This window comes from Oreochromis niloticus, linkage group LG16, assembly GCF_001858045.2.
Source record: "Oreochromis niloticus isolate F11D_XX linkage group LG16, O_niloticus_UMD_NMBU, whole genome shotgun sequence".
In the NCBI taxonomy this organism is placed as follows: domain Eukaryota; kingdom Metazoa; phylum Chordata; class Actinopteri; order Cichliformes; family Cichlidae; genus Oreochromis; species Oreochromis niloticus.
The window spans coordinates 30,410,711-30,532,606 of record NC_031987.2 but is presented as its reverse complement, the minus strand read 5'-3'; the positions used below and the strand labels follow the sequence as shown (position 1 = coordinate 30,532,606).

Here is a 121,896-nt window from a genome sequence, read left to right as displayed (position 1 = left end):
CATTAGAGATCCCGAATTAAGTCCTGGTGAACTTCACCAGTACCTGCCTGCTACTGACCCTTCTAAGTCCTATGGAAGCAGTAGGCTAACTCATAAGTTATATACAGTATTCATTTCCATCTTTTCCTTATTTCATGATCATTTCAACAGTTTTAATGATAATTTCTCATACATAGGCTAAGCAGCACATCACTTATTTTAAAAGTGGGGAGGCAGTTTGCTGTTGCTTGTTCTGTTGACCCACAGTAATTGACATAAAAACGATTAGCATTTCCAGCTGCATCACAGATTGTGCAGAAACTGTAGGTGGGGTCACATTTAAGAGACAGGCTTTAAGATATCTCTCAGTTCTTTGTTTGCAGGCTTATCTTTATGTCACTTTATGTCCTTTGAATCACTGAAGTGACGTTGGGGAAGCACATGCCTACAAATGGCTGTCCTTCAGTGGGACGTGGATAATGTCAACTTAGGTTTTTCAGACTGGCTGTTATTCATGTTTAGCTTTCGTCTGCTAACCTTGGTGGTCACTTGTCCAAATGAAACCACTTGATGTAGTTAAAACTTGACAGCTGAGGAGGGACAAATGACATCTGAGTGACAGGAACTTGGAAGCCTGGTAGAAAACTTGATTAAACTCAAAGGGAAAAAACGAAACAGTTCAAAGTGAGTCCAGTTTATAGTGTACAATTAAAGACTATTGCTCTCAAAACTCACATTCATTGAGCTGGAATATCGACTGAGGTACCTCTGAACGGTCTGAGAAACAGCTAAGAAAAAACCTCAAAAACGTTCAGCTCCACTGAACCAACATCTTTCGTCTAAAAGGGAACCATCACTCCTCACTCCATACAATAAAACTTATAAATATTTCAGCAATGCTGGATTAATTGTTCCTTCATGAATTTTTGAGTTAAGCATCATATTGATCCAGAAAATATTTTAACAATGACTTGATGGATTTCTGTGAAATTTGTTTCTCGCAGGGTAACACACTGCTAACCCTATAACGCTCTGTTGCTTTTTCATTCCTATTTGGAGTTTAACGTGTTGTATTGATCTGTATCACAGTGAGTATGATTTGCCATTTATGTTTTCTTTTTCCCACAAGTAGATTAACCAGTGTGTCTAAACCAGCATATTAGTCACTCTTCTCATTTTTAGGTTTTATTCCCTTTGAACAGCAAATATTACAACTCATGGATATATGGTCAAATTAGTTCTATTGAATGTGCACATTAAAAAAAATCATATTAACAGATGAAAAATGTTGACTCTGTCTGTTTCTATTAAATGGACCTTCTTAGACGTCCTACACAGTGTGGGATGCTGAGACATGGCAAACTAGGATAGTAAGATTTTAACTGTTGCTTCAATTATTTAAGTGAGCTGGCCTTGAGAATAAAACTCAGGGTAAAAACTGGCTCCGGTTCCTTCCACATAACAGTTTTTACAGCCTCCAAATGAAGACACGTGTACATATGCAACACATTCTCACATCCGCTGTTATGACTGTGCTAATGCTAGATGGCCATTGTGGAAACAACTATGCAAGAAGAAAGTAGTTTAAAAAGATCATCAGGAGCTATCAGAGAATGACTCCTGCTGGTTATGTGAATGAAGGGCCTGTCTCACTGTTGACACTCACCATTTCTGTTCTTTATATGGGCTAATGGCGTGACTAATGCCATCAAACTGAGAGGGAGGAAAAGGGCCTGCCACACTGAGGTTCATAATAATTGGATTTTGAATAGAGTCTGGTTTGTTGCTGAAAGAGAATGTTATTCACTGTTTCATCACCCATACTTAATCCTCATTGCTCACGAACAAAGTGGTGCACCTGCACAGAAATTATGCTCATCAGGGTAAAATGGGAACAGGAAAGCGTTGAACTGGAATTCATAGAAAATTAATGTACTTTTGCTCAAAAACAAATGGTGTATTTTTCATCACCTCTCAGTGGAAACTCTACCTAATGAAGATTTAGGGACCTCAGCCAGAATGAGCTATACTACAAGAAAGACTCCCATACATATTCTTGACTAACCAGTGCAACAAAAGGTATAACTACTTGTATTGATACATTTATTTATGTCCTGCACAGTAAGCACATCTAGGCTACACAGAATGGACACTGGGCTGATTTATATTCCTTGTCCTCCAGTCTGATTTATTATCTTCTGGCATGACACTCTTTTCTTTTGACATCAGCTATACTGGTGTTTCAAACAAACAAGAAGGACAACGATGTCAGTACAGAAATAACCAACTGGTGGATCCAGTATGTAATAAGAATAGGGAAACCACGATTGAGTATACCCTTTTCTGAGACTTAAAATCATTAAAATTTACAAAATGGGTTAATTTTTTTAATTCGATTTGACCCAAAATGAGTGATCTAGCCCAAAAACTAATGAAAGTATTTGAAACTCTAAAGAAAGTGTTTCCTGAGTTCAGGGCTGACAGTTGTTTCCCCATAGATTTCTATTTCATAGATGTCTTATTGCAACCACAGCTATCGCCCCCTGGGTGCTACTAAAGAGAATGCTGCCTTGTCTTCAGATTTCAGACCTGGAAGTTATGTCCATCTTTTATACCGTCTATGCTCATCACACTGTGTTTCAAAATGCCAAGATAGTGTGTGTAAAAATTCTTATTGCACGGCTTCATAATGGGACATCACCATCCAACAGATTGCTACATCTTTACTGTCTGTGGCTGGGAAAGATGCTGTTTACCAGTAATATAGAGTGTGGGTGCCGGGTATTAATCAGACGGGATCATAGTTGATGTATCAAATCAGAAGATCAACAGAAGATTTGTAGAAAAGTAAGTCATCACTGTCATGACACTGGCAGTAGTGATGACATATCATAGCTAGGCTAATTGTCTGCCTCCCACCCTAACGTTAATCAGAACAAGAAGCCTTTTCTGCAAAGTTAGTAGCCTGACGTGGTTGTTATTTACTTAGTTTCGGACTGTTTATACTGAGCTTTTGCAGACATGTGACCACTAATCATGTGACGTTAACTTGTCTGCCATTTTGGATGAGTGACAATCGTGGTGACATTGTAGGATCAAGTGAATAAAGCCCCAGTCATGCAGACCTACGGACTGATCTGTGGAAACCACATGAGTGGAAAATGAGTGCTCCCCAACCTGTTGCGACTGGTTCCTGGAGGTTAATCGTGGGCACTGGGAAAATCATTTTCAAAGCCCATAATACAGACCTGCAGACTAGTCACTGACCCATTGGTAACCACCTGCTGGTTGGAAAAAGACTCCTTGTGACTGCTTTGGTCACCAGCATGTGTTGTCATAGTTTGAATGGAAGTGATGGACTTGTCTACAAACACTGGCCAGCTACGTTCCAGTGTGACACACACTGGAAATGGAGACCGTTTGCCTCCAAAGTAATAATTGTGCCCTTTGAAACCTGTGGGATGCAAAGCTGAGGTACCAGTCTTTCTCTGAAGGCAAATAATTTCTGGTTTACATCATACTTTAATCAAGATGTATTAGTGCTCAATAGTAGGTAGGGAGTATTTGCTGATTTCATCCAGCAAGAGCCAGCAACCTCCAAGAACCATTGCCAACCACTGGGGAAAGACACAAATTTTCCCTAGCAGCTGGGGGTTGTATCACTTCCAATATGGCAGACAACTTTCGAGCAATGTGCCTCAATATAAGGTTCAATTAGAGTATTTTATCTTATTATCTTATGCTAAGAATTTGTAAAGACACATTCAGTCGTACCAAATTGAGACCTTAACTCACATGTGTGTCATATTGTCCTCCTATATTTTGAGGTGCATTTAGAGTAGTGCCTTTTGGCTACCTGGGCTACAAATGTCTTGTTGTCTTTTGAGAGAAACAGAAACATCAGCATGTCTGTGAGGATATGCTGCCATGTTTGTGATTGAATGTGCACGCCATGCAAGCAGAAATGCATTTGTGCACACACGTGTGTCTGAGCATACCTGTTGTGTTCAGAGGAGAGAAAGAAAAAGAATCTGTCTCTGTCTCCGCTGAAAGCACTTGAACTCCGGGGCTTTCTGTTGCTCTTCAGATTCACCTGTGAGCTGAATTTTAATGCTTTGCAGTCTGGTGCTAAGCTCCCAGGCATGTGTCATATCACCATTCAGCATGCTTATAAGTTTAGAATGAAGAGATTCCTGTGGGAGTATTGGCTGCAATGGGTATATGATGGATACATAAGATATGTGCATTTACAGACAGACTGAGATTTTGTATTGAGGGTCATGTTGAATTGCATTTCTGATGGGAATAGATGACATCTTCATGACAGAGAACAGTCTGACATTAACATGCTGCAAAGCCCATCTGTTTTATGCTCCAAGAATACAGTGGATTTTCTCATTAATCTCCTTAATCAAATATTTATTATCTTTCTCTTACTTGCTCAAGTCTCTCGCGAAATGGAGAGAAGGAGTCATAAGCAGCTGATTGAATTTGTAATTTAGTTTCTATCTTGAAAATTCGATAAGCCTGTGCAGTAGTTTGGACTGTGTTAATGCAATGAAAATGTGAAGCATCTCCCCAGAGTGTTTGCCCATTCTCCTAATAGAGGATCTGTTTGTTCTGCCGTGCATGTGTGGACAAAATAACTGAACACATCTTTATGGTGACAGGGCAAGATGTGGAGTCAAATCCGCTATTTCTTTAGATTTTCTGATTCCCTGTTTCGTGTTCTTATGCTGATCATAAATCAATACTTCTTCCCAACATTTATGGGTGAAAAAAGTTTATGAGTTCAATTTCGGTAGATTTCCTGAAAAAAAAGTCAATGTTGCCTTTCACCTTGAGGTGAAAGGCCTTGTTGCCTTGTTGCCTTGTTGTCCTTGTTGCCTTTCACCTTGAGGTGAAAGGCAACAAGGACAAGAATTTGGGTAATGAATCAAATCGAGAGAATAGTCGACCTAGTGTTTGCTACTTACTTATCTGCACCGTGTAGGACAGTAGCATGCTTCCTTGCCTTGCATCTTTGCACCCTTCAGAACAGGTTTGAGCTGCCACCCAGCCTAAGTGACCAGCATAAGTCCTGTTGTTTACAGATTTGGCCCTATAGTATACTTTAGAGAAATTTTAAAGAAAAGCAAACATTTTTTTTCTCGAAAAACATCAACAGTTTTTAATGTGCCATAGAATGATAGCAAGTTTTTCTTTTCTCATTAAAAACGTTTATTTTCTCATCAGTTATTATTTTTATTTCATTTGGACTTTTTGTTAGTTAAGTTTCATTTACCTTCCACAGTGAGTTATCTTGTTTCAGTTTAGTTTTACTTGTTTTTGTTAGCTTTAGTGTTAGTTTTAACATTTTTTTATTATAATAACTTTGAATCGCAAGCTTGTAGACATCCAGGTCTCAAAAACACATCCATCAATTCCTTATTAGCTACAAGTTAACTAAATGTTTTTCACCCTCTTTAACAGGCTAATGAGGTATCCGATACCCAACTTTGTAAACGCAATAAGTGAGAACGAGCCGACGTAGGATTTTGAAATTGATACCATAAGTGCATCTCTCACAATCTTGGACAAGGTCAAGGTCAGAGGTCAGGTTTTCTGAAAATCTTGTGAATGTTATTATATATTATATTATGTCGAGTAGGAACTTATGGGGCGCCATTTGTAAACTGAAACATGCCGAAATTAACGGCAACATTTTTCCACATTTAGCTCTTACACAGGATTTTCACATTTATACCATAGGTAGAGCTACTGGGAGGCTGCGGGGTAGTTAAGTTTTAGTTAACTGTAACAATCTCTCTGAGAGGTCAGCAATGTGGTGATGACCACAGACAAGGGTCAGGATTACATAAGGGACAGTTTTTACTTCTATAGTGTATTTCATTACATGTAAACTCAGTGTGCTTACAACAGAAGATGTAAATATAAAAACCTGTGTAGGTTTACAAGTCCAAGCAAAATAAAACTTTACACACACACCTGTGCAAACAAACGGGTTTTGAGTCTGTTTTTGAGAGCTGGCACAGAATTATTCCACACATGCACAAGAGGGACAAAACCGACAGAAGCTGGCAGGGGACAGAAAAGAAAGATGGGGTTTTCTCCTGAAGCACGGGGAGAGCTATGACAGAAATAAATACCCAAAAGTTTTCAAAAATTACACATTGTCAGGTTGGATTTTAGGGTAGTCCGCAAAACATGACTCACAAGGCATTCAGAATATGAATGATGCAGCCATAAAACAAATCTCAGGGAGCAACAGGATGATATTGTGCACTGATGTTATTGCACAAGATGATTTTTTCTCATCTTCAAGCTGCAAAAGAAGGAATTAAAGAAAGTACCTGGATATAACAGCGAGGGGTTAATTGTGGAGAAGTGAAAGTCAACTGCACTTTAAACTAATCAAACAGTGATCTCTCTGCCTGTTTTCTGTGTGCAGACGTGGGCCACTGCTGAAAGAGGAGACCTTAAACTGAATGCTGAACAAGACAAATGCCTGCTGCTTCTTCAGGTGGTGTTTGGTTGTAAGCAGCGGGTGTTTTCAGTCTCCTGTCTGATGGTGAGGACAGAATATCAATCATTTGGTTGAGGAGTGAAGCAGCGTGTTTGATAAGCTACAGAAAAGGTGATGTATGAAATGCAAAAAAAGGTGAAACCAACCAGCAGATAGAATATACAAAGAAGAGAAGGAGAGCTTCGTCTCTTCTTTACAAGAGTAAAACACAGCTGTGAAATAAGCGGGAAAAATCTACAACGTAGCAATCGTTTTTGTGATTGCTGAGGTGCCCTTGTACAAAGTCCTGAAATGTTCAGCAGGTTTCTTTATTAAACTTTATTTTTGTGATATTTTTATTTACGAAATTCTCATTTAAAAAAATAAAACAAATAGCAAAAAGAAGTAAAAAGTAAACATTTGAGAATCTAATAATAATTTTGCAAATACTGGGACCCAACACACAGTTTTAGGAGTGTTTATTAATGCTGCACATATATAGTTTTCATGTTTTGGCACCTCATCCACCAACGTTCCAGCTGACTGTACGGACGCACTCCTCCTATCTGGTCTCCGGCTTCACTATAGAACAGGAAAAGCCTCCTTGAGTTCATTGCAGCACCCCTCCCCTGCAGCTGAGTCAGGGACCACACCTCCGCCACAAATTGATACCCAGATAATTCACATTTACTCTGTTAGTTCTTTCTCATTAAAAATAAATAAATAACTAATTGCCTTAATCCTCTGAGTTGGCGATGGGCCTAACCTCCTAACCTTCACTCTAACCCTATACAGGGTGGGCCATTTATATGGATACACCGTAATAAAATGGGAATGGTTGGTGATATTAAAGTCCTGTTTGTGGCACATTAGTATATGTGAGGGGGCAAACTCCTCAAGATGGGTGGTGACCATGGTGGCCATTTAGAAGTCGGCCATCTTGGATACAACTTTTGTTTTTTCAATAGGAAGAGGGCCATGTGACCAGAGATGGGCAGTAACGCGTTACTTGCCCGTTACTTGTAACGCGTTACTGTAATCTGATTACTTTTTTCAAGTAACGAGTAATGTAAGGGATTACTATTGCAAAAACGGTCATTAGATTACCTTTACTTTCACGTAGGAACGCTGCGTTACTGCGTTACTAAAACCGTGATTTTTTGCGAGAGTGTCTCATGACAGTGACGTAAGCGAGTGCGACGTTCGTGACAACAGCTGTCTGCAGATCAACAATGGATAATATATCCAGTGCGGAGAGAGTATGAGCGTGCAGCGTTCAAAGCGTGGAAGTACTGACCTTACTTTGAGTTTGATTCCATAAAAAGTGACAAAAACATTAGTGTCCGTTGTGCGTGGGAAGAAAACTTCTTTTTACAGCGAAAAAAACCCCTAAACTTCCAAGCAAGCACCGAGTGCGCTACGAGAAACTCGCGGATTCTTCAACTGACCGCTGGGGCACACCTGCACCGGGGTAAACCTCCGCCTAACCCAGTCCTGCTTTACAGGTGAAAATAGAGCAACAGGACCGCTGAGTCTTTGATTTTATTTATTTTCTGCTGTGTTTTACTTGCATCTATTTGAAAGAGTGAGTGTAAACACAAAAAAATATTTTATTTTATGTGCTGGAATGTGCAGAAAATAGGTTTAAATCTTAAACAAATTTCTTCCAGTCAGAGAATGTTGCATATAATTTAATTTTTGCTTGATGCATAAAGTTAAAAGATTAAAACTAATAAAACAAGTTTTAAAAAGAGACTTTTCCTTTTGATTACATTTTGTATGATGGATTATGCAGAAAAAGTTGAATTGGGTTGAAAGATCTATCGCTTTATCACCTAGTCAGGTTGTAAATCATGTTTTTAAAAAGTAACTAAGTAACTAAGTAACTAAGTAATTAATTACTTTTGAAAATAAGTAATTAGTAAAGTAACGGGATTACTTTTGGGGGGAGGTAATCAGTAATTAGTAACTGATTACTTTTTTCAAGTAACTTGACCAACACTGCATGTGACACATCAAACTTATTGGTAATGTCACAAGAAAAACAATAGTGTGCTTGGTTTCAATGTAACTTTATTCTTTCATGAGTTATTTACAAGTTTCTCAAACATAAATGTTTGTTCACAGCATTTATGAACAAACATTTATGAGGAGCGGATCGAAATTGTGTTGATATCTGGTGAACACAGTAACCGGGTCATTGCAGCAGATTTCAATGCAAGACACCCTACGAGACCACCCATCTCCCATGCTACAGTTAGCAAACTGCCTGCTAAGTTTCGTGAAACTGGTTCAGTGTTGGATTTGCCAAAATGTGGACGCAAGAAAACTGTCACTAATGAAGAAACATCAGTGGCTGTCCTAGCTTCATTCAGCAAGAGCCCACAGCGTAGCACTCGCCGCATGTCACTGGAGAGTGGCATTAGTCGAACATCCCTTCGGCGGATATTAGCTACTCACAAATGGCACCCTTACAAACTCCAGCTACTGCAGCATCTCAACGAGGATGACCCAGATCGGATAGAATTTACAGAATGGGCAAAACAAAAATTGGAACAGGACCCTCAGTTCACGCAGAAGATTTTGTTCATTGATGAGGCAAACTTTTATGTGAATGGTGAACTTAACAAACAAAACCACCGCTATTGGTCTGACACTAACCCACATTGGATGGATCCCTCCAAGACTGTTGGAACAACAAAAGTGATGGTTTGGTGTGGTATATGGGGTACAACGATAGTGGGTCCATTCTTCATCAATGGAAACCTCAAGGCCACTGGATATTTGAAATTGCTACATGATGATGTGTTTCCCTCTTTATGCACTGAAACTGGCACGTTCCCTGAGTTTTTCCAGCAAGATGGTGCACCACCACATTATGGGTGCCAGGTCTGAGCATTCCTAGATGAAAAGTTTCCTGGAAAGTGGATTGGTCGTCGTGGGCCAGTTGAATGGCCCCCAAGGTCTCCCGATCTGACCCCCTTAGACTTTTATCTTTGGGGTCATCTGAAGGCAATTGTCTATGGTGTGAAGATACGAGATGTGCAGCACCTGAAACTACGGATACTGGATGCCTGTGCTGGCATTTCTCCTGCGGTGTTGCTATCAGTGTGTGAAGAGTGTTCGAAGAGGGTTGCATTGACAATCCAACACAATGGGCAGCACATTGAACACATTTTATAAGTGGTCAGAAACTTGTAAATAACTCATGACAGAATAAAGTTACGTTGAAACCAAGCACACCATTGTTTTTCTTGTGACATTACATCCACCACACGTCTTTAAGGTCCACTTTACAATTTATTGGATAAAAAATGGCAAAAAACCATAGAGGTGTGGTGTGTACTGTCAACATATAGAAAGTACTTATAAAGATTTAAAATATCATGCCACATTTGACCTCTGACCTCTCCTTAAACATTAATAAATTGATCTGAAGGCCAAAGTGATAATGCGATATAGAGATATTCAAAACTATGTTACTTACTACCACTGATTGTATTAACAACACATAGGGAATGATATGTGTGGATTCTAAATATCTTTGCATTATGCCTTTGTTATGTACATTAAGACGCTATGACCATTTATAGTAAAGAAAAATGTTCACTTTATAATTATTACTAAACATTTAAACAATGAAATTAATGCCATGCATGTAAAAATGGCCTGTATTTGCATAGCGGTTTTACTAGTGCCTAAGGACCCCAAAGCGCTTTACACATTCAGTCATCCACCCATTCATTCACACACTGGTGATGGCAAGCTACATTGTAGCCACAGCCACCCTGGGGCGCACTGACAGAGGCGAGGCTGCCGGACACTGGCGCCACCGGGCCCTCTGACCACCACCAGTAGGCAACGGGTAAAGTGTCTTGCCCAAGGACACAACGACCGAGACTGTCCAAGCCGGGGCTCGAACCGGCAACCTTCCGATTACAAGGCATGTAGTGTATACACATATATTTTTAAAAAAAATCCTAATTATACTTTATACTAACACAACGTATCTTAAGAACTTTTGTTTCTCTAAAGATAAGCTGAGGATATAATACAGCACCAAGTGATGCCCTTACTTGGCCAGTGTTTAAATTATAGATTCAACTGAGCTTGTTTAAAGCTGATGTGAATTCTGTTACAGAGTTCTTTGCACGAGATGCCTAAAGACACAACAGCCCAACTAGCTCATTTATCCAAATAATTATTTGAAGCTTTTTATCTCCCAAAAATTGTTTGGCTCACAGGCCTTTGTTTTGACACATATAGTTTATGGTAAAGATGGATGTATCCTCGAAGATGGAACAGTGAAGCCAGAACAGTACAACTAAGGTCCTGGCTGCAGTGGTTTCATATTCAAACAGCATCTGCGTCTCTCAGGAAAATACGTTTTCAAGATTGTTTCCAAGCCTGATGAGAGATCAGGCTAGGGTTCGTTTTTGAAAAGAAAGCCCTATTAATTAAATATTAGTATTCAAATGGAGGCTTCCCAAATCAGCTTTGGAGTTCTACTCATGAGGCCCAAACTTTTGTCCAAACAAGGTGGCGAGGGCAAGGGCTTTTTTTGTTGCAGTGCAGTGAACCACCACTGGGACAAATTTCCCAGAGGGGTATTTTTAAGATGTTTTTTTGTCCTTTTAGAGTAACACATTCACTGGGCCTAATTACTGAGGCGCAGTTGATGTGTGTTCAGCAAGAAAACAGCTAAATGTTCCACAGAATGTACTGCATTTGTGCAGCACCAGTGCCCGCAAGGGAAGAAATTTACATTGCTATTCATTATTATCTCTCCCTAACTTAAAACTAAAGGCTGTGACTGATCGACCTTCAAGTCAGGCTGATTTCACCATCTTTTAGGCCCATTATCAGCAGTTTTAAAATACCAACTTGGCTCTTATCTCCAACTTTCACAAGTGCTGCAGCTGCGTGTACACTCATAATTGGTATTTTTTGATGTCATACAGTAACTGTTGTGCAAGCATTTTTTTTCTGGAAGTTGCATAAATATCAAGCATGACTTCATGCATTACAAGAAGAGACAATATGAAAGCAGGGCTGTAATTTTGCTCTCTGACACCAGACTCTGACACCCAGGGGATGATTGCTTGTGCCGGTTGACCTTTGAGAGACCATCCAATTTGGTGCAGCACAGTTCAGAGTAAACAGCAGCGTGGTCAGCTAGACTACATGCTTTGAACACTTTGGTATGAGGCACAGAAGTTTTTTGGGGGTTTTTTGGTCACAGCACACATTTGGATTTGTCACGCACAGGTATAACTAACACCATCAATGACTGCTTTCTCTTTTCACCTTACGCTTTCAAGGACATTGCACTGTACCAGCTGGTTCAGTGTTATCAGTGCTTACACCTGTGCTTCAGCTGCTGAGGTAAGTCAGCATGTGTGCTGTGAGAATTCATGGCAATTTTAGCAATTTCCAGGAAAAATGATTCAATTCTAAAGTTTGTTCAGCAGTCAGAGCCAAATGTTTAGCATCAGTGCACCAAAGAGGAGTTTGCATCCAAGCAGCTTGTTTTCTTTAGCACCCCCCCCCACACACACACACACAGAGGCTTTGCATTCCTCCAGCAAATCTCCAGTTTAAATGAATGTTTTACCATCCATGTGGCATATGGCTCTAGGGATGGGAGCGCATGTTTGTCAGCCAGTTAATTTGGTCTCCATTGATAATGATAATTAGCACCTTTAAGTAAATAAACATGCTAAACTGCCTTGGCCATAAATATGGAGTCCTGTCTATCTTTCAGTATACAAACACAGCCACACAGAGCATGGTGATATACCCTTACTGACTTGATTCATTAACAATCCGAACCTTACAAGCCTCATAGTGCAGGAAAAGCTCAAGACTTATTGTCGTCATGCAACCTTCAAGAACTAATGAGGCTCAAAAACAAAGCTATGCTGTACTCGTGAAACAACCCAAAAGGAAAGAAAGTCATTCCTTTTTGTGACTGCTTCATTCAGAAAACAGCTGTCAGGCAAACTGACACAAGTCATGCAACATTTCCACAGAGCTTCATGGGAATCCAGAGGCTGCTCTCTGGTGTCTATTGTTGGTTTGTGTCAACAAAATAAAAGATGGAGTTCTGTCTGTTGATTATTAAGGTAATTTGTTATTTCTTTCCTTTAGCTCTTCCAAAGTGTAATGACTCCAACACTTTTCAAAAGATGAAACTTTTTCTCTGAAAGCACAGTGTGTCTGTTTCCAGCTTGCATTATGCTTTTTCAATTTTCATTGTACACATTGGATAACCGGGCAATGAAAATTTAAATCGCTGTTTTCACCAAAAGTGACCAAAGAAGGTGTTTTAACTTTGTTATTGAAGAATGACTGTTGTCAGTATTTATATTTGCATAAGTAGCCATTATACAACTGCAAACCAACAGTGGATCAGGCGAAGAATTTACCTACAGGTAGGTCCATATGCTTTTTTATTTATTTGTAAAATGACATTTTTTAATAATAATTTTTGCCTCTGCACACCAACACAAAGGATTTTTAACCAAACAAGCAGGATGTGATTGATGTGCAGATGTTCAGTTTTAATTCAAAAGGAACAAAAGCATTTTTTATTTTTTTATGAAATACCCACATTTTTATACATAGCCCCCAGTGTCAGAGGCTCAAAAGTAGGGCCTGCCCCCTCAGTATTTCATGGCAAATTAAGCAATTCAAAGATCTGGAGCTGATTCCAAGTGAATCATTAAGTTTTTTGTTAGTTGTTCACTGGAGCTCTCAATAAGACATCCGAAGAGATGTCAGTGCAAGTGAAGGAGAGCAGTGTTAGGCTGAAAGACCAGAATAAATCTATCAAACAGGAAAACTTTAGAAGCAACCAAATCAATAGTCTGATACTTTGTTAAAAAAGAATGAATGCACTGACCAGCTAAAGTTTGCAATGAATTATTTCAGTTGAAGAACAATCTTGTGTAGGTGCGCACATCATTTTCAAGGTCTACAATCAAGAGATGTCTTCACAATTGCAAATACAGAGGGTTTACAACAAGGTCCAAACAAAAGGTTATGCTCAAGCCCAGAAAGGCCTGATTAGACTGTGCCAGAAAACATCTAACACAGCCTGCAGAGTTGGGCAGATGAAATAAAGATGAACTTGTACCAGACGGGAAAAGAAAAGTGTGGAGAAGGAGAGAAAGGGTTCATGATCATATCGCAGGCAGTATTATGGCATGGACGTGTGGCTCAGTGGAACCAAGCCACTGGTGTTTATAGATGATGTGACTGCTGACCGAAGTAACAGGATTCAGTAGTGTAAAGGGCTGTACTCTCTGCATAATGACCCAAAGCATACTGCAAAACCAGGCCAAGGGTTTCAAAAGGAAAAGAAATGGGATATTCTTCAGTGGTGGTCTGACTACCTCTTCATCCAAGTATCAAAAACAGTCCCTTTTTTTTTTTAAGTTAGTTTCACCAATTAATTTTGAGCCTCTGACAGTGACTGACTATGTATAAACATGGGTAATTCATAAACAATTAATGCAATACTTCTGTTAAACCCCCCAAATTAAAACTGAACATCTGCATGCCAGTCACAGCTTGCTTGTCTGGTTCAAGATCTGCTGTGTTAGTGTACAGATGCAAAATTAGAGAAACATAACAAAAACGTATGTAGATCATCCACGTGTTGCTTTTTCTTTCTGTGTCTACCCGCATCTTATGACCGTAGGTGACAACAGAACAAAACTGGTAAAGTGAGACACTCTTCATAAAAATCAACCTGACTCTTCGTGTCGGTCAACCCAATAAGAGATTCGTAAATTCGAGCCTAATCTTCTGGTGTTTTTTCTTAATTTGTCAAAAATACAAACATTAATAATTAGTCAGACTTTCTGTTTTGACAACAGTGAGTGGTTGATTTCAAACAAAACATTAATCGGATCTTTTGAGAAAAAAAAGTCTTTAGGCCTGTTCTTCATCAAGCTGTGAGAGATCAGGAGTCTCAGAGTGTGTTTATGCTTCCTTTACCCGACAACAGCATGACTGATGGCTCAAAGATGATTCGTTAAATATTTGATGCTGTTTTCAGAACGTTCCCTTTCATGCAGACATGCCGGCTGTACTTGCCGCTGTGATGAGAAGTTCATCTGTGGAGTCCTGTCTCAATTAAAGTTTTTACACAGCCTCCCAACTGCAGGGTTATTACAGTCTAAGTTTGTCCTCACAGGAATCACTGCTTTGATTCAGAGTATGTACTTGCACTCTTGCTTGTCCTGCAGCTGTGCTAGTTTGTCTCTTAACTTAGTGTGAGATTTTGAACCCAATGCTACCATCACGTCAGCTGATATTAGTATTTCAGAGTCATTTTTTTCTAATTGAGCTGAAGAGAAGAATTTCTCCTTTATAGTCAGAAAAAATTTCTGTCTTACGCACAACAAGGTGCCTTCAACATTAGATGTAGATGGCAGATTAATTTTTGACTTTACAGCTTTTAAGTTAAACTAAATTCTGTGGTAGAGTAAATTTCAGATAAAAGAAGTCCTCTTCGCTGTGCTCTATTTACTGTGCAGGAAACTGTTCTGACAGGTGAAGAGCTGGTGAGACAGAGGCAAAATCTTCTTCCTGGACAGGGACTGACGGAAACCACAGAGCCCTGGAAGGGACATAGAGGAAATAATTATAATTGGCAAGAAAAAGAAAAGCACTCTTAATCTCACAACAATATAATCACAAGTCTCTAAAGTCAGGTTCCATATGGTAGGGCTACACACCCCACTACAATGAGACAGGATGTGAATGTGGAGCTGCAACTCTTTCATATCCATCCATCAGCCCAGTGTTCATTTCCTGGACAAACACTGACCCACATCAAGCTGAGAGTAAATGCAAACGGATGTTGCAGTTTGACAAGAAGCCGAAGGACAGCTTAAAAATCTCTACTGGTGACACCATTCGAACAGCAGATTCAAGTTAGGAAATGCGCTCTAATTCAGGTTTGGTGGGAAGTGGAGGTAAACAAAGTTTGTTACATGTCAATAGTTGCTCAGAGGTTGGTTTTCCTTCTTTTGTTCAGCTACTTCCAGCATTTCTTCTAGAGCGACAGCTGGAATTAACATCTCATAGAAAGTAGGAGCTGAGCTGTGCTGCACTCTGGTGAACCACAGATTAATTTGCTTGTAATGACTGGGTTAAATGACTTACTTAGTGTAATGTTCATCTTTGAGGAATAGTCAGACTCCAGACTTTTAAGCCCCTAACCCTAAATGGAACCATGGTGACCCGGTGGACATTAACAAACCTGCACAATGACTGCTGCTCTTCCAAATGTGACACCATTTAAGAGGAAACAAACAGGCTTTCCAACAGTATGAGATTTATTGCCAATAAGCACTGTTAGAACAAAGAAATAAACCACCAAACACAATTTTCCTTACTTTTGGTTTTAAGTTTAGACCAAGGGTAGTTACCTCTACATATCAAAACATAAAACTCATATTGTGCCGAGTGGTTAAGGATAAATGAGTGTACTGATAAACCCCAAACAGGTCTTGTAACCAAACTCGCAATAATCAGAAAATAAATAGTTATATTGCACCCTGTGTCTTTGAAAGTGCACTACTTCACCTCAGTGCACTTTGCAATATAAAATGAATAAATGATCAGACACCTCCTCGATGGTATTAGTAACGGCTACGAATTTAAACATCCAAAGTGCCCAAAACTTTTGCACAGCAAGTTCTGTATATAATAAAAGATAATGCATTTTTTCAGTTCTACCACTGAATATAATTAAAGGGATTTTTTTGGTTTTACTCTGGCTGCTCACTCATAGTGAAGCTGTTTGTGTGTTTGCAGAGATAGAAGTCTGCTTATTTTCAGGTCTGTGAAACATAGCACAATTTGTTAGGTGTTGTTAGCGATTATGTAGATCAGCTGTCAGCTCTATCGCGCCGAGTGTAATGTAATCTACTTTCCTAGGCATGCTTTGGCTGCCTGCTTTTGTCAGGACGTGGTGACAGATAGGAACCCAGACTTTGATTTATTGCAGACAGTAGCCTTAAATTTCCACTTTGTCATTAATCACGTTGATTGAAAGACTTATATTGACAATAAATAAGTTATATTTTTTATTTTTTTAAAGCATGATAATAGCACTATTTTAGGGATGGCAGTGTTGGTCAGCTGTCAATCCAGACAGAAATCTCTGTGGAAGCTAAAGTAAAGATTCTGTTTCTCACCTTTTCTCCTCCAATCATAAATTATTCTTTCAGACATTTGGAGTCTGTATCTATACTTAGTGTCAATGTCAGACTTCCTTACAATTCTGTGAAATGTGATGGTACTACAGTATATGGCTAACACCAGGCTTGTCTGTTTTGTGCATTATGTCAATTAAAGTCATAGATGGTGATATTTTTTGTCCCCTCCAATTTTGTTGAGTTCTTCACATTCCTGTTGCTTGATAGGTTTTTTTGGGGGGGAGGCAACACAGAGGAATCACATTTACACTCTAATCTAGAAGGTGGCACTTATGTCCCAAAAAGCTGTCCACCATTGCCAAAAACAGAGAGGATGTTGACATTTTTCCCATTTTCCTGCTTTAGCCAAGTGGAAACCTCCTGGGCTGACAATTGACACCAAGTGGCTCCTTAAAACCATCGACAGACACTTTTTATTGGGGCAAGTGCTCCAGTAAAATCTTCACTTTGAATTTTAACAAGAGTTGATTAATTTCGATTTCTTGTACTGGGAGAAGAACAGTTCACAGTTTACCTCTAATGCACAATGTGAAAGCAATGCAATTGAACTTGAGCTACAAGCTGCAGTGCACCTTACAGTCTAGACTGTGTGTGATCTGTGGACTGGCACGCTCTATGAAACATGATGCCAATAAAGTTTTTAAACCATGGGACTGATCAACTTTTGATTTTTATTTGAATCTGTGCTGGCCACTCCATATTTTCAAGCTTACCATCTTGTTCTTTTTTTCTGATGTAGTTCTGGCATAGCTTGGACTTGTGTTTTAGGTCATTGTCCTGCTGTAGGATGAACCCCTGACCAACTAGGCGCATACCAAAGGGTATTGCATGGCAGAATGCTGTGGTAGCCATTCTGGTTCAGGGTGCCTCTCACTCCGTACAAGTCACCAATTCCGGATCCAGTAAAACAGACACAGACCATCACACTTTCCTCCATGTTTGACAGTTGATGGCACATACTCTGGAACCATCCTTTCGCTTACTCAACTGCATACAAAGATCCTGAACCAAAGATTTCAAATTTTGATTCATCAGTCCATAATACTAGTCTTCAGTAGTCCAATGATGGTGTTTCATGGTCCAGGCAAGCCTCTTTGTCTTATTCTGATGTCTTAGTAATGGCTTTCTTGCTGCAACTAGCCCTGTTACACCTGTAGCCTGAAGTCTTCTCTTCACAGTCGAAGCTTAGACTTTCTTACTAGGACCACTATTAAGCTGCGGTTAAAGCTGTTGTCCTCTGAGCCGCCTATCACGCAAATTGTTAACTCTCAGAATCTTGTTCTCGTATTCAGTTGTGGCTTTGGGTCTGCCAGACCTCTTCCTGTCAGAGTTTGCCCCAGTTTCTGAGTGCCTTTTGATAGTGAGGGAAACTGCGCTCACTGACACCTTGACGTTCTTTGCAATTTCTGTGTAGGAAAGACCTACATTTTTAAGTGTCATGATGGTCTGTCTCTCTTCCATTGTTAATTTCCCCTTTCTCACCATTTTTGTAGCAACACACTACTTTCTGCAGTACAATACTGTTCAACTGATGCTCACAAGGGTATGGTACCACAGTGTGTTCCAACACTGCTTTTATGCAGACAAACGGGGTTGTAAGTAATCCAGAAAAGTTGGAACACCTCTAGAAATTAGTAGTACCAGTTTTCAAGGCTTGATCAACCTCCATTGCTGCAGAACAGTTTTAAATTGTTAACCCATTTTGTTGTCCCTTTTTTGTTCATTCTGAAATGTACATATATTGTATATTTTTCTGTTTTAGGTAACCTTACCCTTTTTTAACCTCTGGCAGTTCACCATTTACCTTTGTACCATTTTAAGCTATTCTTTGACTTAAATGACTTAAACTGCAATAAGTAACAGGAAAAATTGAGGTGTTCTAAAACTTTTGACTGGTAGTGTATATTTATATATATTATATATAAATAATATATAATATATATAAATATACACTACCAGTCAAAAGTTTTAGAACACCTCAATTTTTCCTGTTACTTATTGCAATTTAAGTCATTTAAGTTGCATTCTACTTAAAATGATTATTTCATGTTTATTGAAGGTGAAAATTGTGTTTGAGTGCAATTATGGACGGTGAATTAAAGAACTGGACAAAACAATCATTGCTACTATCACGTTTGGATGGATATATTTTTTTCTAATCTTTTTAATTGATCTGGATTAATTTAAACCTTTTAATAGGTTATAGGTGATCAGTTTGAGTCTAGCTTATACTTTGCTTGCCTTTTGGCAAAAGCACAAAGAGGAATTCAATTCAGATCAATTCAATTCAAATCACAACAACAGTCACCTCAAGGCACTTTATATTGTAAGGTAAAGAGCATACAATAATAGTAAAGAACCTGCAAGTGAGGAGGAGAGATGGATAGAGAGAATAGGAGAGAAAGAGGCCAGATCACACGTGGATGATCTCCAGCCTCCTCTTACTTTTGCTTTCAATACACAAATACTTGTTTGCTATATTTATTATCAGATTACATGTTACAATCTGGTTTAATACAATCTATTTATGTGTGGCTGACCAGAGGTGGCTGGACACACACTGCATTGAAAGAAAGTAAACAGGAAGTCAAAGCCTTAGAGTTATAATGCCAACACAGCTTCTTTTTTGGCCATATTGATTGTGTGAACGCCAAAACCAATCTGAATACTGTAACTAATAAGTGTATTGATACATTGTCATAAAAACTGTTGCATAAATTTGATTGTGCTGTCGTTAACATGAATCTGTTTTTTTTTTTTTAGTTTGTTTGTTTTGGATGTTGCAGAAAAAGACAATAATGCAAAGGAGAGAGGCAAAGCTACACAGAGAGACAGCAGAGATCACACCCAAGAGATGAAACTGAGGCACTTGTTGCCACAGTAGCAAAGCACATCAAACTAGGGAAAAGAGAAAAACAGTGTCTGCGATGTAAAAGGGAATGTTTGTGACCCAAACTGGGAGAAGTTGTCCCAAAAATCCTCAGTGCGACTTGGGATTTAATAGTGATCCTTCAACTCTAACTGGCTTAGAAGCTTTTGTGGTTGGAATCCACATCTAGAAATGCAGCTTTTTGTTTTTCATTTAGGATGTTTTTGGCAACAGCAGTTTGTAAAAACTGGCCAAACACTTAAAGCAGAAAAAAATAAACACCTGTCTATAAATCAAACATTCTTTCTGGGCACAGTTTTAAATCAGAACAGCAAGAAATCAAATTCAGTGCTGATGATGAACAGTAATACTCTGAAATGTCACAGACAGAAGAGTATATTAGTCACAGTGTGAATATCACACAATTCTTAGACATGCAAAATATTCCCTGGTCATGATGTATCATTGCAGCCATAATCAGACAAATGTTCTAGAGTGCATCAAACTACTCTTGCAGTCCTCTTCACACAGGGTGTATTTATCACCTCCATCTGAAAATGGGGGAAACCACAGATATTGTCAGTGAGGCAGGATTTTTTTCAGGTGATGGAGACACTGAGTATTTTTATATGTGTGAAGTTTAGCTTAAGTCAGCTATAATAACCTAAAAGTCATTTTAAAATATTCAAAGACAGACAACGTCATAGTTTGATGTAACAATACTAACTCTGAGTTAAAGACAGCATCAGTGACGCTAAAAGTAAGCAACAAGCATATAATATCAACACTACATATACATGACGATAAAGCATAAAGTGACATTAAAAAAGCTTTTAGGCTTAGCCGTTTATTGACTTTAACACTGAATGCTGAATGTGGCTGTAGATGTCATTGTTGCTGCTTGCTGCTCTAGAAGAGTCATTTGAAGCAGCAACATCGTGACATCATGTTCTTATGGAAATGTCTCCCGGTGAGGCCCCTCCCTGTCCGGGTGACATCAGCCGGAGCTCGGCTGCTTTCCTCCAGGAGTCCTCGGTGTATCCGCGCATACACATCCAGCACCGCCACCGGGAGAGCTCGATGGAAAGGGCGCCTGCTCGGCTTTTCTAACCGCTTTTCTTCATGGGACAAAACAATATTACTACTTCCCCGCCAGGTAAGCTTCCATCTTTCTTTCGTCTTCATTTTCCTCCGCGTCAGTTAGAAATGATTTTTAAGAGACAATGATACTCTACCTGAGGGCGGCAGTTTACAAGCAGCAACTTTTTTTTTCTTTTTTTATGAACCTCAGCGTGGAGAGCGGTGCTTACATTTAGGCTGTTAGGGGAGAAAACGGCACTTTCTAGCTGGGGTTTAATTCCAAAATGTTCTCACTTAAACAGTTACACGGCTTTATTTGGCTTGTGCTCCCCGTCTCGCTGTTTCCTCTCTGTGAGTGCAACTCTATCATACCTACCTAATAACTACAGTAACGGGTCTTTCCGCCGTTCACGTAGCGGTTCTTTTTGCCTCGTTTGCGCTGCTAAAAGTCATGTGTGACTCTTCTTCAAGTGTAAATCCGCCGGAAACACAGGTAAAGCCTCGGTAAGCTGTAATAAATGTCGGATAGCGAGCAGTAGCAGTGTTACAACCTGATAGTCTCACTGTAAGCTAATGTTCAGTTCCTAGCTCAAATAGGGCTGTGGGTGCGTGTATTGTGGGTGGTGGTGGGGGGGTCACACTGGTTTCCATGACAACACATTAAACACAACACTGATTTCTACTGAAGATTCGACACCAGCACCTCCACCACAATCATCATCCTCACAATAACTACAAGCTGCAGTTTTCTGGGTCAGAGCTTTCACACAATGCACACTGGGTTATCACCCTTGCTCCTGCATTGGCGTCCCTGACCTCCAGGGCCCTAAACCAGCGCCCCACGTATCATTCCGCCACCTACTCACCACCTGGACCAGTAGATCAGAGCTTTACTGGCCCTCTTAATTTTCACTGGCCCAAGGGGAGAAAAATCCACCCTATCACTACAGAACACATTTGACTGTAATGCAGTCCTAGCACTAGCCCCACTCTCCCATGGGTCAGTAAAAACTCTTGTTTGTAAAATTTTGTTGTATAAAATTTAAAAATGCTGCATTTAAGAAAAGCTCATCGCCAGTAGGATTCACTTTGTACAGGTTTTAAAGCTGTGGCAGTTTCTAGTCACTTGCTCGATGTTGTCACCCTTTTGTTATCTGCATCTAGTGAAGCTAGTAGGTTCTAGGACACATACAGGCAAAATATGTTCTGTGCACATCTCAGTCTGACGTCCAATGGAACAAAAAGGAACAACCCACAAAAACATTAGGTGAAAAGCAGAGTTATGTTATCTGAATTCCAACAGAATTTAGATAACATAGTGCTGAATTCCCCACTTGTGTGTTGCATAAAGTACTTTATTTATACAGTAATCAAATCTGTCCTGCAGTGGAACCTACACAAGTAAAAACAGTTTGACTGAAGTATTACAGCAGTAATAACAAAACAGAAAATAACTGGAGTTCATTCATATATGTACAGTATAAAGGATGGGTGTAGTTTCTGGGTATTAAAAGTAAAAACAATATGAAACTGCCTTTTTAATTGCCCGCTGGGCCACAGGCTGTGGTTGTTTTAATTCTCTATACGTCTCTATGATGGTCCTAAGCCCTGACTAGTGTAAACTCATTTTTTGTGGTCATCATTATTTCCGATCATCTTAAATAAAATGTCGGCACTTGTTGGGCATCACTTCGAAGCTGTTTGGGAGTCGTCTTGTTCTTTCAAAAATACAGTTTGAATAAAATGCTTCTCAGGGAGTCCAGGGTTAGCTTAAGTTATTTAGCTTCACAGGCAGTGTTGGGTAAGTTACTTTAAATTAGTAACTTAGTTACATTACTAGTTACTTCTATCAAAAGTAACTCAGTTACTTCAAGTTACTCGTTACTTTCAAAGTAACTAGTTACTAGGAAAAGTAACTTTGGTTTTACTCAGACTTCTCTTGTTAATGTGTTGCTTCCGTAACTGGATACCCAGCAAGAGTACCAGTCTTCTAGCTTGCTTACTTGCCACAAGAGCACTGTGCCACCTACCAATACAAAGGAAAAGATAATGTGCGTATTTCCACGAGAGAAATCCCACGCCTGGACTGTCGTTGACCGCCGCCATGATTCTAGCCTACATCACAGCGTCATGTGTGCTTTTTACATCCAACACAAAAACTGCAGTCGTGGTGCTTTCAATTGTACTCAGAACTCGGAAATTCTGCCTTCTGAATAGGAAGATGTAGGTAACACCAGACTGCAAATGAGCTGCATACAGAGCTGGACTGGGACAAAAAATTGTCCCGGGCATTTTAACTAGAGACCGGCCCACCATTATAGGAAAAATCATAAAGCCTTTGAATGAAATTAAACACTGTTGTGACAGTGATGTACACACTTTTGATGGTATATATGTATCAATCTGTCAATCGTTTGTTGTAAGACTCAGATAATTATTTTTTAAAAGCTAGACATTTTAAATGAGAATAAGAAAGAAAAGTATTTCTTTGTGCCCCCCTTTCCCTGTTAATGCCCTACCTGGCCCCCCTGGAAACACTTTGCTAGACCCGCCCCTGCACAGTTACCAGCTGTCAGCTACATAGAAAAGGATCCTGGTGTTATTTGTCTCTCAGAAACAGTTCATAACTTCCCTTCAACTCATTCATGTCACCTAAAAGGTAAACCTGTTTCTCCATCACCTGTTCAGCTCTGATGATTCAGTAAGGACATCTCCTGGTTTCATCTTCATGTTTCCCTCTCACCAGATAACCAAACCGATATCATGACCAGCAGCTTTACAGCTGTGGCTCCAGCAAACATCAGCTGATACTAGAAAGTAATATTAAATAAATTCTAACAACAGCTGATCAAGCTTAAACGTGCTGCTGTTGTTTAGCGCGACATCTGCTGGTTTTCTGGCTTTCTGGCGCAAAGTGAGCGATAAACAAACAAGAGAGAAAAGCCGATCAGCTGATCATTGATCAGTTTAATGATTGAAGTAGGAACAGGAGAGGGAGGGGAGAGAATGAGAGGCGAAGAGGCAGCTGTGCAGCGTAAACACAGAATAACTCCAGCTTTGTGTCTTTTTCATTGTAGCTGAAGCTGTGTTCCTTTTCACCTCAGTACGAAATGCGTAATATTTTCTCTGAATACCAGACGATTCTGCTTTTTATGGGACGGTTGGCAACTCTAATGATTAACCTTATGAACAAAATAAAGTTCAACATCAGTAACATAGCACCCACCCAGCTGTATAGAAACTCCGTCATGCTAGCTTGTACGCAGTACGAAAAAGTCAGCATAACGAAAGTAAACTCCAACTAAACTCGGTTTATATCTGACCCAGATAGACTGCAGGTCATAACTTCTTACCTGAAGTTCAGTTCACCTGACACTGGGACCGGCGGCCGCTTCGGGTCTCTCCTCCTCTTGCCTCCCTTTTCCTTCATCCACCTGCTGGCCTCCACCACTTGCTAATGTTAGTGAATATGATGACATGCCACCACACGAAGTAACGAATAACGAGCCTATCTAAATCCCAGTAACGAGTAACGCGTTCCTGGTTTTGGCATAATAACTAGTTACCGTGCTCGTTACCACAATAATAACGTAGTTACTGTAACGTGTTACTTAATAACGCGTTAGTCCCAACACTGATCACAGGTGATTTTGTGATTGTAACTGGTAGAATAATTGATAACTTTACACATATTTTATGATCTCTTTGCTCCATTGGGGCATTCGTTATCTGGAACCCAGCCCTTACTACCCCAGGTAAAAGTAGCCTAATCTTAATCTTGAGAAATATGTAAAGAATCTTGAGATAAATTAATGTGCCTACAAAAACAGCATGCTAACTTTTTCTGATCTTGAATCTGTATAGTGTTAGTGAAAGTTGATATCCTTCATAAGGACACATCAGGCACACAGCTTTGGCTGTAAGCACATAAGCCCCACCCACCCGCTGTTCAAACTTTCTATTCATGAAGGGCAGCCAATGAGAAGAGAGTTGGGTTTAAGGAAATTTGAAGAAATATATTACAAACTTTTTCAGACAGACATGAATCTTAACTGCAGATTTAAGAGTTGTTTACTCTCAATAATATTTAAAAATAAATGACTGCCAAATGTCAGCTGACAGTGAACACATATTTGCAAGCCAGACTGATCATCGCTCACTCAAGACAGCTGAACAGACTTAATTGTCACAAAAATAAGAGATCTCTTTCTGACAGCTTAGTCAATTACATAAAAAATAGATTCAGCGCTAAAAAATATGCAACTACAGTTTACTAGCTTATACTTTAATAGTTAATAAAATAATTAAACTTTGGCAAATATGGATCTCATAAGTCTCTGTGGAGAATTATTCTTGTTTTTGTCATTTTCTCCCTGTATACACAGTATATGAGAGCATACAAGGTGGCATGGTGTGTGATGTGCACATATATAAATGCACTGAGTGTGTAAATATTGAGCTCTCTGAGCTGAATGTTTGAGCACACCTGGCGTGTAATGGGTTGATGCGGCACAGTGTGCTATTTACTTCTCTGTGCTGAGAGTCCGATCAGCTATTTACATTTCCAGAGTCACTTTGTCTATGTGGTGTACTGGTGGTGGCTCCTTGATGTTGTTAACAAATGCCACTTTGTAGATTCACTCTGTTTTTTTTGCATCTTTTTCCTTTTTGTCAGTAGGAAGGCTGTTTTTCTGTCAGTGAGTCATGTTTCAAATAAAATCAGATGATTCTTTTACTGGGTTGAAAAACTGCTACAAATGAATTAACGCCCACTTTGGATTTAAATAACACTTCAGAGCAATCTTTCTAATTTTCTTTTGTAATCACATGTACGTCACGTCTCAAAGCCCAAACGGTGTTTTACGCTGAGTGTGATTTCCTTGTCATCTGTTGACATCATGAAAATATAGTCAAATTTCATTCACAGCTCCGTTGCTTTGAGCGTCATACCTGCTGATAAGTTGATATAAAAATAGAGCATGAAAAGATCAACAGATTAAAACAAGTCCACAGAATAGCTCTGTTACTAAAGCTTTTCTTTTTTACATATTTGGTTAATCAGCGAGCTTTAGAGCTGCTGGTACATGGATTTTAAAGCCAGTTGCCTCCTGTCTCCTGCTGTAAGGTTCTCTGTGTAAGGAAGGGAAGAGGGTAAGTTTATTCACAAGTGCATTACATATTGCATTAAAACAAAAATCACCAAAAAATATGAACTTTTATAGGACTGCTGTTAGTTTAAGAGACAGTGTTCATCGTGGCAGATGGGTGCCCCTCCCTGAGCCGGGATCTGCTGGAGGTTTCTTCCTGCTAAAAGGGTTTTTTTCTTTCCCACGGTCGCCACAGTGGTTGCTCACAGGGCATCGTATGATTGTTATGGTTTCTCTGTATTATTGTAGGCTCTTTATGTTACAAAATAAAGTGCTTTGAGGCAGCTGTTGTTGTGATTTGGTGCTATATAAATAAAATTAAATTGAATTGTTCAGACTGCTACAAGGCTTGAAGTTTTCTTTTTTTTTTCTCCATAGTTAACAAGTACAATGAAAGCACAAAACCCAACAGCGTGTCAGTCCATCTTTAAATATTCACTGACTACACTGCCCTGTCTGTAACTTTCCACTCCAAGCTTACCACTTTCCCCTTATACACATTTCTCAGAGCACAATATAAAGCCTTTATAAATATATGAAGCCAAATGATCTTTGTTGCTCTAATGAGAATATGTACCATTTTACTGGGGACTATTTTGAGTGAGGGATTAATGCATCTTTGTGACAACACGATGGGGTATGTGTGATTAAGTCAGAATAACTACTCTGTGTGTGTGTGTTTGTGTGTGTGTGTTTATCATAATTAATGAACATGTCACCCAGTGCAACATTATGGCTCACTAATGTATTTTTAATAGTTTTTGGATGATAATGGAGGTCACAGAGAAATAAGATATGCACGCACAATATTTAAGTATAAAAAGAGACATTTAGAATATTACCAGAAGTTTGAGAGATAGAAAACAAATCTATAAATTAAAAAGGACATTACTGAAAAACTCTAAATATTTCTGTAATGTATCTGAAGTGTGCGGCTTATACAAAACTAAGTAAACAGTATCCTCTACAGCAGCTACTGAATCCGAAACTACCATACCACGTGTGTTGTTATTTCATTCCAGGCTACCCTTCCTTGTCTCAGACATTTCTATGAGCCACACACTGCAGATACACTGACAGTCATATGGCTGATTGCAGTGTAAATTTGATTTGTGCAGCGTGACTGAGGTTAACGTGGCTCACCGTCATTTGCAGGTCTGTCTGTTTGTTCTGGACATTTTATCACCCGGAGCAAAACTTACTTCATCTTTCTATCACTTGGAGGCCCGGTCTAGTGTTTCAGCTGGACTTGAACGGACTTCATTGTGTGAATGAATACATGTGATTCCAGATAAGCATCACCCCCACCCCACCCCTCCCCTCCTTCCCTCTCCCCTCGAGGGGTGAACGTGCGTGTCCTGGTGTCGCTCTAGCTCAGTTCCAGCTGATTACAGCATGAGTTATGACAGCATGGGCACTGCTGCTGTTGGCATCAGACAGGCAGCTGGTCCTCACCTCCAACCCCCACCCAGCAGCACAGGGCCACCATCATCAGCTTTACTTGTCAGGGACTGAAGCCAGCCTTTATATCAGGGGTGAGTCATACTGGAGCTCGGTCTTTCCCTAACTACCTCCCCTCTTTTCACACTCAGCATCAGCTGGCGCTTAGAGTGAATGTTCCACTGCTGCACGCGAGTCATCGCCACCTGTTATCAAGAAGGAAACACAGTGTTTATCACATTGATTTGCTTCAAGGTTTTTAAACCGTGCTGTATGACAGTTTGTGTGAACATCAGGGTCCCTGCAACATTGTTTGGTATTCAGAACTGCAGCACATTAGAGGTGACTCCAAGGATGGCAGTGTCTGATGGTCAGACATTTGTGTTAGTTATGAGAGGAGTGTGACGTTTCTGACAGGAATTCAACAACATGCGAGGTACATGGCGAGTGTACAGAGATTAAAACACCCTGTAAATCTGTTTAGATTACACAGTACTTTGTCTGATGAGATGCTAATTGAGCCTCATTAGAGTGACAAATTTTGTGTGGCTTGTTGATTTTTTAGCCTTCCTGAGTGGTTATTAAGACTGTAAAAAATTTGGAAACTGTTCTTTTTTGTAGGAGATAACATGAACAAATGTTTTTCACAATAACATTTGCTGTTGGCTTAATGGGACTTCACACAAGAATTCACTAGCTGCGATTTAGTGACCAGAGACCTGTGGCCCTATGGCAGAGCTTCCCTGGTATGTGCCCAACCTGGTCCTCTTTTCTTCCCGATATACACTTGCAGACCAGCAGGGACACTTGTGAGGTGGGCTTGATGGTCAGAAACACCTCTTAATGAGGGCACGCTACTGTCCCTCATCATGACCACCAATTTTTTTCATTTATATGTGTATATATTGTATTTACACATATATATCTTTTAAAATCAAATGACCATATATACATTCAGTATTTATATTGTTTGCATTTATAGTACAAATACTGTAAAAAAAAAATAGAAATGACCATACAGTATTTGCAATATTTTGCAGAGTTTACAAGTTGACCCGCTGCTACAGCTAAGCAGCACTTTTTATTTAACATGCACTTTTACAACTATTTTTAAGCTACATCCATAACATTAGTTATTGTATTTCCTTCGCCTGCTGTTTTTGTTAGCTGTTTTACACAGTTTGGCCAGTTAAAAGAGTTAGAAAATAGCAAATTTCCTTGTCATTTTTTTCTAGCTGAAGTTCTTAAAGTATCACCTCTCCAGGGACCATGGAATAAGTAGGAAAGCTACACTTTAGCTCCATCATAACCACAACCCCCTATGAAACCCTACAACACAGCCTACAGTGTAGAATGTTACTGCCTGCAAGTATTGTGATTGATCTGTTCAGTATCATCAATTAATACTGTGAGTGGGAAACATGACCAAGCTAGTAAACGATCATGATGGACTGATGGACTGTTTGACGTGTCCATCAGTGTGATTTTTAGGATGTGTAATATAGATTCAAGCTTCACAGCTTACATATTATTGGCTTCAGTCTGTGGACTTGTTAAAGAAAGCAAAAGGGAATGAAGTGTGTGGGGGTGTTGGGGCTAGGGTATAGGGGTGTGTGTCTGTGTGTGTGCTGCCATTGTTTTCAGGATCGTGACAAGACTGGTAACACTGAAAGCAGCCCAGTGAATTTGCTGGTAAAGGCAGAGAGTGACAGTTAAAGTGTGATCTCTAACCTCGTCTTTGTCATCAGAAGAATACGTTTTCCTCTTTTTCTCCCTCCTCCTTCACTTGAATAGTGCATGATTTCATTTGAAGCTTGGCATTCCTCGCATTCCTCCATACTTTATTTTCCTGCAGCTCCATTCCACCTTGGTGTGTTTATATAGTGAAGTAAAAGACTGGATGATGGAGGCATCTGCTGCAGCAGTGACACATCACACAGAATAGTTTTGTGGTGTCAGAAGAAAACTGAACTGGTATCTACAACCAATCTTTATCTGTAAATATGTACTTAAGAGAATGCACCCGGGACTGCCAGAGACAGAGGAGTTTGGAGTCAAAATATTCAAACATGCACGGTTTATTGCCCCTGGTCATCATCGCAGTACTCTAAGAGAGTCTGTGAGCCAGCACAGTCTGTGTCTGAGTGTAAAAGAATAAGTGCACGGAAATTTTGTCCTCGGCATTCATGTGGGTTTTTCTAAAATCAGACACGTGGACTTCAGGCCCTAAGGCAATCAGGAGTTCTGGCTTGGAGAGTTCTGTTAGTCAAAAAAACGAAATAACTAATAGAGTTCATAAAACAAGAGTAATGACGGTATGAGACACCTAACTCAGTGCAGGCTCAATGAGATGAGCAGACTCCTTCTTTGGTTTTTAGGTGATAGCTAAAACTGCTTCCAGACAAGCGCTTTACTGCAGTTTGTCTGTTAATCAGCAAGATTGAAAGAAAACCACCAGGCTGAATTTCTTTCAACCTGGTGGAGTGGTGGAGCATCGGCAAAATGAGAAGTCTGAATCAGGGTTGGTTCTAAAGTCTGAGTGCTGATTAGATCATTAATCTGTTGGTTAACAGGAAATCCATTAACAACTATTTATTTACTAGTAATTTTGTCATCTTCCTGGTTCCAGGAATTGCGTATACAAATTTGAACTAAAACAAGTGAATGTCAGGTAATTCCATTTCCGTTTCCATTTCTGCTCCACCTGAAAAACCGTATGCAAATTTTCTCCTTTTCAGCATACATTTATTTTTTTCTATAACTATTGCTATAGATAGCAGTAGGGCTGTTCGATACCACGATATATATCGGATGACGATATGAAAACGTCTATTGCTTCATATTATGCTATCGTTTGTTTCGTGGTGTCGTAAAATAAACTGTTTCTGGCAATATTTTTTCATCGTTTTGATGGTCACTGTAGAATTCCTTAAAGGTCTCTCTTTCTCTTATGTTTAATATAACCACACTACGGACGGACAAGCCACTGTTTTTATGCATTGTCATTAGCAACAGCGACGGTAAAACCATCGTGTGGCTCCGCCGTCCGCTTGTTTATTTTCCACATAAACCTTTCACAATAAAGCTGAAGAGCCTGTTGAGATTTTTCAAAATAAACTGAATCACGTGAAATAGTATGCAGAGTGTTTACGGACGAGAAGCTAAAAAGAGCTGTCAGGTGCTAAAAAATAAACCTTTGAACAGGCTTTTCCCGCAGCACGCCATGTAATAAATACTCACAAAGAAAATTGCGGCCGTTTCAGCTTATGTAACACTCGACTCTAGGTACACAACGCCCAGCTTAAAACACTTCACACAAGTTGAGTTGCCCGAGATTCACAGAATTTACCGAAAATGTAACATTTTTGTGATTTATATCGTTGTGGGGAAATGTCTTATATTTGTTAGGAGTTGGGTTCTGGTTATGTGGTGTTTTTGTCTGTATGTGTTTTTTGGTGCCTCCCTTTTTGTATAGGTAGGTGGGGCAGTGAGTCACTGAACCTGGCACACCTGTTACTCATCAGATGCTTTCTTCAGAAGTGTTCTTTAGGAGCTACCTGACAGAAGACTAGTGTCGGAGTATTGGCGTTTTTGGAGAGTCTGAAATTCTGCCCCTGCCTGTTGGAGCCCTTGGATTATTTCTGGTGGCTGTAAGGAGTTTTGTTTCCTCCCTAGGATTTTTCCTCGACTGGTTTGTTTTCCGTCTGGAGGTTTTGGCATTAAACAGTACCAAATCGAGTGCACTACCTGTGTGTGTTTTCGTCACCTGCACGTCCTGGCTCCGCGATCCCATTCATACACTGTTGTATATATTTTGTCCTTGTAAATACCTCCCCCCCTCACTGTAAATAAACTGTCTTCACCGCAACTCTGCCTCCGTGCGTTCTGCTCCCTGGGTCCATCTGCATTTGCCATAACAATATTGGGATATTAGATTTTGGTCATATCGCACAGCCCTATATAGCAGCACTTTGTCCTAATTTCAATAGCACAGAGCACTGCTTACACTAGTGTTATTACTGTATCTTTAAGAGGATTTCTTGGTGTGATGTAAATTCTAGTGGTCATTTACTTTTTTACTACTACACTGAAAGGTACCAATGCAACGGTGACACATAATGGACTAGAATGTTGTACATGAACAAACATCTGTCCTAGGTGTCCGCACTTATCTGGGTGTTTTCTCTTGCTTTGGGCCTTCCCATGTCAGCAAGTTTAGCCTGTCGTTGAGGTGTAAAATGTTAATTGCACATGTCGCCAATCATTAGAGAAAAAAAATTCTGTAACAACTAGGGATGGGTATCGTTGAGGTTTTATCCAATACCGGTGCCAAACCGGTACTTTTAAAACGGTGCCAGTGCTTAAACGGTGCTCGAACCGGTGCTTAAAGAATGGAGAACACAAAGTTTGTCCAAAAACCTCTTATGTTTTTATTTTTAGCAGTCTCTTTTTTTCTGCAAAATGATAACCAAGTTACCCTTTTCTGTTGATACAACATACCTCCTTTGGTTGGAACCAGTGCTTAAACAATGGAAAACACAAACTTTGTCCTAAAACCGCTCATGTTTAGCTGTTTTATTTTGTTGTTAAAAGATAACAATGTTAGCCTTTTCTGCAGCTATAGGGCATATATGGTATCACACTATCAAACAAGAACACAGCCGCATGTAACTACGACGGTGTTTGCTAGTTCACCTTACATGCATTAATTTAATAACGTGGTTAGCCTACTCAACGTGAATTACACACGAACAACATTAAGCTACTCATGCAGAGAAGAACGGCTGCTGCTGCCATCATCATCCGTCATCATTTCTGCTACACTGGCAGGGCTACGGGCCAGGACTCTACTCTTCGGGTTATTGGGGGATGTTGCTAACTCCGGGTCCGATAACAGGCACCACACCTGCAGTAGATGTGGTCGGTGTGAGGTCTCGCAGCAAGCTATCAAATAAGGTGCATTTCTCGGCTTTTAAAAAAAACGCTATGCGTCGCCAGGTGTTTCATCAGATTTGAGGTGTTACCTCCTTTGCACAGTATCACTTTAAAGCACTTGTTGCAGGCTGCTGAGTTTGCATCTTTTGCTGTGAAGTACAGCCAGACTTTTGATCTCTTCGCCTTGGGCATTTTTAATCTGTAGCTCTGCTCTAAAAGAATGTACGTACCTGGGCCCGCCTACTATCCTTGGAAAGGTAAAATGATTGGCTAGAATCCAAAGTGTATGACATCTCAAGAAAAAAAAAGCACCGAAATGTGCGCTGCTTTTCGGTCTGGTTACTACCGCTTATGTCAGAACATACTGGTACCCATCCCTAGTAACAACTGTCCTTTTTTTTTTACTTGTTTCTATTTAGCATTACTCTTTCATTCATTTGACAAATGCATTTGTTTTCATTCAGAGTGAATTTAATTCTGTTTTAATGGTTAATGGTTGGTTGCCTGGACATTTTATCACCTTGTGGCTACTATCTATTGCCACATGTGAACAATCTCACACATATTTTTTCTTTTTCTTTTTTCTCTTCTTCAGAGAATACAGAAATTAAAACATATCTGCAAAGAACTCTGTACTTGAGTGAAACTGTGTTAAAAATAAGGACAAAAAATAAGGACACGTGTTACTTCGGTAGCACGTGTCCTTATTGGAACGATACAGAGAAGATTAGCTTGGCCCCTGCACAAGGATGACACGCAAATTCGTGAAGCGTTCCTCTTTTTTAAATTTTTTTTTTTTTTTTTTTTTGGCAGGGGTAGCTCAGTAGGTAACATGGTGGCCCCATGATGGGAAGGTCGGGGGTTCGAATCCACTGAACGGCTACCCTGAGGTACCCCTGAGCAAGGTACCGTCCCTACACACTGCTCCCCGGGCGCCTGATTAGTGGCTGCCCACTGCTTAACTGAATGAACGGGTTAAATACAGAGAGAGTAATCCCCATGGGGATCAATAAAGTATACATTATTATTGTTATTATTATTTTCCCTTTTCTGTTAAAAAGTGGTTAAAAACATTTCCTTATCTCTCTTTTATCTCAGAGAAACAAACTCAGCGATGCCTGCATAAATGGTGACAGGGCTATAGTGATGTCATGAGTGTCTTGAGACACAACCAATGCAATCACCACAAGTTAGGTTTGAGTTGTTGTTTGGCTCTGCTTTTTATTGCTGTGTGTGTGCACGATGTCCCATGGTGGCAAACACTGGCGTTAACGCCATACCAGAGCATCCCATGTCCTCCACTATATCTATCCTCTTTCAGCCCCCCCCCCTTTTCTTTTTTGCAATTGTTTTCCGGTACCTAGTTTTCACCTAGTTTGAATGTTTTTAAGGTGTAGTTGTGACAGCGAAGCATGACTCTCCAGATGCACAGAAACAGGTCTCCCTGACAGTTGTGTATACCCTGCGCCAGAGCTCTGCCTCGCTGCGGGACATGAAATACCGGAGCTTTGTTTCCGCACACTCAAGGCCTCGGCAGTGTTGACTCAGTATGAGAGTGTTTGTGTTCTTGCATCTCTCGCAGGGCTGCTGCCTGCAAACACAGCAGCTGGGTTTCTCTCATTATCTCATGAATTCACAAGTTAATTCAAGGTCTGAGAGCTTGTTTAACAGCCAGCGCTCGTCAGCTGCCTCATCCTCCCTCGCTGGAGACACACTCAGATGGCTGTGCGTGTTAGTGGGTTTAAATGTGACGCAATGGTGGAGTCACTGTTGTTTCTGTTCAGTCCGTCTTTAGTCAGAAAGTAACTTATGCAAGAATGTTTTGTTAACATTTCGAAATAAGAAAAAGCTTGGTGTTAGGGAAACCATAATATGATGCCCTTTTTTCTGCCATCTTCTTTGTTGGTGTGTACTGAGGATCTATGATTGCAAGTGAGCAGATGCTATCAATGTATTGAAGGCGGCTCTTTGAAGAAAATGCAACAGGCAGGGAGAGTAAGCAGAGATCTGGCCGCCTCTCATCACAAAGGCATTTCCTCCTCAGCCACTTCCTGCTAAGGAGCAGTCGCCCTTAAAATCACAGCAGAGGCCCAGGCTACGCTGACGGTCAATATGAGGCCTGTCATTTGGTCATCGGGCTGCTTTTATTGCTGTGAGGAAAACATCTTTAACCTTGTACAGTAGGTGGTTTTATAGCCTAAAGCATCATTAGTGGCTATCCACTGCAGTCCTGTTCTTTACAAATGGTGTACTCTCTTTTTAAAGTAACAGCATAAAAGGAAAAAAATGATGAGCAAGCAGGAAGGCAGGGTCTGTTTCAAGCCACAATCTGTGATCCAAGTATATTCAAAATGCTAAATCCAATCTCACTGTTAGTAACAGCAAAACTGGATTTGATTTGTTTTATGAAGCTGGAATTAAAGAGTCACAGAGTAGTACACAATACAGACATGTCATCAGTCCAATGGGACATTTCATCTGTAATATGAATTGACTGGCAACTGTTCAAATTCACCCAAAAACTTGGGGCCAGAAAAATAATTTCCTACGGTTTTGTACTTGAAAAATAAAATAAATGTGTCATTAATGTAAAATCACAATCACTGTTTCATATGTTTAATTTATTAGCAGGCTTTGTGCCCAAGGCGAAGTCGTGTTTAATTAGCTCACCGTGCACAGTCTGGTGTCGGGATTTTAAAACCCAACACAGAAGATCCTGTTACCGGTGGTACTTGTAAATATGTGCACCCAGACGTTCCGAAATATTCATATTTTGTGACAGTAAACATCAAAGCAATAATCAGCCCTGTCTCTTTAGCCTTGGGTCTGCTTAACATTTAGTGCTAATTAACAAACATTAGCCTACTTAAGGCTGAGTCCACTCATAAAGTCACTCATGCACTCGTTGTCATGGTTTCGAAGCAGATATTTTGTTGCTAGTGAACGTGAAGGTGCCTTTGGAACCCACTTATATGTTTCCAAGTGAAACAGGCAGTGTTGGAGTTGATATTAGTTACTGTACCTGTCCTCTTATCCAGTGGTTGATTCGACTGTTATCATTAACACGTGCTGAATTTCTTTGTCATTTCTGACAGCTCTACTAATCTAGGAAACTAATTTAAAATTACACATGCTTAATTAGCATACTGGCATGGTCATTAATAAAGGCAAACTGTACCGGGATTGAAATTAGTTTATGTTGCAGTACAGACGCTTGCTTAACAACATATGATAACTCCACCCCAACTGCTGTGCAGGAAGTGGATGCTGACACTAAAAAAGTTGTTGTGTTGTTTTTTTTATAGCTTTAATAACACTTCTGTATGCTACAAACCTCATACGGACATTAAAGTTAGAGAGTCTGGGAAAAACAAAACATTTCATAACTAAGAGCCACAGGGAGAGCACATTATTTCTAAACTGTGGGTTTTTATATAATGAAGATGCCCACTGTGCCTTATAAGCTGTTCAAAGGCTCTTTGTGATTTCCCTGTGAATCTGTAATAAAAACCAGTTGGCACCAGCATTTTCCTGAGGGACATCCACCCTACAGGAAGTGAACGGCTGAATAAAAGGAGTGGCACGGTTGACAGCTTTGCAGAGCACTTCCTCTGCAGGGACTGTGAAGGGAAGGCTGAGTGACTTGACTTTTTCTTCAAGCTGAGATGTTCTCCCACGGCCGCTGCAGTGAACTGAAGTGTGGAAATCGGCTTAAGGCGCCTCAGCAGGGTCAACTATCTGCCGTTCCTGCTGCCTGCCTAAATTGACCACCTCACTGCCCTGACAGGAAATGAGAGGAGAGGTTAGAGAATGACGGATGTGATTATAATTCTATATTCATGGCCTTGGTTTGCATCGGGAGAATCGTCTCACGCTGCAACGCAGTTAACACTTCCTCCTCCTACTCACCCTTCTCCTCCTCTTATTCCTCCTTCTGCAGATAGTTTAAAGGACAGAGCAGCAGACAGCGTGAGGGCGGCTGGGCTTTAACTGGGCTGACAGTGGATCAGTACCATTAAACAAGTACGCAGAGAAAGACAGCAAAACAAAAGATATGACCAAATTATCTCTCCTCGCTGCCTGCAGTACAGTCCACTGCACCAGAGTTTATTGGACGATTTTGAACCTGTTAAATGGGGTGTGTAAATAATTTAGAGTTTATTGCTTGTTGCTCTATAAAGATGTATTTTAAGGATGTACGTTTTAAAGCTAGAAGCCAAACAGTAGTTAAAGGCGACAAGAAGTCTCTTTTTGGACATTTACACTGGGGGAAATAATTAGTTGATCTCCTGCTGAGTTTGTAAGTCTGCTCACTTTCAAAGAAATGAATAGTCTCTTATTTTTATGGTAGCTTCATTCTAATGGAGAGAGACAGAATAATATAATATTCGGAATATCAGTCAATTTAAAGCTTCAGTTCCCTCAACAGACTTTCTGTAAAACTGAAGTCTGGAGATTGGCTACGCCACTGATAAAGTATTTTTTTTCGTTAGCCACTCTTTTGTTTCCTTGGCAATATATTTTGGGTCATTGTCATACTGGAAGATCCCCCAGTGACCTATCTTAAGTGTTCTAGCAGAAGGATGGAGGTTCTTGTCCAAGAGAGCGGTGAGGTCTAGTCTTAGGAGAAAAACAGCACAAAGCTCAATGTTTCCACCTCCATGCTTGACTATGGGGATAGTGTTCTTTCTCTCTATCGACAGTGAGTTGAGTTGATGCCAAAGAGCTTGGTTTGTCCCCAGCACTTCCTCCCAAACGATCTCTGAATCATTTGGATGTTCATGGCAAACTTAAGACAGGCCTCCTCATGTGCCGTCTTGAGCATGGGGACATTGTGAGCACAGCACGATGTCAATCCACTCCTCTACTACCAGGTCTTTGTCATTGTTATGGCCACACCATTTTATTACGTAGAAAATTTACATAGTTACACAAATTTGTGTTGTTTTAGAACAAAAATTACAGACAAGCATAAATTTGGAATGATGCACCCAATGGTTGATAGGTGGGGCTAAAGGGGACAAACTGGAGTTGCTACTAAAGTTTCATTGTATTCCTGATAAACCTTTCTTTTGGTCATTTGGTCTGTGCAAAATTTCTTAAATTCCAAAAAGCCAGAGTTTTTTTAAACCCTGGCAGGGCCCTTCTGTGTGTGGAGAATGGGTTTTTAGCATGGTTTTTCTCAGGGAGCTCCGGTTTCTTTCACCTTTAAAAACATGGTAAGTTAATGCTGTCTGTCTTGTCCCAGGACACAATCTGAAGTTCATGTCAGGAGTTTAAACTTTTCAGTTAAATGAAAGTTAAAAAAGGTTCCAGAAACTAAAAAATACGTTGAGAGACTGAAAGTTCGCACATGTATTTCATAGATGATGTAATGCTTGCTGTAACTTTAGACAATAATAGAAAATGTATTTTTAAATGTCAATTAGATGAACAAAGCTGCCAAATTTGTTGAAAGTCAAGAACAGGCTGAGACTATATACCCCCACCAAGGCTGGAAATAACCTCCACTCTAAGCATGAATTAGTCCCTGGATCCAGATACGCTTGATATTTTCTTGGAAACTGTCTCCCACTTTTTCCTATTTCGGTTCTACTAACTCTGTTACCTTGCACTCATGCAGCTTTCTGCTCATATACTGTACATCTTCATCAAGTCTTTATTTGCTCAAGTATTTCTGTCCACACACTTGGTTTGTCTGCATTACTCTTTTCAGAGAGCCTTATTTAGCTGAACTGCCTCCATGGTCAGGCTTTAGGTCTTTACATAAAATTCTTCACAATAGATGAAAACAAAAGACTGTTACTGTGTGTTCTCTGGTCACTTGTTCTGCATTTATCTGTGTCTGTTCTACTGTGGCATAGGGGAGAATACCAGCCAACAGCTTTCCTTTTTGACACAATCCTCCCGATGAGAAACATGAAATTGTGTGAAACTGTTATGAAAGTCAGTTAAAGCAGTTACACTCTGCAGAAATGTTATTAGAAAAAGTCTGGAGGGAGAGTTTTTGACATGTTGTTAGCAAAGAAGCCGGCTGAGCCTCATTATGGCCTCTCCAAGTGCCTTATTACCAGGCAGCATGTTGTGATTTGCATGACTAGAGTCTTCTTGTTGCGCTTTCTCAGATTTACATGCCAGAAGGACCTCGCCCACCATTGTTTTCTGCGGTGGGAGTTAAATAGTGCAGGGTGGTCAGGTTGAGGTTTGGATAGCTGCTGCTGCAGACCACCCAAAGTTTACATCTGACCTCACCTCACCCAGGTCTTCCCACTCGTTTCAGATGAGATCCAGACATTATGCCATTGAGCAGAGCATGCTAACACTGGTTTTGAGTTAATAGTGAGAAAACTCTTTGGGGCTGGACTAACGTGGATTATAGTGAATATTTTTGGATTAAAGCTATTTTTTTTTCTTCATGAAGCTGTTTGTGCAGCAGTTTATATTCAGAAAGGAGCTTTAAGGATGGCTGGAAATCCAATAAGACAGATAAAACAATAAATGGGGACACAAGGTTAAAAAAATAATAAAATTAATGGTCAAAAACACGAAGCTGTACTAAAAGAGTGGATTTAAAATATGTATAAAGCTGTCACTACACTCTGCTCCTCTCAGAGCCTCATGAGGCTGTTTCAGCAGCTCAGAGCTGCCAAGCAAAAATGTGCCCCACCAGAGGATTTTGGCCTGAACGTTGGAAAACCTAAAAACGGCTCGTGCAGACGACCCAAGGGACCCACTTGCTTCATCCAGCAAAAAACTCAGACATGGACTATATTTTGGCACATGAGCATGTAGTCTTGTGTAAAGTCATAAGAGGCATTCTTATAACCGATACAATTACAACCAGTGCTACAGCTTTAATATTGGTGTAATGTACATGAGTAATCATCTTAATTAAAATTGCCTCAGAGCTGTTGCTTTGGCCACTTGTGGGCAGCAGAAGTGAATTATGATAGCAATATTATATCACCTTTACTGGTGGCAAAAAATGCTCATGAATGGGACTCTGATACTCACTTCATTTCATCGTATTTGGTTACCTCCAACACCGGAGAAAATACTGTTTAGCTGGTCTACTGGCAGTTCACCTGAAAAATGTCTTTTAAAAAATTCTGGCCAAAAATGAATGTGCTAGACCTGCATAAGGCTCCATTCACACAAGTCTAGAGACTGGCTGGCGTGTACCCGGTAGGGTCATAAGTATTCCTCAACTGCTTGCTGGCAGGTGCAGTGAAATCAGTTGTTAAGTTCCAGTCACACAGCACTAGAAACTAGTCAATCCCCCAGTAACCACCATTCATTAGTGAAAAATGTGTATTCCTCGACCGGTAGGCAAATGTTTGTGGGATGTTGCTTGCTGTGGTGTCACCACTAGGGCTGCAGCAGTTCGTTGCCATAATCGATGATGTCGACTATAAAATTTAGTCGACGTGAAATTTTATGTAAATTACCACGTAAATGTATCAGTATATATTAGTTAATATTTTTAGTTATTTATTTATTTCTGATGATCCTATTGAGTAATGTTAAAAACACATTTGATTATTTTCAAATTCATATGCTTCCTCAGTCATTATTTTAATTTGCTGTGAGACGAGACAACAGGGTGATATTCACAGGTGGGCAGACTTGAACAGGTGAGGCACTGGAGCCTAGAACAGGAGGTTTGCCCACAGGATGAGAGTTATTGCAATGATCATTGACTAATTGACAAATCGACTAATTGAAGAAAAATTGGCAGATTAGTCGACTACCAAAATAATCTTTAATTGGCGGCCATTTCTTTAGATGGAAGATATCGCTAAACACTCCATTTCGTGCTTTGCCTCTCTGAAGCATGAAGTGAAGGCTCATGTACAAGCTGCAGTACCAGCAGGGGAGATCATATATTTAAAGCCAAGAAGCTGCTAGCCACCAAGGATAGTATGAAGTACAGGCCTTCTATGCTAGAAACGATTAAGCTAGGCGGCTAATGTGTATATGTAAATATGTTAATAATGTCTGTTTAAACGCTGTCCCTTAATAATTTTCATTTTGGCTTGAAATGAAATATTTCCCTCTGCTGTTACTGAGCTTACTCAGCTTCTGCATACGTGACTGTGTTATAAATAGACACAGTGGACCGATGTGTCTATTATATGCTTTACCTTAATACTGGTTTGAACAGAGACCGTTCATTAAAAGTTGCACGTTTAAAATGTATCTGCTGCACCAGTGAAACAAAGGCGAACAATCTCTGTTTCTGGTTTGTGTCACACTTTTTCGAGTGTAACTTAGGTTAGGTATGTAGCGAGTGTTTGCAAACAAGTTAACATCTTCCATGCAGTCTGCTAGTGACTTAAACAATCTCAGGGAGGGTTTTGGTGCAGCACCTTAATTCTGACTGTGACTCAGCGATGACCAACAGCTTCTAGCAACCACTCACCAACTGGTTGGAGAATGCACATTTTTTCCTAGTGGCCAGAGACTGCCAGGGAGTTTCCAACCATTGTAAATGAGGCCTAAGCTAACAAAAACTATAACATTTGTGGGCCAGACAACTAAAAGAGGTTAAAAAGTCTAGTTTAAAAAAAAAAAGTTAAAATACATCTATCCTAAATTAACTTACAGTCAGTAAATACCTTACCTGTCAGTAAATGCTTACCTGTATTTGTAGCTCTGTATGCACAGAATTTACATGTACAACCTTCCCACAGGAAACTGGCCATATTGTTTGACAAGTAATTTATCTTCTTGAGAACACTAACTAAAGAGTAGCCCCACAAGAACATGTCAGTGTTTAAACTAAAGACAATAAAGTCATTTTTATGACAGTAGTGATAATGGCCTTTATTGCTAATGTGCCTTAAATTCCATTGCCCAGCCTGTGCTAATACTGAGAACATGGCACACAGATACAGTTTTAAGGGTTATAGCACAAAACAAAACCATATTTAATGTGCTGGAGAGTAATGAAGGTTAATCACGCACACCTTTATGCATTGCTACAGCTATAAAGTGAATCTTTGTCTCCCAGCAGGATACAGATTAATCATAAGCTGGTATTTGTTTAGCCTGTTAGGACTCAGAAACCCTGCATGTGGTTTTATGGGGATACTATAAAGTAGCTGATGCTGCAGCTTTTATATACCAAATTAATAATTTGGCTTCAATGAATGGGCTGTTAATGGTTTCCAAAGCATAAGACAGTAATTTCCCCTGATGTTCTAAATGTCAGCAGCTGACAGTGGGAAGCTGTAAAGCTGTGACTTCTTGTTTTGGAGTTAAAATCAAACTTTAAAAGCAGAACATAAAGCAGAACAGCTGTTTGTTTGAACCTCTTTCTATCCCCTTTGTGTCTGAAACAGTCTGTATATCCATGTTTTATGTGAAGCAACAGAATGAACTGAACTTGAATCTTTAAATGCTTCAATGAGTGTGATGTAAAGCAAAGAACATACATGTCCTGATTTAACAAATTTAAACTGGAGCGCTCACAGATAGTCTGAGAGGACAAACTTTAGAGTCCCAGTTTAATTAAGCAGTAACACACGTGGTGCACATAAGATTCAAAGAAGCCTGTAAAACTTTGGCTGCAATGTTTTTGATCTAATGTTTGGTGTACGTGTGTGAGTTAGAAGCACACAAGGGTTGCATGCAGCTGTCTAAGAGGATCTCCTGCTGTTATGTGATGAAATACCCTCAGTCACCTTTTTCATCGCACATTGTATAGGTTTCCATAAACACTATTTGGTTTCCATTAGAAATTCGGATTTAATTCAGTAGCTCAATCAAAATAGTTCAAACTAAGATAACTGTTAACAAAGCAGAGAACAGGAAATTGGCTTTACCAGATTTTATGAAGGTGGCATTCAAAACCATGAATATTAACATCGTATTGATGTTAATGATAGACAAAGTGTGTCTGACATCTGGCAAAGTTAACTTAAGCCAGAATACTGAAATGGTTAATATATGGTGCTTTTGCACTTGAGCACTCGAAGCACTTTACACAAGCTACACCTAAGTGCTTTCTCTTTCTAACATTCTCACACAGATGAACGCATCAGAGCAAGTTCAGTATCAGGATTCTTTGGCATACAGACTGGAGCAGCCATGGATTGAACCACTAACCTTCAGATTAGTAGATGACCTGCTATAACTCCTGAGCTACAGCCCAGTGAAAGACTGGATGTTGGCTTGTATAGTGCAGTACAGCTGCAAGTCTTCCTCGGCCTCTTCCTCCTTGCGCTTTATGCCATCTTTGAGCTGACTGTGTTATAAATTATGGATTATAGTGAAATGCCTGGTGTCTCTCAAACTGCTATGTTCCACTGACCCATATCTGCTGTTTGCATTTCTTCATGCTCCTGTTCTTTAAGCCTTGTGTTTATATTGACTGCAGTGGGTTTAAACTCTTGTCTGATGCCTGGCAAGGACTCGAAGAGCAGACAGAAAGTTATACTAAACCTGGCATGATGCATCTACAAAAATCAAGAAATATTACAATGTGTGGAAATATGTGCCACGTGTAACTCACAAAGAGAAAATAAAAGTCCAATTATTCTATCCTAAAACTGTACCAAGAGACATTTAATTCAATATTTGGTAATGCACTAAAGGATGTTGAACACAAGCTATGTTGTATCGTTCACATTTTCCTTTGTGAAAGTATAAACTTCTTGACAGACAGACACGCAGTTACAGAACTACAGCAACTGAGTGCTTAAAACTTTTTTTTTTCCAAGCACCACAGACATGCTGGAGCATCGAAGGTGAATAAATCAGTTGCTGTTGTTTCCACCTATATAGAAATGCTGTTTACAGAATAGTTTCAGTTTTAAGATGAAACTATATTTGTAGCAACTTTTTAAAGCTTCATGTCTTCAGCAGTAAACAAACAGCCTGGGGCTGTGGTCCTGAAACAGGGCAGGAATGTCACGCAGTTATGAGAAACTAACATTTATTTGTTTTGGTATTTTTGGAGGATTTATTAATAGAAGGAAAAAATACAGACTACTAACTTTAACCTTTATCAGCGTGATAGTAATCACTTTGGAGGAAACACTGATCCTGTGTTATATTTATGTGTTTTAGTTAATTTGAATCCAACAGCTAAGAGTGGACAGCAGTGTGAATTTACCTTCTGTTGACCAAAGATGAGGGAATATTTTGTGTTTTAACTTGATCATATCTGGCAGCTGACTTGTCCCCTGAATATAACCCTTCTGCGGTTTAGATTTTAGAAGCTCAAAAACAAGATAATTTCTTTTTTCTTTTGAGTATGTTAATTATTACAGAAATAGCCTTATCACTAAGGAGAAGATTAATCTGAATAAAGAAGTTAACATTTATGAAGATGAATTGCTATCATCGCCCAGGCAGCCAAAACTCATGCGTGTGCTTAATTTCGTATTCTACTGATGTTGCTTTTCTGGGCTGAATCTGTACATGAAGATCCTAAACTCCTGAAGGAGCATCAAAGACTTTTAGGAGACTTTAATCATCCAAATAATTTTGAACATCCACTATATGTACACACACTGGTTTTTAGTTTGTCTTAAAGAAGACAGAAAACCAAAAACATTCAGATTAAAAGATGGTTGAAAATCTTACTTAGAGAGGACGCATTGGTGTATTCTAAATAATAATTAATAACTGCTGACTCAATATATTCTCTGTCTTACAGTGATCATGGGAGGCTGTTGACATCTGATCTCCCCCGTTAGCTCAGAGGACGCTAGAGTAGCTTGAACACACCGCCGGGTGCGCAGTCACTGGTCCAAACATGGCTGCCCATCGAATCAGAGCCACGACGAACAACAACGCTTCCCTGCCTCGCTGCAAATCAGAGGGAACGCTCATCGATCTCACCGAAGGAGTGTCAGAAGCCAGTCTCACCGATGTCAAAGGTCAGCAGGCCTGAAAGCGTATTGAAATTAATGACACAAGAGTCATTTATTTCTTTTTTTCTCTGCTTTTCTCTCAGGTTTGAAGTAGTTTTAAGCAACTTTAAATAAGTTGATTATAGTTTTTCAGAGATAAACTTTAATAACTAATACTTTTAAGTGCTTTTTAGGGTACATTTTTCAGTATTGAAGAAGCTTCTCGGATGAGAGGTGAAACGTCTTCAAGCAACCTAAAGAAGTCCAGACGCTTTTCTTTCCAAGCTCCTTAGACCATTTTTCAGTATTTTTAAAACTAGGAATAAAGTTTAAATAAACCCCAGACTCAGTAGTGAACTTCTTTAGATGCAGACTCTGTTTTGTGGTTGTGTTTATGGGGATGATAGGTACTATCTTTGATAATTTTAGAGCTCTCTGTAAAATCCTGTGTAAACAACTCAACAAAGAACATTCTAAGTCATTCTGCATTGAGCCATCATTCTGCCATACATATTGTTGTTAATTGTAGGGTAAGATACACAGGAACCAAAGAGGGAGAAAGAGAGAGATAGCAGATTACAGAGGTGAAAAGGAAGATAAGATAAGATAACCTTTACTAGTCCCACACGTGGGAAATTTGTTATCAAAAGGGCATTAGTCTCTACCAGAAAACAGGGGCATGAATAAGTCAGAGACCTTTCCTTCCATGTCTACGCATCTGGTAGTGACACTCCATAGCTGAATTTAAATGGACCAGGTTCTGCATATGTAGACAAAAAATATTTAGTTCTTGAAATAATTTGTAATAAATAAAAATTTGTTAAAGCCCTATTTCTAGGATTTTAGAAGTTAACCCTACTTCTCTATAGAAACACTGAAAGGTTGATGACTAGCACTTGCCTTATATACATAATGATGTATTTCACCACAAAAATATCACACTTTCATGTTTTATTTATTATTTTTTTCCAGTGCCTTCTCCCAGTGCCTTACGACTGGACACAACTGCCTCCTTTGGCACTGCCAGGGAGGTCGTTGCCATTAAGGACTACTGCCCGTCTAGCTTCACCACCCTGAAGTTCTCTAAAGGAGATCGCCTCTATGTTCTGGACTCGTCAGGAGGAGAGTGGTGGTATGCCCACAATAACAAAGAGATGGGTTACATTCCTGCAGCATATGTGGAGCCCATCAACTACAGAGACTCGTCCTTCAGCGACAGTGGGATGATTGACACTGTGGGAGACTGTAATGAGGAGGCAGCCAAAGAAATGGACCTTCTAGGAGAGTGGGCAGGAGTGATTCTTAAACCAACCACCTTCCAAAATGGAAATCCTTTTGCAACTAACCATACCTCTACAAATCCCTTTCTAAACGGGGGTCCCCAGAGCTCACTTGATCAAAACAGTAATGAAAAATCAGTTGACCTTCTTCTGTTTGATACCGTCACTCCATCGTTGCCCAAGTCCACCAGTAGCACTGCTGACATTAATGGTTTTGGCAGCAGTGTTATCAGTCTGAACCCTGTAAGTCCTGTGGGGGTTGGTCAGGTTATACGCAGAGACAACCCGTTTTTTAGAAGCAAACGTTCCTACAGTCTGTCTGAGTTATCCATCCTGCAGGCACAGTCCGATGCTCCTCAGGCCTCTGCTAGTTTCTTTGGAGCCCTTAAAGCACCAGCGCCAGAGCAGTTCCAGAGCAGGGAGGATTTCCGGACTGCATGGCTCACACACCGCAAGTTGGCCAGGTCCTGCCACGATTTGGATTCCCTTGGCCAGAACCCAGGCTGGGGCCAAACGCAGCCGGTGGAGACTAACATCGTCTGTCGACTAGACAGCTCAGGCGGAGCTGTCCAGCTTCCGGACACCAGCATCAGCATCCATGTACCAGAGGGCCATGTCGCCCCTGGGGATACACAGCAGATCTCAATTAAAGCTCTGCTAGACCCGCCGCTAGAGCTCAACAGTGACCGCTGTACCACTGTCAGCCCTGTGGTGGAGATTAAACTCAGCAACATGGAAACCAAAACCACTGTTACCCTGGAGATGAAAGTGTCTGTTGTGGTAAAAATGGAGAGCAGGCAGACTACTGAAGTCTTGTGTGTACGAAGTGATTGTAAAGAGGGACCTTACACTCCTGTTCCTCAGGCATACATGTATGGAGACACAGTCCAGGTGTGCCTGGATAACCTTGAACCATGTATGTACGTGTGTGTCGTAGCTCAGGCTCAATCCTTATCTCCAAATTCCACAGTTTGGGAGCATGTGGTTAAGAAGATCACTTTAGGAGTGTATGGTCCCAAACACATCCATCCATCCTTCAAAACAGTGGTGGCTATGTTCGGCCATGATTGTGCGCCAAAGACGCTGTTGGTGAGTGAAGTTGGCAAGCAGGCCCAGTCTGCACCACCAGTTGCTCTCCAGCTCTGGGGCAAACACCAGTTTATCCTGTCCCGACCGCAGGACCTTCGTGTTGGAGTTTATTCCAACATGGCCAATTATGAGGTAAAGGCTAGTGAGCAGGCCAGGGTAGTTCGAGGCTTCCAAGTTAAGCTAGGCAAAGTCAGCAGGCTTGTCTATGTCATTGCATCACGCGCAGACGATGTGTCGGATTTCACCCTAAGAATCCAGGTCAAAGATGACCAAGATTGTATACTGGCCCAGTTTTGTGTCCAGACACCAACACCGCCACCCAAATCAGGGCCAAAGACATCAGCGCAACGGCGATTCCTGAAGAAGAAGGAAGTTGGTAAGATTGTCTTGTCTCCTCTCGCCATTGCCACTAAGTATCCTGTTTTTCAGGACAGGAGAATAAACAACCTGAAGTTTGGAAAGTTAATCAAAACTGTCATACGACAAACAAAAAATCAGTACTTGCTTGAATATAGGAAAGGAGATTTTGTAGCTCTGTTAAGTGAGGAGAAGATCAAGCTGAAAGGCCAGTTGTGGACAAAAGAATGGTACATTGGGTATTATCAGGGCAGAATGGGACTTGTTCATTGTAAGAATGTGCTAGTGGTCGGCAAAGTTAAGCCAATTTACTTCACTGGGCCTGACCTCACGACCTCATTGTTACTTGAGCAGATACTGAAGCCCTGCAAGTTCCTCACATACATTTACGCCTCTGTAAGAACTATATTGATGGAGAACATTGGCAACTGGCGAGCATTCGCAGATGCCCTTGGATATGTCAACCTACCCTTAACGCATTTTTGCCGCGCTGAGCTGGACAGCGAACCAGAGAGGGTTGCATCAGTGTTGGAGAGGCTGAAGGAAGATTGCAACAATGCCGAGAGCAAAGAGAGGAAGTCCTTCCAGAAAGAACTCCTGACGGTAAGTTACTACCTTGGCATCCTCCTCTGTAGCAGTGACATAGCGTTTTCTTTGAGCAACTGATTTGAAGAAATGAAAATTGTTCTTTTCTGTTTTAACTTTTCAGTTTCATTTCGATACATTATGGCCTTCATTGGTCCAATTAGAGGCATTATTTGTTCTTTATCCCCTTGGTTGGACACTCGTTTCTTAAAGCAAAATTATCCCTCTGCTGTGTTATCTTCCCACAGCTGCCTTAGGCTTTAGGCTGTGGTCCAGTCTACTGATTCTGCTGGGAGTGCAGTCAATAACTGCTGTGTAGGCAATGGGGTCTAATCAGGACCGAGGAGCTATGCAGAGCAGCAGAATACTTTGTCCCCATGAGTATGCTGATCGTACAAATCCAATAGATAGCATAGACTGCACTAATAAATTTTTTACTTTATGTGCAAATAAATCAAACACGAGGAAAAAAAAAGTGTGAACAGCTTAATGAAACTGGCTCTTACTCTGGTATGTACACTAAGACATTTCAGGAATGGAAACAGGCAAATTTAATATACTGATACAATAATACTGAATGAATTAATTCTGTGAGGCTAACGTGTGATTGATGATGAAAAGTAACCCAAACTCTATTTTTGGTGAAAAATGTATGTTTTTCATTTGTGTCAGTTCCAATTACTATGTTTTTGACCAGTTGTTGTGACAACTTGGGAAACAAAATCACATATTCTTAGGTTATCATTAGAGGTTAGGGTTAGCGATACAGCTCAGCCAGTTAGAAAGAAACACAGGTGCTTGTCAGCTCATAACAAAAACCCTTTCCTTTACGTCTCTTTTTTCAGTTGGGCCTTAAGTAGAATATCAAATGTGGAACGCTTCAGCCAAGTTTAACATTTTTAGGGATTTTACTGGGGCTTTTCTTCTAAAGTGAACAGATGTGTCTGCAGCCTGGTCATTATGCTTATGTATTATGTTTTTTTCTTTTCAGTGCATTCAGCCTTTTTTTTTTCTCAGACAAGGCCAAAATGCTGAGCTGTGTTCACTGTAAATGTGCAAACCAGCTCTGTCTGGCACTCGGTTGTGCATCTTCTGTCATGGAAATGTAGATTTTCGCCTCAGCGCCTCAGGCTGTCTGGATATCGAGCCTCATCCTTACATGCCTAAACACACTGTTTGTGGAACTGTGCTCCGTAAAATTTGGCATTTTTCATTTTACGACTTATATTTTACACGTCTCTGTGCCCCTGAAATATTACCGCCTTTTTAGAGGGCCGTGTCCCCTTTTGACTTGAGGCACTGCTTCTGTACTTTGTTTCTGTATCAGTACATTATCCTCCTGAGAGTTTCTTGGAGGTCACAGACATCTTACAGCTGAAGTAACGCCGAGCAGAAACACTGTAATTTACACAGGGTTGTAAACACTAGTTAGAAACATTTATAGACAGAGAAACTGCAGTATGGAAAAGAACATAATAAAAGGTGGTGACTGAAAATATGCCCTGCTGGGTAGTTTGAACATAGGCCTGTTTTTATGTTATTCCTGTCTGGATTACACCTAAACTACTGGTTACTCTCAGGACAATCAAAGCACGCAATGATCACTCAGATTCGGTATCACGAACGGTTGTTTTACCAGCGTAAATATTCTTGTTTGACCGATGTGCAAATACCCCTGCCCCCGGAAAGCAGAATCGTTTGCGTGTGTGAGCCTCAAGTCGAGTGAGTATAAAACCATTGTCAGATGAAATCTTCCTCTCCTCTGGAAAGTGAGCTATTTTCTGTGTCAGGGAGGACATTCTCCAACGATTCGCCTGTGTGCCATTTGACGTGCCATTTTGAAGTCTATTTTTAGAAGAAAGAGAACCAAATCAAAAGCACTGTGGTTGCACCAAAGAGCAGCCTTTGTGTTAAAATGTCTGATGCTTTTTTAGTGTGCTTTGATTATTAGTAGAGAAAAGGAACATCATATGCATATATGCACACATCCGGTCCTGCAATACATTTTTCTTTGCAACGATTATGAGCTTCAGTTTAAGCTGCACCTGTATTGCAGAGGCACAGAAGGTTATGTGATGATTATGTTATGTGCTTATATTGTAACTTGGCCACTGATGTATCCTGTGTTCAAGAGTCTGTGCTTAAGGTGACATCTTTATAAGCCATGTTTTGGTCCACCAACAGTCCAGAACTAATTTTCTGTAATTTAGAACAGAAACTGAGCAAATCTTCACACTGGAGAGGCAGAAAGAAGAGAACGATTTGAGACTTACTTCTGCCATGTGAGTAACTTGCAGAGCTTTTTAAAACCATAACAGGAAGGCAGAGCAGCAGGGAAGTCTGTCACTCAGACTAATTCCCCATACGTCTGCATGATGTTTTATTCAGGAGTAAAATCAGTACGGGCTGTACTGCTGGGCTCATATTCATATAAATCCATCTATTCTTTTCTTACATTTTTTAATTTCCGCAACATGTTGGATTGTCTGAGTGTTTATTACACTTCAAACCCATCAGCTGGTTTCAATTCAAAATATTATTTTTAATATTACGACAACCGCGGGTATTTTCTGGCGCCACCATCAGGTCGGAGTGTTCTCTTTTGTGATAAATGACATTCTGTTCTGTTAAGATAAATCTATTAACTGACTGAACATTTTTGATGTTTTTTCTTTATTTGTTCAAAGTATTATAGGTAACATTTCAACATTACAATATCAAAGCATGACTTGACCAGTGCTACATAATTTGCTAGTAACCACACTAACACATACTGTAATGTTACAACATAAGTGCAGGATGTGCAGAGTTATTTTTAGTACACCTGTTACTAACAGATAACAGTACTATTTAACTTGAATTTGCCAAACTGGATGACGTGGTAGCCAACTCATCTAGCGGGATGTTTGCAGTAAACTCTACCCAGGGAAAATAGAAGCGTTAGCTCGAACACCAACACCAACCTTCCAATCAGTTGGTTACTCAAAGCCACAGCCATCTCTTTGCACAGGATTACAAATGAATTAGTTGCAGTGGTTACATCTCAAGTAAAGGATGAGACAGCTGTTTAAATCTTCCATCAATTCTGACAGCCTTGGTAAATGGTAAGCTATGGAAAAAATTAGTATTTTCACATTGAGTTTGCCTGATCAAACAAATGAATGAATTGATATAACTGTTAACTGCAAGCTTAATTCTAATTCTGAAGAACTAAAATTGGTTTTCTGCTGCCAGGACCATGAAGCCATAGGGTTTTAATCAACTCTTTAACACCACTCCTGGCAAGACTAATAGCTAAACTGCCAGTAAGGTTGCTGAGTGTAACTAACTTTGTGTAACTAAGTTTTTTGTTGTTGTTGTTGTTGTTTTAAAAGTAGTCAGAATACTAAACTAGGATTAGAGTGAATTTTGGGGGGGTTTGCTGGGAGTGATTTTCAGAGAGCAATACAGTGCATTCTAGTGGTTTTTCCATAAGGTTTGTTTATATCAATAGGCAGGGACAAGCCTGACATCTCTGTCGATACCTTGGGAGTACAGCTGGAGATTTATTTCAGCAGTCTCTGTGTGACTAACTGGGAGTCTGTGATTTTATCAGTCATTATGAAAAAAAAATCTGTGTTATAATGCTGTAAAAATGTCTCATCTAAACAAAATAAGCATTTTTTTCTCATAATAAAACAGCCATAGATGGTAGATGTTTTAAAGGAAGTAAAGGGGAGACATGCTGGGGACTACATGAACATTTAGCACCCTAAATAGTGTAATAAATGGGGAGTGATTTCAGATTTATGGAAAGCTCAGTTGGCAACAGAAAAATAAAGTGTCATTATGTATAAAAAAAGAAAACATTTACACCATCAATGTACTTTTCCTTTACTTTGTCTACAAACCATTTATTTATGTAGCAGCCAAACAACCATCATGAAGCAAACTGGGGTGTGTTTATTATTATGCTCAATTTCACCCTTTCAGATGCTGCTTGGAGCTTTAGTGAAGTTTTAAATTATAAAAAGTGCTTGACTATTATTTCATTTAATACATCTTATGTGGAATTGTTTCAGTGTGTAAATACAAATAGTGGTGTGAATATAGCTTCCATCACACATGTAATAGTTTGGCCCTGCAGGACAGTCAGATGTGAGTTTTGCTGGTATGTCAAGAGAGTTTTGTTGTTGTTGTGGATAATGGAAATGATCCAAGTTATGTCTGTTGGATCTCAAACCTGCAGATGTTTCCTGCCTCATTGTTCCCAAACTAAACAGAAGATGCAGTTGTGGACTAGCAGGCGCCTGCAATCCATACGACCCCATTGTCCTTCCCTTAGTCTTCCTTGACCCAGACCCTGCACATAGGACTAATCTGAACTTGTCTGAAGCAGGTGGATGATGTCTATGAACAGATTGATATTTTAACAGTAAAAATGAGCAAATAATCATTTGGTTACAGTACTGTGCAAAATGGGAAATAGGTGCATTAATTTATTAAAAGATGTGCAAGTATATATGGAGCTACAGTATATATATATATATATACAGTATATATGGTAAAGGCAAGTTTGTTCAGTTCGTATGAGCTTGAAAGCCACTATTTGCGATGGCCACTTCCAAACCCCAAACTTAGGCAAGCTTTCTTATAATTACTTTAAGTAGTCTTCAGGAATACTTCTCCCAGCTTCTTGGAGGACATTCAAAGCTCTTCTTTGGACGATGGCTCCCTTATGTTCTGTGCTCTATCAAGATGATCCTGCAATGCTTCTGTAATGTTGAGGTCCACGCTCTGGGAAGGCCAATCAATTGTTGATAACATTTGTGTGGTTGATTTGCGTATATTCAGGTGTGCTTTTTACTGCATGTTTGGGATAATTGTAATCCAGGAAAAATGAAAGCATTACCAGTCAGATGCTTTCCAGCTGAAGCAAATCTGACTGTACTTTTCTGTGCTCAGAATTACTTCAATTTTGACAAAACCCAGACATTACTGGCTGAAATGGGCTGGAGGTGACGAGTTTTAACAAACACATGAAAAGTGGGGTGAATTTCATGGACCTTGTGAGTTTAAGAATAGCTGCATGATTTATTAGTCTTTCAATAACAAAATAAAACAGGGTCCGATAATATGGGAGCCATCTTCCTAGTCAGTTTTGAGTGGAAACTCTCTAGTAGAGAGGCAAACTTTGTGACCTGCCACATAGTTGGGAGAGGAGGGTCCTCCTGTGGTCTGCCAGTTGTTTGTTCTGCTCTGCTGTCTAAAGAAGCACTGCCTTAGTCTGATTCCAAATCCTATAGCAGTGATGTAGGTGGTGGTGGACTGATGGCACTGCCAACTCTTGCTCCTTGGTTTGAAACGGGGATGCTTTAAAGACTCTCATTCCTGTTGCTGATGGCGTGAGTGTATTGCATGTGCACTCAATCCAAAGCAACTGTGAGCTCTAGGTAGACTGGTTGGAGAAGGCTGTACAGTGCACAGAGCTACACCGCTTTGTCTGGGCATTTCTTTGGGGTAAAACCAAGAGGAAAGGCTAACCTAAGCACCCAGCGTTTTACAAAAATCCTTGCACACCTTAAATGACTGACACTCACAGTCTGAACCAGTGTCATTAGGAATGCTGGGAAGGTGAAAAACATGGTGGATCAATAAATTATCTATCTCTAAGCTGTTGAGCAATTTAGAAGGTGCTTTGAAGTGAAAAGATTTAGAAAATCTTAGACTTTTACAGTAACAAAACCTATTCCAATGCCAGGGTCTTTTGGTAGATCTGATGGGGGTTGTAGGAAGGATTTATTTAAGGCATAGACCGAGCAGGCTGACACATAAGAACAAACCTCCCTTTCCAGAGCAGGCCACCAGAATGTTTGTTTAATAAAGTTTCTGGTTCAACTCACTCGAAGATGGCATGCAAATCTCCCAGCATTGAGCTCATTGGATTACTTGAGAGTGAATGGAGGAGGGAATATGAAGGCAGTTGGGAGGGCCGCCTCCTGGGTCTGGCTCATGTTGTCTAGTCTTGGTGGACTGTGGCTTCATGTCAGTCTCTCCATGTTAGTTCACCCATATTTATGGGAGGAGCATCGGGACATTCTTTGGGAATGTGCGTCTGGTCTTATATCCCTGGAGATCGAGCAATAGGTAAAAGGTAATTTAGAACACCCACAAAACAGTCCCTACCCAGCATGACAGGGCTCGACCTCTTAGAGCAGGGGTGTCAAGCTCCAGTCTTCAAGGGCCAGCATCCTTCTTGTTTTTGAGATATCTCTGCCCTACCTGCTGCTGATTACCTGGATCAGGTGTGCTTTGCCAATAAGAAGGAACCAATGTTTCCACTCCCTCTGGTGCTAGCTTAATGACAACATCGTCGTTCTTTTCAGATGAAGATAGACAGGATGTAGCTTACCATCTGAGGCAATGTTCTGGGAGATTGATTGAGTAAGGGAGGCGTCTACATCAATAATCTAAAAACCTGGGGGAATAGTCAGGTTTGGAAGTCTGTATCGGCTTCTGGAGACCAGAGAAAGGAGAGAGTTGGTGTGGTGAGCATAGCTAGAGGAGCCAGAGTTCTGCTGTAGTTCTGCTGCAGGAAAGCAGGGTAACTAACTGATAAGCAGGCAGGTAGGTTGATAATCAAAGTCCAATTCCAGTTTAACTTGGAAGTCAGTTGTGAATTCTTTTTGGGGGCCACATGGATATGAAGCACACACTAAGAGTTTCCTAAAGATGGAAACAGCAGGTATGTATTTGTGAAAAAAACCAAAGCATGAAAAGAAGAGCCTAATGTTACAGCTACTGAAGCTAAACTTGCTGGGGGAGGTGGATGGGAGAAGCCTGCCTTTAAAAGCACAGAAGTGTGATAAAGAATGGGCATGAGGTGTGTGCATCCAGCTGCTTCACAATCTTATTAACTTCCGTGCACCAGGGCGGCAACCTGCACACACACGAGAACACTCTCCAGAGCAAGAGAGTGTGACAGTAAGGGTTTTGTGACAAAGATAAAAACATGTCGGGGGAAAAAAATTGAGATGTAGGACGAAAAATGTCTGACACAGTGTAAAATCACAGATTTCTGACTTTTCTGATTTTCTTTCATGAAACCTGCAATTAGGTCCAAGTATAATCAAGTTTCTGTTAAAGGTTCTATAAGAATTAGAAGCCTAATATAATCTAGCAGCAGATAGTTTTTTCTTATGAAAATATACACAGGAGCAGAGAATGAAGTCACTCTCCCTCTGTGTGTGTGTTGTAATCTGAGATTTTTTTATTGTATGTTTTGGTAGCTAATCTGTGTGTGCATGTCGGTGCATGTGAGACCTTCCCTGTGAAACTGTTATGGAAAAGCAAAGAGAGAAAATGATGTGATGTGGTTTCATTTTCAGCTCAGTGTTGATTCTGCTGGTGTTTTCCTGTGCTTCACCCACAGCAGCAGGAAAACCTCAGCAGACGCTTTCATAGTGTCGGGCTGGACACCAAATCCATTCAGTGTCATTTGGTTGCATTCTGTTCACCAAGAAATTAGATTGAAGAGGAATTTCTGCAGCTTGAGGGTTTCAAAGTCTTGTCATGAACTGTATTTTTTTCTATTAATTTTTCATGCTTTTATTCAAATTGTACAAAGCTATTATAAAGCAGCACTTCTTAATCTTCAATAAAATGCTGTAGATGCTATGCAAGCATTCAGATTTAATGTTTTGGGAGATACTACTGCTGTGAACCTAAGAAAAAGAGCAGAAAAGTAGAATTTTAACATATAACCTAAATCATTTTATTTTTTAAAGCTGCAATTCTACTTTTCTAGGGCGTTGCAAGGGATTCACATACTTCAGACACATTAAGGTTTCCTGATAACAGTACGCTTACATCAAAGAGCGAGACATCTCCCTAAGGGGTTGGTAGAGACCCACCCATATCAAAAAAATTGAACAATATTTATTGGTGTTATAAGAAAATTACATGATTTCAACACTATGTTGTCCTAAACTGAGTGCTGTGTGATTGAGAAATTCTGGACAAGTTTTTACAGGCTCTCTCTGTCCTGCACTCCCCTTTAAGTTTCTTTTTAACTCACTCCATTCCTCTCCCCTTATCTGCTCATGGCCTGTTGTAACCTCTCCCTCAACATGATGTTTGGGCACGTTCAGGTTTTTACACTAAACTGTAAACCTGCCTGCTAGATGCTTACTCAGGCACCATTCGTTTGCCAACATTGATTTGCCTTTGCAGTAATAGTGTGCATTTTAATGGAAAATGGCTAAAGCAGTAGCGATGTTAGGAAAATCTCTCTGCAGCTTAATCATAAAAATCTGAGGGAATAAACTTGTAAATATTTAATGTTTTTCTGACAAGTTAGTGTCAGAACCTTTCTGTCTTTCTCTTCCGCACAGAGTTGGAAACTGATTAAATCCAATTTTTATGATAATTTGCCAGCATTTGTGTTAGAAATATAAATGACAATGACAAAACATGTATTATTACAACTATTAAAATTCTTTTGCAAATGCAGTCATTTTATGTTATGACAAGGATTGGATGGTTAAAGGGAAATGTATAGACACCTAAGTCTATTACTTAAACACATTAACCTTACGTCTGAAAGACCCCTGGCTCGATTCTGAGGGGTACAAACAAACCCAGCCTAACTGGGTCTCACATTGCTGTAGTCCTAGTGCCTCTCCCAAGCCTGAGTAAAATGTGAGGGTTGCATCAGGAAGAGGAAAAACACGTGGCAAGTCAACATGTGGATCCATCCACTGTGGTGGCCTCTTGGGAAATAGGGGATCAGCTGAAAGTACCTTCTGTTGATGGTCATTTGCAGTAGTAATGCAACAATAAATGTAACAGTGTTACACACCATTATCATCAGTGATCACTTTAAAGAAAGTAGTGGAGTGTGATGGACCTCCTGTGGTGCTCTTAAAATGGGTCTTTAAATGACTGAAAAGACCAACTCCACAGACCTTTTCAGTGTGGACACTGATGTGAGTGTGCTGTAGCTTTTCTGTGGCAGCTTGTTCATTTTCATTGAAAGAGTGAAAAAAAAGAATCTCCTTGCAACTTTGTGAGGTATTCCCAGTATGTAAATTTTTTTTTTAAAATTTTTTTGAGCTTTCTCCAGATATCCTCTGAGCATCATTTAAGTCTGATTAGGCTTTTGTGTTTCCATCTCTGGTGTTTCCCGATGGTGGCAGGTCAGTGCTGGCTTCCTCAGTAACACTGATGTTAGTTTGCTTTTCTTGTCAGGACTTTCAAATGCATCTCTGATATTAGGATTCAGGGTTGCTCTGTGCCTGCTCAAAGTAGTTGAGGTCTGTGGACCATATCAGTCTGGTCAAGATAAATGCCTTATAGATGAGTAGGGTACTTCCATATAAACTCAGGCAAATCTAAAAAAGGAAAGTGTACAAAAATATTCAGAATCAGTTATAGTGAAGTGGTTTCAGTATATTTAATGAAGCCATGCAAAATGTTACTCTTAATACTGTAAAATTATAATGGCTGAAAAACATATTAAAGCTGTACAACCAAATAAACTTTGAATCCAATTTAAGTATCACAATATAGAGATCTAGAGATTTTTTCAGGTCTTTTTTTTTCTACATTCATTCACAGCAACATTGTCAAGAGCTATATCATAGATTCAATTAAAAAAAACCACTGGTTTCTATTACTGTTTGACATAGAGCAACAGAAACCAACGTCCGTATTATGGTGTGAGAAAAGATCAAAAAGTCAAAAATTTCATGACTTATGTGAGCATGTGGGGTATGAGAACGGTCTTTGATGCCACACCCATCTCCTAGCTTTCATTCCTTTCACTCAGTACACTAAAATACTGAATTCCCGCCACGATAAGTGGCTCACTAAGTTTAGTATGTAATAAACACATTTCCTTCTGTCACCCTTAAAAAAGACTGTGAGCTTTGCTCTTTTAGCTGAATGTCTTCTGTTCAGCACCAAAGAAACCCCACGTCCTGTTCTTCCTTTCAGTCAGATGCCGGTGTAGAGATTCCACAAGATCTTGAGGCGTGAGACCACATGGGGGCTGGGGTGGGGGACCTCTGTTGTATCTCAGAGCTAAAAGGGGATTTTCATTTCAAAGCTCTCACTCAGCTCTGCAGCTGAACATCTGACCCCACTGAATTACTTGCAGTGAGATCAGTGGAGCAAATCGAGCTTGGGAATAATAATAACATCCTATTTCTGGAGGAGGGCTCTGTAAAAATGGCTAGGCCCATTATATGCGATTTGCTCTCTGCTATGCCATTTTTGTACACAGATCAGTCTAGGGGTTTTTTTCACCATCCCTGGCCTCCTTCCTCTTTTTTTTCCCTCCCTCCACTTCCTCTTCCTCCCCCTCCTTCAGTGGTTGGGTGTGGTGAGTTGCTGCTTCTGGAATAACTGTCTGAACAACAGCTCGCTTACTCTCAGGAGATTCCGCCTTTTTGGGGGGAGTTATTTAAGAATTAGGAGAGTTCAGATGCAGGGTGAAAACCAGCAGCTGGGCTCTCCAATCTCACCAAGGTTTTGGTTTTTGAGGCTGATGCCACTGCTCGCAAAGTGGTAAAGAGAGGAGAAAGAACAGACAAGAAAGAAAGAAGTGCGCCTAAGATAGAGCGCAGAGGCTGCAAATGGGTGAGGTGGAGGAAGTCAGATGGAAAATGAAGATGGGATAGAAAAATAATAAAGAGGAGATTGAAGTGGAGAGATTGACTGTCAGTTTTCTAGGTGAGGGTAAAAAACTGCAACAGGACAATGGAAGAAACAAATCATTTATCAAAATTGTCATTGCTGGTCACACCTAAGCTTCAGTTTGGCTGTTTTCTACAAGTCTAAAGGCACCCTCTCTCTCTGTGTGTTTGTGTGTGTGTTTTAGTGTGTAACAACAGACACCGAAACCACCCGCTTCGTTCGTTTCCACATCGCCGTTATCTCTGAAAATATGTCTGCAGGAATTTTCTTCTCATTTTGACAAGCAGATGATTTATGCAGCAGGGAGAGCTGCAGGGCTTCAGAGCACTGATTGCTGAGCTGGTGAAACAAACTCGGTGGCATTTAACAAACACACACACACATTCAGAGAGTCCCATAACACATAAAGCAGCTGACATTTTGGAAAAACACAGCACAGCAGTTGATTCCTCTATAGAGGCAGAGTATTATCCCACTGCATAGAAGCTTTTTAAATGGCAATAATGACAGTGTGCCCAGCTCGGCCTTCTGCAGTGCAATTATTAGTTTAGAATCAGACTCGGTGACTCGTAAGGGAGCCACGCTCTGTGATAAATACTTTACAACACGCCATCAAAAATTTACAGCAAGGAGAATATTTCCAACCACCAAGACGCCCCAAAAAGAGACCAAAGTGCGGATCTACAGAACATCTTCTTTAAACTCAGACAGTGAAATGGACCTCATTACTGCGGGGAAAAAACATTCATAGAACCTGTACTGTGTCTGGAGCTACACCAGCATTACAGATCACATGTAAGATAGGGTTACAGGCATCATGCCTGTAATGGACTGAGTGGTCATTATAAGGACCATTGCTACAGCCGACAGTTATTACACCACTGTGCTACTACCCTAGAAAAGTGTGATAAGATCTACCAGGTGACCAATGACCTGTCTAGGGTTAGATTAAGGGTTTTATTATGTTTTGTTTTAGCAACATGCTAAATAGGCACATTTTCAGAAACTAGAAGATGTTGCATTTTCAATGAAGTTTCAGACTTTTAAAAAGGGGTGGTTGTTAACGAAACCCTACCTCCAACCCTAGCCCTCACTGGGTCGCCAATGGTAGGGAAGGTAGCACCAGCAGGTAGGCTGCTTCAGTCATTCACATTCAGTTCAGATGCCCCTGTGGAACAGCAAGTGATTAGCTCACTCAGCATTGCTTTGTAGCTGATATGTGGTTGCTAGGGGACAATCCAGACATAAGCAGCCTAGGTAACCCCCTAATCTATATACCAACCTTTCATATGTCAATCAGCAGTATCCTTTACTTTTGTTGATAGTTGCTTCAATTACTTGACTTCAAGCTATGAAAACATTAATTCTGGAGCCGCCCACTTTGCACCAACAGCAGTTATTTCATTCCCTGAAGTTGCTAAAGCCTCTTTTCCATTAGTACCTACTCGTCTCGGATCGACTGGTTTTCCATTACAACCCAGGAGTACCTTGTTTGCATGCTTGTCTGTGCGTCCCGCTACACAATAAATGTGCAAGATGAACGCTACAACAAAGGTGGATATCGAAGCGAATATATACCTGCTGCTCAGTCTGTGGCTTTTCGTCAGCCTCAGGGACCACAGCGTTGTTTTTTGTAGCAGTTGGCAGTTTTGATTTTCGTGAACGAGATGCTCTCATGACTCATCGAGTGAAGCTACTGACCAGCCAATCGGTGGCATGCAGTCTGACAACGTCACATTTTAGTGCTTGTTTGGATTGCTTGGAACCCCAGCCGAGCAGGTACTAAAGAGCTACCTTGTCCCATGTGCTGTGACCTAGGGCTGTGCGATATGACCAAAATCTCATATCCCGATATTAAGACATCTATCGTCCGATAACGATATAAATCACAAAAATGTAACATTTTCTGTAAATTCTGTGAATCTCGGGCAGCTCGACTTGCGTGAAGTGTTTCCAGCTGCGCGTCGCGTACCTGGAGTCGAGTGTTTTAACTGATGCATGAAACGATACATTTTTAGACATAAGTTGTAACGGCCGCCGTTTTCTTTGTGAGTATTTATTACACAGCGTGCTGCGGGGGAAAGCCTGTTCTAACGTTTGAGTCTAAGGTTTATTTTTTAGCACCTGACGGCTCTTTTTTGCTTCTCATCCGTAAATACTCTGCATCTTTCACGTGATTCAGTTTATTTTGAAAAGTCTCAACAGGATCTTGAGCTTTATTGTGAAAGGTTTATGTGGAAAATAAACAAGCGGACACAAGGTGGTTTTACCGTCGTTGTTGCTAACGACAACGCATAAAAACAAGCGCTTGTCCGTCTGTAGTGTGGTTATATTAAATATAAGAGAAAGAGAGAACTTTAGGAAATTAATATAGCCACTACAGTGACCATCAAAATAATGAAAAAATATTGTCGTAAACAGTTTATTTTGCGACACCACGAAACAAACGATAGCGTAAAATGAAACGATAGACGTTTTTATATCGTCATCCGATATATATCGTTATATCGAACAGCCCTACTGTGACCTAATGGAAAACCCTGAAAACCGTGGCGAGTTGATCGGAGTAGGTACTAATCGAAAAGGGGCTTAAATGTCACTGACTTGTATGGTGTGTGGTCACCACGTCACTGCGTCAAGTCACCCTGTGTGAGCGCCCCTTTAACCCTTTGTCCACAAGTAAAGTATTTTCTCATTAGCCATTGCTGTGTAGCTTATAGTTGGTACTAGGGTGGCTGTTGGTGACCCTGTTGTAATGGTAGTTGCTTCAATCTTGTAACCTCAAAGCTGAGATTCGTCTAACTCATGAGCCTTCATTGGAATTCCTCGGTCTCTGGTCGTCACATGGCTGTGTGCTCTGCGGCAGGACACAGGGTGGTGTGTTAGCTCATTGTTCTTGGTTTTTGTGCTGTTGCATTTTTATCTTTATAGTGACCAGTCGCTTCTTTTTATGTTTATTGTGTCATGTGCTTATTTTCTATTTTTGTGTGTTTTCATAAAGTTCCTTGTCGAGAATGTGAATATTTATTCTCTTTTTTTGGAAATACGTTAAAACGTTAAACATTAAAATACCAGTATATAGCAAAATAAAACATCTCAGTTAAACTTGCCTTGTTTATAAAATCAAAAACTCTGAACCTACGAAATGCAATAAATATGTGTTTATTTTCCTAATGTTTGCTGGACTTTGTCAGTCCAACTGTTTCCACCGCAGTAAACAAATTCGAATATTGTTAGAGACTTAAAGTTGTGTTTAGACAGGAAGTGTTCTCCTTTATTTTGGCAGGAATTTCCTGTTGTTATCTAGCAAGGAAACAGGTGCTTGTATTGCTAAAATCCTTTTCCCCTTAACATTCACAAAGATATCCAGAAAAATACCAAACAAACATTGTGTGATTCTGTCTGTCACTCAAAGTCCAAGTCAAACTTCAGCTGCAGATTTTGTCCAGAAGTGTCTGATCGACTCAGTTTGCTTCTCCGTCTTTGATGTAATGTGGCGACAGATCAGCATTCCAGCAGAACAGCGAAACGCCGTCTGATTGGCCCCCAGCTGCCGCTATCTCATCCTCTGGTCTCGTCTCAGAGCGAGAGAGGCTGCTGAAGCATGACATCTGCATTCCTTACCCCCTCCCCCAGTCTCCCTCCATCCTCACCCCAAAACCACCCCCCCTCATATCCTGTCGTTCCACACATTCCTGCACATCCAGCTGAGGTCCAAAGTGGAGCTTTAAACTCACCTACGCTCTGTTGAGTCTGCAAGTCAAAGGCTGCATCCGAGTGTGTCCCGGCACTTCTGTCTTTGTGAGGACACTGGGAATAGAAGGTTTTTGGTCCTCATTTTGTGATACAGTCTGAAACAGTTTGCACGCATTTCTATCAAAAAGAAATCAGTGTTGTTTGCACAAACCTGGGCCTAAAGTTAATATCAGTGCTGTTTGGCCTTCTAGCTTCCGTAAAGGGCTGGATTCAGACTTAAGTTCAGACTTAGTTCTGAACTTGCACTGGTTGAAGATTAGCACTCCAGGTGTGACATCCCTCTTTGTTGTTTTGTTTGACACGTTTCTCAGTAAAGTACTTTGTACTTCGCGGGTGCCAGTTCAGCTTAGTGTGTTGAGTGGGTGACCACATGCCACACTGCTGAGAGCAGCCAGCCTGGGTTCGAGTCCAACCCGTGGCCTTTTACCACATGTCTTCCCCTGCTTTCCTGACCTTTCTTCACTGTGTCTAACAAAATAAAGCTCAAAAAACACTTTGCAACTCATTTTATGAAAATTCCTCCATAAATGGATATAAGCCTCTAGAATACACTGTCTTCACAAGTGTACTCATAAAAGTCAGCACACATTAGTGGAAATGCGCTTATTTGCATGAGACTCATTTGGATTTGCAAATCTGCTCTGACATGCTGCAGGTCCTCTCCGCCGTAGGAACACACCGAGTCTCCGCAGTCTTTAGTTTTCCCACAATCACCAGTCATCTGGGCAGAATTGACAGAGACAGAGAGGTTGCAGGGGCTGATGGGAGGGGCCGGGCTCCTGTCCAAACCAGTTAAATTCAAACAAACAGGAGTCACTTTAGCGTCGTGCATTTTTCTTTCTTAGTTTTTATTCTCTCTGTCCTCAGTTGTCCTATTTTTAGTTAGATGAAAGTCAGATAATTACTGTTTATTTAGACCCAACTACATCATGAACATGGTAAAAGACCAGAGACATTTTTGACCAGATTGAGGAATTTTGTAAGAAAATGTTGGGACACTCTGGACATCAGACATGTCACTGTTGTGTACTGGATCTCATATTGGATCCTGTGTGTATCAGTGTTGAGCAGCTGCATTCCTCACATAAATCCAGACATGACATATGCTACTGAAGCAGCACAAGGCTCTCACTTCTACATCCAACACAAAGCTCGTAAAAAATGCACAAAGCTGAGATTTGCAGTGGGTTAGAGAGGCCAGCTGTGGAAAATAACATGGGATCATGTTAGTGGACTGAAACCTGTAGATGTGCATTTATTTATTAATTGTGTCTTTGTAGAGGGTGATTTCTGTCAGGCGTCTAACCCTACCTTACAATATAAAGCGCCTTGAGGCGACTGTTGTTGTGATTTGGCACTATATAAATAAAATTGAATTGAATTGAAAATGAACACTGATTCCAAACCAGAATTCTTCAGAATCAGGAATTGAATCTGAATCGACCTCCATCACTCAAAGTTGAATAATTTATTTAGAACCCACGTCCGAAATCTTCTCCCTCTCCTTTCTCTGCAGGCCCTGTTGAAGATGGACTGTCAGGGTCTTGTAGCCCGACTGGTGATGGACTTTGTCCTCCTCACCACCGCCGTGGAGGTAGCCGGCCGCTGGAGGGAGATGGCCGAGAGGCTCGTCAAGATTTCGCGCCAACAAATGGATGCTTACGAGGCACCACACCGTGACAAGAACGGGGTGGTGGACAGCGAGGTATGCATGTCCTAACATCCAAAACAAAGATTTCACACAACAACAACTTCAGTTGCAACTGGCAAAAACAACAAATCCATTCTGTACAAGCCTGATTAGCTTTATTATGTTTTAGGAGTGAACACTCAGTTATTTGCTTGTCTGTTGTTTGAATCTGTAGCATTAAGATATTCATGTTCCCCAGAGGATGAAATCAGCTGACCTAAGCAGCTCAAACTGTAGGTGATTCCTGACCTGATTATTGTTTTAAAGGAACAGTGAGAGATCTTGAGAAATACAAATGTTTCACTTTTCCCTTCTGTCAAAATCACAAGAGGACAGAGTGAATCTGTATCATTCTGTCAGCAGATGACAGTTTTCAGACATGTCAGTGTCCCAGGAGATCATTAGACGTTTGTTTCTCTTCCTGTTTGCAGGCTATGTGGAAGCCAGCGTACGACTTCCTGGTCACGTGGGCGGCTCAGATTGGTGACAGCTACAGGGATGTGATCCAAGAGCTTCACATGGGCCTGGACAAGATGAAGAACCCCATCACCAAACGCTGGAAGCACCTGACCGGCACACTCATCCTGGTCAACTGCTTGGATGTCCTGCGGAGCTCCGCCTTCAGCCCCTCTGCTCAGGACGACTACGCCATCTGAACCCTAGCATTGCCACACACCAGCACACCTTGCTCTTCAGGAGCAAATTTTTTTTTTCTTTTTTAAAGTTGCACCGTTTGAAATGCTGCATATCAGCTGTTTTCTCACTCTGAATGCCACTACTGCTGTCGTACGTTGTTGATTGTTCCTGCAGCGTTGCCTTCAGCTCTTCGTGCCCAGGGCAACATCACCAGACAGGCCCCATGTCCCCAGCAAACAACACAGTGCTGTATGGAGCTCGCAGTATTCACAGAGACTCTTTTAATAGCTTCAGTCTTGCACAGTTATGTATTTTTGTACTCTTATTATGGCACAGCAGTTTTTTAAGCAACCATTTGGTTAAGCTCTGTGGATTGAATGCCAAGAAAGACATTTTTATTAAGAAAAGACATTTTTAGATATTGTATCTTCATATCCTCACGTGTCAGATCTGTTCTATTTATTTATACATTAAGAAGCATCACCTTTGGTCTGTCTTCAAATATTTTGGTGTCCTCTATTTTCGAAGATCTGAGACTGAAGATGACAGAATCATCTATTAATATTGTACACTCAGTTTTACACTGAAACGTGCAGTGTTTTCATAGAACATGAATCAGTGGATTTATTAGATTTAATCTGATTATTAATTTCAGCAAAATTTAAAACCCTTGTGTCAGTTTTAAATCATCTTTTGAGTTTTGGGCTCCTAAAAAATGTTATTGTTATCTGATTAAATTTATTGTAACAAACTTGACCTTTTAAACATCAATTGATAAATCAGCCTCGACCTGAGACATACTCACTTTGTTCTAGTTCACTCAACTTGTCCCCAACCTTTCCAAGACTGAGAATGTCAGACATGAACATCCTCAGTCCATGTTTGACATAGAATGTACTCCCATTAGGCAATTTTGAGCATGTTTAACCCTCCACAGTCCAGTTTGTGTGAGGAGTGTGAATGCATCGTGGGAGAGAAAGGTCTCTCAAAGAGTCCTGAATTAAAATCTGTGCAAAACTTGTGCAGCAGACAAGATGGTAGTAGAAGTCAAACTGTGGCGAGCTGCTTAAAACGTTATTTTCGGACAGAATCATTTTTTAAATCAAGTGGGTCTTTACATGTAGTTTTTATTCCCTGCAGATGATTGAAATCAAAATTAATTTAGATAATCCACTCAAATCTTATGGATCACCACAGCAGGTCTTTTGTCTCTATCTCACCCAAATAAGTGCCTGAAGGCATTTCAAATGAATTGCTAAGTTATGAGACTCTCTTTTAAAGGAACTTCAACAGGATGCATGTGACTTGCTTGCTAACGTTAGGTGGTCAAATGCTTCCTGCTGCCTTTCTTTGCACATCTAAAAATCTCTGTTTCAGAGTGGACCTCAGTTAATTTCAAGTAGCATTTTGTGAGTTTATACATGGCCTTACCGCAGCCCCTCAGTTCCTCCTCTGTCTGAAACAAGCTACTTTTGCTCTCTGTTCACCTCTTTAAGCCAGCTTTCCTCTGATTGGCTGCCCCTCGTAAAGAACGCATGAACAGCAGATAGGTGGAGCTTCTATCCTCATAGCCTGAGATGTGAGCGTAGAAACACTGCTTCATACTGACATTAAAAAAGCACCAAAAGTAAAATAAAATGTCTGAAAGAGTATTTAGAGTAGCATGAAGCCTGAGCTTTTGACACACAGGGATTCCTTCTACATATGCTGACCTCATTATCTGAAACCTTGGCCGTGTTCATTGTTAGTAATGACCACTTTCAAAGAAAAAAAAGGGAATAGCATAATTGGTTTACCTTAAATAACTGCTAGGTTTGTGAGAGAAAACTTTGTAACTTTGCTCCAGAATGACTCAAAACAAAGTAAATTTAATGAGCTGCATTGCATTGTGCTTTGGGAGAGTGCTTTTGTTCTACTACACGGTAGTATCATGATGAAGTGTGTGTGTGTCTGCAAGTGGGGTTTAGATGCTAATTTTATTTCAGGATAAAGTAAAGTCGAGGAGAAGAGCACTGGCGTAAATTATGGGGAGAAAACTGAAGCATGTTTAGCCCTAAAAGCACAAAGTAGAGAGATGGAAGGGGGACAGTGGAGATGGGCATGATACACTGTGTCCGGTTGAATGGGGACCTTAAACTGAACTGGCTGAAATATGGGTCACAATAAACTAAACAATCAAGAACACTGACTGAGTGTTAGGATTGGTCCATCAAGGATTTACATCTTGATTAACGATTACCTTGAGCCTGTACCTCCATATAGTAACCAAACTCGCATCTCTTAGTTCTGAACTCTCTCATCTTTGTTATGTCTTTTTTTTTCCTTTCTGTGTTTTTATAAAGCTTGCCAAAAATGAGTAGAGCTCTACACAAATAACCATGTACAATGTTGAGACCACTGTTGTAATGACACTGTCTATCAAAGCTTCTCTAGCTTTCGTCCCAGTGCTGCATACTGTATAATGTGCTAGTGACACAGCCAGTGTTGAGTTGAAAACCTTTTTTGTGACTGCATACTTTTACGGAAGAGACTCTAAATAAAATGTAAATATTTGTACACGACATTTGTGAGAATTGACTTGCTGCTGGCTACACAAACAACCCCCTCACCCCCACCACCATCACCAACAAACAGGGCACCAGAGTCAGGAAACTTCTTATCTGAAGCATGGGAGACAGGCCGTCATGTTTCAGGTGTTATCAGTGCTCTGTTTGTGGAAAAAAAAAACAATGGCTGAGAAAGTGTGCAGTTGAAGGTGGTAGGGATGCAGGAGAGATTCTGGGTAGTTTCTGGCTATACATAGCAAGACCAAGAGAAACTAGAAGGGTGGCTCAGGTAGCATTAAAAAAGGGTTGATGATCTGTACCAGTCCCTGTTCTCATTGTTGAACTGCTCTCATTATACTGTCCATTTTCTTAAAGATGGGGGCTGGAGGTTCTTGATCACGTGCATAGAGCAAATCACCAGTGTAGATGACCAGGAAGGCTTTTATAGTTTCCGCAACTGCAAATTTACTGGGGTCCACTTGGGTCAGTATGAAATTAATTTTGTCATCAGTTGATGAGTGTGAGTTTTAGCAGCCATCTGTGGAAGGACCATAGTCTGCAGTGACAGCAGCTGTCCATGCCTGTCTTGGTAATCAAGTGTAGTCCTCACCAAATAAAAGACTATCTGGACTGAGGATTTTAACTAGAGACTTTAAAGGAGAGACATATAGAACTCAAAAATTCCTCAACATAAATGTACTGGAGAATACTGGAATTTTGGAATGGCACAGACTTTATAAGTATAATTTCCTGGAAAGTTACTTTGGTGGTAAAAGTAAAGTTTTTTGATTTCTGCCTTTTCAGTTTTATGGCTCTTTGACATCTGAAATTTAAGCTCATTTTGATAAACTGCTCAGTCTTCCAAGAATGGAAAGATTCTTGTCTTGAAGAAAACTATTGTTAACAGGCCTGACAGCATGTGTGCAAAAAGTTGGGAGAAGTTGGGCTAATGTTAAAATGGTGCATGGCAAAGCTAAGGTCTGAGTTAGTCAGGCCTAGATCTTTATGTTACCAATCTCATTCAGCGACAGCACACAACTTCCAAAACCACTTGCAAACCAGTTGGAGGAATGCAGTTTTTTTCCCCTAGCAACTCGTGGTGAATATGGGGAGTGTCACTGATCGGTGCATGACTCAATTAGCAATTAATTTCATAGCAACCATCAGCAACCACTACATCTGTTCAGGCAATACTTATTTTTGCCTTGCAACTGGTGGTAGCCAGGCAGTTGCCAACCAGTCTCTAGGCCTGTGTGATTGGGCTTAAAGAGTCTCTTGGAAACTGGCATCTCCTTTGAAAGAAACTTTATGGACTTTAACCCAGAAACAGCAAGAGTGATTGTGCCAAGGTGTTTGATAAATTCTGTGAATTGGTGACAAAGAAATTGCAGATGCCTTGCTAGACCCAGATGCCAAAATGTGCTGTCAAAAATACAATGTTATGCAGAATACTAGACAGAAATAAAGCAGTGCCTTGAAGTTTTAGTTTCAAAGCACATCATGTACCTTGGGCACTAACAAATACTTTTCTAGACAACCAGCTTCTGTCTGTGTCTCCAAAATTCACAGGTCATATGTTACTAATCACTTGTTACATATAGTAGTACACCAGCTTAGTGTTATGTTGAGATGAAGACAGCTAATTATAGAGCATATAAGCAAAGAGCCACCAGATCTTGACTGAGCAAAAATGAGTGTCTCTGCTTCTTTACTCAGATAATTGAGAGGATTTCCATATAAAAAAGGTCTGTAACTTTGTATCTCATTTTCTCTTACCATTCCTTTCTCTATCCCTTTCTCTCTCTCTCACTCTCTGTGCCATAAAAGCAAGCAGACATTAATTAAATACACAGATTAATGGAGGAGAAAAAAGAGCCAAAAGGAGTAGAATTAATTACAGTAGGGTATGGGCTGACAGGCTTCAAATCCCTGCCTGGAGTGCCAGTAATGAGCTCCCCCAGGGTGACAGGGCTTACAGAACAGCACACAGCTCTGTACTTAGCTTCAAAATCCAGGGATAATCTGTACAAAGAGACGACTCACTCGACATGTTGACTTTTTTATTGTCGTGTCCAATGTGTCCGGGATGTTCGTTCGCTGGGGTTTAACATTTTTAATCATTGCACTCAATAGGCATAAAGCTTTGGTTTCCAGAGAAACATTCTACTGTTTTATATTACTAAGTGGATTATAGTCTAAGCCTCATAAATGTCTGCAGGTTCCACAGTATGCACAGGTACAAACCAGAAAAGACATGTTAAAAGCAATGATCTGCTCAATTTTTGCACACTTTGTACATTTTCACTGGGGTTTGAGTCTTTATGTCTTTGCCTCTCGTTCTGCTCATGCTTGCTGAATGACATTTCCATTTCCATAATGCTGCTTCTAAATTTGGACCCATTGTGGTGTGGCGCATGATGCAGGAAATCAAAGTTCTCTAGAAATGTTGAGAAGCCATCCATTGCCTAAAATCAGAAATCTCTAACCCTTTTTTACCACCAAAAAGTTGGGACGCTGTGAAAAATGTAATTAACTTATACACAGTAGAACATAAAAAACTCATTTGGAATTTGATGGCCAGCAACACATCTCATACAAGTTGGCACTCAGGGAAAGAAAAAGCTGGAAAAGTTAGTGGTGTTAAAAAAAAGCAATGTAAAAATACAAAGACTGAGTATCTCATCATCTACAGTACATAATGTCATCAAAAGATTCTGAGAAGTTGGAGAAATCTCTGTCTTCTGAAAATCAGTGGTGGATGTTTGAGATCTTTTAGGTCTTCAGGCAGCACTGCATTAAAAACAGACGTGATTCTGTATTGGAAATCACTGCATGGAATCAGGAAAAGTTCCAAAAATCTGAAGTAATTGGCCATGAACAGAGACTTAAAGCTATGAAGATGAAGCTGTATTTGAACATGAGCCAGGAACAACACTGTTTTCTCTTGGATAAAGCTTAGTTAGTTAAAATAGACTGCAGCAAACTGGATAATTGTTCTGTGGTCAGACAAATCGACACTTAGATGGATTCTGCGCTCTTTGGATTACAGAGCAAAGCTTTTAACAAACTTGCGGCTTGCTATCAGCTCTTATTTCAAAAGCCTGCATCTGTGATTATAAGCTGCCAGTTCAATACAGCTTATCGAATGGGCAGCTTGCACATGTCTAAAAGCACCAAAGGTATGTACAGGTTTCAGAGCAACATATGCTCCTATCCACACTTTGTTTTGTCTTGTGTATTTCAACAAAACCATGTTAATCTGTGTACTGCATCTATTTCAAAAGCATGGCTTCATAGTAGAAGAGTCTCATCATAATATTGAGAACATCATTACACCAAACATATAACATAGGTGATCCAGAACTGTTAAGCAGTTAGAATCCCACATGAGAAAAGAATTGGACAATTCTTGGTTCCAACTTTATTCAGACATGTGGCTACCATAAAATTCATAAAATGGGCTAATGATCTTTCAGTGAGATAATATTTTAGAATTCTTTCTAATATTCTTAAAATGGTACGTTTTCTCAGCTTAAACATTTGATATGTTTCCTGTGTACTACTATAAGTGGAATGAGGTTATGCCATTCTGTCTGTAAACATGGCAGATCAAAAAGTTTTGAGATAATTCTGATAAAACTTTGTGTAGAGTGGGCTCATGTTAACAATCCATTACAATTTTGCATACGTCCACCAAGGTCTTATAGGTCAACTTAATGATTTATTGGCAGAAAATAGACAAACAGCCTTATAACTATGTGAATGAACAGTTGTTAGCATTCAGAAGCAGGTTCAGTTTAAGGCAATACATTCCTTCTATACAAAGTAAGACATAACTGTGATCTCTAAACCTCTTCTTATACAATAAGGACTGAAAACTATAGTTATAAGATTATGGAATTTGTCACAGATAAAGGAATGATACACTAATACACACTAATTTAAAAATCCAGTGAAGGAATTCAACAAGTTCAAGTCCATCCAAACCACACTCCTCAGACATTTTATTAGCTGTACCTGGCCAACTGATTGTTAACCTAAATATCAAATCAGCAAATCATATGGAATCAACTCAGTTTAGCCATGCAGGTCAAAATGACCTGAAGTTCAAACTGAAGGAAGAAAGATGATTTAAGTGACTCTGAACATGGTATGTTTGTTGGTGCCAGACGGGCTAGTCCAAGTGTTTCAAGAATTGCTGATCTACTACACATCTTTTTTACGAAACCATCCTTAGGGTTCAGAGAGAATTATCTGAAAGGGAGAAAATATCCAGAGAGCAGCAGTTCTCCAGGCAAAAATGCCTTGTTGATGTCAGAGGTCAGAGGAGAATGGAAAGACTGCTTTGAGCTGATAGGAAGGCAACAGTAACTAAAATAGTCACTCGTTACAGGAGCAGACGACCACACTAGGTGCCATTCTCGTGAAGAACAGGAAACTAAGGCTGTAATTCACAAAGGCTCACCAACACTGGACAATAGAAGATGGAAAACCATTGCCTTGTCTTATGACTCTCTATTTCCACTGCAGCATTAGGGTGGTAGGGTTAGAATTAGCCACAAACAACATGGAAGCATGGATCCATCCAGCCTTGTATCCATTGCTCAGACAGGTGGTGGTGCTGTAACTTTCTTGGTCATATTATCTTTGCACACTTTGGGCCACTTATTACCAGCTGAGTATTGTTTAAATGCAACAGAGTACCTGGGTATTGTTGCAGCCTGTGTCCATCCCTTTGTGACTACAGTGTACCCATCTTCTGATGGCTTCTTCCAGCAGGATAACATGTCTGAAATCATCTCAAACTAGTTTTGTGAACATGACAAAATGGCCTCCACACTCACCAGATCTCAATCAAATAGAGCACTTTTAGGTTGTGATGGAACTGGAAGAATTGTTCATGGATGTGCAGCAACAATGTGATGCTATCAAGTCAATATGGACCAAAATTTCTGAGCAATGTTTCCAGCACCTTGTTGAAACTAAGCCAAGAACAAAGCAGTGTTGGAGGCAAAAGAGGGTCCAGCCCAGTACCAGCAAGGTATACCAAATACAGTGTTCAGTGGTATGTAACAGCCTATCAGTCACAAGGTATTGTTCCTCTGCAAAGTATTTCTAAAGGGAACATATATAACATTAGAAAAGCCAGTTAATAACATAAACCTAATGCCAAAGGAATGTCAAGGAGCCACAGCTTTACACTGCAGCCTTATTTAAGAAATGAGAATGTTCTTAAACTGCACATTGAAATTCAGACACCATGAAACGCCTATTTACTAATGCAGCAAGACAGCTCAGTCGAGACTAGCTAGTTCTTGATAGACTTGACAGTTGGTGGGTTTTCCTTTGAATCTTTAGAAACATTTTCATTAGATTCTCTAACCGGTCACAATTTTTTTTTCCTCAGCTGAATGTAAACAAAGAAGTCAAAGACTGAGACCAGCCATCTCTGACTACAGCGATTGTGCTTTTTATTTTTTTTCGCCTTTCCATAAAGAGCAACAGCTCCTTCTGTCAACAGCAGCGGCCAAATGTCAGTTTAACTACAGCTGAGTCTGTGACAAAGGCTTTGACGTTCCTGCCAGTTGAAGAGGAGCTCAGTGTAATTCGAGTCATTTTTTATCATTATGCTGTCATTTTGCTGTGGCAGCTATCAAGAGCACCAAGGAAAGGTCAAGGTCTGAATGAACCACTCAAACAAGGCTCTCACAGAAGCTTGATGGATCTCTTTTCATGTGTATCTAAATAGTGAGTCATGAAAATGAGGAGTTAGCTTTTAGTTTCGTCCTGCTGTATGAACCACAGTTCTCTTCTCTTATTTTAGAGGTAAGTTTGTCTACGCTTCTTAAACTAACAAACCTTCACGCAATGCAAAGTAAAAGACTGTTTGTTTAGATTTTCCGCCTTCATTTACCGTCTTGCGTGGATTAAAGTAAATACCAAAGCAAATGACAGATGTATAACCTCTTGCATTTCACTGTGACAATCGTGTTAATATACTGGGAATAGAGATTAGATACGTTCTGCTGTCTCAGATCCATAATTACATAAATAAATGAGTAAAAAGCTGTTCACTAGTATATTTACATAAGAAAGTGACTGTACAGAACTGATACTTTCACCACGATACTTTCAGTGTTTAGATGTGTCACTCATTTTTGATACATTTAACTAAAAAATTACTTACATGATTTATCAAAGTTGTACCATCAGGCCTAGAGTCCTGGGTGGGTTATGGGGGACTCTGTTGTAGAAAACATCAATCAAGATTTTAAATCACAATGGATGAAAAAATGGTACAAAAAAAGTAAAAATGGCAAAAAAGGGATGTTTACTGGAAATTTAGGTTGTTTTGCCTATGCAAGATCCCAATAGATTCAATCAATTAGGCTTTAATTGTCAGCTTTGTTCAGAATAAGTTACATCTAACTATAATGATGGGCTCCTGTTTTCCTCCTCACGTGCTGCCATCACTGACAAAAATACATGCAAGAAACCAAAATCTGCACAACCAGTTCAGTACCCACGTTTTAGCTCCCCTAAGGATGAATCCATTTTCTTTTCCTTCAAACAAAACAAAACAAAACAAAAAATGGTTTCCATCTAAAAGCTTTTGAAAACATATTTGATGCCACAGAAGCTTAGACATGCTATGCGGTTTGACTTCTGTAAACCAGGACCTATAATTTATGATGTTGTCAGGACATGAACATTGAATGCCACAGTCTACTCCATTTGGAGAAATGATGTGTCTATTTTGGTTATCTGGACGTGAAAAACTGAGAAGAAAAAATAATTTAATATACTGTGATTTTTACACATGTAGTCACCCTGACTTGTTCTTTACACGCAAACACGTACACGTAACTGAGATGTAATGTCAGTGTTCGTTCTGACATCACTTACGAAACATAATATATTTAATAATAAAGGATTTCAGTGTTATAAAAATATTTCCCAAAAGCTATACAGATGTTGTCCTGGTACCCAAAATAGTTTATATAATTATGTTTCATCCAGATTAATGTGTCTAGGAGGATTTAGGGAAAAGCCATTCAGATATATTTTATGATCATTATAGTAAGATTATTATGATAACAAACTTGAAGTAGAGAAAATAATTTCTGACTTCAGAGACCTACTGCTCTGCCTTTATATCACTGAGATAGGGATGAAGGCTTTTTTAGGCAAATAAAAGTCATTTTTCCTTTTCATTAGCACTGGCCTGTAAAACGTGGTGGTACCATCCAGTACACCCAAAAAATCATTTATTAAAGTGATTAAATAACTTCCTTAGGGATTAACAAAGTATTCTGATTTCAAAATGTTACTTGAAGTTGTGCACTCATGGACTGCTTTTTCCTGCTCTACTTTTCCCTTTTTTTGGTGGAGATTTCAGGGTTCATACATAAATAAAAGGAGGCCAGCATGTTTTCAAGTGTCGGTACCGCAGCAGGAGTTTGTGTCTTTGCCAACAGGAACAGAACAGAAGTCTGTTTGTTCTCATAGCAGCTCTCTGATGAGAAAGGTGAGTAAGATCGAAACCTGGAAGGGAGGCCGAGGCTCTGTTTGCTCGGCACCCGTCAGCCCCCTCCACAAACCAAAACCTCTTCTGTTTACTCCCAATCCTTATCCTTTATGTGTGTGTGTGTGTGTGTGTGTGTGTGTGTGTGTGTGCTCGCTAAACACAATCAGGTTTTATAGTTTGAGGGGAGATTGGGAGCAGCGACAAACAGAGAAGAGAGCAAAGACAGAAGAAGCTGACAGATTCATGGACTGCATCAGAGTTTAGAATTAAAGGTAAGTCACTTCTTTTTTACTTCTTTTTTTTTAATAAACACATATTTATTATGTGCCCCAAATATATTTTGGGTAAGTTTTTAAAAATTATATTACTGTGTGATACTCTACATTATAGACATTAAATCGGTGCAGCTATGATATAACTATCGTACAATACTGGTACTGCTATAGAAAATTATTATGCTGGGCAAAAGCAGGAAACATTTTCAAATTGATTTGTTTGCAGTTTTAAAAAAATTTAAATGGGTTCATCAACCCTTAAATTTCATGTGGCTATCTATGGTACTTAACTTATCAGAAGTCAAAACCCAAGCAATGTCTTCAATGAATATACTACTGTTATTGTGGGGTGGGGTGTACCTATTGATTTTAAACAGATTGACCTCTTTGTTAAAAAGCCCAGTTTTACAGCAACATAAATATATTTACAGCCGCACTTACAGGGTTTGGTTTCTATAAGAAAGTTTATTGGAACTACTCCAGTCTACAAATCTTTGAAAGGCAGTGTATTCAGAGGAACAGCCATTTGATATGGAAACAGAGTTTATCACCCTAAAAAGTAAAAAAGAATAAGAATTAAGACTTCTAGGGTGGACTATTGTAAATCAAAAGTTGCTATAGTGAGAGTACTGATAGGGATCGGAAAGACAGAACATATTTCTCCCATATTGGCATCTCATCATTGGCTCCCTGTTAAATCCAGAATCAAATTTCAAATCTGTCTCCGCTTGAATAAGACCGCCTTATCTTAAACACCTCATAGTACCATATCACCCCAATAGAGCACTTCACTCTCAGACTGCTGGCTGAAAGTGAAGTGCGGCCTCCCATTCTACTTTTAAACATCCTGGGAACGTTTAACGGTAGAATGGGAGGCCGAGCCTTCAGCTTTCAGAAACCTCTTCTGTGGAACCAGCTAGCCTCTCCTAGATACGTTGCTGCGAGCTTCCCACGATGCACTGAGTGTTTCTTCTTCATTCACCTCATTTCAGTCTATCTTGTCTCCCTCCCACATTAGATCGCTGCCTCTCCCTGAGCCTGGTTCTGCCAGAGTTTTCTTCCTTCGAAAAGGTCGATCTCTATTTTTTATACACTACTCTGTATTTAATCATCATTTGTAATCATTAATAATTATCATTAATAATGTCTGGCTCTTTTCTACGGTGTGCCTTTTGTCCTGTCTTCCTCCATCACCCCCACCTGGTCGTGGCTTTTAGCTGCCCCTCCCTGAGCCTGGCTCTGTTGAATAAATTCTTCTTGTTAAAAGGGAGTTTTTCTTTCCCCCTGTCACCAAATGCTTGCTCATAGGGCTTTGTCTGATTGTTTGGGTTTTCTCTCAATTATTGAAGGCTCTGTTGTTGTGATTTGGTGCTACAGTATATAGAAAAAATGACTTAAACTGAATACAAAATGAGTTAAGTTTGTATTTTTTTACATGCCTTGTCTTCCTATTATTCCTTCTCGCCTTTAGCACGTTAATTAAATTACACTGACAGCACTTCTGATAATTATGTCCATGAAATGCTTTGCAGAGCTGGAGGGTATTGACTGGATGGATGTCTCACCACAGGTTTGAACCCTTGTTGTTTTTGGGGGAGGATTTGCTGTTAAAACCTTGTGAGGGTAAAATGTAAAAGAGGTCAAAGTTCTCACATAATGGTGAGAATATCACTCGTTACAGGCATCACCTCTGTGTCAGACTGTGTACTATAGCAGCTAAGTGAAGGTTGCCTTTTTCCCCTCTCTCCATTTATTCTCTCTTTTCTCGTCTCCTAGGAAACCTCATCTGTGTAAAAACCTACTTGGTTTCAAGGAGGATACGTTTGCCAGAGATAAAGGCATTTCATCACATTGCACCGGAGACTAGGTTCAAGAAACTGCCTTTTATCAGCAGACAGCAACTGAGCTGAACATTTCACAGTCTTCATATATTAACCTTATTTTTCCCTCCAGTCTTTGAGTCTGGAGTGTATTTCTGGTATCTGATTGTTTGTATTTAAACCAGGATGAAGAACAGTCAGGCTCTATGCAAACTGAATAAACTATGACACTGTCTTTGAACTTACACCAAACAGGGAGGAAATCTTTTGGTGCTATTATCTAAAAATGTGAAGTCATGTTGAGTGTTAAAATGGATTCGGATGAGTAGTCTGTTCTCTGTGTCCCTTCTGCAGACTCTCCTTTAATGTGCACCACAGAGGGGAGGATTTTTTAATATGTGTACAGCTTTGAAGAAGGAGACCAATGGTAAGATGCTATGATAAAACTGAAAAATCATATATTCCTTATTATGCGCAGCTATAGCTCAGCACAATGCTGCTCTTTTCCTTTGACGTATCCTCATTGCTCTGCTTGGCGCTCATAGCCACTTCAATGATGTTTTCAACTGGCAGATCATATCCATAGCCCACGCCTTTCTCCCCTCACTTTCAGTCTCACCCGCATCCTCCTCTCTTTCGATGTCAGTCATTATGATCCATTTCAGGAGTCGGTAAACATCCAGCATTGTGTTCAACAGCCACAAACTTAAACTGTTTCATTCTGGAGGAGGCAGAGAGATCACCGTGCCAACAAAACACCGGTAAACATTGGTGCCATGGCAACCTCCAGAGCGCAGGACGCAAATCTCCATGGCAACCTTTGTGTGTGTGCAAGGGGGAGATGGAGCCAATGATTGAAAGACGTCGAGACAAATGATTATATTGTCAGCAAACAGAAATATTTATCAATGTGCTAATGGTACAACTCTGACTGCAACATCCAGGAGATGAATAATGTGAGAACTGCAGGGCAACGAAGGGTAAACAACAACTGCAACACAATTCCCTGATGCCAAACATCTCTCACAGATCTAATCATCGCATCACTTTTCATCCACTGCAAGGTTTACGAGGTAATAAAGGACTACAGCCAAAGCACAGAACTCAATTTCATAAGGACTTTATATGTCATAGGAAAATGACTGAAGAAATTAAACTTTATTTTTTACCCATCAGCCAAGAAAGGCTGATAGGCTTTTGTCATCACCCTGCCAGGTGGGTGGCGTGGATACCCAACTTTGTGGACATGATACTTGAGACAAAGGTGATGTTGGATTTTCAAATTATAGGTGCATCTACAAAAAGTCTCAGACGATTTAAATCATGGTTAAGGTCAGAGGTCTAGTATCTTGTGACTCTTGTGAAATCAAGAAGAAAGTCACCTAGGATTTTCAAATTTATACCATTAGTGCATCTATTCAATTCAGTTTTATTCATTGTTAGGTTTTTCTCTGTATGGATTATTGTAGGGTCTACCCTACAATAATACATACAGAGAAAAACCCAACAATCATATAAAGTGCCTTGAGGTGACTGTTGTTGTGATTTGGTGCTGTATAAAGTATAAATAACATTGAATTGAATTGAATCATATGACCCCCTATGAATAAGCACTCTGGGACAGTGGGAAGGAAAAACTCCCTTTTAACAGGAAGAAACCTTGGCAGAACCAGGCTCATGGAGGGGCGGCTATCTGCCGTGACCGGTTGGGGTAACAGAAGGAGCTACTAGAAGACTGCAGGGTAGCACTGATGGCTGCCAGTGTTTTTGGTATTGCCATCAGTTCCATAGTTTTCCTGTTGTTGTCTGTATCATGTGTCTGGATCTGTTCTTAGACCATCTTGTAGTTAACATTAACTCCTCCTGCAGCCTTCTGTGTTTTTACTTCCCACTTTTGTTCCTTTTCCCCGTCCCCATTATTTTCCTGATTCACCTGGACCTTACTATCCATCGCCTTGGTGTGTGTATTTAATTTGAGAGTTCTCCCACAGTCTTCATTGTGAAGACAGATTATTCTGCGTGGGTTCTTTTACTAGAGTTTCTTCCTGTGTCTGACTTCCAGCCCCCCTCATCTGTTCTGTGCAGCTTTATGTGGTATTCTTAAAAATATAGCCCAACACTATTCTTAGCACCCTGCCTCTGAGATGCAGAATCTCAAGTATTGCCTTGAGTGGGCACAGCCAGGGTCGGATTCAGAAAACACTGGCGCCTCTGCAGAGCCAGTTCTTCCTTGGTGCTTTTTGAGAACCAGTCTATAATTAGACTGGTTTGGAAACTGAACATTGTCTGGGGGAAAGTTTAAGTACTTATTGTGGGAGGAAAACATGCTGGATAGAATCTGAAGGTTGCATCTGCAAATCACTGGTTTATTGCTTGCATTGGTCCGTCACATGGTCACTGATGACAGTGATTGACACTTTCTTGTTAATGCCAAAAGAAATACAAAAATTGCTGGGCCTATTTTCTTTCTTTTCAGTGGGAATGCCTGGAATTGGATCAAGATGAGGGAGCTGCTTCTGTACCATGTCGTTGTAATCTAGTTGTAAGAAAATATTAAAGGTGTTTTTGGTTATGACCTGGGATGCTGCTTAATATTCTGAAAAATGTTGCAAATTAGAGCTAAAAAACTTTGTGTAGTCAGTTATGCTTTGTCTTCTGGGATGCAGGAAGGTACTATATATGTGCAAAGGTCTGTATGGGCCACTAGCCATAAATTCTCTGTGTTCTCCAATAGTCCAGAAAACAGCACCTTCTTCCTGTATTTACTTGTGTCTGGCTAATAAGCACACTAAATATTCACACGTTGTGGTTTGTAGTGACACATTTTGGTTCGCTTGGATACGATAAATATACTTCATTGTCCCCTTAGTGAAATTTGTTGTGGACTCAAGTTCTGTCACAGAAGCTGCCTTCACACTTGGATTTTTCTCTGTGTGAAAAGAAACCAAATCGTGAGAAAAAGCTACAAGTTTACAAACTCATCAACTGATTCGGACCAGAGGAAACAAACTACAGGTGTGAAAACGCTCTCAAAATACCCCAGTCTCTCTGGCTCCATCTCCACCTCTCCAGGTTCTCCTCCACCTGCTTCCTACTCTAAATACACATCACATTGTCTTCCATCTGTTATCCTGCTTTTCACTTCACCACTGTCTCCCTGTCCCCATACATGTCCTGCACCACCCTGACATACTTCTCTGCCACTGAACTTCATCATGCATTACCACAGTTCCTCTCTTGTTACTATACCTTGTATTATCTCTATACCTACAAAGACACAGTTCAACCTCTTCTCTATACTTCTCTATTAACACACTGAAAGGAAATACTGCATCTGTAGTTCTCTCTCTCAGCATGAAACCATACTGCTGCTCGCTGATCATCACCTCTCTTCTTAGCACTCTTAGAACTCTTTTTCTTATCTTCATGTCATGTAGTTACTACAGTTCTGCACATCATCTTTGTCCTTAAAAATTCTCAGGGATCCTCTCACTCTACAAGATTGTATTAAACAGTCTGGCCAAAAAGTCCACTGCCCTCTCTCCTGGACATCTCAGGCATGTCATCTGAACCATCTGCCTTTCCACAATCCTCTGTACTTCATCATTCACTAACTTTCCTCCATCTGTCCTCCATTCTCCCTCATTCATTGATGAGCTCCTCAAAATACTCCTTCCATCTTCTCAGTACACTCTCTTCACTTGTTTATATATTTCCAACTCCTAAATCACCCTAACGTGTTGCACATCCTTTCCAGCTTAATATTTCTACTTGGCAAATTGATACAAGTACTTTTCTTTGTCTTAAGTATCTAGCCTCCCATGTAATTCATTATAAGTCTTTTTCTTTAGCTTTGCCACCTCTATCTTTGTTGTATGCCCAGCCTCCAAGCCTAGCCTCCTTTTCCTTTGAATGCTTTCCAGCATTTTGTCATTCCACCACCAAGTCTCCTTGTCCTATTTCCTCTGTCCAGATGATACACAAACACCTTCTTGGCAGTTTCTCCTCCCACTACACCACAGAAAGGGCAGTGAAATGTACAATATCATTTCTGTTTTAAAAGAAGAAACAAAGAAGAAACAAATTATTTTAACATATGAAAAGTAGTTTTGAATTAACTAGCTCACCAGTTCTCAGAGTTAGTTCCTCTAGATCAGCAGTCCCCCAACCTTTTTTGTGCCATGTCCGACAATATTTTCACAGACCGGCCTTTAAGGTGCTGCGGAAAAATACCACAAAATAAAACTAGTACAGCTACCGAAAAAGGGAGATTTATTCATAACACACGGGAAAAGACCCAGGGAAACCTTGAATTTCCTGAAAACCATAAATTTCACACCCGGGCCTCAACTCTCACTGCCCACTACCAAACGACTCACGGACCGGTACCACTGCTCTAGATTTCTTCTTTAATGACATGTTGCAGACCTATTCATGTGTGAACCACAACTTGGGTGCACTGACACTTGCTGTAGTTACAACCAGCCACCGTCTGCTGTGGCTGACACTTCTCCATGAGTAAGAGGAAATGTAAATGTTACTCTAAGCCAATGCAAATTGTGAGTTCATCCAAAGTTTTGGACAGTAATGCATAACTTATTGCAAAGTAATATGAAAGGTAATACCAAATTCTTCCAATTTTTTAAATATATTTTTGTCATAATATTTTGAAATATGTTATTCATTTATGTTTAACTTGTTTAAGTTGACAGCTGGGATGGGCCACCTCCACCCTGAACTGGATAAGTAAGAAAATGGATGGATGGCTGTTTAAGCAGCCCTACTTTCTCTGGATAATGTGAATGGATGTGGTGACTGTTCCTTTATTACCCTAAACAACCAAATATACATAAATATATTTTGACCCAATCCCAAACACACCTTCCTTTTGCCCCAAATATTCACTACCAAATGATTCATTCATTGTGGAAAAAACATCTCTAACTTCCTGCTTTTTGTTAAAAGCTAAATCATGCTGCTGCAGGTAAACAGTGACAGCTGAGGGCTGCAGGCAGAGTAGGCATTTTTACCAAAGCATCAACAGATGGTTCAACTCATTGTTGGCTTTTGTCTATGAAAAACAGGGAAAAATATACAACATGCAACGACACACAGTTTTACTAGAGGGAAGGGATGTTCTTAATTGCCTGCAGGTTTCCAGACGCTATGACCTGCAGCTTGTAAATTCACTGTTACATCATTTGGATCAGTTAGTGTTACTGCAGGGACTTACAAGCCAGCATATTGCCAGAAGAAAAAGTGCATCTACAAACAACTGAGTAAGCCAAAGGTCCTGTAGAGAACCCATGCAAGCACAGGGAGAAGATAAAACCTCCACACAGGCCAGCAGGTGCTTTTGAACCCAGGACCTTTTCAGTGTAAGGGAACAATGCTAACTGTGTCACCAGGTTTTCTCCCCAACAGATATGGATACAAATGACACAATAACTGCTAGTTTGGCTTAAATGGAAAATAATTTAGGTAAAGCAGCTTAAAACAATATAGTGCAATAACAATGTCATAAATGATTGAACCTACAGAGAATTATTAGCTAAATCTGGAGCTTCTCTGAAATTCCCTCCTTCTGCAGTGTCATTTTTTTGCTGCACCAAAAGTCTCTTATTAGAGAGACAATATGCTGGAGACTGAGCAGCAAACAGCAAGATTATTAAGCAGAGGCAGTGGTAGTAGAAACCAAAAACAGATCTAAAAGAGCTTGAATACTGGACATATATTTACATAGAAGTGCTTTTGAAACACATGCAGTCTGAAATAAAGCCACTTTTATTAAAGCAGAGAGGCATACAGTGAAAGCCTTAGATAATATCCTCTAAATTAAATTAAGCAAGAAGAAAGTGGATAAAGCAGATAAATGAATCAAATTGGCAACTATTAAATGCATCAACAATCTTTAAATGAGACAAAACAGAGAACATTAAAATGAACAGAGTGTAGGCTTGTCTGAGTTTTAGCAGCAGTCAGCCAGCCTGGTACAAAAATATACTTGTACATTTGCACCACAAGGTCTTGTACTCTTATCACAGATGGAAAACGAGGAACAAAGATCCATTTACCTGTTTTCCTGCTTGTTGCCTCTCACTCTGTTAAAAATTAACTGAGGAAACAAGTGTGTGGCGTCAGTCAGTAATGGCAATGGAGAGGAAATATACTGCACATGTCCCCTAGATAAAATCAGATTTATGTGGTCATTTTATGTAGTTAGAAATGGTGGTTGATTGATGATAATGACCTGCCCACAGCAGCTTATTTGATTAAATGCAATCTTGTCATTACTACATATACACTGTGTAGGAAATATCTGCAGGGAGGAAGCTATTTCCCTCATTCTGCCAGAACAGTACACTAGCTTTTCTTATTTTAATGTATAGAGACAAAGTAGCCTAAATTGGCATAAGGAAAACCAATACCAGTAGAAATCTGAATGTTTGTGACTGAAACAGGGTTAATAAATGTGTGGATGTGACAGTTTTAACTATGAATGATGACATTTATTGACACTGGTCACCATTACTTACTTAAACACTGCAGACCAAGCACAGCTTGTTGGCAGAGCGGGTTCATTTGGAAGTGCCCTTGGGCAGAATGGTGAACTCCAATTCTCCCCAGTATGTGCATGAATTTTAGGCAAAGTACTTTTAGACTAAAGCACCGTGTGACTGGGTCAGTGATGCTTGTGGTAAAAAGCGTGTTGAGTTTTAAATTAGAGTAGAAAAGTGCTACGTAAGTAAAGCCCATTTTACTAACCACACTCACTGACAGCAGCACCTTATCTTAGGAGAACATTTTGCCACATCAAAGCCACAAAATTGCTAAGGAATGGCTCAAAGAGCACAATAAAGAGCCCAGATCTTAAAACTCTCCATTGTTCAGGAACAATACTCAGAGGCCCTAGCCTTTAATCAGTAAAATCTAACATTCAATTCAGCTTTAATTATCTAGTGCCAAATCACAACAACAGTCGCTTCAAATCACTTTACATTGTAAGGTAAAAATCCCTGATAAAAGTTTACATTTTTTGGTGATTTTATTTTTTCTTGTAAAACATTATGTAATGCATTCATAAATAAACATACCATCTTCCCCTCCTTACACAGAGAAAATCCACTTACAGCAGGAGACAGGAGGTAATTGGCTTTAAAGCCCACATACCAACAGCTCTAAAGCTCACTCTGGACCCAGCTATTCAATACAAAAAGCTTTAAAAACCCATGCACACACAGTTAATTGTCCAAAATCTATGTGCTCTATGCGCTCGTTCAAAGGCTGTCCATTCTTTGTCAGTCTGATTCTGGCCCTCGTACTTTATGTTTGACACCTCTGCCCTATGAGCAAGCCCTAGGTGACAGTGGGAAAGACAATCTACCTTTTCACAGGAAGAATAGAGGACAGACTGAAATGAGGGGAGTGAAACAAAAACACTCAGTGCATCATGGGAAGCTCCCGCAGCCTAGACTTATTGCAGCACAATTTAAGGAGAAATTAGGGTCACCTGATCTAGCCCTAACTATATGTCCTATCAGAACACGAAGTTTTAAGCCTAATCTTAAAAGTACACTGTTAAAAACAAAATCCTAGAAAAACAGTAATATTCTGGCAGCTGGGGCGCCAAAATAATACCAATAAATAACAGAAAATAACTTTCTCATAAAAATACGGTTATTTTCAGTAATGACAATACAGTTTGTTGCCCTAATTTTACATGGGATTTTGCCTTTTTCAAGTGCTTTTAAACATTAAATTAGGAACATGTTAATGTGATTAAACAATGAAATTACCTATAAACAAGGTCAATGAATGTGGCAATATGAATAATAATACTTAAATGTACAGAAATATACAGTTAACAGTTGGTTTAAATAATAATGGATTGCATGCCCTGGGACAGAGGCGAGGCTGCCATATCGCACCATCGGCCCCTTACCAGTAGGTGGTAGGTAGGTGAAGTGTCTTGACCAAGGACACGACGACCGAGAGTGTCCGAGCTGGGGCTCGAACCGGCAACCTTCTGATTACAAGGCGAACTGCCAACTCTTGAGCCACGATCGCCCTAAATAGCAATAATAGTAATAATTATTTGATGTTAAAAAAGTTTATAAGAATCATTTCATATCTTTTTCCATAGCATTACATTTGAATTTAACAGTTCAATCTTTCAAATAACGGACAAATATTTGTGAAATCATGATACATTTGTGAATGTATTTTAACAATCTAAATATGCATATGTACAGACAGATACATTTAAAAAACAAGAAAATTATGTTTTATTACATTACAGTGATTTTACGTTAATCTACATTTGAAATGTGAAATCACAGTCTATTTATGTAAATTTAATGATATTCTAGATTCTAGTAAAATACTTTTATATTAGGACTTTTTCTTACAGTGTAGAGAGTATCAAATAGCACAGGACAACCCCAGAGGTCATGTGGACCTGCAGAGTCATAATCAGGTGTTTTTGTTTATCTGAACCCTGCGTTAAAAAACAGGCAGAAATAACAGATGACAGGCAAATTCAAAGTCAGATATCTTCTTACTGCAGCCTCTTTCCTCTAAACATAATGGAGCTCAGTTTTGAGCACTCTCTCAAACTGCTTAAAGCAAAGCCCTAAGGAAACCCTTCATCTCATTTCAGCCCAGTCCCAATTTCAAATGCTCTGTTTTTTTCTCTTCCCACATTGATCTTTATTTGTCTGAAATAAACAGCTCATGAGATAACAGTGAGATTCAGGGGAAAAAAATGATTGCTTTATAAATGACCAGACACAAAATGAGAAATCGGTTACATTCCCTCTGAACTGCGTATTTTATTTCTGCTGTATTCTCAAATAAAAAAAAGATGATTTATTTCTTCGGAGACTGAGAAAGGGCTGTTACGAGCAGCAGAACTTTCCTCTGGGTAGAGAGAGAGAGAGGAAAAACAACACTCAACTTCTAACAAAAGCACTCGAGTTGAGATGTGAAGCATGAAAGTCGAATTCAGGCCCTCTCTCCACTTTCTCTGTCTTTTTATCTGAATGGCTGCTAGAGTCCAGATGCTCTCTTCAGGGAGGTGAACCCGTCTTGTCGGCTTCCATTATTCCATTCTGCTGGAGGCACATTTGATATCGAGAGCTTCTGGCTTTATCTCCCCACAGCAGGTTGAAGGAGCTGCTAATACAAAGCTCACTTGTTTCACATGTTGGGTAACACAAGACATGCAGTGCACCTTGCAGCTACAGCAGCAATCAACCTGCTCCACCGACAACCTCCTACAGTTTACAATGTTTCCATTCAGCTGGAAAACAATATGCAGCACCACTTCTGGATATAAAAAGCCTTACCTATGAATAATGAACATTTTCTGCTTGGGTCTTTAAAAAAATTGGCAAGATGATCCACACTGTAAAAATTTGATTCATTTAAGGTGCTAAATTTAAAAGGCAAACATTAGGATTTCTGATCCTGCTTCGTTGGGAAACTCAGTTATGTTTTGTAAGAAAATGATCACAAATACTTTTAAGTAGTCTAACTATAACTTCTCAAAGTAAGTACCGTGGCTACTGCTGTTTTGTTGGAACCATTACTCATTACATCGTGTGTTTATGGAGCCTCATATTCTTAGAATGTTATCGCTCTGTTAATGTTACTACATATAATCTCTGTAGCAACATTAACAGAGCTACCCAGTTTGCTCACAAGGTTACAGCTTTGCTAGTCAAAATTAAAACAGATTAAATATACAAGCCAGTATGACAGAACATGTGTAATATTTTAGCTAACATATTAGGAAATAAGGTTAGATGGAGGCAGATGAATGTGCTGTGCTGACCCTTAAAGGGAGTACTTAAAAGAAGAAGAACCCACTGTTTTTCATTTCAAACTGGGAACTTCACATACCCACTCTGGATTGCGTTATATTAATGGAGAAGTGCACCAACAGCAGATGGTGCACCAACACACTATGGGAATATATACTGTGATATCACGTTTCGCTTATTAATATCTGAATAGTGTATGAAGCAAATGTAGTTAATTACAAAAAATGTTACGTTTCATTAAAGTGGGAAAAATATTTAAGTCGGCAAAGTAGAAATGTTCAACATTTTTTTCGCTAGTACAACTTTTTTTAACTGCTGTTTGGTGAGCTGTGACTGGCCTAGGAGGTGCAAAGAGCTAACTATTCTCAGAGTTTCGTTTTACAGTGGAGAGTTTCACTGAATTTAAAAGGGAGCTCAAATCATACACATGAGTGTAGAGACATTTCCTGATATGCTCCTTTGGCAGAGCTTTGAATAAAACCTGACATGCCCACGAGTCATTTAGCACGATTTCACAGTCAAACACCTCTCTTACATCAGTCATCTTTTATGGCAGCTGCAGTCCGATTGTCTACAGCCTTTCTGACAAAACTGGACAAAGAAGAAACGTTTCAAACTTCAGCGTCATTAAAAATGGCTGGAAGTGATAGCCAGAGCCTTTGAAGCTGATCTGACATGTTTTACCATGTCTTCATGGACATGGTTCCTGTTTCATGTTTGTCCTTGAGAAAAAGTCCAACATTCATTTTATCTTTATTATTCTTTCATAAGTTTGTTACTACGCGTCTGTTTGCAAAATTACATTTCACAGTGATAGTTATGACTGCGAGGCAGCTCCACATCATTCATTTGAAAACATTCATTCTCTCAATGCTGTTTCTACCCATGTGACCCACTTTGAGCCTTTTATGCGAATGTTTAATATCCTCTCGCAAATCAAAGTTATGTCTAGTAGAAACACAAGCATCAAATTAACATAACTCTGCGGAGCTGTAGCTGGTCTGCAGGAGAATTTTGACACACCCATGAAACACTAGATAAACATACCAACATAGATACAAAGTAACCCATCAACAGATTAGAAAACTCCCACTGAGAACATGAAAGCGCTTCTGAAAAACATTTCTAATGAAGTGAATAAATCATGATTTTTAACATTTGGTGCATACACATGTGGGCCCTTTGGATGAAAACCCCCTTTTATTTAGAAACAAGTAAGTATATGCTATAAATTTCAATGTGATCGATAGATTTCTGTCAGGTTCAGCTGAGAGTGTGAAAGGCAGCTGGCTCAGAGAGAGTCTACTGAATAAAATCATGTCTGGAAACAGAAACAAAATGAGAGAAGTCCAGCTAGCTTAGTTGGCTATAAGAGTTCAACCCACAATACCAACTTACTGCTTCACTGTCATTTATACTATACTGGAGCTTTCTACAACAATATTTAAAGAAAAACATTTTAACACAACAGCTATTTAGAAACAATTTGATTTAATGTATTTTATTAGGTTTTACTTAGATTTTAGATTTTAATATTTGTAAATTTTTAATATCTTTGATATCTATCTAACACAAATATATATATGTGTGTGTGTGTGTGTATCAGATAAAGATGTGTATTTTGTGCCTTTAGTTTAAAAGAATAGAAACAATGTAGGTGTATTATCTGTATGTAAACACTAACAATGGTCAGTGCTTCTGCACAGCAGGGTGACTTTGTTTTCTTATGTGTGGGTGCTGGTTTAATGGCTCCACTGTGCTCCAGTGAAGATAATGATATCCAGCAACAGAAGAGCAGATATATCCTGATTGTCATTTCAGCTTTTTGAGACGCAGCAAAATAGAGTTTATTTACCTCCAGTATACTCCTGGTAATAATGTCCCAGGAAATAAATCAGGCTTCAGGGAACACATGCAGTCAGCAGAGGGCTCTTCCACATACAGTAAAATGACAAAGCTTGTGTGTGAGCTTTGTGTATGTGTGAGTAGTGTGTGTGCATTTAGAGAGAAGAGGAGAGGTGGAGGGCGGAGCGCTTCTCCTGCAGGTATCCTCTCTGGAATACAAAATGAAGGGGCTGGAAAACGTGTATGCACATGTTCCCTGGCTCTTCTAACATTTAACGTCCGTTTCCTGGAACTGTGTGGTATGTGTGTGTCCGTGTTTTGAGGCATCTTCATTCAAAACTGCTGGTATGGGCAGATTATGAGTACCCTGGGCAAGAGGACACTTTATTTTGGTGACTTTTAAATATGAACTATTTACTCTTCCACAATTATTAAGTCGCTCTGACCACCAGAGCCTCTCTGACCTATGACAAGTTTACCCATTCTGTAGTCTAGCTATGTTACATTCAGGCTCATAAATTGGGGAAAATGTACTAAAATAAAGATTAGGCAACATTTTACTTGATATTCATGTCATATCTCTTGAGTCACGTGAATATGTTTCATATAAAATAAAAATATATGACAGCTGACTATAGAAGGAAACCCCTTCACAAGTTTTATTGTTGGACTTTGCCATCTAGTGGATGAAGTTTGTACTGCACATTGTTATAAAATAGTATATTGTAAAAAATAGGGATTCTGTTTCTTTTAGGATTTTTTTTAACTACATGTTAGGCATATTGGTATACATATAGATTTATCAGAGAACCTTTTTGCTACAGCATGTTTACACAGCCTATTACAGGCGTGTACACATATGAGTTACAGTAAGAAAAGCTACAGGTCTTACATAGGTGCTCAGATTCTATTAAAAATGGGATGACTGACAGTCTTCTTCAGCTTAATGAAGAAAAAACAGAGGTCCTTGTTTGTGTCCCCTGACAGATTTGTGCCAAAGGTAATGGACACTGTAGGCCCTCCTTTGCCACATTTACTAAATCTTCTATCAGAAACCTTTGGGGGTAACTTTATAAACAGCTTTCCTTTTAGATGATCATGTTAAATCTCTGGCTCACTCTTGCTTTTTTCTCTTAACACATCTGTTAAGAGTGTGTGTAACACATATCACACTCTGAATTAGAAATTGTTGTTCATGCCTTTATTTCATCTCGTCTGGATTACTGTAATTCCTTGTTCACTTGCCTCTGAAGTTGTTCAGAACGAAAATGCAAGACTTTTAACAAAGTCTTCTAAGTACTCTCATGTCACACCCTTGAACATCCAGACGCAGGTCGTTGAGGTCTTGTGATCAGGGTGTGTATCTTACAAGGCTGAAAATTAAGGAGGACAGAGGTTTTGTCCAGATTCTGGAACTTTCTCCATTTGAGCCTGAGATCTGTGGAGCACATAGTGAAAAACTCATCTTTTAAAACTTGTTTTTATGTAATAATTGCAATAATAATTGTAATAATTCTCCTTTAGAATTTCTTGTTGTAGAGCACTTTGTGATATTTCTTGAAAGATGCTATGTCAATAACACTGATGTGATAAGGTACTGTAAATCAAGGGAGCAGCTGAAAATTGTTGTTAAGATGTAACGGGGTGGGCAGGGTTTTGTCCACAGGGGGGAAACAGTTTTTGGAGAGCAGTGTCAGTGTTTTGTTGCGCATGGCCCAGTTCGGTAAATAAAGAAATGACTGTGAGGTCGACATAGTCTCCGTGGTTCCTTATTGCACAGGATATCACCAATATTTGGTTTTTTTGTTGTTGTTGTTTTTTGTTTTTTGCACTATAGTGACACTCCTTACCACACGGTGGCGGTAATGCACCATGGGCCACATATGTGTCTGCCTGACTGCCGGGACACAAAGCAGGGTAGCCAACATACATACAAGTGGCCAGCGTCATTGCATTTATACTTGTGCTGGTGCATTATGTGTTAAGTACCTTGTGGTACAGTGCTTTATAAATGCTATATAACAATAGTTGTAGTGGTTACATTTCTAAGAGGTGCACGTCAGGTTACGCCCCCCTGAGACCTTACAATGTAACGTAGGTTACAGGAGGGGTTTCTGGTGTTCTGGCAAAAATTGACTGTGGGAAAACTAGTGAGAGATGTGTCACGAATTAATGACTTAGCCAAGTCAGGAATTTTAGTCTAAAAGAAGTTAATTAATAGAACTCTGCACAGGAATGAACTGTGAGGTTCCTGACCAAGAAAATCTCAATTTCTACAGAAGAGAGACCTTCAAGCCAGACTGAAGTATGGTAAGGACAACCCGGAGAAAGATTACTTATACTGGAAGTTCAGCTAAAAGTAGAGCTTACTGGTCACACTGCTTATATTTGGAAAAAGCAAGGAGAGGAGTACAACCCAAAGAACACCGTCCCTACACTAAAGCACGGTGTAGGGAGTATTACAGCAAGATATCACAGCAAAGCTTGTAATAGACATGCCGGTCCACTGTGTCCATTTCATGCTTTGCCTCTCAAAAACCTTAAATGTAATTTGCAGTAGGCTGCAGTAACAGCAGAGGGAGATACTTTATTTCAAACCAGGAAGGTGTTAAAACAAACATTATTAACATATTTACACATATGCACATATTAGCACATATTAGCCTTAATTGCTTATGGTGATTAAAGAATCTCCATTTCATGCTTTGAAGAAGCAAAGTGGAAAATGGACACAGTGGACCGACATGTCTATTACACACTTTGCTGTGATCCTGAGTTGAGTATTATGCTGTGAGGATTCTTCAGTGTGTCTGGAACTGGGAATCTGGTCAAGGTGGAAGGATCATGAAGAGGACTATGTGAAGATTTTAAAAGAAAACCTCAAGCAGTCAGCAGCAATACATTGCTCCTGGTGAAGAACTACCTCCAGAAGACCAAAGGGAACGTTATTGACTGGCCTGCACAAACCTCTACATCACAGAAGGAGGGTCTGGAGGGGTCAGTGATGAACATGAGGTTAGGCAGAAATCAAACTGCACCCACGAAACCAGGGAGACTGAAAGCAATAACATTTGTTATAATACTTTTGTTGATGTTGAGTGATAATGGCATTAAATGTCAGGTCATTAAGTGTAAATATGCAATACTTCAATTTATGATTTTGTCATTTTAAGTAAACAAACAAACAAACAAAAAACTAGGACCCTATGTTATTTCATGTGATTCAGGGACTTTTGATTTTTTTTCTCTCTTTTACAAAGTACATGTAAACTGGATGGACCAACTAGGTATCCTCAATAGTTTGAACAGTTGGTTCACTGTTTCAGAACTAACTGATGAAAACCCCATTGCTCATCCTGAACATGAGGTTTGACTGGTGTGTTGAAGATATCATTTTCTCTGAAACTATGGCACAGATCCTTCAAAGGAGGGTCAAAGTCATTTCAAACCGATGTGCATAACAGCAAACAGCACAGCTCGTTTGTGCTCATGCCCTTAACCCAAAGGTACAAGTACAAATGATCATAAAAGGGCTTCCTGTGAGCAGTCTAGTTCTGTAAGTGACACACAGAGGTGAACAAGGCGTCTGTGTGAGTAAGACTTCCTCCTTTTAGGGTGGAGCCTAATGGAAGGCAGTGTTTGAGACCAGGTGTAAGAAAATGTGTTTTTATTCTGTTTTCTGAAAGTAATGCAGCAGACTATAACTATGTTCACTCGCTTACATCTCTGATGTCATGGATCATCATCAAATTTCAATAAATGAACAGATAACAGATTAATAACTACTGTTGTATTGTTTATTTTTTCCAGATCACGTTTAAAGAAGACATTTTTAATGTCAGTGAGACTTTTTAGCTGGTCAAATAAATAAATTATATATAAAAGTGACCGTTCCAAAAACTTCTACCAGCTTCTACTTTGTGATAGGAATGCTGTTTGTGGCTCAAAATGACTTGTATGGAGTATGATTCACATATTATAGACCAACAAGTCGTTTACACGAGCAATGGATAGATCGAGATAGAAATAGATATAGAATATAAATAGAAATAGATCGAGCAATTTATACGGGCAACCTTTATTATTTATTTATTTATTTTACACAACAGGAAATCTTTATTAACCCACGTGAGACCGAAAGATTTCCTTTCAGCGTTTGCGTGCCTCCTGTGTTTCACCAGAAGGTGGCGCACCTGACTATGACTGTTTGCATGCGATTACTAAACTACACCCAGTTTCTTTAACATGCTAACACCGTTGATCTGCACACCTTCCTGTTTCATTCCATCCATTTCTGCTTGTTTGTGTTTCTTCCGGTCAGCTTGATAATCAAATAAAAGAAAGCTTCATGCAAAAACACTCCTCCATGGCTCTATGAACGCTGCCTGTGCATGTTTGTCAGTTGTGGCTCTCGCGTGTCTATAGTAACCCGATCGCCGCAGAGGCTCGCCCTCTCATTGGCGCATGTCCCGGCTGGGTGGAGCGTAGCGGGGTGCTTTTGATTTGTCCGCCTCACACAGCCTCACAACAGCACGGCCACGGAGAGCGTTGCGGGTGTAGGAGAGTGTGCTTCCGGAGTGAGTGAAGGAAGCGGTGGATGTTATTTTCTCTCGCACAGGTGCGGACCGCGGAGCTGTTTGTGCGCAATTTCCAGAGAGATCGTTGACCCGGTGAGGAGCAGAGAGCTGTTCGGTGTCATCCTTGTTGTCTCCGGCTCTGGAGTATTCTTACAGCGCAGCTTTCCTTCGTCGCCAAATGGATGCGAGTGTGTGAGGAGAATACTAATGATCGGAGCTCTGCGTCCACTGTTGCTGCTGCTGAGGGCCACAGCAGAGCTCATCAGTCATCCACAGCGCGCCGGGGCTTCTCCGCTCTCCACTCTCCCAACCTAAGGATTTTTTTTTACCCGTGAAGTGGAAGGCTCTGAGCTTTAGGACAGTTTTCTTCCCCTTGAATCGGGAGATAAAACCAGCAGCTGCAGAATAAATGCCATAATGGGCAACAGCGTTTCCAGCATCTCTGCCTTCCAGTCTCTTCACATTGTCATGCTGGGCTTGGACTCTGCTGGGAAGACCACGGTTCTTTACAGACTTAAATTTAATGAATTTGTCAACACGGTCCCCACGATCGGCTTCAACACGGAGAAGATCAAGCTGAGCAACTGCACTGCGAAGGGCATCAGTTGTCATTTCTGGGACGTGGGGGGGCAGGAGAAGCTGAGGCCCCTGTGGAAGTCCTACAGCCGCTGCACTGACGGAATCATATACGTCGTGGACTCGGTAGATGTGGACAGGTTGGAGGAGGCCAAGACTGAACTGCACAAAGTCACCAAGTTTGCGGAGAACCAGGGCACGCCGCTGCTGGTCATCGCCAACAAGCAGGACCTGCCCAAATCCCTCCCGGTGGCGGATATCGAGAAGCAGCTGGCACTGCACGAGCTCACCCCCTCCACCACTTACCACATCCAACCTGCCTGCGCTATAATAGGCGAGGGGCTTCACGAGGGCATGGACAAGCTGTATGAGATGATTCTGAAAAGAAGGAAATCCTTAAAGCAGAAAAAGAAGCGGTAACAGCCGCTGGACATTACTGCAAGGAGTCCGGGTTTTACCAGTATTGCCCTTAACAGTGACTTTTCTTTTTTCATTTTTGGAATAAAGCTGTTCAGCCACTGAAGTCCTGCTCAGATGCTTTTGCGGGCAAGAGTATGCAGGACAGAAAACACACCAGGATAACCAAAATCAAGACAGGAAACTTGACTGGGCTGTTTGGAGATGCAGCAGAGAGAGAGAGAGGAACAGATAAACGGGCTGGCCCATTTATCTGTGGCTTTATCTCAGACTTTGAACCCACTTTAACTGAAGCTTTGGCTCACCCTGGACTCTTTTTTTTAATTATTATTATTTCCACCCACAGGACATCTTTGTGGAAACGAGTTTGATTTTGCACGTGGCTCGGGTCACTCATGCCCCCTGCTCTTTTTGTCTTGAACACAGACATCTGTAGGATCAAGGTTTGATCTTGACTGCTTTTGGAGCATTGAAGTAGCCTTTCCTCTGCGTGGTGGACAGAGGACAGAGTCCACTACTTTGCACTTTTCATTTGCTAACAGACAGTAGAGAACTACACTGTATTATTAGAGGAGCAGTTTCAGGTGATTCATGTACTAAGAAGCCAAAATTGAAGTATTTTTTGTATATTAAAAAGATTTTAAATCAATGTTTTGGGTCACGTTCTTCATTTACACACTGCTGAGAAGTAGAGGTGATGTGGAGGTTACAGTGGCAGCAGGATGTGTGGTGGGGGAAAAAAGGCTGGCATGACTGCTGACAGTAAGGCAGAGATAGTGATTTCTTCATCAAGATACCATCACAGGTGTGGGTCAAAGATAAGTTTGGGGTCACAGAGTTCAGGCAGAAGCTAATAACGGCCTGAGCTCAGATCTTTGTTTTAATGATCTGCACATGAAATAAATGTTTGGAGCAAAGCCGGAACTCATTTGTGAAATTTATGGATCTGCATTGCGGTGCTCTGTTTACAGCAGCAAGCAGTGATCAAATTGGGCTAATGCGCCCAAGGACAGTATAGATTTCTGTCCCAAATATTTCACATCACTCTGTAACTAATGTGGGCATTTATCTTGTAGTTTATTTAAATATTTCCTCATCATACAAGTCACAAATTGTGGGTGGATGTGAGGTATTTGGGCTAAACTGAAAGTAACTGTTTATATAACTGATTAATCTGCTCATTATAAAAATACTTAGCTCACAAAACGTCAGAAATAGTGAAAATGCACATGTGTTACATCAACTCCACCACAGTCAAAGAAATATGTTCATATATGTTTAATTCTTCTGGATATATCTAATAGCTGCTGTAGAAAAACTCATGTTTGAAAACCTGTGATCGGTGACCGGAAGTACTGAGTGTAAAGAAGAGCAGAGCACACAGGAGAAGAGGTGGTTTTTGCAGAGAAATGTTCTGAAGACCAGGCCACCTTTTTACAGTGCTGTGCACTGTGATGCAAAGAGATGCATGAATCATGTAAACAAACCTTAAGAAAGATATGAGGGGCTTCAGTTTCAAACTGGAAACCATTGCGATAAACTAGACAAGTATGTAAGTGAGTGAGTGTACTTGTAAAGTAGTCTCACCAGCAGCAGCTCTATATATGATGATATTTTCACTTGAGTAAAATATCTGAATCCACCGTGAGTCAATCTTGTGTGTTTGGAGGTTTTCTGTTCGTTTTGTGTGAGTAAATTACTCCAAAGTTAATCATCTTCCATCTCTGCAGAGCAAGAACTTCATTACTAAATAAGGCAGAAGCAAACCGATGACTCTGTGAGAATAATGAGAAAACGTGCTAATATTCTTTGTATCGCATGCTTTTTCACTTTAAACACAAAACACATGTCGTACCTGAATCTGTCCTAGCTGCATGGTAGCTTCTAAATGCATCACACTTTGCATTGACTGTGTTCTTGTTATGTTTTAAGCAGCAGCATTTCCAGGACCAAAAACAAGACAGGGAGGGTTCATAAGAGAGCAGAATGTTTGATCAGAAATCCATACAGGGTAGGAAACTGGTGTCGAAAACACTGGATACAGTTTTAAGACTCATTTGAAGCCCTGTGTTATAACACTGATAGTACTGCATCAAAAATGGTGCCGATGAAGAGTTTAAATGCTGTTTTGTACTGACTAACTATTTTACTCTGTGTTAGATGATAAACGTTCTAATCCTAAATCTTCAAATAATTCTGGGCAGCTTTAAGAACAATAATGCATATGCATGCTTTATGCATGCTCCAGCTGATCCAGGAGAGAAGGACAACCGCTGCCCAGGCGAAAACCTGTAGTGATCCCATATGTGTCAGGAGTATCGGAACAGTTGAGACGCATTTTTTCTAAACACCGGGTCTCTGTGGCTTTTAAACCCCAAAATACGCTGCGCCAAAAACTGGTCCACCCCAAGGATCGGGTTCCCCGACAGAAACAGAGTAACATAGTGTACGCTGTTAAGTGCCAGGAGGATTGCCAGGATTTATATATCGGGGAAACCAAACAACCTCTAGCGAAGCGGATGGCACAACACAGAAGAGCAACCTCATCAGGCCAGGACTCTGCAGTTTATTTACACCTACAGGCCAGTGGACACTCTTTCAACGATGAGGATGTACACATCCTGGACAGGGAAGAACGCTGGTTTGAGCGCGGAGTCAAGGAGGCCATTTACGTGAAGAGGGAAAGACCATCTCTGAATCGAGGAGGGGGCCTAAGGGTACATCTTTCGCCATCTTACAATGCTGTGATTGCAGCCATTCCCCAACTCTCTGTGAATGGTACTCATGGCCATTGATCAGTGTTCTTTGATCAGTGGGTTTTGGTCAGTGATTGTTGATCAATGGTCATGGGAATTTGCATAATTATGATTAAGGAACTGACCTCACAGCCCATTGTTCCTTCATTGGGCTGGTTTCAGTCATTATGCAAATGTACTGTTTATAAGGTTTGGGGAAACCTGCAGTCAGCTGAGACTGAAGAAGTCACTTGGATGAGTGACGAAACGTTTCTCCCACAAAACGCTACGTCCAGATGAACAGATTCAACTTTTGGAGATGCATGCTTTATATTTCTTTTTAAGTGCATTAGAGTATATTAATATTTGGAAATCTGCAAAATTTGGAGTATGAAGGACAATATTTGCTTCCAAAATACTGTGGACTGCAAGTAGAAAGTATAACGTTTAATCATTGTTGAAATACCTAAAGTACATTCAAACTGTGTTTTGGAAAGTAGTGTGTGCAGAGGTGTGTGTGTGTGTGTTAGCTTGTAATAAATATTTGACATAATCTATCAAGATACAGTGCAGTCCTGGACCAGGGAAACACTATAGATTTAACAGCAATAATTACAGACATTGTGATTCACTGTGATGGATTCTCTAACACAAGTTGAAATGGAAAACCCTTAAACTACAGGCAGCCTTTGAACAGCCTCTGGGACACAGAGGTTTTAGAGTGAATGAGCCAAAAACATCCCAAAAACACTCGTTGAGCCTAACAGGACATTTTACTGTACAGATTTTTCCAGTTAAAACTGGAGGAACTGAATCTGTAGTTCAGGGGTCCCCCATCCCAGTCTGCGAGGGCCGGTGTCCTGCAGGTTTTAGATGTGTCCTTGATCCATCACAGCTGATTTAAATGGATAAATTACCTTCTCAACATGTCTTGAAGTTCTCCAGAGGCCTGGTAATGAACTAATCATGTGATTCAGGTGTGTTGACCCAGGGTGAGATCTAAAACCTGCAGGGACACCGGCCCTCGCAGACTGGGATGGGGGATCCCTGCTGTAGTTGATGTAGACTTACATCCATCCTTTGATTGCCTGATAATATGAATCAACATCTAAACGATTTAGTGACTTTTTCTTTTTTGTGTGAGATTTCTGCTTTCTTTTAATTCCATTCTGGGCCCAAAGAAACTACCCAGAATGTAGTAAGTAGCCCAGATCACCTCTGAGTACAAAGATGTTATGTAAAATACATTTTGTATTGTATTCACTGACTGTTAGGTTCTTCTAAAGGTCTTACACTCATCTTCTAGCAGATTTGAAACATCATCCAAAGCGAGACCATCCAACCAGGATTACATGTTTTGGGATTTTTAAAAAAAATTTTGCAGTTAAGAAAGTAATCATTTAGAGTTTGATTATAATCCTATTAAATCAATACTAAGATATGATTTTTATTAGATAAAATCTGTACTTGTTTTACAAATTTATATTAAATTTGTAAAACTTGTAGTTGTTAAGCTCTGTTTAAAGCTATGGCTTCACATAACCATGTGACCACATAAGACTCATAACTACATAGTATTTGTATTGAATATTTATTTGACAAATTTGATAATAGGTGTATTTCCTTACTGCACTGCACTGTCTGCTCTTTTATTTTTCAAAAACTGAAAATTCATGGCTCAGTAAAATGTTTCTCCATGAATCCAGACACTCATAAAGTGGCAGACAGTAACTATAAAGCACTATGTAGTAAATAGAGAATAATGACTGTGTGCTGTAAAGATGGGGAGTCTGGGGGAGGTTTAAGAGCAACTACATGTACACTTATGTGGCTTTAAGTCATTGTGTGGGTATCTCTGTTGTAGCTGAGCTAAGTCAAAACTAAGACAAAGTATCTCTTCATAGGCTGAAACAGTCACTCACCAAAACACAAACTTCAAGCACAAAGTTCTTGGCTTGTTGTCTTTACCAAACAGCAAACCAAATTGTTTGTTAGATAACGTCAGTGAAAAGGCCACATAAGTTGCTACTGAACTGTGCCTCTCAAAAACAGTAGAGAGACAGTTCATTGCAGCAGACAGCTAGTGACTATAACTTCCTGTGTTGGTACGTACACCTGTCACTCAAAACAGTGGAGTGGAGTTTAAAAGACCAAATTAAAACAAAGAAGCAAAAAAAAGAAATGAAAAATGTACTGTAGACACCAAAATCATCCCTTGTAACAGGAGGTAAATATCTTCATTACTGCTATAAAGCTGCTCCTTTTAACTAAAGAAGCTCTGAGCACTGACCTGCTTTTTGAGCAACGTCCAAATGAATGTTAGAGGAACTGCAGTTGTTGGTGCTCATTTATTAAGCACAAACATATCAGTATGTTTGTGTTGTGCTTGTGCACATGAATAAAACAAAATTGTGTTCTGTAAAATTGAGCATTTCCTGTATTATTAATTTTTTTAAAGCTGTGTTTTCCATATTTTGGCAACACACTGAATTTTGAAATTTACAATTACAGAAATAATACACATCAAGCTTTCAAAGCCAAAATTAGATTTTAAAAATCAAATTTTTAAAATCAGATTTTTAAAGTCACCAGTGTTTATATGGTCTATCCATCCATTCACTGGTTATCCAATTCAAGAGGTGGATGGGCTAGTCTATCCTAGCTAACATAGGATGCTAACTCCGAGAGAATCAGCTCACACACTAGGAGAACATAAAAGTCCACACAGAAACGGCAGCACAATTTTTTTTCTTTTTTTAAAAAAGGATAACACAGCACAAAAGAAGTAAAAGTGTAAAGTTTTGGTTTTGTGTTGGCTAGCTAACGTGATATACTAAGATGCTAAACACAGTAAACACTGCACCCTTCTCACTTTCACCATGTTATCATTATGACTGTGGCGCTCAGAGCTGACTTTAACTTCAGAACTAAACATGGCTTCAGACTTGATTTTATACTGAGGCGGTGCACTGGCAAAAAATAAATATTTTATTGGCACTATCTATGTCAGGCCTAAAATAAACATCTGTGTTTCTGCCATCAGCAGAAGATGTTGCCTAGTAACAGCTGAAACTAAAAGCCTCCAGCTGTGAGGATTCATATAAGGAAAGATGATGATACACAAGAACTGCAAGGTTATCTATATATAATGAAGAGCCTCCAGCCAATCAGAATGCAGTAGTACCCGTGGCCACTGATATTTCCTAATGAAAGTTTTTTTTCTCTCTTTACATATTTTAGACCAAGGAAACTCACAATAATATATATATTTAGAGACAAAATGAATTAGCTGCGAAATGACTTCATGTCACAGCAGCAGGAAAATCTCTATTATTATTATTATAATTGTCAAAAAAAGAATCCATGTGTTGTGCACTTTCAAATTAAAGTCTTTTCTAAGACTTTTGGGCTTAAAATAGATAAAAACAAAAGCTCGCATGTTAGAGTTTCACAAACATCCTCATTATAAAGCTCACTTTGAGAGAAATGTGTTTGATTCTTTTTTGATGCTCAGGAAAACAGAGAGTGGTTTTCCACAAAAAAAAAAAAGGAAACAGGCAGCCTTGTCATCTCAGGACTACCCATCACCATAGCAACAGTATACCACAAAGAACCCAGTCCATCTTTAGCAAACACAACAGATTTCCCGTATTGTGTTTGGGGTTAACATTTGTTTATCATGACAAGATGGCATAATGGTGTGTTATTCTTTTAATTTGCCCTGAAATTCATTCAAACCCAGACAAAAACTCCTAAAACATTAAGTCCTTTTGATAACATTTTTATATTCTGGATCATCTTGTTGCAGCTCTTCTTTGAAGCTATACAATGTGTACACTGAGTAAAATATTTAAAAGCTGCAGCATTCTACCGAGTACTCTAAATACTTTGGACATAGTTGGGGCCCAAATTTTAATAGCTTGTGCTCAAATAATAATTACAGCTTATTGAGCTGACATGTAAAACAGTCATTCAGACTCTTGGCTGCAGTACTTTATACATTAAGAAGACAGCAATAAGAAAGACTTCAAGAAAATAAATCTGAAATTAAAAAGACACGTGGGCAGTTAGTGGGAATAACACTGTGAGGTTCTGTGAGGATTTGTGATATGTGTTTTTTTTTTTCTTTCATTTCAGTGAGACACATGTCTGGTTGGCTTCCAGGTTTAGTTAATCATTATAGCAGTCTGCATTTACCTACAGTCTCTGTTTGCTCTTTGCCAGCAGGGTTTGGCTCAAGTTCAGCTTTCAGAATGCTGTGGTGTGAAAATCACTGCGTTACCTCTGATATTATATTCTGAATGATGCTAACAAAGGCTCACACTTTTCACAAGAAATAAACACACAAAATATCTTTATATTTCAGCTGATGTAAATGATAAGTAATCAGTAGGGAGCCTATCATTTAAAGCAAAGTCAAAAGTGATGCCAGGAAGCCCAAAAAATGTACTTGTCTCCTTCTACTTGATGTAAGTTCACTGACAGTAGAGCCTCTTTTCATCTGACCCATTTCTCAGATTGAGACATGCTGAAGCTGCAGCTGGAAACATCTCTCAAGGCCACATGTGTACAACACATTTAACTACACGAGTGGTCTGTAAAACCAAGCTCCTCCAAATAAGCACAACCCCCAGAGGAGGCTGTCTTTGTTTATGTTGAAGGGATGGCTTTATTGTCTACAGAAACCAGGCCTTTGGTTAACTTTACACAGTAGTTGGAGAACACAAAAAAACAAAGGAAATAACAAAGCGTGTCATTTTTTACAGTTTTAGATTGACCAACTGACCAATTGCTGACATGATTTATTGATCTGACTTCTTAGTGCCTCATGGAAGCCCAATACCTCAATCAACCAAAAAAATGAGTGCTAAAGTTTTGTTTTAGGTACGAAATTTATTACTTTTATTGTGTGCCACCATGCTACATCCTATTATCTTGTTATACTGGCCATCATTACTCTTGCAGAAACAGTAATGTGGAAAAACTTTACGCACAAAGGATACAGCTGCTTTGCTTGAATATCCACCAACACCATTGTTCCAAAAGCTTGCCCTAATGGACGACATAATTGAATTCATTCTACTTTCTTTTTTAAAACCTGGAACCTCTGATGTAGAATTTCAGCTTTGATGTCCTCCATCATTCATTTTGAGACCTGGGTTTTACAAGAGTACTTGAATTCCTTTGGTTTCTAATTGTTGTTCTATGCTCCTTCAAACGGTAACATTTCATTTCATTATTCCATCACTGAACTACAGTATATAACTGGAACCAGAGTTTTAGTCATTTTTTAAATTAACAGTATAACATGGCAGAAAAATTCAAAAAATCCAAACCTCTCTTTGACCAACTTACCATTATCATCTATATTTTCTATTACAGAAAAACAGAAATTGAGCAAATCTTCACATCTGAGAACTTGGAACCGCCAAATGTTGCCAAATATTTCTCCAGTGATATTCCATTAGTTTTTTCAAATCTGCTTTGGAGTGCTTGTTGGGTGTTGTCTTGTGAAGTGAGACGGCACATGCACGATTGGGATCAACACAGCACGTAGAAGTTATACCTTCAGGGCTTTCTGGCCAACCTCTCTCTGTTCTTTGACATCATGCAAAGCTTGTAGTTACCTTAAAAATAGTAAACAAAATAAAAAAGGAAACAAACTTGGTTGGGAAAGATCAGGGTTTGGTTTCTTTCTAGAAGAACATGTTTAGCAGAATGACTTGCAGGGAAACTTCTCCTGTGTGCACGTCAAAAGGGCAAACCAATGTTTATCTAAAGACAGAAGGTTAATCCTACTGTAAAAACATATATATCACATGATATAATATCAATATATCTTCTTCTTTAGAGTTGCATTGAAGGAAAGTGCAGTCAGAAGTCAGAATTGCAGTCAGTGGTGAGATCAGACAGTACCTAACCAGTCAGATAAACTAAAAACCAAAAAAAAAGAAAAAATTGAAGAAACAAAGCACTAGGCAGTTATATTTTTCACACCTTTCATGCCTGAGCAGCATTTTAGTTGCAGTCTGCATTTTTTCACTCCCCACCACCTCCTTTAATTTCTCTTTCCTCCCTCTTTGGTCTTTGTTGGTGTCTCCCTCAGCTCTCCAATTATGTACTTAAAGCAGGAGCAGAGCTGTCTGCTGGTGCAAAACAAACTGCTGATTACAGAGCATCGTGTCTTTGTGCAGCTTCAGTCGCTACAGAAAATTAAAAGATAATAAGCTGACACTGTAAATGCTGTCAACAACAGCCTTCTTGACTTGTCTTTGTCTCCTGGCGGCACCATGAATACACACAGTAAACTTAATGTGGGCAATTTAACTAATGTTAAATATGATATAGATAATATTATAATTGTACTGTGATGGGAAAATCTTTTGACACAAAACTAATTTCAAATTTCCGAGTCCAGTTTGTAATTAAAGTCAGACTGTGAGGTTAAAAAGTACCCTTTTATCTTTTTGGTCAGACCCCACATCCATCTGAAATGTAAAACCAAAAACCTCTTGAAATGGAAATATTCAAGGAACAAAAGAAAGACCATAAGTGGTCTTGAACTAAGTGTGTAGACTTGGTTACTTCACCGCTCTGGTTTCACGAAACATGTCGAGACTTGGACGGTGTAGGAGCATTCGAACAGAAAGCTTCTGTCTCTGGTGGATCATCTCTTTCTAGCTCCTGCAGCTGTTGTTGTGTGCTCCGGGGACTGATAAGCTGTGCATTGTTCAGATGTCCTGGGCATATATAGGTCATGCTCTTTGTTGTTCTGCCCCCTCCCCATGCTATATGTAAAGCATGTGTGAGTACTGTTTTCACAACAATATACAACACAGAGGGAATGAAGCTGCTGTCACAAGGTACCAACCCCTACAGTCTCCAAACAAGACAAAGTGCACACACACAACCAAAAGAAAATTATTGTACCTAACTTACAGTGTAAGTACCTAAACAAAATTAATCTAAGCATTAATTCAGCCAAGCTCACAGTAATCCTGGCAGATCAGCTTATTACACTCATTGTTATTCTACCTACCGACAGTGTGAAACTCACGTATCCCTTCTGTCTAACAGTACGTGTTTTGAACACTACCCATGAACGGTTAGTGTTCAAAAAACTTGCCATTCACGGAAGCTTTGAAATTGGATGATTCAAATTTAGTATCCACTGAAAAAGCTGTCCTTGTATTGTCTGGTTCCAAGAAAAACAAGGAAACAGTCCACAACTAGCTAGCTAATTGGTTAAACTATGTACTATTGTAATATTGTTGTTTAGGTTTCATCATATTGCATTTGTTTCATTCAGACTTGCATCTTCTTGGTTCTCTGATAGATCAGGTATCATCATGAGGAATGTGAGCTGCTTGAAGAATAAGACTGATGAGCTCAGCAAGCTGATAAAGAACCAGAGGGAATAATGTGTGTGTAGTTTGATGTATTTCATGAGCAGTTGCCACACTCACATTTTCCAGACCACAGAGGCACTGTGCCAAGATTTTTTGAGAACAGACAGAGACATTGATCTGAACATCAAAAAGAAATGTGGAAGAATTATGTGGAATAATGTGGAAAAGTGTGGAAGAGTTTTTTAGTTACTAGTAGTAACCAAAAAAAACCAAGTAGTGTGATGCTGAAGGAATTTTTTTCAAGTAATGGTGTTGCTGTTCAAATTCAGTGAATCAATACGCTTGTTGGATGTTCCCATTGGTTGAGGCAAAGGTCATCAAATTAATATGGGAAATGGCTGCGTACAGTAAATATGTGCGGACTACCTCTGACCACTGGGTATATTTCAGATTTTGATTTCCTATAAGCTCACTTTTTTTCTGTTTCTTCTTCTTCTGTTTTGGTTTAGTTTTTTTTAATCTTTCTGAGCTATATTTATTTATTATGATGTTGTATTTATTTGGGCTAAATTAAGATGTGAATGTATGCAGTAGATGTGTGTTACGTTGTATTTGATCAATAATGTACCATTGCTGACATGTGAGATTAAAGGCAGTGAGACAATGAGTGAGATATGGGAGGTTTTCCACACATTGTGCTGTGCTGTGTGTTGCTTTTATTCCCTTGTTCCTGTGATGTGTTCAGCAGCAGACTGATGAATGTGTCGTCGTGCTGCTGCAGTTTAGTCTGAGAGCAGAAACATGCCTCTATAAGGAGACGAGGCCTTCAGGGACACAAAAGCTCCTCCAGCCGCTGACGCTACCAGTCCAGACCATTAATCTTGGCACCAAGACTCATCTTCCCCCAGTACCACACACACATACACACAAAGGGAAATGGTAATCTATTCTTTTTGCTTCCTGCCTAGTAAAGTGAAGATAAATTATGCATTTTATCCGATGACAAAAGAGGCCTGTCAGACTTTGCATAATCAAACAGCAACTCAGTGATGCTGCCAGTAATCTATCACCAGCAAGAAACATTACACATACATTGGTCAAGTTTTATGATCATGTTGAACTGTATGGATTTGTATGTGTATTTTTATATTTGGAGACTTCATTGAAACACTGCTGACGCTAAACTAAAAGAGACTTAAGGTACTCTTGCACACAGGAAAAGAATGCACCAACACCCAGACAACACATGCCACAGGTAACAGTCAGACTACATTTGAAAGGAGGGGTTCAGATATGCTGGGAGGAGCTCTTGATCAATACAGCAAGGCTGGACAATCAGTGGAAGACAATCGGGTGACCAAATGAATCATTCAGAGTATGCTGTAGAATGATGTAGACTGCATTTTCATTTTTACTACATTAGAATAGATTAAAAAGGAATTGGAGATAGAGATTTATAAACTGTTGAGCTACAATTTGAATGAAACCCAGTGTCAGCCTGATTTTTTTCCCTTTACGAGATCTTTAAATTGTGTCCAGTGACAAGTGCATTTGTAACTTTAAAAAAAAATTCTTTTGCAATTTATTAGCTTCATGTGAAAGACAAAAGTCAAATCATTTCTCCAGTTTGGTGGAAAAATGTTCACACAAGTTCAATCCACCAAAAAGGTACAGTAGCTACAAAAGCTAGTGCTGTAGGTTGTGAGCTGTGTCAGCTTACAGTTTGTCAAAAAAAAGAGTGCCACTGAATGTGTGTCATGATCAATTCCTTTTTGTTTTATAATGAATCTACTGACATGTCACTGCATTACTGTGATAGTGCATAAAAACGTACAGATGTGCAGATACTCTGAGCAGATGTATAGACATTTGTGTTAATTTGCTTTTCATCGTGACAACAAACTGTACATAGAATATACAGCAGCCAGCGTGACATCACCCATTCAATTTTGGACTCATCCAAAATGATCTGTTAATTATCAATAACTGTAACTGTTTCTTGGGCAGTGGCAATGCTTTTTAATGCTTTAAAGACCGGAGTGTGTCCCAGTTTCCCACCACTACCCTCGTACTGTTAATTCTCAATGAGGAAATTTTGATCCCAACAATGATCAGTACTTTTCCCAAGCCAGTGAAAAGTTCATCTGTTGACCTGTTGCTGCCCTTTTTTGTGCAGTTCCTTTGAAATTCTTTTGCTTGCGGAAATTTAGCCTTCCAGTGAAAAAGGTTGTGATATAATTGGCGAGTTGAGTGAAGGAGCCACATTAGATTGTTGGATAAAAAGCAGCGCTCATGTCTGCTTGTGTAATGATGCTGTTACACACTGTGGTTGGTTTGAATTTGAGGTAAATGTTTTCTATTTTTTCTGGTGAACAGAATTAGGTCATTCATCATACATAACAGATGCTCGACAATGATCTCAGACTTCTATAAAATGTCATCACAATTTTTAACATGCATACAGGGCCTGAAGAGTGCAAGATGAATGGAAGATTAGTTTTGTATAGGAATAAGTTGCTTTAGCTTTGAGGTGGTGACTTTGATGTTAGAGTGCGTGCAGGGGTGCTGGGGTTATCTGGAAGTCAGAGTGTGCATATATGGAGGGATCTTCTAGCTTCCCTGCTTAGGCAGCCCTCAGCAGACACCTTGAAAGGACATCCTTCTTCCACGGGAAACGTCTTTCAGATGGAAATGGAGCAGACTTTTTGTTGCCCCCGTTTTTGTTCACTCTCTAAGCCTCCTCCCACTCACCCTCTCTTTTTCTCCTGCTCTCATTTCTGTCATCCTGCAGCTTTCCAGAGACTCTCACATTATCTGTCATTTCTGTTTGTTCAATCTGTTTTTAAAAATGTGGCACTTAGCCAGCCTTGCTCTGAAAGAAAGAACGAAAGAAAGAAAGGCAACTGCTGGTTTCTACATCTTTAGACCCAAACTAATGGATATTTATTGAGGAATTGTGAAAACAAATGAAAGAAAACCATAGATCTGACCTGAGGGATCTTACTGGTAGGGCACAACATCTGTTGTGGCAGGGTGTGCCATGATAGATGGTTAAGAGGAGCTTCTCCTTAACTTATTTTCAACTCAACTAACATAATTGCTCTTTGGAAGGATTCTCTTCATGCATGCATTTTCTTCCATCTATTGGGTTATGCTGTAGCAGGCAAGCAAACAAGATATTCTAGATCACCATCAACATTTTCAGTTCCTTCTTGAAGATTCTGAGGCACTCCCAAACCAAATGACTTATATATATAAAATCTCTCCAGCACATTCTGGGGTTTGCTTCCCATGATGTGTTATCATCCATTAAAATCAGTGCTAAACTGACTTAAATGACCGTTTCCTAACCAAGTAGCTTTATTGCCTTAATCTAACTTTTACAGAGTAAAAGAGGAAGTGAAAAGATTCAAAAATAGTATCTCAAGTTATTGCTAAACCCCCTTTTCACCTTACTTAGGGTTTTGTTGCTACATTACGGAGAAAACACCCATATTTCTGTTAATCAAGGCTGCATGACCACCACAAAATAAGCTAATAACTGTTAAATTAATATCAACAAATAATGGTTAATCAGTGGCCTAGGGGAGATAACTGTGGCTGCAGAGCAATTTGCCGCCTCTAGCACCAAGAACTTAGGACACAGCACTTCTCTAAATGTGCTTTTATACCATCAGAAAGTCTTTAAACTGTATCTGAATCTGTTTTTGTACACTGACTGCTCTGTTTGGACGAAGTCCTGCAGGTTTGGGTGGAGACTGCCTAATGAGTTTATTGCTTGTTTTTGTGGTACAACTGGCTTTGTGCCCCAGTTATAAAAAAAAGACCTTTCCAGGTGTCCGCTTTACAACAGGAGGCGTGTCCTACTAATGGCTGGGAAGTCTGGGAAGGGTTGCTTTTAAAAGCTTCATAAACCCTGAATCTATCCTTTGAACCAATGCGCTGTTTGGCTGTGAGATATGATATTTAAAGTGCTGCTCCTATTGTGATGCTACAAGAGTTTTAACAAATTCTTTTTCAAGTGCATCTGCCCTTTTTTTCACTTGGAAATCTTCTTTCCTTACATTTTTATTTCTTTATTTACCACAGTGTTTCAAAACTGGATTGCTATTTATATTTTTACATTTCCACTACTTCATTCTCTGTTGCTTAATAGATGAGATGGCTCCTCTGTAAAGTGGCTTTGACAGCAGTATATGAAATTCTGTTACTGTCTGACATGTGCAAAATCACTTCACAGAGGAATCCTGGTCGCAATCCCACCGCTGCCTCAGCATTCCCATTGCCAAATTAAACACTTGTAAACCTTTGATAATTGGTGAAACCCAACAACCTTCTTTGAAGATCTTTTTTTTCAAGCAGGGAAAAACAACCAAAAGTTAATTGACTCACCTTGTGTCAGAATACAGGCTTCATATACTGAAAGAAAAACTCTATTTACCATTCTGGTGACCCATTAAGGTTCATGTTATCTTGAATCATGAGCCCTCATCCTCACTAGCTACCTATTTAATGATTTATTCATGCTATTTTGGTAATGTTTTATTTCACAGACCTGCTGTTTTCCTGGAAATTCCCCATATTTCCTACAGATCAGCTGGTATTTAGTATTTGCAACCTATCATCAAATATTCATGATATCCTGTTGCAGTTTGGTGTTTTAAAAATTCAGAAATTATGAAAATTCAGAGAAAAAAAAAACACCGACGGCAGAAGTTCATTGTGCTATTGAGAGTAGTTCCCAGAAACACTAAAGCCTGCTGGCCAAGTGGGGGATGGGTGAGGTCAAATGTCAATGCACACCAGGGCTCAGCCTTGCAGAGTAAACACGAGCTGACTTTTACTGCTAACTCACAGCCACTTGTGTTTCTGTTTGCAGCTCTGGAGAAGCGTTGAACATTAACCGTTAAATGTTTCAGCAGATTGCGAGCTCGCCATCAAGGAGTGAAGAGCAAACAAGCGCAAGGACAAAAACACTTCTGTACTGCTGTGGGCTGTTTGAAAATTAACTACAAACTGTTTGGACTAATTGATGATTCAGGCTAATAAGTTCCAGGACGATTTCCACGTGCCCTTCAAAAAGGCCTGCTGTCTTGTAGAATCCATAAAATGTCAGCAGCTGGTTATTGACTTAATGAAATGCAGCAAGAGGAGCTGGTTCGGTTACAGTATCGTCTAATCATGACCCTGTCATGTTCTTATGTAACAAGCAGAGCTGGAATCTATTAAAAGCTAAATGAGTGGGGCTGTTTTGAACTTAATTTCATTGACCAACATCAAAGCTAAAAACCAGAAGAAAGGCCTCGCAGCAGAGCAGCAGCTTCTCATCTTGATGATAAAACAAAAGAATTAGAAGATAAATTTGAACATCACATTTTATCCATGATGATGGCACCAAAAGAGTAATAATTATTCTGAAGTTTTTTTCTGCTCTGAATGGGTTGTTAAAGGTGGACTATTATTCTCAATGTTGCCTAATATATAGTTTTAGGACTCTACTACAGAACCTTTACAAAATTAACTTTATTTACCTCGTATTGGCCCTTGGTGCAACCGTTCACGTTACCCCCTGTCTGAAACAAACTGGCTTAGCTTTTTTGTGTGATTGGTTGCTCCTTGTAAACAGAAGATTTGATCAGTATGTGGGTGGAGCTTCTGTGCTCACAGCTAGAGCTGTTAGACTAACATGTAACACTTCTGACTCACAGAAATAAGATAGGTAAAATAATCCAGTGATCCCAGAGAGGGATTTTCAAATTTATCTAGCACTATCATCAGACTGCTTTTAAACATGCGTAATGTGTCATTTAAATAGATCAGGCTAAATGCAGTTTAAAATTTATTCTACTGAGTCATTCCCTACTTCTTTTTTGCCTCTGAGAGTCTAGACTGATTTCTATGTGAAGGCTGCTTGATGGATTTTTCATGAAAATTCAAATATTGTTATGTTCATGCCAGTTCCCAAGCACCTTGTCTCAATACCTCTCAACAATTGCGAACATTAGCCAAATGGGTACACTAATCACTTAGGTCAACAAGTGACCAGCTCCAAGCACAACACAGATTATAACAGAAACCCCACATAAGGACAAAAACTGATGAGGCTTTAGATAAGATTTTCCTACTGGTAACGTCAGTACAACAAGAAAAAACAAGCAAGATTAGCAAGCTAGCTGCTACCCTGGTAGCAAGTAAGCTAATGCTAATTAACCTTAGCCAGAAAAAAGACAATTTTATTGTGTTAAGCCCTTCTTGCAAAATATGACTGTGACCGAGGTCAGGGAAAAACTAGGGATAGCATCAGTAGACCTCTACCATATTCTATCTGGCAGCTAGTAGCTCCTTATATCACAGTGGAACTGAGCAGAAAAAAACCAAATAACTTTTCTTACCCTATGACCTTTGTAACGAAAGCTGACCTGTGTAAATGCCTTTAGTGCTTTCTTTATCTGTAACCTTTATGTTTCTTCCTTTGAGAAGAATTTCAAAAGTGGAAATGAAAGTAGATGAAAATCCCTCTGCTTTTATAGGCCTACCAGTGTGACAAACTGTGATATCCTTGATGACCTAATGTACTCATGAGTGGAGGCAAAGCTTTTACAAGAAATGTGTTTATGCTGTCTGAAGACTTGCTGGTCAGCAGCTGACACATGGAAACAACTGAGTCTTTGTTTGGTCTCACACTGACTGAGTTGCTGTGTGTATCTCTGGGTCAGTTTATCTGTGGAGAAGCTAAACTCAGCTGCTATCCAAACAAAGTGTGGTTATAGCAACAATGACTCTTTCAAATCAATGACTCATGTGAGTGTTCCAGTGTCTCACTAGCCCATGGTCTAGTCTGATTCATTTTAGGAAACTTAAACTACTTAGTTAAGGTTAGGTAAAATGCCTTTTTAACAATGATTCATCAAATGTCGTCTGCTCACAGTTATCTAACCTCCTCACTCATGCTTCGAGGGCAGTAAAACTAGAACAGTAAAACCACAGGCAGACGATCCACATGGATCAGGCAAAGCAAAACTAGCAAAAAACAAACAAACAAGGATTTAATTGTTCCAATTTGGCTTGGACAGAACCTTTAACCAATGCCCTAAATGATTATTTTTCCAGAATGTGAATTTCAAACGCCGAAAGACTCAACCTGGTCCCAAGTCATCACATATATCACAGTCCAGCTTCATATCATAGTGCACTGTGGACGTCTTTAGGGTCTTTTTTTAATGTGCAGCGCCGACTCACAGAGTTTGTTTGGACACTCTTCATCTGTAAAATTGGCATGGAGACATTGTGGTTAAAAGTGCTCTCCTAGTGTTGTTACTGTTGCGAGACATATAACCATGGTAACCAAGGACATGTATCCATGGTAACCAAGGAAATGTTGCAGAAGCTGGCTGTGGATGGGAAAACTTTGCATTATTTACATATGTTTTACATTTCAAACCTCCTCCTCTGAGGTCTAAGTCATCATTGTTGATGAACCCAAGCCTACCTCTGAAGCCTATTGCTAATTCTTGCTTTGGACAAAAAAATTCTATGCTTTGGGAAAAAAATGCAGATAATTCAGTTATAATGATTACTTTGTCCTCCAATTGCCAAGAATATGGAGAAAAATGAGAAGAAAAATTAAAATTTTATAGTCTGATAGCACAGTATATGATTGTGATCATCACAATTTGGCGCTGACCTGATTAACATGATTCACCCCCTAAATCTAATCTGGGTAGTTTTAATTGTGTAGTTTAATAAAACTACACAATTTCACTGTATATGTACATTGACAATATAGGGCTATTCTATTCTATTCTATTCTATTCTATTCTATTCTATTAGTACAAGCTAAACCTAATCAAACTGTGTCTTAGAAAGGTAAAACGAAATTGCAAATATTGGAGTGCATGCAGCATGCAAACCTGCAAACTATTGAATCACACCATGTGATTGTAAAACCTACTACCTCACTTATTTCTGCTCATCGGTTTTGTTTTTCCTTACACTGGTAAATGGACTGGTTCTTATATAATGCTTTTCTACTCTATCTGAGCGCTCAAAGTGCTTTACACTGGAACACAAGGTGTGTCAAAAAAGACAATAAGAGCGTATCTCTATCCTTAAAATGTGAGAGAGGAGGATTTTGAACAAGTGTCCTATGCATTTGATGACATCAGGCAACTTGGGCACATGAGATAACACATAATGTTTTTATTGACCATTATCCCAATGGTTGCAGAGCTGAAGAAAGAATATGAACTGCATTAAGGATAACATTAAAAAAAACCAATCCTGATTAGGCCTGTCCACACTCTGGGGACAAAATCTGGGCTTTGTAATTTGGAGGCAAAGAAAACACGCTGCAGTACCTTACTGGAACATTGACATAGCTATAGTCAACATGAGCACTAGATTTTTTCCATATGAGTAGGTTAGAGCTTCTCAGACATGGCAAACCTTGCGTGTTGTGTCTGCAAACCATGACTCTTTTGTATAGCAAAAGAAAGTTTGACAAAACTAGTGCCCTCTGGTTTAGAATCTTTCTTTGCTAGTGGTCAACTATTGATAAATAAAAAATAAATCCAAAAAACTATTTGCCTGTATTTGTCCTGCTAGCTCCAAACAAATCCACTGATCACTGTGATTCTGCTGAAGTTGTTTCAGTGCTAAATGCTAATGAATTAAAAACTTATTTGAACAAACCTTTATGGAAAAACAAGCAGTTTATGAGAGGAAGAGATTTGTGGTTATGAAAAAGTGCCATGCTGTGAGCAGCTGATGCTCACTGTAGATAGAAATTTCCACTCTTGCCCATCCCGCTGAGGTGAAAATGGGGGCAAAGATGCTCATCAGAAGTGTTTACACAAGTCTTTACTGAGATGGGAATGGTGAGTGCGTTCGCATTCAAGCAGCACACTGGCTTACAGTTTACACTTGGAAACGCAATGCTAAATACCCACATTTCATCCTCATGTGCTCACCGTCTTTTCTCTGGATCTGCACATCCCTAATCTCATTTAAGTCTTTGTCTGTATGCTGACAGTTTAGGCCATTACCATGGTAACGTTCTGCATGTAGAAGAAGAAACTGGCATGTGAAGGAGGAAAAGCACATTAAACCATTCCGACATGTGACTCCAAGCTTCACACCTCACCGATGATATCAAGTAGTCATTATCACCTCTCAGTAGGAAGGAGGAGAGTCCGTGGGGAGAAAGAGATTATTTCCTTCTGCATGCTCACAGAGGATTTCTGCTTCAAATATGTATATACAGTGATAATCATACACAGACTGTTAGCTGGATAAAAGGGTAAAGTCCAATGAATGGTCTTTTTTTTTTTTTTTTTTTGCTTTTTACATTTGTGACACTGTAGGATGAACTGCCTACAACGTCCACTGTTTCCTGGTCTCTGCACACCTTTTATGGCATCTTTGCATATTAAACAAAGCTGCTGTTTATTTTTGAGTTGGTTTTGTACCAGACTGTTGGATTATATGGCAAAAATCCAGTATGCACAGAAAGTTGTTTGTGAAATCGACAGGATTAACAGATAAAATGGTACTGTGAGGTAACTCTGTTAAAAGTGACCACAGATACTGGCAGTGTGGAAATCACATTAGTGGGTTATGCAACCAGAACAATGTTTGCTAGCTACCAGCTCTCAACTATAAATTGATGCAGACAGGGCCACAGTGTTTATGCCTTCAGAAATGATTTGTCTTAAGACATCTCACCTACAGCCATGGGCTGTTAGTAGTGCCTGAAAGAATAAGATTGTGACTGTTATCCCTCCACATTGAAAGGAAGTGTAAGAAGCCTTTCCAACTGGGAGGACACCCACAGGGCAGACCCAGGATTGGACTGGACCTTAATATAATATAGAAAATTAATGGTTGGATGGATCATTTTATGTTAATTTTCTCAAGTTTCTGTTCAACTCTAAATCAACATTTATCACCACAGTAACCACCAGTTTCTGTTATATTAGAGCTGTAGTGAAAGGAAATGAGTAGTTAATGAAAAATTCAAAAAGCCACTTCTTAATGTGTAAGTAAGAAATTCTCTCCAATGGCAGTAAAGAGTAGCTGACAGGGACTGTAGTGAAGTTTAGCAGACACCTTCAGCTCAAACAACAAGAACACAGACCTGAAGTCAGATTGCGACTTTGCTGATCAGCCAGAGCAGACGTGGATTAATGGGCCACTGACTCGGTCACCATCAGTTGTTTTAGGATGAAAGCAAAGAAAGGCGTTCACATAGCAACCGGTCAGGTGGTTCCTGTCCAGCTGTCTTTGGCTTTTCGTTGGATTGCTTCAGAAATACAGGAATGTCAACCCCCCTTCAAAACATCTTAGGGACTGCACTTGTTTGGCAGGCGGCCATCCCCCCAATCCATTCACACACCAGACAAAGATTGACTGCAAGAGGAGTAACTGAGGGCAAACTGTTTAGAGACTATATGTTCATTTGTGTCAGGGGAGGCTTGCTTTCTCTGCTTGTCTGGGTTCTGTCAAAATAATGTTAAATCATATCTAATGAAAGCATAAATTATGTTTGCACTCCATCATTTTAACAAATTATTCATTAGTGCGGAAGTCATTTTTTGCTATAAGCTTTGATGTAGATTTGTGTGGTCAACAGACTTCTTTGGGGTGAATGTAAAAACTGTCAGTTTGCTGGATTTCCTGGGGCATGTGCAGCAGACACTTAAGTATGTGTGCACTTGTGTGGTGGGTGTGTGTCCCTGCCACGTTAAAAGTCAGTGCAAACATTTTGGTAAGATAGCAGGGTCTTCCACACGCCATTGTTTCTGTTTAAAGAGTGTTTAGCTATTTGTTCTTCTTTGTAGTAGTTTTTAAAGAGTGTTTGAGATTAAGTAAAGTTGTGCCAGCTCACACTGGGTTTTGGCTTGAAATAAAAGTGCTATTGGTATTTACAAAGACAGCACAGTGTACCGTGACAAGATTGTGTGTAAGCGATGGGAGCTCAGAGATTTTTGCAACTGAGCCTGTTGCATATGTATTTCTGGGAGCTCCTGTCTCAAGGCACAAAATATAAGACAATATTTACTGATTTATTAATGTTTGCCATACACAGCTTACTGATAATTGCCCCAAACTGACTGCATCTGTGTTCAGAAAACAGCACAATTTTTATAAATTACACCTATGAGTGCCAGTTACGGATTTGTGCTCACACACTATGCCCCATTTAGTAAATTTGACCCTTTTGCTGTTGGGGAGTTTACACATAAAAAAATCCTTAATTCAGCTAGTAAACAATATAAGGCTTCCTAACAGGCTTCTGATTGGTTTCCTCATGCCTTTTATTGTTTTAAAAATAAAGACTGCTTATCTGCTCTTTCTGTTTCTTGAAACCATTAAATGATTTAAGATTGATCTTCAGTTTTACTGTTTCTCATGGGTCATGTCTTCAAACCAGACCTGACCATGAAATACCTAAAATCATCACAACATTCATAAAAAATATCACACAAATAGACACAAAAGCTCAAACTTGCCATGAATATGCAAGGTCATGACAGCACGCCACAAAACCTTGAGTGGGTTGATATCTGTGTGGTACTCGGTGTTGTTGAAGTGTCCTTGTGTGACATCAGGGCCTCTTGGGCAACTCATTAGGAATTTAATAACATGAGCAGCTGATCTCACTGAACTCACTGACATTGATATCACACACTAAGCCCTGTAAGCTAATTAACGGGACGAGGTTTTAAAAATAGAATACAAGCAGGGGTAGAAGGAAAACTGTATGGAAAACTCATTTGTACTTTAAGCAGTGACATGTTGAAAGAGGTCATGCAAAGGTGAGCTCCATCCAGAGACAGAAGTGGGTGAATTAGTGTTTTTATAACCTTTGGTTTTGTCCAGCTGAGTGACTCCATGTTTTCTGCATGTTTCCTACTGCTGAAACACCCCTGAACCCTTTGCCTTCAAGGTAAAATAGCTCTTTGCTTTCTTAGAATGCACTGTTCATTCTGGATATGGATTGAGTCCTTAAAGCACTGCTGATAAAATGATCTGAAAATTTAGGTTAGGCTTGCTAAGTTCTAAAAAAAGAAGAAGCTTGCAATATGAAAACATGTTACAAAAACTGTATGTGCTAGAGTTGGGTTTTCGCAGTGATTATTGTAAGGAAACTGTTATGGTTTCTGTTATCAGGGCCAAGCAGATTAAAGAAACCTGATTATCCAGGCCAGATTTCTCAAGGAGAGAGGTACTGACTTAAAAGACAAACTGGATTCTGTCTGAGTTTGGTTACATGACAGCTTTGAAGCTTGCCCTTGTTTTTAAATACTATTCTGTTTATGACATTTAACTGATAACAGAGAAATCTGGTTCTGCTGATCCATCCATCCATGTCCTGTAAGTTTTACATTTTTTTAGTCCTTTTTCTAACCAAGTACTTTTGCTTGTTTCATCACGCAAAGACTAAATTCTCTGAAAATCAAACAGTCACAGTCTCAAGTAAAAACACAATCTTTTCCTGATTGTTTTTGAAGGTTAGGATCTTGTGTAGTTGGTGCTTTTAAAACTGGATTTTCTCCCTCTGATTTAAGTGAGTGTTTTGCTTGTCTTTAACTATCATAAGTTACTCCAGTTCCACGTTGTAGTTCCCACTTTGGAACTTTAGGGTAACACACCTGCCAGTCTCACAGTTGTGTGCCCACGTTTCCAAGAACAGTGACACAACCACGAAACACTGCCAGCACTGTTTGTCTTTCTGTTGCATCACTTGGCTGAAGTCACATCTCAACACGCAGTGTTGGCTTTAATAAAAAACCAGCCTGGTAAAACAAACATGTTTTAAAATGTGCAACTTTTACTTTGAAGGGGTATTGACTCTGTTCTGGATTGCACTCTTCACAGTATCGCTGACAGTTAGCGAGTAGTACATGTTTGCAAACCAGTTTGTATCTTTCATAGTAACTATGGATGACAATGACAAGCTGCTAGCAACCAAAGCAATTACAATCAGGTTTTCTCTCTAGTACTGTATACCGCTTTGCAACCAATTTCAACTATACACTGCAATCTAGGTCGCTGCAACCTCTCGCAGCCACTTGCAAATTAGTTTGGAAATACTCGTCATTTTTCCCTATAGCAACCAGCGGTTCCCAGGAGGTCACCAGTTGGACCAGCTAAAATGAATAAATCTCTCCTGCTACTCCGGCTTCCTTCCCCAGTCCAAAGACATGCATTTAGGTTAATTGGTGGTTCTAAATTTATTGTCAGTGGGAATGGTTGTCAGTCTCTATGTATTGGTCCTGCAATAGACTGGTGACTTGTCCAGGGTGTACCCAGCTTCTTGCCCTATGACAGCTGGAGACGGCTCCAGTGGAAGAAATTGAATGGATTCAGGCAGTAAATGGTAAATGGACTGTTTCTTGTATAGTGCTTTTCTATTTTAACTGAGCACTCAAAGCACTTTACACAACTTGCCTAATTCACCCATTTACACAAGCCCTTTTTCTATGTTTTTTCCTAAGTTCCTTTTTTCCAAGCTCCTTAGACTTTCTAACATTCACACTCTGATAGATGCATCGGAGAGCAACTTGGGGTTAGGATCTTGCCTCAGGGGTCGAACCACCAACCTTCCGATTAGTAGATGACATCCTGAGCTGCAGCCAACCCCAGTAAAGCAAAAATATCATTACAGTTATTTTTAAACGAAAAGCAATGAACTTGAAATAATTAAAGTGAATCAAACAATTAAAGGAAAAGCCAAAAATGTCATTCTAAGAACATTCAACATACATTATTTGCTTTGGTGGTAATTATTAGTATTAAATAGGAATTTAAGTTTTTACTTAGAAAAAAAAGTCTTAATGTTTTAAGTAACCAGTAATTAAAGCTAATTAAAGCTGTCAGATATATTTTGTAAGGTAAAAATGATTTTTTTTCTGACATGTCGTTACATAGAAGTATAAAGTGAAAGAGTATAAAATTAATTTGTAATATTTAACCAGAAGTAATGTTACTGGGTGAAGTAATGCAGTGTTACGATAAAGGACTGTCAGTTACTCAGACATTGTTTAGGAATTACTGTATCACAATATCCCACTTAAGACAATCATAAATTTTACCGCTGTGAGCAGCTGATGCACTGAGTCATCTGTTTGAGGTCGCTTTGTCAGAACTCATCCGGAGCCAAAGCCTTTGCACAAAACGCCCATCAGGAGTGTTTGGATAAGACGTTTGGGAAATGGTTGCACAGTTCATTTTAAAACTGTAATCAAAACTTGTATTTGAAGTCGTGGCTTTGAGACAGTGACTCATTTCTGAAAATGATGCAGCGCAAAAACAGTTCAACTGAAGCTCGAGCTACAACCAGATTTAGAAAGCAGCAACAGTAAGGAGCTGCTATGGAGCTGCATTATATGGTGCGTGGTAAAAAAGTCACAGACCTTTGGCAGCGGAGCATGTGGTTTCGTTTAAATGATGATGTGATGTGCACGTTAGAAGCATGCTGGGTGAAGAAATGGGAATGCCAGCTGCTGTGTTCAGTATCTGCTTGGTTTTAATATCACTGCTGGTAATTCAAGTCCCGGAGAAGAATGCAATTACTTAAACACATTTTTCTACTGCTGATTTACATTATTACAGGAACAAGCTTTCAAGATACGTGACCTTTTAAATAACAATGCACTCTGCTGTGAAATGATCATCTTAAGTTTGATAACAAAAAGCTGGATGTAAAAATCCTCATCAAGTTTTTTTAAAATTTGTGTTCTGTCCCGAAATGTGAAACATTACAGGGTATGGCAGAACAGATGTGAAGCCAGCAGATCGCGTTTATCAGCACTTTACTCTGGGGTTTGATACTGTTAGCTGGTCCTGAACTTGTAACATTAGCTGCATTGCAGATCTATAGGAGGGGAATTTAAAACCTCCCACACCCTTTCAAGGTAAGCTTACAAAAGGAAGCTAAAAGGTGTGATGTCAGTAAGTCCATCACATGTGCTGGCTAAATATATGTGCAGCATATAACATGGACAGTGATCGATGTAGTCGCCATTATAACATGATCAACATTACAAGAAAATACAACATTAAAACAAAACCTCCCAAATATTTAATTTACAATCAAATAACAAAGTTGCCACTTTTGAAACAAAAAAAAAGTTGCAAATGATCACTTTTCCAGAGGTTATAAGTAAAGTTATGTGTTGAGGATAGTTTTTAAATTTCAACTCTTAAACAATAAACGTGCATTATATATTTCCATGTCTGCAAATATGTGAGGGTCCATTTTGGCCACAGTGACATCACAAATGTCATCATCTAAGGTGGGGATGCCAAATTTATTTTATGTCATGGGTAGAGTTGAATGTCTCAAGACCGGTCTTGGTCTTAGTCCGGTCTCGAGACCACTTTTACGTGGTCTTGGTCTTGTCTTGGTCTCGCTGTATCGGTCTTGCTGTCTCAGATCGACATAGTGGTCGGGAGATTTGGAGTCAACAGTATCCATGGCACACAACGTAATGTTCGATAATGTGTCATGTGCAAAAGCATCAGCTCTAGAGCCGTGCATAGAGAGTGCTTTGTAGTGAATCAGAAGAGTCGACTCCCACTGAGCGAGAGCCGGCTCCTCAATTAATTTCCTTTCGCTTCTCAGCTCTCACACAGTGGCTCAGCTATGCTCCAATCCCTCCACATTGTGGCCAATCACATGCGAGGATATACGATAATATCATTATGTGAAAAACAGAGAGGGTGAGAGACGCGATAGTCAAGTGGAGCGTGAGTCTGTCCTCTCAGTAAGTGAGTGAGACAGTAGACAGTGAGGAGAGCTGTGCGAGTGCATCGCAAAAACATATAAATAAATATGCCTGACACCCGTAAACGAAGCAGCATCTGGCTGCAGTTTAAAGACTTTTTTGTCTCGGTCTGGTCTCGACTTTGTCTTGGTCTTGACTCGGTCTGTCTTGGTCTTGGTCTTGGTCTTATCTTGGTCTCGATACCCTCTGGTCTTGGTATTGTCTTGGTCTTGTTTTAGGCAGTCTTGACTACAAGTCTAGTCATGGGTCACGTACAGCTCACTTTTATATTAAATGGGCTGAACTAGCAAATCTCTCTGTTGGTGTAAAAACATTTAATTACACATTTGTGATATCTTAACATAAGAAAAAGAGTGCAGCTTCAACAATATGTTCTTTTTACATGATAGATGCTGCTGTATTAATGAAAGAGGTCAGCATCAATAAATAAATGTATAAACTAGAAAAAGTGGCTGGTAGCTCATCGCAAAGACTGTGCTAAAACTAAAAGTTCTTCATAATTCACAGAAAATCTTATAACAAAAAAAAAAACAAAAAAACTGCTTGTCTGTGAGTCCACAAGCAAGTGTAACCTCAGCCTAAGCACAGTAGAAGAAAGATGTCTTGGTGCCTCTGGAGCCATGATATAATTCAATTAGAGATGAGGCTGCAACAGCTACCAAAGACATAGATATCACAGAGCACATATACTACTGAATCTTTGTCATTAGCCATGTTAGCAGACTTGCTTTTGACTCAAACATCCTTTCCACATCAGGAGCATTTCTCAGAGAACACAAACCTTATAAGGAGCCCATACCCTCTACCTGCTTTTTCTACCACAGGAACACATTTTCTAATTTAACTCCATTAAAACTGATTTATGCAAAAGTGGAACTTGCATTGTACTCTGAGTTGTCATGGTGGTGTGTACTGTGGTTAGTACTGTTGCCTAATAGTAAAAAGTTCCTGGGGTTGAATCTGCTAGCCAGCTGAGGCCCCCCTGTGTGGTGCATGCATGTGCCTGCATGAGTTCACTTTGATTATCCCAGCTTCCCTCCAAAGTCCAAATTAGCTGTAAATGTGAGCATGAATGGTTATCTTTCTTTCCATGTTAGCTTTGCAACAGACTGGCAACCTGTGAAGGGTGTATCCCATCTCCTATTGAATTTTTCTCTAGATAAACAATACAACCTGCGTATTCTGACATATGCACAGAAAGCCTTTCATTTTTTATTTTTTATTTTTTTTTTTAGCAATGCTTCTAAAAGGACAAAAACAAAAGATCAAATGCAAAAACCTTAATGTGGAAGAACATTGAGTTACTATTGAGATAGAAAAAGCATGAATTCAGTTCTCCTTGACCTTGTTGATAGGACTGTATGATTTTTGAACAGTTTGCCAGCACATATTACAAAGTGAGCTTATTATAATTTCAAATTGCACTTATATTGGAGATTGAGCAAAGCTTTAAAGTGCTCAAAATAAAGCTCTCCTCGTTTAACATGTAAACCCTCAACCTCTAAATTATAGAATGAGCTGTTTGCCATGAATCATTGAGACATTTCACAAGGATAGCCTTCAAGCCATGAATGTACTCTGTCGAAAACCCTGCTTACCATCCCAACTATGTGTGGCTATTAAAGTGTGTGTGCATGTAAGGAGGGCTGAGCCTGTAAAAAATGCAAACTGAGACTTGTCATGCTTGAAAGCCCCTTCGCTGATTCAGTGAGGGGAAATTACAAGTCTTCAGCTTCCTCTTCCTGCCTTTTGCTGCTTTAATCCCTAATCTGATTATTGAAACTGGTCTTCTTTACTCCGACTCTCAGATTTGTTTTATAGTCCTATTATTAAAAAATACTCCTACAGAAAAATTTTATTACCATAGTAGAGATAATTGTTAATAGTCATCCTACCATGCTGGTCATGGCAGGAGAAATCAAATGGAAATTCAAAAAGTTTAGTAAGGTTACTAGAAAGATGGTGTCTTGCAGAATAATAATTTATACTCTATATAAGCAAGCTCTGAGTCGACAGTTCTTTGTATACCATAACTGTCAGAATAATCATGAATAATCAGTAATGTGAGGTTTTACTTCTGCTCAAACAGGATATCAGATATGTGTCATGGTTCACTTCCTTTAAAAAGGGAATTCAAACTTCTTGGTGGCACTGTGCAGGAAATCTGACCTAAATTTATTATTGTGCTATCTACTGTACAATATAAAGCGCCTTGAGGCGACTTTTGTTGTGATTTGGCGCTATATAAATAAAACTGAATTGAATTGAAATTGAATTGAATTGAAATATTTGTAAGGGTGAAATTTTATTCCATTGCAGCCTTTATTGTCATATATATATATATATATATATATATACATATATATATATATTATTAGCAATCCCAGCATGCATTTCTGTGGATGGTAGTGTGCAAGAAGTAGGACCCAATGTTCGACACAAATTGAACTTTCACCAACAAAGTTTCAATTTTAACCTTGATCCAGTCTTAT

The 121,896-nt window shown here is 39.7% G+C and overlaps 2 protein-coding genes, 1 long non-coding RNA gene and 1 other non-coding gene across 9 annotated transcripts; all 4 read left to right on the top strand.

Moving 5' to 3' along the window:
* The first annotated feature begins 20,611 nt into the window (after window positions 1-20,611).
* Window positions 20,612-66,677, top strand: LOC100711216 (SH3 domain-binding protein 4). 2 transcript variants are annotated; one of them, XM_025903909.1, is made up of 6 exons: window positions 20,619-20,744; window positions 33,004-33,095; window positions 43,856-44,078; window positions 45,024-47,380; window positions 63,312-63,500; window positions 63,917-66,677. In XM_025903909.1, the coding sequence occupies exons 3-6, from the start codon at window positions 43,955-43,957 to the stop codon at window positions 64,139-64,141; spliced, it is 2,895 nt and encodes a 964-aa protein (XP_025759694.1). In that variant the 5' UTR covers window positions 20,619-20,744; window positions 33,004-33,095; window positions 43,856-43,954; the 3' UTR covers window positions 64,142-66,677. The 2 variants fall into 2 exon arrangements, with proteins under 2 accessions (XP_003449554.1, XP_025759694.1); XM_003449506.5 differs by lacking the exon at window positions 33,004-33,095 and having other exon boundaries at window positions 20,612-20,744.
* LOC112844247 (U6 spliceosomal RNA) lies at window positions 32,873-32,974 on the top strand. Its single transcript, XR_003216993.1, has one exon. It is a non-coding gene; the product is annotated as a U6 spliceosomal RNA (small nuclear RNA).
* Window positions 66,678-74,055: 7,378 nt separating the features above from the next.
* On the top strand, window positions 74,056-77,446 carry LOC102079563 (uncharacterized). Of its 5 annotated transcripts, none has more exons than XR_003216604.1 (6): window positions 74,056-74,195; window positions 74,363-74,467; window positions 75,489-75,541; window positions 76,003-76,040; window positions 76,247-76,337; window positions 76,645-77,446. It is a non-coding gene; the product is annotated as an uncharacterized LOC102079563 (long non-coding RNA). The 5 variants fall into 5 exon arrangements; XR_002058498.2 differs by having other exon boundaries at window positions 76,476-77,446; XR_003216603.1 differs by having other exon boundaries at window positions 76,247-76,717; window positions 76,989-77,446.
* Window positions 77,447-92,399: 14,953 nt separating this feature from the next.
* On the top strand, window positions 92,400-94,178 carry LOC100710947 (ADP-ribosylation factor-like protein 4C). The gene has a single exon (XM_005475268.4). It carries the CDS (start codon window positions 92,954-92,956, stop codon window positions 93,530-93,532), a length of 579 nt encoding a protein of 192 aa, XP_005475325.1. The 5' UTR covers window positions 92,400-92,953; the 3' UTR covers window positions 93,533-94,178.
* Window positions 94,179-121,896: the final 27,718 nt, after the last annotated feature.

What these genes read in the sequence shown, in the direction of transcription:
- LOC100710947 (XM_005475268.4), top strand. Translation starts at nt 92,954, where the DNA reads ATGGGCAACAGCGTTTCCAGCATCTCTGCCTTCCAGTCTCTTCACATT.
- LOC100711216 (XM_003449506.5), top strand. Translation starts at nt 43,955, where the DNA reads ATGGCTGCCCATCGAATCAGAGCCACGACGAACAACAACGCTTCCCTG. An exon ending in CAGTCTCACCGATGTCAAAG is followed by an intron (nt 44,079 to 45,023) that starts GTCAGCAGGCCT and finishes ATTTTTTTCCAG; the next exon opens with TGCCTTCTCCCAGTGCCTTA. An exon ending in ACGGGGTGGTGGACAGCGAG is followed by an intron (nt 63,501 to 63,916) that starts GTATGCATGTCC and finishes TCCTGTTTGCAG; the next exon opens with GCTATGTGGAAGCCAGCGTA.